This window comes from Canis lupus, chromosome 35 (assembly GCF_003254725.2).
Source record: "Canis lupus dingo isolate Sandy chromosome 35, ASM325472v2, whole genome shotgun sequence".
Lineage (NCBI taxonomy): Eukaryota > Metazoa > Chordata > Mammalia > Carnivora > Canidae > Canis > Canis lupus.
In genome coordinates this window covers 24682273-24824679 of record NC_064277.1, presented here as the reverse complement: position 1 = coordinate 24824679, position 142407 = coordinate 24682273, and the positions used below count along the sequence as shown (strand labels likewise).

The window sequence follows — 142407 nt, the reverse complement described above, 5'->3', positions numbered from 1 at the left end:
ACACATTAGGGCTACCTGGGTGCCTCAGCGGTTGAGCATCTGCCTTCAGCTCAGGGTGTGATCCTGATCTGGGATCCAGTCCTGCATTGGGCTCCCTGTGAGGAGCCTGCTTCTCCCTCTGCCTATGTCTCTACCTTTCTCTGTGTGTGTCTCATGAATAAAAAAAAAAAAAAAAAAAAAAACCAACACATATTAGCATATAGTTACTGTGAGTGAAGAGTTTCAACATGGCTCAGCTGGGTCTTCTGCTTAGGATCTCAACAAGTGGCAATGAAGGTGTTAGTTAAGGCTGTGATCTCATCTAAGGTTGGCTGAAAAAGGAAGCACTTTCAAGAATACTCAGGTCATTGATAGAATTCTGTTCTTTGCTGCTACAGGATGGAGGATTGTCAGTTTCTTGCTGTGTGTCAGGGAAGGCTAAGCCATCGTTGCTGGCCATGTGGGCCTCCCAACATGAATAGGTCACCACTGGCCCCTTGCTTCCTCAAAGCCAGGAAGAAAGGAGGTAGAGAGAGAGATAGAGATGGGGTGAGGGGTAGGATTAGGGCAGGCCCCAGCAAATAGATGGGTGATACTATGTCATGTAACTTATTCACATCATCATGTGTACTTAATCACGTACCTCCTGTCACCTTTGCCATATTCTGTTAGAAGAGAAAACACAGGTCTTGCCAGACACTCAAGGGAAGAGATCACACAGAAGCATGGATATCAGGAGGGATTGTGGGGATCGTGTTGAGAGTTTGTCAGGCTGGTTGGCTGGCCAGTTCATCCATTTCCACCCATGACTCTTGTGTGTCACATCCTACAGTATCAATGTCATGGAAAATGAAAAAAAAAAACAAACCCAAAAACCAACAACTCTGTTAGGCTGGGGGTGGGTGGGCATGACCATCCCATAGAAGGCTCAAAGGATTTACTGAAGAAATAGTTTTATTTTGCATAGTATTTATTGTATATACATATTTTAATATATCACTTTTTACTTAATATTAAATTTATGTGTATTTTCCTACTACAGCAAATATAGGAGGGTAGCCTTTGGGAGACCATACATCTTTAGAGGCTCAAAGTTTTTTTAACTATGCAAGCCTATGGTATATGAAATATACTTATTCTTTTTTTTTTTTTAAGTAGGCTCCACACCCAGCAGACTCTCATGATTCTGAAATCAAGACCTGAGCTGAGATTAAGAGTCAGGTGGTTAGACCAACTGAATCACCCAGACACCTGAGTGCTTTCTTATTCTTGAGAAATCTAAATTTCCATTTTGATTGTAATTTCTAATTTATTATTATTTTTTATTATTTTTTTGCAATCTAAATGAGATTTCTGCTCAAGCAAACTACCCTAGTAGAGTTGAGACCTGTATCTGTTGAACGGAAAAACAAGATTTTTTTTTGTATCTTTGGGGTCTCATTTTAAAGCAGACTAGACCGTACCATAAAAAATACAAATAAGCTTCATATTGAGAAAGAAGGGAATTCTAACCAAGGTGATATCGTCTTTACCCGTGTAGCCAGCGATGAAGCAGACAGCTCAGCTTTGCTACCTTATAAAATTATAGCATTTTCCTGTGGCAGGTGTATGGTTTCTATTTCCATCACACTGGATACGTTTGAGAGGAAGGCACAAAGAGGCAGTGTGGCTATGTGGAGTGGCCACATCAGGACTGGCAAGTTCCCACTTCAGTATTTCCTCCTCACCCCAAAGGCCTCCACTATAAAACCACACATATTTTTGTTCATTTGTTTGGTTTAGCTCTATTCTTTGTGACTTCCTCACAGAGAGACCATGAAGCTGGGTTTTAGAGAATCCCTAGCCTTCAGAGGTAGCATCACAGAGTTTCTGACGGTGTATCTGTAGATACTGTTCTCTCTCAAAAGCATGCAAGACCACCTCTCCAGTTAAACAACCACTGCTTGAACTTCTAGATTTCCCAGTGTCCATGGAACTGTGACCTCGTGGACAACATGGAGAAAACTAAGACTGTTGTTTGTATATGTAAGTTGTGAAAAATACTTAACTCGGTGAGAAGGCATAATTTCTACCTAAGAATCCACTTTCCAGAAAACAAATATCTGTATTTTAGTTTTGATCTCTCTTATTATACTCCTCGAACTGATATGAAGGAAATGAATTCCTGGAAGTAATACTGTGAAGATAAATTTTCTTTCACTTGTTGCAGAGAATGCTCTCAGCACCTTTAAGTTGTCATTCTTTCCTTTTTATTAAATATCTTATTTATTTATTCATGAGAGACACACAGAGAGAGGCAGAGACATAGGCAGAGGGAGAAGCAGGCTCCCTATGGGGAGTCTGAGGTAGGACTCAATCCCAGGGATCTCTACCTGAGCCAAAGGCAGACACTCAACCACTGAGCAACCCAGGCATCCCTGAGTTTGTCATTCTTTCATGCATTCAAGATGGTGATTAATCCTGCTAACGTTTGCCCAAGTAGCCTTTTACAGAGAGAGGGTATTGTCTGCTGGAGGCACAGCTTAGGCACTTTTCCCAAAGACTGTTGTGAATTATCTCCTGTTCCTAAGGACCACTTCATGTTTCTATGACTTATTTTGGGAAGTTGTCTTCTGGTGGCCACTTTTGCCTTAGCTCCCTGATATATATATAGAGGGTATTTATTTTCCTTTCTCCTCTCTCTCTCCCCCCCTCCTTCTCTTTTGATTATTATATCTCTGTGGTCCCTTTTATCTCAGTACATTATTGAAGTATACTTTACATACAGTAAAATGCATAGATCTTAAGTGTAGATAAAGCAATTAACTTGAGATATGTATATCCCTTGTGACCACCATTTGCATCAAGATCAAGAATATTCCCATTACTCCAGAAGGCTGTCTTATGCTGCCTTACCAGTCAATACTGCATCCTGCGAGCTAATCGTTATTCTGATTTCTATCGCCAGTTTTGCTTGCTCTTAAACTTCATATAAGTGGAATCATATAGTAGTACATCCTGTTGTGTACAGGATGTATTTTTTTTTTTGCCCAGCATGATGTTTTTGAGATTTAATTGCACTGTTACATATACAATAAAATTCACAGAAATGTATTGTTTTTATTGCTAAGTAGGATTCTATTTTATTAGTGAACTGTAGTTTACCTATGTGGTATAAGCAAACTAGATACCTGATCATATTCATAGTTAGAAGAATGGCATGCTTCACAGCATAGCCAGCAGAGTGGTGCAGTGGGGAAGCATGCCGGCCCATAACCCAGAGGCTAATGGATTGAAACCATCCTCTGCTAGGGCATCTGATTTTTCTCTCTCCCAGATCTCAGGCAGATTTTGGTCAGGTTGCAGAATCTGCTTTTCCTTTGGCAACTCCTGTGATTTTTTTTACCACACCTTAGTTAGTCTCTGCAAATGGTTAGTATTTCCCCCAAAGTTTTTTATTTTTTTCAAAAGCCACTCTTTTCTCTCATTTCAAAAGAGAAGTAAATCTCTCCCTTCTTACTCTGCCAGAGGTGATAAATTTATCTGGAATTTCCAATGGATCAGCATTATACCTTTCAGAATACACACTTGTTGCCAATTATGGTTTTATATTTTATTTACACTTGAAGGAAAAACATTTTCATCGATATCTGCCTGAAGAGTATATTGCATTTTACTTGGGCGCTAGTCATCATCTGTTCCTTGACACTTCTTTATTCAGTCCTATGTCTGATTTATCACATTTAGATCAAGTTAGTGGGAATGTTTTGTGAATCCTTCTCTAAAGCAATACATGTTGGAATAATCATGAAGACACCATCTGTATGGATTTTATGGCAAAACAGAAGCAAAGAAGTTAAATGTGAGATGTTAAGAGAAAAATGGAAGGGAGGCATTATAGTAAAAAAGTTTGTGCATCAGGATCCCATGGACAAACTCAGAGAGCACACAACACAAAACAAAACATGTAAGTCTTACCACAATACTTGCAAAAATGTGTCTTTGAGGAAATTTTATTTTTGAACAATAAAGAATTTAGTGAAAGGACATGGAACGGTCACAGATTTGTGGGAACAGTGGCGAACCAGCTTCTGCTTCGGGCAGGAATAGGCTCTCTGGTTACAGAGCCCAAAAATCATGCTGTAGACCCAGACACCGAGATGGCCACGGTGGACTCCAGAGACAGCAGCTTGTTACACAAACTGTCACTGCGCAAAGCCGGAGTGCTGGACCCTGCTGCCACGGCTGCTGGGATGGATGTGCCACCACCCCTCCTTCTCAGCTCACTTGGCCCTAATTCAAAGTCCAGATCCATCTGATGGGCTGAGTTCAGACCACTGACCTGTGCCCATTGGGAGGGAGCTGGGAAAGCAAACCTTTTCCCCTTCTGTTGTGGGAGGTGGGCTGTACCTCCCTCTGAGATGCAAAGGGTAGCAGATCTTCAAACAGGAAGATCTTGACCCTGGGATCCCAGACTAGAGTCCATGCCAGGTAGTAAGAAATTGAAGGTCTAACATTCTTGTAAGAAGTTTGGAGGGGAAGGGAAAGACAGGCATTAAACTGAGGGAACAGCAAAACCAAAGGATATTTTTTTCTCTTTCCTTTTTTTCTTTTCTTTTTGGTAAGATTAAGGGCCTTAATAGCAGTTCCCTAGAGGAGAAGAAACAAGAAATTCTCTTGACATAACAGAACTAGCTGGCACTCCAATCCACGTGTGTAGCAGCACAACAGCAGTATCTGAGGATGAGAGCACTTTGGGCAAAAGGACACTGCCTCTGAAACAAAGGAACCGGATGCATCACCAGTGGCTCTTCAAAGGTTTCAGTTGTCTGTTGCCTTTAGTTAATCTATAAAAAGAGAATATATCCTTTTATGATTATAATAAGGAAATGCCTATGGACAAAATAGATAACTTTTTTGACAAATGCCTAGTAAAGGTTGGTGTCAGCCAAGTTCATCCAAGGCATTAAGTAGCAGCATCTATGCAGCCAGGCCATAGTCAGTGTTTGGGGTTAGAGGTAAATATACGCAATCTGTGCATCCTTTTGATTTCTTCTTTTAGTGCCTGATTGATCATCTGATGCTGCTGGATGGTTCTCTTCTCCTTAAATTCTTCTGAGTCGATATGGATTTCATACATCGCTCCACAGCCTCCTGAAATGTCAGTGACTTGGATAGCTGTAGCTCCAGGAAAGTTTTCCTTGAGAATCCGGGTCACTTTGAGCTCCCCCTCAGTCTGTGAGACAAACAGCCGCTGGGCACAGTGAACAAGAGGAGGCCCGCCATGCTGGGCCTACGAGGCCCGCTGCCCAAGGTCACCACCTTTGAGGAAAATTTTGTAAGTACTTTACTTACATACTCTTCAGTGAATTTCTACATTGTAACAAGAAAATACAAATTCCTATAACAACAAGCACCTTAAATAATGAAAAATTTTAAAAATCACATGGAAAAATATAAATAAAGTGATGGGTTGGAGGACCAGGGGCAGGGAGAAGGGGCAAAGATACTGCTTTGGTCCTTTACATTTATGGGTATGCACTATGACTTGCAATAGAATGTGCAGAAAATGTTGGAAATGAAATACCATCATCCTGCAACCAGCCTAGTAAAGACTGGTTATTGATACACACTAACTCTGAGGGGTAACTAATGGGCCACAGGGAGGCTGCTCCATCATGGCCACTTTGGCATTCACAAAACGTGCATAACCTGAACCTAATTATGGGGAAAAAAAAAATCTCACAAAGCACAAATTAAAAGTGTTATTTAAAACAACAACAGCAACAACAAAATAAACAACAAAGTGAGCCATTGCCATACACTCAAAAAATGTCAATGTCATAAAAAAGAAAAAGGCTATGGAGATGTCTTAGATGAAAGGAAACTAAAAGGATATGGATAACTGATGTTAACTAACTGGAATTTAAATAAAAACATTTTAAAAAAGAGTATGGGCAACTGATACAATAGCTAATCCGTGGCGGGAGGTGCTATAAAGGACATTATTGGTCAAAAGATATATTGAAATACGGGTGATGAGATTTTTAAAACAATATCATTAGATACACTGAACTGATACATCTACTGTCATTATATAGAGAGAATATCCTTTTTAGGAACTATCTATTTATTTTAAGATGTTTATTTGAGAGACAGAGAGAGAGGACAGGAGCAGGGGGAGAGGGAGAAGCAGACTCTCCACTGAGCGAGCCCTACGTGGGGCTGGATTCAGTCTTGGGGATTAGGACCTGAGAGGAAGGCAGATGCTCAACCCTTTAAGCCATCCAGGTGTCCCAGGTAATAACTATTTAAATATATAATAGCAAAAGGCTATGAAATATACAATTTACTCTTAAACGGTTCTGAAAACAGAAATATAGAGATGAAGATGGAGACTACATCTAAGTTGGAGTGAGGTGAGGGTAGAGAGAGGGAGAGAGGGAGGGAGAAGAGGAAAGGAGAGGGAGTGGTTACTAATGTTAATAGGTGAATCCCAAAAAAAGGTATATAGGTAGATTTTTTTTTTTTAGGTAGATTTTTTTACTGTTCTTATTCTTACCAGTTTTCTTTAAGTGTGAATATTTCCAAGGAAAGTGTTTAAGATCCTCATAATGGCAATTTGAAAAAGTAAAGAAAGAATAGTATGATAAACACTCAAGTTCCCACCAACCAGCATAAAGGGCTAGCAGCATTTTGTCATGTCTTTCTTCTATTATTTGCCAGCCGCCCATCAGCATTTTGAAGCAAATCCAAGAGGGTATGTCCCAAGCGCTGCACTGTGACAAGAAACGAGGAAAGGTAAGAATGACTGGGGCCTGAGGATAGGAAGGAGGTGGACAGCGTTGTGCACTGTTCATAGAGGGGTCCTGACCAAAACCTTGGCTTCTTTGGCTCTGAGCTGCGTTGTGATAGGGTGGGGGAGTGTCCCACCAGGATGCCCTACCTGAGTCCCCCTAGGGCACCGTCCACCTGCCGGATGTGTAAGGAGCAGGAAGAAGCAATAAATAGTGTTCTAAAAGCAGAGAGCTGTGGCTCTCACCCAGACAGGTGGGAGCCCACACGTCCCAGCGAAACTACCTGTTGGAAGGGAGAGGGAAGGTGCAGAAAGGGAAGCAGGAAAGTTGCACGCAGGGGGAGCGGTGGTCCTTGGGGCAAGTCCCTCAAAGAAGCACAAAACAGGGGCCTGTGCTCCTGAGAGGAGGAGAAAGCCGACGAGGATGGGATTCGAACCCATGCGTGCAGAGCACAATGGATTAGCAGTCCATCGCCTTAACCACTCGGCCACCTCGTCATCTGAGCTGTGTGTCTTGAATACTCTCTTAACTCGTACATTTAGCAAACATGGGTCCTGGGACGCAGCCTTGTTTTCAAACTACAGTCGTCCAGTCCCCTAGAATTCTCTCGTTAGACCAGTTCTCTCACCTTCCCCTGGGAAGCCTCTCTCACCTTAGCCTGCCAGCGTCTCCTGCCTCCAGGGTCATCCTTCCTTGGTGATCATACTGGCCTTCCAGGCCCAGGAAATTCTGTTCTCCCTAAACTCCAAAATTTGATTTTCTACCCGCTGCATTCTAGTGTCCCCTCTGCCCTCGATTGGCCAGCTTTCCTTCTCTGCTCATTCTTCAGATGTCAACTAAGCCCTGACAGCCCCCTAGCCCTTTTTTCCCTTGCATTCGTACTTCGAAGCTTTACAGGTGAGCTGGGGATCCCTGGGTGGCTCAGTGGTTTAGTGCCTGCCTTTGGCTCAGGATGTGACCCTGGAGTCCTGGGATCGAGTCCCAAGTCAGGAGCCTGCTTCTCCCTCTGCCTCTTTATGTCTATCATGAATAAATAAGCAAGATCTCTTAAAAAAAAAAAAAAACTACTTGCAAGTGTATTTTCATTCCACATCTGCTACAGAATTGTATTGTAATATTATGTATTTTTGTGCTCAAACATCCTATTGTGCCACTATGCAACTGAGAGCATAAATTGAAATCTAAGTTTTAGTTATTTCCAAGGATGATACATCTGTTCAAGACTATTCTTCTGACTTGAATTGCTTTCGCATTTAGTAGTAACACACAATAAAAGATACACATCGATAATTTTGATAAGTACTACATATATGAAGTAGAATTGCACTAGAAATGCATTCTTTAGTGAAAGTGCTGGGAATATTTTCCCCTATTAAGTTATGTGTCCTCAGAGGAAAACCTCTTTTGACTGGAATGAGAAGAATTTGGTGGGAATTAACAGCAAAAAGACCACTGTTTTGTGCTTCTGAGTAAGTGTGGGGCTTTTACAAAAGATGTTTTTATGATTATTTAAGGTGCATGATCTTCAATACATTTTTTCTATCCAAATTTAATAAAGTATAGTCGTGAATCACAGTGATAGTGAAGAGGGGACTTGCAACCCCGTAAACATAGTTTTACAAAACATGATGATCTATTTCCTTTGACAAAAGTCAAGAAGGAACATTGTCTTATGAGTCTGAATAAGTGTAAAAAAAAAAAAAAAAGTGAAGCCCTAACTTCCCATGACATGTGTGCATTCCTTTCCTTTAAAATGTATGGGTACTCAGAAGTGGAGGGGAAATTTATCATCTCCTCCAGGAAGAAACCGTGGAAAGTATACAACGGAAACACTGATCTGTGTCTTGTTTACAGACAATAATTACTGATTAGGGGAGATGCCAATATTATCAATTGTTCTTTCTTGTCAACAGGAAATATCCCCCTCCACCTCGAGGTCACATGCTGCAGTAAGTTGTTAGTAGAAAGTAATAAAAAGGCTTGATTTGCAAGGGGATGTGGAAGTAGCCATGGCTCACATCCACAGGGAGCAGAGTGAACATACCTCATTTTGCCTGTCTTTGGAATCTCATTCTGTTTGGGTTCCCTGAACCTTTGAAATTAAATTTGTTTTTTTTCCTTTTAATTTGTCTCATGTGAATTTAAGTTCTTAGTTCAGCTAAAGAATATTGAAAGGCAATGGACATTTTTCTGGTCCCCAGTGCTGATGACTGCAGACCCTGACTCAGTCAATACTTGTGACAGGAATATCAAGAATAAGTTTGAGCACAGCGATCTGCATGGAAAAAAAAAAAAAAAGTATGAGTAACAGAAAGAAGATGAGGGTGTAAAAGTTAAAGGAAGGCCACCAAAGGTTCCACCGAGATTTAAACTCAGATCACGGGATTCAGAGTCCAGAGTGCTAACCATTACACCATGAGACCCACCTCTGGGTTCTTCCCTAAAGGCTTGGTTGACCTACTTCCTTAAATCCAGTTGCTTGAAAAGTGGGAACATTTTGCTTTTCCTCCTCTAGGATTAAGTCATGGGCGGTTACCTGTCGCACACCCTCTGCCCCAGAGTCTTACTGCAGCGCCCTGACCCCCAAACGTCAGGAATCCTCCCTCCACCCACCCCCGAATCCCAAGCGGTTCCCGAACTGGGTGCCGGTAAAACAGGTGAGGCCGCGACGGAGAGGAGCCCTGAGCGAGGTGCAGGCCTTGGGGCAGGTGCTTCTGTGGTTCCCTGACCTCAGGCCCAGGGCCGCCCTGCGAGATGGGGGCCCCCGTCGCTACTTTGCAGGGGGACACCGGAGGCTGAGTCCCAAGGTCCTTCGCTCCGCTTCGTTATCAGGTCTCATCTCTTCCCGAAGGTCTCCTTCCGTGGGCGATCCCTGCGCTCCCGGCAGGTTTCAGCGGGCCCGCAGGGGCGGCGCTGGCGCTCCCCGATTAGAAGTGCAGGTGCCTGCGCCTCCAGGCTGGGGGAGGGTCCCTGCGTGGCCCGAGCATCTGCGGGTCGGGAAGCGGACGCGAGGAGGGACAGATCAAGTGCCTCCCCCCGCCCGCGTCCTCCCGCTCCTGAGCGCTCATCAACCCGCAGCGTGGACAGGACAGACCAGACCTCCCAACAGCCCAGAGCACGACCCCGCCCGGCCCCGGCGGCGAGCGCCCCTTCCTCGGGCCTGCTCCGGAGCCCTCGCCGGGAACACCCGCAGAACCAGACCTGTCCGCGTGGTGCGTCTCTGCGGGCGCAGCGTGTCAGCCTCCGAGCCGCCGTTTCGGTGGTGGTACAGTAACAGGACAGGGCTGTCCTCCCAGAGGTTTACCGGGTTCCTTTGTCGCTCGCGGAGAGCAGACCCAGGGGGATTCCAAGTCAGCCTGTAAACCCTGGAGGCCGGGAGGCAGGGAGGCAGGGAGGCGACCCGATTGGGCCGCAGCCCCCCGCCCTCCCCCCGCCCCGCCTCTCCTCCCCGCCCTTTCCTGGGCACACTAGGTAAAGCGCAAACCCCGCCCGCTATGTCCTAAGAGTTTTAGGTGTATCCTCTGCATCACTGTCAGCATCGTCGTGAACGTTTTCACCTTTTACAGATGGAGACACATTGCCTCAACCTAGGGAAGGACAGAGCTTGGAGATCCAAGCCAAGTAGTCTGGCACCAGGTCGAAGGGACAAAAGGAAGGGCTGCCCGTCACTTTGTGACATGGTCTCTCTCATTCAGCTTTAAGAGGTATTGTTGGGAATAAGTAGTTCTATGTCTAGGCTGGGAGACTTACTGATGTCTTAATTCTTGTTAAAAGTGTCATCAATATTATTTTTTTTAACAGAGAGGGAAAAAGCTTGAAGATTTAAGAACACTCTTTTTTTACATTTAACCACCAATGAGCACACTGCAAAACCACTGACTCTACTAACAATGTATCCAGAAGAACAGGCTTCTGACTTCGGTGTCAGTTCCCTGAGACAATTGCCTTCGAACTTGTTTTCCCTCAGCTCTGGGCAACCAATCCTCCTCCCCCAGAGACAGAGCCTAGGACACTCAGGTCAGGGTGGCCTAGCTCGGAAGCCAGGCCACTTCCTCAAAATCAGTCTGAGCCCAATCCTAGGGTCTGAACACACGGACCAGGATTTTGGAGGCCAGCTTTTGTAGAAGGGTGGAGAGGGAGAGTGTCTGCCTCAGACACTCCTGTCTATCTCATGGAATAAAAGTGTTCATAACTGCCAGAATTCCTTGAGTGATTTGTTTGCTTAAGTAATAAAATAATTATACACCAGATACCTATGCTATACATATCATAGGTGCATTTAAGAAATAATAAAATTGTGACCATCCTTTGTATCATTGAATGGCCTTGGCACTTTTGTTGAAAACCAGTTGGCAGTATGTGGACGGGGTTACTTCTGGACCCTCAGGTGTGTTCTGTTGATTTGTGTGTCTGTCCTGTACCAGTACCTCAGTCTTGGTTACTGTATCATTGTAGAAAGTTTTCAAATCAACAAGTGTAAATCCTCCAACTTTGGTCTTCTTCTTTCAAAATTATATTTCCTTTCCTGGTTCTTTTACATTTCCATATGGATTTTAAGATGAACGTTTCTGTTTCTGGGGGGAAAAGGTTTCGCTGAGATTTTGATCAGATGGCAGGATCTAGGAAAGACGAAATTTCCCAGGGAGCGAGGTTCATTTGTGGTTGAAAATGGATTTTTTTTTCTTTTAGTTTTTCTATTCTTGCTAAGTTGGATGGAAAGAGAAAAATAGGAAAAAGTCTACCTTCTCAAGAAGACCTACTACAGAAACAGGGATTTAAAATTGGAAGCAAAAATAGAGAGAAATCAGATTGGCTGGTTAGCTCAGCTGATTAGAGTGTGGTGCTAATAATGCTAAGGCTACAGGTTTGAGCCCCCTATGAGCATGTTGTCACTTTCTCTCTTAACACTTTGATTTCAATACTACCTACAGACATTTCCTTATACTTTTCTAAATAAGGCTGGCACTTGAAGTGGCTTCTTAATGACTACTGTCCTAAGAGTGGCCTACTGGCCCAGTCGGTAGCGCAGGTGATTCTGATCATGGGTTTGGGAGTTCAAGCCCCACCCACCTTGACCAGAGAGCTTCTTTTGTCCAGGATATATCCATTCTATTATTTTACAATCAATTGTTTCACCAAAAATCTTTCCTTTAACTTATCTGTCTTCAGCATTTACTCACAGTTTCAGCCTGAAAGGAGCCTTTCCAGCTTCTAAAATTCCTAAGATAGTCATTTTATTCATATTTACCTGCTAGAAAGCATTTTACTTCCCCCATTTTCCTTATAAATTATTTCTGGAATTTCTGAGACCACTAAGGTAATTGCTGAAATGTGTGGACATTTCTGGTCGTCATCACACTGGCTGGTTCTTCTGGCATTTAGTAACTGAGGCTAGGCATGCTGAGCATCCTAAAATATGCTGGATAGTCCACAGATTGTCCTGAGCTCCACTAGACTTCCAACCGTCCTTCTGGAGTGAAAAGTGAAAATGTGAAAAGTGAAAATGCTTTCCTTACCTGAGCCTAAATCTGAATTCTCTTTGCATATAGATGCAAGCATTTTACATGGCTTTGGTGTCTACCAAATTGATAAACTGAGGATTGGTTGACTTGTTTTACCTGCTAAGCGGTGCTTATTATAGAAAATTGTGTCATTGAGACCAGTTCATTGGGTTTTGAGTTAGAAATGAAACATGCTTTGTCATGATTCTGAGTCTAGATATCCAAGTACACCGAGGGCATGCATCAGTGCCAGATACACACAGTAAGTGTTCCATCCACAGACAGATGTTGATTGAATGAATCCTCCCTGACAGAGGGCATGCTGCCCATGCTTTTATTTTGCCATTCTGGTAGGCAGGTGAAAAGGTATACTCCATAGAGTTTAATTATTTACATTCCTCTGATAATGAGTAAGTCTAAATATCTTGTCATATATATGAGACATTTTTATTTCTTTTCTGTGAACTGTGTGTGATATCCATCCTAAAGTGTTGTTAGTCTTTTTCCTTCTGATTTGTGGGATCTCTTTACATATAAGAGCTGTTGGTCATTTGTCTATGATGTGAAACAAATATTCTAATTTGTCATTTGCCTTTTGATTTCCCTTAGAATTGATTTTATCTTGCCCCAAAATAGTCATTTTTGTAGTTATACATATCAAATTTTCAGGTTTTTAGTTTCTGTTTTTCCATTTTACTGTCATAGAAACTTTTACCTAAGTGTTCTTTTGGAATATTCATATTTCTGTATGCTACATTTGATTCTATGAGCCATTGGAAATGTGTCCTTTTTAACACGTGCTGTATGATTCCTGCACAGTGATTCCCCTTGCTCCCCCACCCAGAGGGCTACACAGCTACCCATGCCATTCTTTCTCCATAGATCTGAAATACTACCTTTATCAGGTGTATATCCTTGCTCATTTCCCCATTTTAAGTGGTACTGTTTTCTTTGAGAGCAAAAGAGGGATCCCTGGGTGGCACAGCGGTTTGGCGCCTGCCTTTGGCCCAGGGCGTGATCCTGGAGGCCTGGGATCAAATCCTACGTCGGGCTCCTGGTGCATGGAGCCTGCTTCTCCCTCTGCCTGTGTCTCTGCGCCCCCCCCCCCCCCGTATGACTATCATAAATAAATAAAAATTTAAGAAAGAGAGAGTAAAAGAGTATGGAACCTGGATCTCATCTCCATAAATTTGAGTTTAAATCCCATATTTCCCCCTTTTTTCACAATTTTCTCCTTTTTGAAATGGAAATACTCCCTTATACAAATCCCTGCAAAAAACAAACAAACAAACAAACCATAAAAATTAAAATGGCAGGGTGCCTAGGTGGCTCAGTTGGTTAAACATCTGCTTCTGCTCAGGTCATGATCCCAGGGTCCTGGGACTAAGTCCCATGTTGGGTTCTCTGCTCAGTGGGGAATCTGCTTCTCTCTCACACATACTCTCTCTCTCTCTCTCTCTGTCTCAAATAAATAAAATCTTCAAAAAATAAAAAAAATAAAAATGACAATTGATTAAGGAGTCTAAATCCATTTTCCCTGTAAGAGAAATTACTCCTTTCTTTTACAAACTCCCTTTACTGGACAACTTTCTTGTCCTCATTCAGTTACATCTTTGTGGTTCTTTAATATTTTAATCATTCATTTATGCTATGCCTAAATGTGAGTCATAACATCTCATTAGCACATAGAGGAGCCAAATGTTTGACTTAAGTATTCTCAATAAAAGCAGTAGATGTTCACCTCATGCTATATCAGTACTCTCTGCTTATGACTTCAGTCAAGGATTCTCTACTCTATGACTTTGATCAAGCAACTAGTGCATCCTGGGCATACAGGATGTCTCTTTTTCATTCTAAGGATTCTGAATCTGAAGTTTTCCTCAGGTTCAGAAACTGGGAAGAGCATTGTGATTTTTATTGGTGTAACTACTCTCAGTATCCTGATCATTCATCATTGTTTTCTTTAATGACACAGACTGAGCATTAAGTATCTCCACAATTCTCTGTGACTCAGGTTTTCTTGGCGTCTGCTCCAGCTTTGTTGCTTATTCTATTTCTTATAAACAAGAGGCTTCTGGCAGTGAAATTTAGCTTGTATGGTTTTGATGTCCTCTTAGTCTGATGGTTAGTAGAGTCTAATTTTGTAATAGCCTTCCCACTCAACAGCTGTGATCTGCAGAGAAGAGCCAATAAAAAGAAATGATCGTAGCTTTTAATGTCATGCTCTAAATACTTTTGTCTATGATAATATCGTGAAGATATTCTCTATTTCTTTATCTAAAAGTTATATAATTTTACCTTTGATATTTACATCTACATCTGTGAAAAGAACTATAAGGATAATAAAAAATAAATGCAGATGAGACTGAAGAATGGATGAAGGTAAAGATAAAAATGGTACAATACTGAGGATAGTTGAAACTGGGTCATGGATACATGATGATTTATTATAGTGCTCTGTTTCTTTTGTAAGAAAGATAAGATTATAAGATTTGAAAGTTCTTGTAATAAAATATAAGTTTCTACAGGTGATGAGTCCCAGTTCTGCAACTTAGACAATTAACTACTCACTATGAGCCTCAGTTCTTCATCTCAAAATTGGGATAGCATTTACCTTGTAGGATCATGGTAAGGGTTCACATTTTTGTTCACTTAACATTTATTGAGCATATTAGCAATGCAATAGACAGAGTTTCATTGATGAGCAAGACCAGGCCCTCCACCTACCCTCTTGGAAATGATTTTCTAGCCAGGGAGACACAGCAAGTCATTACACAGATTAACACAGACTGCAATAAAAGGTACATAGTGCTGAGAGTACTATGAAGATTTATTTAGAAAGTTGTGGGTAAGATTTTTCTGAAAGAGTAATGATTGAACTCAAGTGTGAAGGTTGAGGAAATGTTAAGGAGGTATAGAAAAGCACCCTGGTAAGAACTAATAATAAATACATAGGGGAGCTCTGGTCGCTCAGCAGGTTAGCGTCGCCTTCAGCCCAGGGCCTGATCCTGGAGACCAGTTATCAAGTCCCACATCAGGCTCCCTGCATGGAGCCTGCTTCTCCCTCTGCCTGTGTCTTTGCCTCTCTCTCTCTCTCTCTCTCTCTCTTTCTCTGTGTCTCTCATGAATAAATAAATAAAATCTTTAAAAAAATAATAAATACATAAATCCAGTCAATAAGACAGACTGTTGTGGCTGAGAGGAAGGGGCAGTGAAGTGTGAAGCGAGGCTGAAGACACAGGACAGACCATGGAGGGGATTTCAGGCCATAATCTTAAGGATTATATGATTAAGAGGAAGAAAAAGCTGTAACATGTATAGGCGATTGTCAATACTTCTAGAAATATCAGTTTCTGCCTTCATCCTTTTGTCCTCTCAAAGTACACAGCATTTGAGATCTGGTCTTTGGGAAAGTAAGTGGAAACCAGCTAAATTACTCCAGAATAATTTGAAAAAAGCCAAGAATTTGGATCACGAATCCCATTAGTCCTCTAGGGACCAACCCTGTGGCCTGGGTTGAAGGCATCCAGTTCTCAGCCACCCGCTACGGCTGTGGCTGCAGATTCAGGGCTCTAGTAGCTAAGACGTCGCGTAAATCACCGTGAGGAAAAGCCACACAACATCCACTCCACGTGCCACGAAGCGATTTCCTTCTGTCCTCCCTCATTCCGGAGAAACCCTGCCCACAGCGCAGCACGTCCAGCCTCAGAGCAGCGCTCGAGTCCCTGGCGACCGCCCTAGGAGCAGGTGCCATCCCGGATACCCCGCTCGCGCGGGTCCCGCAGACTTTCCTCTCGCTTCCATACCCCCCGGAGACCCGCCCAAGCCCCTGGCCTGTCCCCGCCGGGACTGCGGTGCCAGGTGGAGCGATCCGCGAGGCCGCTTCCAGCGTGGGGCCACGAGGGGCCGGAGCGCGCGCTGCTGCTGCTTCGGCAGGTGCGGCGGCGGGGACCCCGCGGTGGGAGCGAGCCCAGGCGGCGCGGTCCCCGAGGTCTGCAGGTGCGCCACGAGCGTCCGGCGGGCCCGAGGGAGAAAGGAAAGAAGGCTGAGGATAAGCAACCTTCCCTGCCCGCAGAGAGCCCTGCGCCTTCCCTGCACCCCGAGTCAGCTCCAGGCACCTGCTCCACGCATAAGGTTTGGGGAAATATTTTTGGCGAGGAGAAAAAATGTGGGAAATGGATGACACGTGCTAAGCATCACCCTCTGCTTGCCATTTGTTTTGCCTTGTGCTTTGATTTGCTGCAGGATTCCTCCGCGCCTGCTGGCACGCCCCTTGCAGCGCAGCTGGCGGCCCAGAGCTGGGAGAGCAAACGGGAAAGCCTGCGAGGAACGTTCAGAAAAATACTTTGTGCCTTTGAGGAAGGCAAATAGTTCATGTGCAGGACATAACAAGTCCTCAGCGTGACAGGAAGGTGGATGCTCCGGACTTAAGAAACTCGGAACACACTTTTCCGCAGAAGGCTCAGTGCAGAGAGAGGAGACACCGGCCACAGATTGAAGGAGACATTCTCACATGTATATCGTAAAAGGGATCCAGGCAACATAAAGACCTCTTCTAGCACAAACCGTAAGGAGAAAGGATCTACCTGTGCAGTAAACCGGTGGATTTTGAAGAGGGTCCTCATTTTGGAAGGTAGGGCCTCCCCTGCGAGGGGCGTACCAGGCAGGTGAGGATGTAGGTGTCAGCGCTGCTGGAATCCAGAAAATCTGTTTTGGGGGAGACCTCTAAGGGGTGCATGCACAAAGGCTTTGGCACTCAGTGAATGGCATTTCCTCCGTAAAGTGACAGAGTCCTAACGGATGGGTGTTTCCGCTCAGTTTCAAACCTTAGACCTCTTGCCTGTTAGGCAAATGTGATGGCCACTACACCACAGAAACCCACTGATAGTATAAGCCTCCAGGGTAGGATGGAATGATACACCTATTTCCTGGGTGCCCCCATACCTAGTAATTTTGACTGATTTTTTAGTATATTTCACTTGATGAATTTATTTCCCCTCACGCTCTTTGTTTGTTAAAATAACAATATAGAGACTCCACAACTCAACACCAAATGTAACTCAAAACCAGAGTCCAAATTCCTTCCCAGACGCCAGCAGGGTTCCCTCAGGCTCCCAGGGGATTTGGTGTCCCCTCTCTCCTGACCTTGAGAAGCAGGACTCAATAGAGCTCGCTGGAGACCTCCCAAACTTCCTCCAAGGCCAAGCTGGTCTGGGTGCCTCTGCTGAGCTGGGGTGGGGACTATGCCCAGTTACTGTGTGGGGGTGGTGACAAAGAGATGACCTGACAACTCTGTGTCCCTCCGAGTGCTCTACAATGCTAGGGCTCAGTGAGCGGTGTCAATCTTTAACATCTGGTATGCTTGCCTATTTTTAATTTTTTTCCTCTTCATTTAAACTGACGATCATCACTCTTTTTACCCTTCCCAGCATTTTCTTGAAGGATCTAGAAGGTGCTCACTAAGAAATTATCTTTCCTCAAATCTGTGGTGAGAAATCCACGTATCTGCACCTCTGACAAATGGCAAAGTGGAAAACCTTCCCTCTTCCTCATTAAAAACTGGTTTGGTCCCAATGTTGCTGAAACAGAAGAGGAACAGTATTTCTAAGAGGGCATGTTCTTTGGTCTTATTTTTTCTTCTGATATCAAGTCGACTGCAAAAGTGACACTTCATTTTTTTCGATGAGTTGATTAGGCATTTATTTTAAAAGAATTAATGAGTAGCCCACAATGTGCCCAAAGCTGATCTAGGCTGTGGAGGTACCAGAAGTCCTGAAAATTTGGACAGGCCTGGGATATAGCAAAGGGCACATGCCCTGATGATTATAATATGATTGCACACAATAGGTTAAGTATCTTAAAATTGCCAAAAGAAACCACAGAGATAAATGCTCATGTGTTTTCACAGAAGCATAGAAACGGGAATTTTCCAAGTCCTATTGACTAGGAAAGGCTTTCAAAAGAAGTGATAACTGACCTATGATCTGACAGATGAAAAGAAATACATTGGTGGAAGAGAGGTTGGGCGGGTATGTGTGGTGGTAGATCTGGCATTAGGCTCAGCATGGTAGGTCATGGGTCAGGGGAGATTCCATGGGACCTAGTAATAATGAGGTTACATTAACTTTAGTCAGTAGAGAAATAGGATTTCAGATAAAACACTTTAATAAAGACATATCGGTGAATTTCCAGGTCTTATTTGGCATCAAACTGGAACAAACATTCTCTAGTTACTTACACTTATGTTTAAGTAAACACTCCTCTCCCAGCAGTGTTTCCTATCACTGTTAGTCACCTTTATTTCTTACAGTAGCCAGGATTCCAGTCCAAGAGTTCTTTAAAATAAGTCTTCTACACATAGCATTCCTCCAAAACGGCTCACAAAAGGAGAAATCAGCCTGTTAGACCACTATGGGGAGAAGCAAGAAACTAATTGAAATGAAACCCATTCGTTTGAGAAATGTTGTATACCAAGAGTAGGGAGGAGAGCATTTAGGGAGTATGATAAATACTTTAAAAGTATTTCTTAGAATATAGAAGACATAGAGCAGATAAACAAGGAAATCTCAAGTCTTGGGGTTAAAGTACTTTTCCAGGGATGCCTGGGTGACTCATGATTGAGCCTCTGCCTTCCACTCAGGGCATGATCCTGGGGTCTTGGGATGGAGTCCCGCATTGGGTCCCACATTGGGTTCCCCATGGGGAGCCAACTTCTCCCTCTGCCTATGTCGCTCCTTCTCTCTTTGTGTCTCTCATGTATAAATAAATAAAATCCTTAAAAAAGTACTTTCCCAGATTCTTCTTTTTAAGAGTTATCTAACTAGTAAATGCACCAAGAGTTTTCAGATTTATACTTTTATTTCCAGTTGCCTCTGGCATTATTAAGGGAATTTTGTGTGCTTTGCCATTTATTCTTTTTTTATCCTCTCCTCTTTCAGATACAATCATATTATTCATCCTTCCAAAATTTCTGCTATATTGTAGAATCCCTTATCACATAAAAGGTAAAACAGTTATAGCACTCTTGATTTACACTAATTTATATTATAATTTTTACCTTGTTCTTTCATTTCTTTTGAATTGGATTTGACAAAAGGCAAATGAGTAAACACAACTCCTGTTTCAGTACTGGGTATGGAAAATAGCCATAAACATATAAAATAATAGACTCAAAGCCACAACTATTGAGGTGCTGGGAATACTGGACAGTCACATGCAAAAGAATGAAATTAGGCCATATTTATACCCTATAGAAATCCTAATTAAACATGGATTAAAGACTTTAATGTAAGACCTCAAACCATAGAATTCCTCGAAGAAAATAAAGGCAGTAAGTTCCTTGACATCAGTTTTAGTGATGCATTCCTGGATTTTAACCTACATGCAAGGGAAACAAAAGCAAAAATAAACAAATGGGACTACATCAAACCAAAAAGCTTTTGCATGGCAAAGGAAACCATCCATCAAAATGACAACCTACTGAAAGGAAGAAGATATTTGCAAAATCATTATTCAGTAAGAGGTTAATATCCAAAATATAAAAAGAACTCATACCACTCAACAATAAGAAAACAAACAATGTAATTAAAAACTGGACAGGTGATCTGAATAGACATTTTTCTAAAGAAGACATACAGATGGCCCACAGGTACATGGAATGATGTTCAAAATGACTAATTATCAGGTAAAGGCAAAAGCCCAATGAGATGTCACCTCATAACCGTTAGAATAACTTGTATCAAAAAGACAAGGAATAACAAGTGTGGAGAGGATGTGGAGGAAAGGGAGCCCTCATATACTGTTGGTGGGAAAATAAGTTGGTGCAGTCTCTATAGAAATCAGTATGAAGATTCCTCAAAAAAATAAGAATAGATCTACCATATGATCCAGCTACCCTACTTTTGGGTATTTATCCAAAGAATATGAAAATATTTTAAAAGATGTATATACTCTTATGTCCAGTTGCAGTATTATTTATAATAGCCAAGATATGGAAACAACCTAAGTGTCCACCGATAGGTGAATATATAAGGAAAATGTGGCATATATATACAGTGAATACTTATCAGTTATAAGGAGGAATGAAATCTTGCCATTTGTGACAACATGGATGGACCTTGAGGATATTATGCCAGGTTAAATAAGTCAGTTAGAGAAAGACAAATATTGTATGATCTCACTCATATGTGGAATCTAAGAAACAACACAAATGAACAAAAAAACAATATAAAAACAAATTCATAGATACAGAGGCCACATTAGTGGTTATCAGAGGGGAAGGGGATCAGGGAGCAGGCAAAATGGATGAAGGGGATCATTATATGGTAACGAATGGTAACTAGACTTTTGGTGGTGATCCCTTTTAGTGCATATAGATATCTAATTATAATATGCATTTGAAAGTTAAATTATATTATATACCAATTTTACCTTAAAAAAAAAGCCACAACTATTGAAACTAGATCACTAAGCCACTAGCCTTTCTATACAGAATATGGGCCATGTAACAGCAGCATAGACATTAGCTATGGGGGAGTTTGTATAAATGCTGAATTTCAGGCCCCATCAGAGATTTAGTGAATTAAATCTTTCATTTTAACAGATCACCAGGTAATTAATGTGCTGACTAAATTTTGAGAGCCATGGCTCTGCTCAAATGCATTATTCAGTGGCCCAAAAAATTTCACTTGGTGCAAAATTGGGGATGGAGGAGGGGGAATGGCCATTCAAGGAATTGTGCAAGAAAAACACATGCTGACAATGTCTGAACTGGTAAAGAATCTAGGAGGCAAAAATAATTAAGACAGTCACAGAGTTCACATAAATCCTAAGTGGTGAGTGCCTGACATTTGATCTAAAATGGTAAAAGAAGACCAAGAAGCAAACCTCACTTATCCTAGGCAATTCCAATGCTCTGAGTTTTTCGGTTCTCAGCATATTTTGGTTTTTCTATCACTGTAGCCTGGGACAGGTGTTTCTGGCTTTTTTTTTTTTTTAAATAAGATTCTTAATCTAACACTGTCCTTTCCACTCCTGGGGTTTTATAGAAGTAAACTCCAATGATCTCCAATTCTCCACTCTAAATTAGAAAAGCTCACAGTTGAAGGCCCCACTGGGAGTCAAACCCAGGATCTCCCATATATTAGGCAGGTGCTTTGACCAGCTAAACCACAGAGCCGGTGCTGGGAGGAGGCTCATTTGTAAATAACCGTGATTTCACCATTTGGTCTGATTGATGTGGTTCTCAAGAATTTTTGATCAACAGAGGTGCATGCAGACTAATTCTCAGGATGTTGCTGCTGCTGCTGCTGCTGATTTTTAATTCTTAGGATTTTTATCAAGTTTTCTCACTTTCTTTTGAAAGGTGCCCAGCAGTTTATATACTGTGCAGGGAAATACTTCTCACCCCTGGGCCCCTTGCACTTGGCAGCCAGACCATTTCACTTCCAGGAACGCTTACAACCACACATGGAAACTGGATTCAGCTTGAAGTCGACAATAGGGAGCCTTCTCCCTACTTCTTGGCTACGCTGGCCCGAGCAATGCAGGTTGCCCTGAGGCTTTATTGGAATGACATGAAATCACTTGGCAAAATACAGGCTCTCACATGCTGGCAGTTTTCTTCTTTGTTGCTAAACAGTTGTTCTTTATCCCATGTGTAACTGACCATTTTCTGTATTTGCAGAGTGTGGCAATTTGCTGTAGCGATGAGATACATTAAAAATGCACAGTGCTTTTTATATTCCACACCTGAAATTAATATTACATTTTATGTTAACTACCTGGAATTCAAATAAAAACTTGGAAAAAAGTTTTTTAAAGAAGAAATACATACCAAAACACATGAAAACATCAGTGGTATGTTAACTTTTTACATTTTCTCACTAATGTTGGATGGACCTCTTCTTACTCTCACCTTTTTCCTGATATTCATATTAAAATTGATATTTATCTCTTTCTTTCTGAAAAACAAATACTAAAAATTATTTGGAAAAGGCACATGTTCTCATTCCAAGAAATTGGAGCTGGACAAATCCTTTAGATCATCTTGTCTAACCTTGAGACAAATGTTGCAAGAGTATGTGTAATGATGGGGGAACAGAGGACTAGCTGAGGATAAAGCACATTGGCAAGTCCTTGAAACAGGCAGAGAGACCTTCCTCTACAGACTCAACTGCCTCCATGTTCATACTTTGCTAAGGGCAGAAGGCAATCCTAGCCCGACCTCAGGAGCCTGCAAGCCTACTTTAACATACAAAAATTCCTTTAGAAATTTCCTTCATCTCTAAACTCCCAAGCTACAGGTTGGCGATCATCCCCCAAGCACATGGCCAACCAGTATCCATCTGAAGGGTCTCATGACTCAGGTTTTATTAGCCGGTAATAAGTGACCTTTCCCCAACAACAGCTGCCCCCTCAAGGTCCTGGGAACCTTGCTTCCAAAATTCCTTAGAGAACAAGCTCTCCCTCAACCCCTCCCAACTCCCAGGTATATAACCAGCCTCCCCTCACAGACCGGGGCAGCAGCTCTTCCTGCCCTCGGGTCCTGTCCCTGTGCATTAATGAAACCACCATTTTGCACCAAAGACGTCTTAAGAATTCTTTCTTTGTCGTGGGCTCCGGACCTCACCTATACTCCAAAATTTCATCATGTAACACACACTAATTAAACACACATATCTATAATAATTCCACAAACTTCTAAAAAACAAATAGCTTTTGGTTGGGAGCATCTTCGCCGGGTGGTCGCTGCTCGGCGCCCCCTCGGAGTCCGCCCCTTTTCCCCGGGCCCTTCCCCGCCCTTGCCCCGCCCCTGCCGGCGCCGTCCCCCACCTCCCACCCCCCCAGCTCCCTGCCCCGGGCGGCCCAGGCCCAGGGAAGGTGTAACGGTGTAGCTGAGGAGGGTGGGCGATTGGGAAGAGCCCCAAAGATCAGGGCAATATCCAGGCCTGGTCCTGCAAAGATGAAGCTAGGCTGAAGAATTTGCAGCACTTTCTGAAGGAAAAAAAGTGCAAATAAAACGGAAAAGAGCGATGCTAGGGAAAGCGGAGCAAAGTGACTAATGGAGGAACCAAGGGTTGAGACTTACAACTAGGAGCATCTAGAGTCAAATGAAGCAGGAGAGGGAGAGGACAAACCTAATGATCTCTGACCGGCAGCGAGTCTCAGCACGGTTCCCTGTTAGCTCCCATAGGAAGAGTGTAATCAACCACTTGTAAATGTAAATAACAGCCTACAAATACATATATAATAATCAGGGAATTCCACCACCTCTTTCCCTGGCCTCATGTTTAAATAAATTTAAGTGCTTTTGAAATCAAGTACTATTTGTTTTCCTGTACAACCAGAAACTAGTTGATTTTGGGGTTATGAGAGGTTTGTCTCCTGTGTGAAGCTTGCATTCCACTGTTCACTGGGGTCAGCATCAGGAGAGATGAGGGAACAGTTCAGACAGTTCTTCCCAAGTTATTCTCTGATGCTTAAAATGATTTAGGAAGAAAGATATTTTTTAAAAGTACAAGAACAAGCCAGCCAATTGCTGAATCGGGAAAGTTTTTTTTTTTCTTTTTAGATTTTATTTATTAGAGAGAGAGTGTGTGCATGAGTAGGGGTGGGAGGGGTAGAGGGCCAGGGAGAAGCAGACTTCCTTCTGAACAGGGAGCCCCATTCCAGGCTCCATTCAAGGGAGCCCCTGGAGATCAGGACCTGAGCCAAAGTAAGACACTTAACCCTTTAACTGACTGAGCCACCCAGACGCCCCTGGGTTGATTTTTAGATGACATACCCACTGCCTCACTGAACCTCATCCAGAAAACACCTTCAAAATGCCTTTTTCATTAGATACCATCTGTTGAGTCCAGGAAGAAGTAGTTGGTTTTTGGACACAGACAGAAGGTGCTTGAATGTGTGATTCCTGAACTCAGACCAATTCACTTTATGCTCAGTTTCCAAAATACACATTCATTCATTTATTTATTTTTGTAATAAAAAACAAGCGTTGCTATCCTTTTGAACATTTTTACATGCAATGGGGTGGATGTAGTTCCATGAAGGTCTTTTTGCTTTTGTATATACTTTCATGTTTGTCTACTTCTGAGCTTGTGAAATACTATTTTGCAGTTGGTTGATCTCTGTAGCCATTCCTGAGAATGCGAATGAATCCTTAATTAAGAGTTACAGTGTTTAATTCCTAATGGTAACTCTCAAGTAGACTTATTTATTTTATCGGTATTCTATTAATTTAAACAGATGAAATGCTGCAAAAAGATAGCACATGTTATTCCAACTATCATTCAAGAAATTAACCAAGAAATCGATCTAGCATGCAAAAAATTGTAGCAGAGGAGAGAAATAGCATACTTTCAGTAGATTATGAAATGGGATTATGTATGGGAGAAAACGTGTTTTTAATACGTTTTAATACTTTTCAGTAGATTATGAAATAGTAGATTATGTATGGGAGAAAACGTGTTTTTAATATGGCAAATCAAATAATAATTCAATATCATGTTCTATCCTATGTGTTTGATAATCTCTAAAACTACTGCAAACAGAGGCCAAGCCAATTGTGTTGGTATTCTTCCCTCACTGCATTCTTGCATGTAATAGGTACCAAAGGCACAAAAAATATTTATAACTAACGAGTAACATCTAAAATTTTTAGATGCACAGAAAAAATGAGAAAACTCAATAGAAACGTTCAACATTCCAGCCTACATTGAAAGTAATTATATTTAGCATTTTTTCAGAAGTTTCTTGAACTATAGGTCTCACATGAACAGAACTGCTTTAAAGAATTTATGTTAAGTACTTCAGTTTCATAAAAATGACAATAGCAAGTCTAATAAAAATACACAAAAGAAGCCTTACTATATAAAGGGAAAATGCAATTGTTTAAGAGATCTGGTTGTTATAATATACGGACAGCAAATCCTTTGAAAACGGTTGTTAAGCATTTTATACATTATGTTAATTCTTGAATATTATTGCAGTAGACTGAATGAAAAAGATGGGTGGGAGGTCGGGTATAAGTATACTTTAACTATTTAAAATTCAGTGATATTTTACAAATGTTCCATTCTTCACAATTTGTTCTTCATTTCTAAATAAATTGGAGTATTGAAATAAGGCACTGTATTTTTTTCTGTTGTACATTTTACAAGTTATGTTATCCTTTCGGTTATGTGGGAACTCTCTTTATGAGATTATGGGTATTCTTGGTCTGGGCCTCTGTTGAAGCTCCATGGACAACCCTATTCTGCCAAAATTCATCTTTTTCACTAGAGCATCTAAAATTCAAGTTGTTTCCACTTTGGAAGTTGTACTTCCACCAAACTGATTAAAGCCTCTGCAGTCTTTCCTAGACTTTCACTCTAAAAGACCTACTGCTTTACCTTCCAGTGGAAAATGCCCTGCTCACACCTCCACAATTTAATTTTAGTTTTGTAATATGGACGTCTTGAAACAAAGCACATATTGGAATATGATATGTACTATAATACCTGTATGGACTTTATCACATCTTTGGCTACTGTTATTGTTAAAAAAAGCATTATCTTACAAAAAGAAAAATGCTTGCCAATATTTATTTTAAAACAATGTGACAGATAAAGGCAGGAAAAAGGAAAAAACAAGGTAATAATTCAGCAAGCTCTGATATTTCATTCATTTTTATGGCCGAGTAATATTCTAGCATGTGTGTGGGTGTGTATGTGTATAATATCTTCTTTATCCATTCATCTATCAATGGGCACTTGAGCTGCTTCCATATCTTAGCTATTATAAATAATGCTGTAATAAACATAAGGGTGTATATATCTTTTCAAATTAGTGTGTTCATTTTATTTGGGTAAATATGTAGTAGTGAAATTGCTGGATCATATGGTAATTCTATTCTTAATTTTTTCAGGAATCTCCATACTGTCATCCACAGTGGCTGCACCAATTTAAATTCCTACCAACAGTGCACAAGGGTTCTCTTTTCTTCACATTCTCACCAATACTTGCTAATTTCTTATCTTTTCTGATACTGGACATTCTGACTAGTGTAAGGTGATATATCACTGTGGTTTTGATTTGCAATTCCTGTAATTGCAAATCAAATTTCAATGCTCAATTCTGTTGGGCATCTTTTCATGTGTCTGTTGGCCATTTATATGTCTTCTTTGGAAAAATGCCTATTCAGGTTGTATGGGATTTTCTACATAGAAAATCATGTTGTTTGTGAAAAAGAGAGCTTTATTTTTTCCATTTCAATCTGCACATTTTGTTTTATTCTAGTAGCTAGGACCTCTAAGTCTTTCCTTGACCAGAAAGTGGGAAAGAGGACATTTTTGCCTTGATTTAAATCTTGGAAGGAACCATTCAGTCTTTCACCATTAAGTATAATGTTGGTTGTACCTTTTTTTTGGGGGGGGGTAGATATCCTTTATTTGATTAAGGAAGTAAAGCTTTCTTCTAATCCAATTTGCTGTTAATTTTTATCATGAATGGATGTTGAATTTTACTGAATGATTTTTCTGCCTCTATTGATATGATCATATTGGGTTTTTTGAATTTAGTTAGCCTATTAATATGGTGAATTACAAGAATATGGTGAATTTCAGTGATTGATTTTTGAATGTTAAAACAGACTGGGATAAATTTCATGTAGTAATAATGTATTAATTACCCCTGTTTATATCAAATGTATTTGATTTGCCAATATTTGTTTAAGGATTTTTGTGCCTATGTTTAAGAAAGATGTGGGTCTTTAATTTTGTTTTAATGGCTCTGTCTCATTTTGGTATGTATATTTTAATATATATCCTAATGTAAATAAAAATCAATTTCTATCTGGGACCATTGGAATGTTGATCAAATATACTGGTCCAACACTAAGTGGAAATTTCCCACAGAGAGTGTGTCAATCAATAGCTCATGGCTAAACAGGTGTGGACAGGTGATGTGTAATGGATATGCCTTCATCTCAGAGTGGATATTCTCAAATTCTGTCCTCTTCTGTGTCAATCTGCTGTTACTGCATAAGAAATCACCCCAAATACCACCCACATAAAACATAACTGTCTATTCCCAAAAAACTACTGGTTGGCTCCTGGTCACTTGATGTAGGCTGGACTCAACTGGATAAATCTACTGATTTCAGCTGGCCTTGATCAAACATCTGCACATCAGTTTATAAAGACTCAGACTGGTGTAGAGGGAGAGTGGACTCTGTTCCATGTGAGTCTCATCCTCCTCATGGAACTAGCGGACTGGCTTAGGCATATTCTTCTGCCAATGGGAGCACAAAGAAGTAAGTACAACCTCACAGATACTTTGGTTATATAAAGGTAAGGCATTTAAACAACCTCAAGAGTCTTCAAGAGGTCTGCAAGTTCTTTTTTTTTTAGGTCTGCAAGTTCTAAACTGATTTCATAGTAATACTAGATATTTATGATGGGCTTGTTAGTGATCTTAATGAATGCATTTTTAAAATCTTATTAATTGAAATATGCAGTAGTTTCAGGACAAGAGGCAAAGGAGGAGTTGTCCTGCTAAATTCAAAGAGAGTTCCCATGAAATATAAATGCACCTTTATGTGGCTAGTACCATAATGTCATCTCAAGAAGGGATTTTTTTTCCTCTTTGTATTTATTTATTTATTTTTATTTTTATTTATTTATAATAGTCACACACACAGAGAGGCAGAGACATAGGCAGAGGGAGAAGCAGGCTCCATGCACCGGTAGCCCGACGTGGGATTCAATCCCGGGTCTCCAGGATCGCGCCCTGGGCCAAAGGCAGGCGCCAAACCACTGCACCACCCAGGGATCCCCTCCTCTTTGTATTTACTACTGTATCCCAGAGCTTTGAAAAGTATCTGGAACTAGTAAACTCTCAATAAATATAGGTAGAAAAATAATAAATGTTGTCCAGACTGAGTGTTCCAGGAGAATGGAAGTCACAGTACTCATTAAATTTTGATTCTTGTGTATGTGAGAAGCAGATAGTTCATTTGTTCTACATATCCCCACTGGGTGAAGTTCACAGGAGTTAATTCTTAGTCATAATAACAATGTATAATTTTGATCTTCTGTTCTCACCTTGACTCTAGTAAGAATACATAGGAAGCAAAGGCATCTCCAGGTTCCATGGTGTAGTGGTTAGCACATCTGCCTTACACGCAGAAAATCCTGGGTTCGATTCCCAGTGGAACCAGAAAGGTATCTGGGTTTCTGTTCAAAGGGAAGTTAGGGAGCCCTTACTTTTAGATTCCCCTTTTGGACACTCATGAGCTGGCTGGGGCCTCGCTGTTTTGTACTATCAGAGGATTCCTCGGCTTGGGCTTTTCATGCCCGGGGAGAAAACCATTACTTATCAACAACAAACGTGGAATACTTTAAAAATATACATACACAGCAGGGCCTTATTGAAAAGATTAGTTTAATTCCACAGTAATTACAATGTTAAGGATTTATAATTTTCAAACAACATCCACTTTAGCAAGCTTAAGCAGTAGGGGTGAAAAATGTAGTTAAAGGAAATTGATCTCAGAAACTGAAAAACTCTAGTTTTCATAAGAGATGTGCAGTTTCCCACAGAATCAGATTTTAAGGGGAGGTGTAGATCAGACATCCTTTTATAGTTTTGTAAAGAAACATGAACTTTCATACACCAGTAGACAGAATGTTACTACAGTAGCTATGTGGGAAAATTTGACACTATTAAATAAAATGGAAAGCACCTCCCTCCTTTTTAAAGCACTATGAAATTTTTTAATGTCTCATAATTTGGGTAGTGATTTAAACCCTGAGGATAGTAATAATCACTCAGATCTGAACTTCCCAACATATTAAAACACATACGACAATAGAACCATACCCTCTCCCCAACTAGAGGAGAGAACACTGCAAACTTCAAGTAACTTGTAAGTACAACTGTGAATACCCAATCCAAGCAAACCTATCTTTCAAGAGCTCCCAAAGGCAAGTCTTTGCAGTGGATGGGAGGAGATCCGGAAATTCATCTAGAAGTAAGAAAATGGGAACAGAAATCCCAAGAATCAGCTAAAATTCCCCTCCTCTTAGCAATCCCACTTGGAGTGAGAAAACACTGAGAAAGGGCTCCTGGTAGATCAAAGCATTGTCTCTAGGTAAGGAACCTGGGCATCTGCCAGAAATGAGGCAGCAGCCACACAAAGGCAGGACCTCTGGATGAAAAGAAAATAGGGTGAAGAAGCTCCCTTTGAAGACTAGATGGTAAAGGAAAAAAGAAGAGGATTCAAAATCCTGCAAGGCCAAAGGAGACATAAAAATCTGAAGACACAGAAATTTTTCCTCCAACCCCTCCCCTAAAGACACCATTAAAGTTACTGTATTTTTATGTAGGGATAGAAGAGGTTTGCCTTGAACTAGGAATCTTGTAAATTATCCCAAATCTCTTTACACAATATCTGAATAACTTTCATACAAAGCAACTATAATAAAACACAAAGTCAGTATATTTTAGCTTTTGAAAATTCTTACAAAAATGAAAAAGCAGAAGAAAAATTTTACGCAGCTCTCAAAATTTGAATGAGACATTTTCTTTTTTTCACATTTCAAAAGCAGTTTTAATGAGAACATATGAAAACAAATTTGCCAAGTTATATAATGACATTATTGAACATAACTACAAATTTATGCTGAAGAAAATAATCTGCTAAAATTAATGCATACAAAATTTATTTTCTGAAAATCAAAAACGTTTGCATAAATAAATGAAAATATAAAAAACTATTTTCTGAAAGTATAACTTAGTTTAAAAGTATGGTATTTACCTAGTTAATCTAGTTTCAAAGTGTAGTGTTTCTCAGGAACAAATATATTTTGATTATACTATTTTTCGTGTACATATTTCTTCCCAATAATGTGAAGTGGCAATAAGTACTAATTATGTAATAGGTATTGAATAAAGAGCCATTTTAACTTAAGCCATTATTTTTATATGAGAAATATTCATGACATACAATAGTTTTCTTTTTTTAACAGTACATAGTATATTGCCTTAAAGAAAATTTGACATGATCACTTTAAGATTGCGTACAATCTCATTTACTGAAGGAAATGATAAGGCACATCAATAAACTAAAGTTAAGATTAACAACATTATATACTTGTAAAATATATGTTACATTTAGTAATTAAGAAAATATCACTTTTTTTAAAAAAAAAAGGAAAATATCACTTTTTGATCCTTTTATTTTTTCCTCTTTAATTTTTATTTTTTAAATTTAAATTCAATTAACATATAGTGTATTATTAGTTTCAGGGGTAGAATTCAGTGGCTCATCAGTTGGATATAATACCCAGTGCTCATTACATTATGTGTCCTCCTTCATGCCCATCACCCACTTACGCCATCTCCACCCCCCTCTCCCGTACCCCCCCTCCTCTCCAGCAACCCTCAGTTTGTTTTCTCTGATTAAGAGTCTCTTACAGTTTGTCTCCCTCTCTGATTTCATCTTGTTTTATTTTTCCCTCCCTTCCTCTATGATCCTCTGGTTTATTTCTTAAATTCCACATATAAGTGAAATCATATGATAATTGGCTTTCTCTGATTGACTTATTTCGCTCAGCATAATACCCTCTAGTTCTATCCACATTGTTGCAAGAGACATTTTCAAACAAGCATTTTTGGATTTTAAAAAATCACATTAAGTCAGAAATTTCAAAAAAATTAAAACAAATGGACAAAAATGGGAAGAAATGATAAGAAAGTTGGTTGAATGTAGAAGAAATAGAGGAAAAAAGAAAAATCACACCAGGATCACATCAGAGTGAAGACTACATTACAAGGCACCCAAGAGAGAATAAATTTACAACATAAATGTTTGGTAATGGGAATTAAAGAAAGAGAAATCACCAAGAAAATGAAAAGAAAATAAAGGAAGAAGTAAAATGAGCCAAAGAAATTCCAATATATGAGTAATTAGAGTTCCTGAGAGAAAAGAAACAGTCAATAAAATATAAATAATTAAGTCTATAATCCAAGAAGTTCCTATAAATAGAAACCTAGCATCAGACCTCTGAAGAGCAATATAAAAAATTAGATTAGCATTAAAAAAACTGACATAAAAGAGTGAAGCATTAGAATTCACAAAGAGTGAATTCTATATCTAGCCAAGCTGAGATCTTCAAGAATCAAGAATATAGACGCTTCTATAGAGAGTTTTAAGTATACGCATACTGAACTCTTCTTGCAGAGTATACAATAGGGTGGGTACATTCAATCAAGAAATAAAGGAACTCCACTGGGTGAACATTTAATATATTTAATTGTAGATCTATAACTAAGATAAATGCAAGGGCAAAGGTGGGAGAATAATAGTAAATGTTTCTATTCTGGCACAAGAGAAACAGTGCATGCAAAAATAGGAAAAGAAGGGAGAGGAAAGAGGAAACAAAATAAATGTACAGACCACCACATAGACAATAAGCAAGAGTGAATGGCCAAGAACAATGACAAAACTGGGGAAAAAAACAAGTTATAGAGTGTAAATAAATGGGGGAAACATGAGCATTAAGGTAACTTGCTAGAACAAAAATTCAAACTATTCTAGATGTCACAAGAAACTTGTTAAATGAGAAAAGAAATATCAAAAAAGAAATACAAGAAATATACATTATAATGATGGTAATAATAAACTATGACAGAACAAATGCATCAATCATATCATTATATATTAATGGGCTTATGTCATGTGATAAAATGTTTTCAAATTGGCTCACAGAGCAGAGGGTAACAACATATTGTTAAGATGTACATCTAAAACGAAATTATTCAGCAAGAAGAAAATAAAGAAATGGGCTAGGGTATGCCAGGAGGAAACCATAAAAAAGCAGGGCCTGTGATCTTGACATCAGATAATTTTAAATTCAAACCCCCCCAAAAATAAACATGACAAAGATCAGTTTTGAGCGTTAAAGTCTATGAACCTGATAGTTAGAACACTTTTAGTTATTTACTAAAGAATGTGCCAATTACATTTATAAAATAAAAATTATGGAAGATACATAATTAAAAACAATAATAGAGACTTTAACAGGCATCTTCAGCACAAGATAGGGGCAGTGAATCCAAATAAGAAAGGATGTAGAAAACCAGAGCAGCATAATTAGGAAGGTAGATCTTATGGATGTCAATCAAAATGTATAACCTGGTATAGAGAATATATGTTCTTCTCAAGGGCATAGGGAACAATGACAAAAACTAGTAATGGAACAGGTCACAAAGGGAGCTCCTGGGGAGAGTAAGCTCCGTTTAGCAGAACAGTTTACAACCAGGGCTCTGGGCCTGACAGGAGCTTGCTGCTTCACAAGACTCAGCCTGGACCTTAAGGAGTGTTCTGCATGCAATCTCTGCTTTGAAACTGTGAGATAATAGAAATATATATGGGTCTCTGCCCCCAGTTCCTGGAACAGCTTCCGAAGTCCTTGTAACTTCCTGGGTGACAGGAGTGTCTTTTGTTCTAAGGAGGTGACTCTGGATGGGCTCCTAGGTAGGGGCTGGTCATGGGAAAGGCAAAGCCATGAGCAGAAGAAGCCTGGAATTTTGTGTCCGACCCTCCATTCTCTTCAGAAAGGTAAGGGCTACAAATGGAATTACCGATTGTGCCCACCTGATCATGAAGCATTTATAAAATCCCAAAAGTATGAGGTTCAGAGGGCTTCCAGGCTGGTGGACATGAGGAGGTGTGGGGAGAGGGGTGCTCTAGGACAGGGTGTGGAAGATCCATGCTTTTCCCACAGACCTCATCCAGCCCATCCTTTACATGTGGGTGGTCATTTGTATCCTATATCACATCCTTTAAGAAATTGGTAAGTGTAAGTGTTTCCTGGAGTTCTGTGAGCTGCTCTAGCAAATTAAGGCAACCACAGGAGGTGGCCATGGGAACCTCCAGTTCTGGCCAAATCAGACAGAAGTTGTGGATGACCCACCCAGAGACCTTTGATTGGCGTCTGAAGTGAGGTCAGAGTGTTGTGGAACTGAGCTCTTAGCCCGTGGGATCTGAACTATCTCCAGGGAGATAACGTCAGAATTGAGTTAAATTGCAAGACACCCACTTGGTGTCCCAAAGAATTCCTTGTTGTGAGAAAAATCTCTACACATTTGGTGACCAGAAATGTCAGAAGTGGAGTGTTTTGTGTGAGGACTAGAAGAGACGCACAGATGAAAGACTCACAGTAGGGAAGAACAGGACTTTCTTCACACAGAAGGTGGAAATGTGGATTTTTCCCTTTTAGAAATGAATAGGGAAGTTGGGAATTGCTGCTGGAAAATAAAAATAAATACCTTAGCTTCCCAGCATTGCCAGAATTCCTGATTCTCTTCAATGAGTTTCTATTTTTTCAATCTGTAAGACAGATTAAAGATAGTAGGAGCTAGGTTTATCTTTGCTGGGGAAGGAAGCTACAAATATAGAATCAAATAAACCCTGGCTTGTTGGATTGTGGTTGGAGACATCAGTGTGAAATCACGGTTATATCTATCTACAGATAGCTAGATGTCAATATTGAAATACATAGATGTGCATATGTATGTATGTGCAGGTTTCCTATCTCCGTCCATGAGAGAGAGGGCCTGGGAACAATGAGCATATCAAGTACTTAGAACTTGATTTCTAAAAACCATTCCCTGATAAGAGCATCCAGAGCTCCTTTGAAAAATAGCTGATCTCAAGATCAGCCCCCAAAATGACAATATAAACGTGGGGCTTTTTCTTATCCCCCAAATTAAGAACTTCCTAAAATATGATGGTATGTGTCAAAAAGACACAGGAGTTAGTTTGAAGGGTCCCCACTGGCCAGATTTGTGACAATCTGGGCAGCTCGGGTGGCTCAGCGGTTTAGCGTCGCCTTCAGCCCAGGGCGTGATCTTGGAGACCCAGGATCCAGTCAGGCTCCCTGCATGGAGCCTGCTTCTCCCTCTACCTGTGTCTCTGCCTCTCTCTCTCTCTGTCTCTCATGAATAAATAAATAAAATCTTTAAAAAAAAGATTTGTGACAATCTGAGCATAAATATGCATTATTAATGATTATAATTCTTTAAGCAGGAATCTGTGTGAGTTCATTTGAGAGAGATAAGATGAAAGATGATAGATAGATAGATAGATAGATAGATAGATAGATAGATAGGAAAGAAGGGGAAGCTCTTCCTTACAATAGAATTTAAACAATCCATATAAAAAGAAAAATAGGCTTTTTACATCATGATTTGAAATGATCATAGGAAAATTGATTGATACTAGAATTATGAATGGATGCCCAAACTAGTAGGTACAACTTTGAGGAGAATGAAGCTATTTACATATTTATCAAAGACTCTCCACAAATTCCTTTTTAAAATGCTGACATTTTTTATTATGGTAAAATGTACATAAGATAAAATTTATCATTTTAACAATTTTTAAGCATTGTTGTGCAACCATCACCAGCATCCATCTCCAGAACTTTTTTATCCTCTCCGGACTTTTACTTGCCCCAGGTACTAACTCCCCAAGCTCCTCCTCTCTGCCCCACAGCACCCATCTCTTTTACTTTCCCTCTCTATGATTTTGACTGCTCTAGGTATCTCATAAAAGTGTAATCATCCAATATTTGTCTTCTTGTGACTGGCTTATTTTATGCAGGTGTCAGAATGTCCTTCGTTTCTGAGGTTGGATAATATTCCACTATAACACATATCTATAACACATTTTGTTTATCTACTCATCCGTCAATGGATATTTTGTGGTTTTGGCTATTGTGAATAAGTCTGCTAGAAAATGACTGTACAATATCTGTGTGAGTTGCCCTTTTCATTTCTTTTGGGTGTACACCCAGAAGTGGAATTGGTAGAGCATATGGCAATATTATGTTAAATTTTTTGAGGAATTGGGATATTCTTTTCCCCATGGGCTGCACCATTATACCCCTCCACTACTAATATCTGAGGGTTCCAGTTTGTCTACATCCTCACCAACACTTGTTCTTTTCTGTCTTTTTTTTTAAATAAGAGCCATCCTAAAGGGTCTAGATATTACTCTAAAAATATACATTGGATAGCCATATAGATTAATGGGACACAATGGAGACTTCAAAAATAGAGGGATAAATATAAAATGAAATGACTTTTGATAGGGTTGGCAATATAGCAAATAGGAAAAGAACAGATTTTTAAAAAAATAGTGCTGGAAGATAAGAATAGCCATGTGGAAAAAAAATAACTTTGACCTTTATCTCAGTATATGTAAAGGTTATAAATAGATTATAGACCTAAACAAAAGTGCTAGTTTATGTAATTATGAGAAAAAAACATAGGAGAAGATCATCATGACCATGGAGAATGCCAAGACACTTTAGGATATCTTTGCATGAATAATAAAACACAAACATCTGATCAAATGTTCTCCATCAAAAGGAAATGAAAAGGCAAGTCAAGGCAGACTGTGAGAATATTAGATACATAACTAAGAAAGGACATGTATTCAGAATAAAGGACTCTTACAACTCAGTGCTAAATGACAAAACCGAAGAAAAACATGCACGAAAGACTTGAACACACTCTTCAAAAAAGAAGATATCTATCTATAGATATAGATGATATAGATGTAGATATATATAGATATACTTATTGGCTGTATATATGTGTGTGTGTGTGTATATATATATATATATATATATATATATATATATATATGAAGAAATGCTCATTATTAGTTATGGTAAATGTAAGTTAACACCACAATGAGATACTTCAAATCTAGTAGACTGTCTAAAATTTAAAAGTCTGACAATATCAAATGGTGGAGAAATCTGGAGCAAATGGAACTCTCATGGAGTATTGTTTGGGATATAAAATGGCATTACCTTTTTGGAGAATATTTGGTAGTTTCTTATAAAGTCAAACATACATTGACCAAAAGAGCCAGCAATTCCATTCCTAGGTATTTTACCCCAGAAGAAATGAAAATATATGTGATGGTTAACTTTTTGTGTCAATGGGGCTAGGCCACAGTACCCAGATATTTGGTCAGACATTAGTGTAGATTTTTCTATGGAAGGTATTTTTTGGATGAGATTAACATTTAAACCAGTGGGCTTAGAGTAAAGCAGATTACCCTTCATAATGTGAGTGGGCCTCATCGATTCAGTGAAGTCCTTAAAAGAAAAAAGACGTTCCTCTCCTGAAGAAGAGGAATTCTGCCTGCAGACTGTCTCTTGACTGGAACTGTAACGTCAGTTCTTTTCTGCGTTTCCACTCTGCCAACCTACCCTGCAGATGTGGCTTTGCCAGTCTTCACAATGACCTGTGCCAATTCCTTAAAATCTCTTCCTTTCTTTTTCTGGAGAACCCTGCCTAATGCAACATATATCCACACAAAGATTTGTCCCATTAATCTTCACAGCAGCCCTCTTCTTAATAGCTAGAAATGAAAACAGTGAAAATGTTCATTTGCGTGCGAATGGAAAGCAAATGGTGATATAACTGTATAATGGAGTACAATTGAGCAATCAAATGGAGTCAGCACTGATACATGAAACAATATAAATTAATCTCAGAAATACTGTGCTAACCAAAAGAAATCAGGAACACAAGAGTATGTAGTATATGATTTATAAGAAATTCCAGAAAAGGCAAAACCATCACGGCAGAAAGAAGCTCTGGAGTTGCCTCGGGCTGGGATGAAAGTATAACTCAGTGGAAGGGGTATGTATTGGTTCTATTGCAGTTCTAAATCACCACTAATTCAGCGGTTTAAGACAACATAAACTTACTATCCTACAGTTCTGGAGGTCTGTCTAAAATGGGTCAGCAGTACTACAGTCCTTCCCTAATCTCTAGAAGGAAATGTGTATCCTTGCTTTCTCCAATTTGTAGACACTGCTGCCTTCTCTGGCTAATAGCCTGCAACTGTCCAACCTCTGCTTGTGTCACATCTCCTTCTGTGACCCTGACTCTTCTCACAGACCCTTGAGATTGCATTAGACCCAATCCCAATAATTCAGGATATTGCTTCATTTTCATATCTTTAACTTAACTGCACGTGCAAAGTCCCTTTTGCTGTGAAAAATAACATCCTTGTAGACTTCAGGGATTAGGATGTGGACATCTTTGGGAAGGGGGCATTGTTCTTACTATCACAGAGCACAAAGGAACTTTTGGGGATCATGGAAGTGTGCTCTACTTTGTGGCCATTCTTATTTGCGTGTATAAATATGTCAAAACTCATCAAAATCTATGCTTAAAATGAGTGCATTTTACTGTATGTAAATCATCTCATAATAAAGCTGATTTTAAAGCAGAAGAATCAGAATCTTACACAAACCATTTTGGGTTCTGCTTTTTTTCACATAATAATATATCTTCAGGGATGCCTAGGGGCTCAGCGGTTGAGCGTCTGCCTTCTGCTCAGGGCATGATCCCTGGGTCCAGAGATCAGATCCTTGGGTCCAGAGATTGAATCCCCGGGTGCAGAAATCAAATCCCGCCGGCTCCCTGAGAGGAGACTGCTTCTCCCTCTGCCTATGTCTCTGCCTCTCTCTCTGTATCTCTCATGAATAAATAAATAAATAATCTTTAAAAAAACAACAACAATATATCTTCAGCATCTAACAGATGCAGAATAACAGCTAATTATTGCATTCTGAAGAGTGGAGAGATTTAAACAAATGTTAAATAATGCATACTTTTCTTTTGGGGCTCTTTTAATGCTCCCAGTTTAGGCAGAACGTGCTTAGTTTGAACATTATGGAGGTCATCTGCCCCTCTGCTCTCAAGTTTTCCAAAGTCTCCTCGTTGCATACATTCCCTCCATCAATGATGCAAAAGGTTAGAACATTTCAGATTCAACTTCTGAATATGTCAACTTTTTGGAAAATGAGCTCTAATTTTTCCCAGTGTACAATATTGAAAGCACTATATGAAAGCTCTCAAAAATACTGCTAAAATAGAGATTCCACCTTATATTGCTAAGTGATGAAGGCAAGTTGCAACACATAGGCTGAATTTTTTATGGGAAGAAAATAAGAGTTTGCTTGTACAAAGAGAATTGGAAAGAATCCATGAGCAAGTGTGCATAGAGGTTACCTATAGAGTTGGAAATCATTCTTGGATGGATGAGGCATAAGGACAGAGGAAAATTTTCACTGTACTTTTTAATATTTTCTAACTTTGGAAACACTCGAATGTATTTTTACCCCCAAATTAGACGTTTAGGGGTGAACAATGAGCCTTTTCTCAGAATGTTTATAGTGAAGCTGCCTTACTTTTCTACCGCGCTGATGTTAATTAGAACATGTTTCACACATGGCACTTGAAATACCTTGTTTCATGTTTCAGTGAACTAGTGGAAGTCCCAGATATGGAAGTGTAGAAAGTGCAGGCGGCTTTACAATTTCTTCCCACTTGGCAATAATCCAAATAGGTCAATTTTCTTTGCGAGAATCAGTTTCCCAATTGGGAAAAAAAAAAAAAAAAAACTTCCACAAAAGAATCTTTTCTTTTTCCTTTGCTCAGTCACTGCTATCCTTTGTAGATGGAAATCAAAGAAGGATCTAAGGCAGGGCAAGTCAGAGAAGACTGTTCAAGCTGTCTAAATTCTCAAGGAGACATGTTTCCTGTATTGATGGAGGGAGGCCTCAGGTGAGTCTGACACCCTGAGGTCTGTTTGCATGTAAAGGTAACGAAAACCCTACAGTCATGCCCCACACGGGCATCGAAGCCATGACCTTGGCATTATTAACACCATATTCTAACCAGTTGAGCTAACTGGCCACCAGGGGACACCTTTTTACTCCCTGTAGAGAGTGTAATAGAAGCCAAAACCATTTCAGGTTTTTTTCCAACACAGAACAGGAAATTCTCCAACTCTTCTATCCCCTTCTTGCCTAAATGTACCTGCCCTATTTTGCTCAACTTCCTTTAAAAATATTCTCCATTTTAACTTTCATCTGTGACTTCTTAAAAACAAAACAAAACAAAACAAAACAAAACAAAACAAAACAAAACAAAATAATGTGACATTAGGTCTACTGGCACTCCCAGGTATTTCTGTTCTGCAGCTGCATCCTCTGGGGTTGGTACAGGGGAACTGCGCAGAAATGGTAAAATACAATACCACATGGCCCGTACGGGTCTCGAACCCGCGACCTTGGCGTTATTAGCACCACGCTCTAACCAACTGAGCTAACCGGCCACCTGGTGGCAGTTCTCCCCTCTGTTTAGAGGATGTAAACAAAGACTGAAGGCATCACAGTTTCTTCAAAGTAGGGTCAGGGGGGAAGGGGGTGTGATCAAAACAAAAAACACAAAAGATAAACAATTAAAGAATTAACAAAAAAATCCCCACATTCTTTCTATTTTGCTCTCCCACACCGTGGATGACGGAAAAAAGGAGAGAAGTGTAACACTTGGTATGAACGAAGAACCCTCCTCTCTTGTGGATCTTTCTCAAATTGCAATTCTGACCCCAAAAAAAATCTGATCAAAATCGCCAAGAGGGGTTTCCTTATTCTCTTACCCATTTGTTATTGGCTTGTCTTTTTAAAATTGATTTCTAGGAATTTTTTGTCAAGTGTTTGTCATGTGCATGTTTTCCTTCAGGCTTTTCCTTGTCTTTCCATTTCTTAATGTTTCTTAATGATATTTTTTTTAATGTGAAGTTTTCATTTTGATAATGTTAGCTTATCCTTTTTTATGTATCTTACACTATTCTTTTCTCCCTGAGAAATACTTGCCTGCTACAGGGTCATAAATAATTTTTCTATTCTTTTCTAGATATGCTATCGTTTTAGCTTTACATTTAGAACTACTATCCACTTGTATTAATTTTTGAGTATGGTATGAGATAGCAGTGAGGTTAAAATTTCCCCGCAAGCTCTGAAGCTCAGAGAATGCTTGGGAAGAGAAAGCAGTCTAGCACTCAAGCCAGACTCATTCAGATGTCAAGTTGTAAAGAAGTTTGCAAAAGAAATTGAGAGAAGGTCTATAATTTATCTGGTTGCTCCAGATCATTTGTTTAAAAGACTTTTCTTCCTCCCTGATTAGCATTGTCATCTTTGTAGAAAATTGATTAATCGTGTGTGTGTCTACTTCTGGACTCTGTCAGGTCTCATTGATCTATTTGTCTACATGTAATGCCAAAACCACATTGTCTTAATTATTGGAGCTTCATAGGAAATATTTCTTTTTTTATGATTTTATTTTTATTTGAGAGAAAGAGAGCATGAGAGGAGGGAGGAACAGAGGCAGAAGGAGAAGCAGGGTCCTCACTGAGCAGGGAGCCCAACGCAGAACTCAGATCCCAAGACTCCAGGATCATAACCTGAGCTAACAGTAGACACTTCCCACTTGAGCCACCTAGATGCCCTGGAAATCTTTTGATCAGGTACTACTGGTCCTCCACTTTTGCTCTTCTTTAGAATCAATGTTAGAGATCTATGTAATGTTGAGAGTATGGTCAGTGAAGGTGCATAGAAAAGGCATTTTCACAATGCCCCTGGAGTTCTCACTTTGGGATAAGGTTATGCCTGCATCCGCACTAGCGCAGAAACCTCCAAAGCAGAGCACCCAGGAAAGAAGCCCTACTTGGTCACGTTTAAGGGTGGAATTTGTGTGAGACAAACCAGGGGTCTCCAGAACACACTGCTTCACCATTTCTTAACACTGTTTATCCTCATTATAATTAAAAAAAAAATTCAAATGCTTCCTAAGATATAGAGCACCGCTGGTAAACTGAAAGTAAGGTAGGTGAACCACACGTTTGCCAATCCTCGTAGTCCTGAGAAGTATTTTTTCGAGCTTTGATCCAATTTTGCAATCTTTGAGCTTCTTGAAAAGAGTTCATGTGAAAATTGAGGAAGTTGTGAAACATGGAACTCAGATGGATGTGTTTGCTGGGATGGCATGGTTCCCTCTCTCAGGGACTCAGCACTCTGGTACAGAGGGCTTGGACAAAAATTAAAATAAGGTCATTTCACATAGAGCTCATGGCTGGAAATCACATAAAACAGATGATGTGATAGGTAGTGACTGGGACATGGAAGCAATCAAGAAAGGCCTCTCAGAGGAGGTGACATTAGAGTTGAGTCTGAATGTTAAGAAGGAAGTAGTCATTTAAAGGTCATTAAAGGAATGACCTTTGAGCAGAGGGAACAGCTACTGGAAGTAGGAATTGGCTTTGGGGGAATGCCTGGGCATCTGCTTTTGGCTCAAGTCATGGTCCCAGAGGAGTCCCTGGATCCAGTCCTGTCTGACTCCCTGCTCAGTAGGGAGTCTGCTTCTCCCTCTGCCCCTCCCTTGCCCCTTCTCTCTCTCTTTCTCTCTCTCTCTCTCAAATAAATAAATACAATCTTAAAAAAAAAAAAAAAAGGAATTGGCTTCGGATTTTAAGTAACCAAAGGGGCTATGCAGTTGGCATGTAATAGAGAGAGTAGTAGGAAATGAGTTCAGAGAAGAGTTCAAAAGCCAAAGTATGCAGGGCCTGGTAGCCCTGGAAAGGAATTCAGACTTTACTCTGATTGTAGTAGGAAGCTATCTGAGGGTTTGAAGCAGAGGAGTGTCATCACCTGACTTACCTTTTGAAAGAATCCCTGTGGTTGCCAGGTAGGGAGTGGAGATTAGGAGCCAAGGATGGACAAGGAGGACAGGAAGAGGGAGCACCTCAGAATTTTCCATCCTTTTATAACATAGACTGATGCAGACAGAGAGTAACGCTATTTATAGAGCAATCCTGGGTGAAAAAATGGGGCTGCCTGTTTACAGGTAGCCGGCCTGGAGGCTCAGGCCACCCCAGAGGTACGATATATTCCATGATGTACACCTGATAGCTCAGCCTGCCACCTCTGACACATGGCGAGGGCAGCTCTGAGCTCTGGGAACGCTGGAGAATAGAGCCTAGCACCAAACCCAGTGTCAAGTTGCAAAGAAGTTGCAAAGGAGCTGGAGAGACGTTGTATCCTGCAAAGTGGAAGGGAAACCAAAAGTGTGTGAAGAGTCAAGGTTAGACTTCATTCTTTCATTTCCCAACAGGCACTGAGCACCCACAATGGGTCGGACCATGGTGCACATGTGTAACATACGAGAGGGAGGCATGGAGGCTAAACAGAGCCCCGCTTGAGGGACTATGTTTCAAGATCAGGAAACAGAATAGGCCACACCTGCTGAGCAGGGCTGGGCTAGAGCAAAGACTTAGTCCTCAGAGTTTGGAGTCAAGATAGGTGAGGGACTTCCTCACAGGACAGTGGACTTGTGGCTTCTCTTACCATGCCCCCCCCCCCCACACACACACCTAATCCTGACTTGTTTTTACTTCTGTACTTCCTGGCTCCCCAGAGGCCCAGCTCCCCAAAGGTGCCGCCTCCCTGACTGGCTACCTCCTGTTCTGCGGGCCACAGCTCCACTGAGGCACCACTGAAGCAAGCTGAGCAGGCACCCAGGGATTAGGCCCACCCTCCCAGAACTGAGATGGGATGGCGGGCCGGGGGGGTGGGGGGCTGGGGTGGGGGGGTGGGGGGGTGGGGGTGGCTATCAGGAAACTTAACCAGAGCCCTACACCCCCAGGGTTGGAAGCTGGAAGTGCCAGGAGGTGTCTGGTAGTGGGAAGCGATGGTGAGGGAAGGGTTAGGAAGGAAAATTGAAAGAGAGAGAGAGAGAGAGAGAACAAAGATTAAATGGCAGAATGAGAAATGGAAAGAGTAAAGAGTATCAGACACACACAGAGACGGCCTCAGGGAGACAGAGCCTGAGAAGCAGCACAGGAGAGACAGGGCAAATCTGAAGAGAGGGAAACAGAGGCAGAGATAGAGGGTGAGAGAGAAAGTGACTAAGGTGACACAGAGAGCAAGGTCGGGGGACACAGGCAGCGGTGACCGCCAGCGGCAGGACATGCTAGAGAAGAGGCAGAGAGAGACCCATTGGAGAGACTGTGACACAGAAACAGCTGACTAAGAACCAGTCAGTGAGTTCTCATAACACACCTGATTTTCCCGTGCCTTGATTTCACATTCCCCAGTTTCTAGAACCGTGAGAAATAACTAGCTGTTGTTTCTCAGCCGCCCCGCCCATAGCGTTCTGTGACAGCAGCCCGAACTCAGACGGAGGGTGACCCCCTGTCCCTTTGGGATACTAAGAAGAGACAGAGATTGCTGTTTTTGAAATTAGGGTAAAAAAGAAATCAATGTGAAATGGTTCCAGAATTATATGACACAAAGCGACTTTACAGCAAGATACTTTAAACAATAAAAAAGGACAGCCAGGAAACAATTAGTAAAATGCTCTCTAAAATATCAAATAAAATACCACTATTCACAATGAGAATAATTCTCCTCGTATAGTTACATAACTCTCTGTCACAAAGCATTTTCAGGCAGGAGTGACGAGGATGTTTGCGGACCCAAGTCAGTTACATGCAGAACAGGTGCTAAAGCCCAATTTTTGGGAATTTCCTCTTTCAGAACAAGCTGCTTTCTCCTGTCCAGTGAACATGTCCAGGGTGAGGTGGCCACGCAGGGAGTGGCGAGGGTAGGGGCCCCTCAGGCCCTACTCCGAACCTGGCTCTCCTCTGCCAGCCTGAGCCAGGTCTGCAGCTGCTGGAAGATGCTCTGTGCAGAGGTGGGGATGGCGAGTCAGATACCAGCCTAGCAGGGGACAGGGACATGTACATTAATATGCAAATGCAGAGCTGCCGCCTCTTACCTGGCGCCCTAGGCGGAGGCTGGGGGAGTCTGAGGGCCTGTCCGGTGCCATGTCCATGCAGTGGGAAGCACTTGGGATGAGAAGGGCTGACTCCAAAGGACCTGAGGCTTGTGTTATGCTTAGCACATGCCAGGGGTCTGTGTCCCCTGGTAAGAAAGGGAAGAATGTGGTGTGTTGCACCTGGAACAGGTGGAGACCTAGGAGTCAGGTTGTGATGGCAGGCTTACCGTTAATGAAGAGCACTTGGGTGGCCCCTGGGGTCTGGCCACCGTAGTAGGAGTTTGTCTGGGCCACAGCCTGCACTACAGATGAGGCTGAGAGCCCAAACACCTGCTCACATAGCTCTAGCTGGGATGGCAGTGCTGGGACCTGGGAAAAAGGGCACCTGGGGCCCTCACAGGTGATATCTGTGGAGGGAAATACCTATGAATGTGGGACATACAACCCTCCCCTTCCATAATCATCCATAGCAATGCCCAAAACAGCTCCATAAGTTCCCAGTCTCATTAGAGAGACACCAGGCATCCTCAGACAGTGACAGCCCAGAACATCGTGGCTGCGATGGAAAAAGGCCTGGGGTGGGACAAATCCCAGAGGGAGCACAAGAGGCTCCAGAAAAGCAATCTGCCAGGGATAAAACCCTCAGGAGTCAGGAGTGAGCCAAGCAAAGAGAATAGAGCCCCACAAATAGGGAAGACAGAATGTGCACAGGGCTAGAGAGATAAAGAAACACTGCAGTGGAATGCACAAATTGGACCGTGTCTCCCTTGCTTGGAATCCACAGCACTCTTAGGCTTATGTGCACTCATTGCTTTCTTTGCCATTTATTGAGCGCTTCTTGTGTGCTCAGATGCATTGTGAACAGTAATGGGAACACGGTAGCATCCAAGACAGTCCCAGGCTCTGCGGTGATAGGACTCCCAATGTAGAGGGGAAGATAGGCAATGAGGTCTGTATGATGAGGCTGGGGAAGTGCTCAGGAGAAGCACACAGAGCTGTGGAGGAAGTGGGAGGGGAGGCTACAGCAATCAGGAAAGACATCCTAAGGAGGAGGCATGTTGTATTGAGACTTGAAGATAAGTGAACCATGTGACAAGAGGAAGATAAGTCATCCAGGACAAGTAAACAGTATGTGCAAAGTTCCTGGGATGTCAGGGAAACTGGTATATTGAGGTGAACTGGAGAGCTGTCCGGGATGAAGAGTGGGCAGGGCTCAGTGACTACAGGCTAGGAGGACAAAGGAGAGGAGGCATGAGAAACGCTGCTGGGGCTTCTAGACGGGTAACCAGGGCGACAGAAGGGCCATTCCTGGGACAGGGACACGGATGAAGAGCAGATTGGAGGGATAATCATTCATGCAGAGGACTGTGTGTGTGAGGAAGCGTGTGAGGGCCAAGTGCACACACACATACAGTTGTCTACCCTCCAGCCCCACCCCTGCAGGCTAAACAAGACCCAGCAGTCCCCTCCCACCAAAAAGAAAACAAATCCAGACCACCTGTGAGACAGCTTGTCTGGACACCCCACAGAGATGGATGTCTTGGGGGTTGAGGGTTGGGCCACTCACAGAAGCCAAACTCTGTACATGTCTGGTACAACCACTGCCGGTCACCCACACCCGACACTTGGGAATCTGTGACCTTCAGTTGTGCCACTGTTTCTGCTCGGGAGAAGCTTAAACACCTCTGGCCGAGACTGTGCATGACAACCTAGAGGATGATACACATACATACATAAATCCCTCCTGTCCCCCCAGCAAGTCAAGGCCCAGGGCCTGAAAGCATACATAAGTTCCTGCATGTCAAAGGTCAGAAGTCAGAAGAGCTGCAGAGAGAGGTCCTGGGAGTCAAGGGTCAGAGCAAGTGGGTGCCTGGGTCTCTGTGGGTTAGACGTGAAGGTACTAGATGACAGTGACACCTTGGGCAAGTGATCAGCTCTTGGACCTCAATTTCCTCATCTGTAAGTGGGGGAAAGATAGTGCCTGTCTCCTAGAAGTATTGCGAGGATTCTATTATATATATAAAATTTATTTATGAGTATATAAATAAATATATGATCATATACTAATATATTAATTATAATATATTAATTAATATAATATTAATATATATTTATATATATATAAAGCACTTAGGACAGCATTTGGTCCAGACAGCGCTAGGAAGTAAGAGTCGTTTGTAACTATGGGTTCCGAGGCTGGGTTCCTTGGAGAACTCTGTCCCGAGGGCTACATTTCCTCCCTCTTTCGAAAGGCTAATTGAGCATCTGCTATGCGCTAGACTGTTGCAGGCCTGGGGAAGGAGACAGGACGAGATGCGCAAAAGAGGTAACAGAGTCGCTAACAATTGCAAACCGCGTGCTTCCCTTGACCGACGTCAGTGCACCTCCCGAGGGCCCGTGGATGAGGAAACGACGGGCCCAGAAGGACGCGCAGCAGAGCAGGATCCCCTGCGAGCCGAGGCCCCCACCCCGTCTCAGACCGCACGCAGGGCCGCTCACCTGCACTGCCCGCCGGAGCCCGTGGTAGGGCGCGGAGCGGCTGCGGTTGCTCCGGCCCTCGAGCAGGAGTCCGCAGAGCCCTCGCACGCTCAGCGGCACCCCGGCCTGCGCGTCGTACTGCACGGCGCCCCCCACCAGGGCCTGCAGCGCCCCCAGCAGCTCCGCCTGGTCCTCGGCTCTGTCCAGAGGTGAGCAGGCGCCCAGCTCCGCCCGCAGCGCCGAGCGAGTCGCCCCGCCCGCGTGCAGCCGTCGCTCCACCTCTGCGAAGGCTGCGGACGCCGCCGCCCGGCACTGCGGGAGCGAGACACCGCGCGGGCGAAGACCTGGGCTTGGGCCTCGCCTTTCCTTGCCCAGGACCCGCGTCTTTCACGCGCGCTCCGGGTTCTCCTGGCGGTGCTCCTCGCGACCGTCCCCCCCCACCCCATGCGGAGCCTCGTCCTGCTGATAGGGTGACCCCCGGAACCCCCCCGCCCCACGAAGCCTCATCCTGTTGATAGGGTTGCCCCCCCACAGGCTCTCCCGCCCCGCAGAGCTTCATCCTGCTGGAAGGGTCGCGCCCCCCCGCCGCCCCGCTGAGCCTCACCCTCCCGACGGGATCGCACTCCTCCCCTGCCCCCGCCTCCCTTCTAGGTGCCTCGCCCCGTCTCTCGGTTCCCGCCTTCCAACCCGCCCACCTTCCGGGTCTCCGACCTCGCTCAGACCCGCCACCTTGCAAGTTTCGCGCTATTAGTCTGGCCCCCACCCTCCGAGGCCTCCGGCTCCCTACGTCCCATCTGGCCCCACCTCCTACCTCCGGGGATCCGCCGAGGGCAGTTCTCGTCAGGCTTCGGGACACCACCTGTGGACCGTGGGAGGGAAGGAATCAGGGGACCCCCCCCCAGCACCCCCTGCACCTGCCGCCCGCTGCCTCTCACCTCGTTATACTCGGAGAAATCCAGCGTGGCCCGCACTGGAGCGGAGGAGGCGACCGATGCGAAAATGAGGTGGGGGAACTGAGGGAGGGCCGCCGTCAGCCTGCGGGGCACGGGGACCAGGACCCCACGTTCCCTGCCCCTGTGTCTCTCCCTCGGACGGTGGCCTTAGGCCAGGCCCTGCCCTCCACCTGTGCCCTCTGGCAGAGACAGTTCGTGGGGAGCTCCTCTGGGGTGAAGGAGGGTGCGGGGCGGGGGGAGTGAATGAAGACGTGGGGACCCCTGCCCCCGAGATGGGGACCCTCCCCCGCCCGCTTAGACGGGCCCCGGGGACCTTTAGCCTGGCCCAGGCGGCCAGGGAGCCGGCGTAGGAGCCTCCAAAGCAGATCCAGGGGCTGGAGGAGGAGACGTTGAAGAGGCGGGCGAGTGCCAGGCGGGCAGAGGCCACGTCCGCCAGCCTGGGGGGGCAGAGGGAAGGCTCGTGCATGTCCCTAAGAGTCCCTCCCTGCGCGGGCGGGGATCCAGAGACGTCGGTGGGGGCGTCTGGCTAGATACCCGGGCCCTGCTCCCCAAGTGTGTCCCGCAGTCGTTTCTGCAGGCACTCACCCGGCCAGGGGAGACCCTCCTGGAAAGCCTCCACCCTCCTCCCTGCCGGCGACTTGGGGGAGAAAAAATCTCTAAGGCATCATAGCTGGAAACCTGACAAATAACAGGGGAGGGTTGGGGGCAGATAGGGAGAGCTACTCAGGAAGAATAAAGGTCCCAGGCTGCACCGGGTAGAGGCCACTGGAGGAAGAGGAGACAGAGAGAGAGAGATGTGGAATGGACCTAATATCCTCTTTTCTATCCCAACTGTTTTTTTCCTTCTGGAGCTTTCTGGCGCGGTATGTGGTTGGTGCCATCCTGCTGAGGTTAGAAACTGAGACAGCCTGTGAAAAACTTGAGAGATAGAAAGAAATAGAGAGGCAAAGAGATATAGGTGGAGATGGGGAGGGATGGAGGCCAGAGGGAGGCAGAGAGGCAGCAGGTGGGGGAGGACAGATTTGTCCCCAAAGAACAGTGGAGAACAGTGGAGCTGGCGATGGACACTGAGGAGGAGGAGGGGCTGTTAACCAGAGTAGGGACCCCGGGGGAGGGGAAGGAGGGAGTGGAGGGACCATACAAATATGTAGGGGCAGCCCACTCTCTGCAGAGGGAGGCTTTGAGAGGCTCCAGGCAGTAACGTGCCAGGAAGTCTGGAAAAGAGCAAGGACCTCAGTGTAGCTGGAGCCCAGCAGATGTGAGGTCCGAGAGTTACCTGGGGACCCAGACCCAAGAGGACCTCGTGGCCACTGTAAAGATTTTGACTTTAAGTGAGAGGAGAGATATGTGAGACATCTGAGCAGGGGAGTGGGGGTGAGTAGGAGGGGGGGTGTGTGCTCTACAGGTCACTCTGGCTTCATCTGTAGGATACCAAGTACCTGGAAGAGCCCAGGGGCAGAAACTGAAGCCCAGTGAGGAGGCTGTGGAACCCCAGTACCAGAGCTGGGGAGTCTGGACCAGCAAGCTGTAATGATTAAGCAAGAGGTAAAAATATGCCTGAGAGGGAGAAAGAGATGAGGGGATGGGCAGAGACCCGGAGATAGAAAGAGAAAGCATAAGACACTGAAAAGGAGAAGAAAACATGCACCAGGGACCTGGGGGCCAACCTTAGGCCATGGAGGAGTGCAACACCGGTGCAGAGTTGCCAAAATACAGACGCGCTCAGTCCTGAGTCCCCAGATGCCCTCCCGACCCTCACTCACGCGTGGCGGCTGGACAAGAAGCGGAGCTGGGCCACATCCAGGCCTCCAGCGGGGACACTCAAGCCATAGAACCTGTGTTCCAGGCCTATCACCAGGGCTCCCCAGGCTGGGGCCAGGGCTGTAGGGTGCCCTGTGAGGAATATGTGGTTGGGGGGATGCAAGCTGCCTACCTCACTGCACCACAGGGGCAGCTCCCACCCTTGCCTCTTACCTCTCAGCACTGAGCCAGACCTGAGGCTGCTCTCACCTCCCAGATGCAGGAACACGGGTCCACGCTGGCTGGTCCAGTGTTGGTCATTCACCCAATACCGCTAACAGGTTGCATGGGGAAGGAGAAGTAAGATCTAGAGCCCTGACTTATTCTTTATTCTCAGTTCATGGCAGTCTCTCTCCCTTATGGGTCTGTCTTTCTATGGTTAGGAGTAGGTGAAATTGGCTTTGTGTGTGTGTGTGTGTGTGTGTGTGTGTGTGTGTTCCATTCTCTCCTGTGCATCTCCTCAGCTAAAATGTAAGATCCATAAGAGCAGGTGGTTGGTCAGCTGTGCACTCTTGTGTCCCTGGGGTCTGGGGTAGTGGCTGCATACTGTGATGATATGTGCAGAATAAGTGATGAATGTGGATGGATTTGGACATAGGGCCTCGATGAGCTGACCTTTGCAGCCTGTGCACAGAGGACATCATTCATTAGATCTCTTCAAGTGTCTATTGTGAGGCAGGTCTGGTTCCAAACGGGCCCAGATTTCTGCTGCATTTTGAGATCTACATGTCGGTGGTGGATTTAATGATCAGTCTGAGGGACAGGGAGAAGTAGGGGGAAAGATAATGCCCAAGGGACAAAGGAAATGGAAGCTGAGAAACCCAAGCGGATGGAGGTAGGGGGTGGTCACTTACAGCGCAGAGGACTGAGCCTATGAGGCCCAAAACCCCAGGCACTGAAGGTAGAGTGAGGGGAAGAAGGCACTGGGCTCCCCGTCCTGGCCTCACCTGCAGGAAGGACCGAGTGTCGGATGCGTTGAAGGGGTCCAGTGGCTGCTCCAGCCACCCTTGTTTGGGGATGGCCACAGCGCCTGGCCCTAAACTCAGGCTGGGGCTGGAGCTGTCCTGAATCTGTCCAAGGTGCTCGCCCAAGCGCCGAAGGAGGGAGACTGTGAGCCACGGAGGGGATAGAGTCAGGCCAGGCCTCCCTTAGGAGCCCCTGCCTGCCCTCCACCTCTCCTTACCTGGAGTGGAGGATGCACAAAGGGAAAGCAGGAGCAGAGGGCCCAGCCTCAGGGCAGACCTGTGGGCCATCCTGTCCCAGGTCTGCATCGGCTCTGGGTGCTCTGGTTGCCCCACTCTCTGAGGACCTTTGTCAGGCTCCTAGGACTGGGCATCACATTTTATAGGCTTTCATCAGGCGCTCAGGTTTCTTTTCAGATGCCTCTCCCGGGCCAGGCCAAGCGTCTGTGGGAAGCAGTGCCGCAGGGAAGGGACGCCGGAGTCTGTACACACAGGCCTGCTGATGGGGCATCTGAGTATCCGGTTTCTCCCTCTGTCCCTGGATTTCTTATCCCTCTGTCCCCAAGCGCCCCCAATCTGGGCCTCAGTCTGCATTCTCCCTTTCAGACTCCACCTCTCCACCCAGAACTGGCCCTGCCAGCTCTGCCCCGCCCCCACCACCCCCATCCTCAGCCCCAGGGCACCAGGGTGCCCCACTTCCCTTTCTCCTCCTCCCCCAACCCCTCACTTCTCTTTTGTCTTCTCTACTTGAGCCTCTGTCTCTGAGTCTCACCCTGCCTGCTTCCTCAGTTCCTCCTCTTTCTGCCTCACTCCCAACCCTGTGACCCCCAGGTCTCACCACTCTTAAAAAGAAGCCTCCTTTGGAGAAGAAGGATTTCCTTTAGCTTTAAAGAAACAGAAGAATTCCAACAAACTTTTTACTCTTTTATGTAAAAAGGGGATCTGGCCATGTGGCTGGTTAGTGCAGGTGGGTAGAAGGTGACTCTACCAACACTGATGGTTGTGAGTTTGATTGCCAAAAAAGGTATTATTAGTTTTAAAATGTGTTTTAAAAAAGTAATTTTGCGGGATCCCTGGGTGGCGCAGCGGTTTGGCGCCTGCCTTTGGCCCAGGGTGCGATCCTGGAGACCCGGGATCGAATCCCACGTCGGGCTCCCAGTGCATGGAGCCTGCTTCTCCCTCTGCCTGTGTCTCTGCCCCTCTCTCTCTCTCTGTATGACTATCATAGATAAATTGAAAAAAAAAAAAAGTAATTTTGCTGCAGTCACCTCAGACATTGGAAATAGCGTCTCCAACATAAAATTGAGATTAAATGTTGACTATTTCTCAGTTGTCTACAGTGACAAACACTTTCTCTATCTAGTCGGGGCAGGGCAGGGGAAGAAAAAGAAGCAGTAACTGAAGAAAAGGTAGCGTAAAGCCTTCAGGTAGAAGTCATAGCAAAGAAAAAAGAAAACAAGGGTACAAAGTAGGGATGGTACTGGAGGTGACTTGAGTCTGTGGGCTGCTGGCCATCTGAAGGCCACGTGTCCTTGTCTGTTTCCTAGGGCCCAGCCCGCCGAGTTTCCATGTCGCCCTTGGGTGCTTCATGTACCCAATTGTCTCCTCATCTCCCCACTGCCTTTCAATACCGTTGAAGTTGGTATTTCTTATTTTATGTTTTTAAAAAAATCTAATCGGTCACAATATGTACTTTTCCTTTAAAAAGCTATCAGTTTGCTCCCACCAGAATTTCTTTCTATAAGACAATTTTTTTTCCTTCTGGATCTCTGAGACCAACAACAGTTTTGAACATAAGATAGGCATTCAGTCAGTATTTGTGGAGTCAGCATATGAAGACTTTCCATCAGAGGGTGTTTCCAAATGTTGGCATTTTATTTGCTAATTCTGATCAGTACACCTGTATAAGCCTGCCCAAGTCACTGTGACAAGACAATATGGTTGTAAAGGTCACATTATTGTAGAGGATTCACATGAATATCAGAAATGAGAAATAAATTAAGAAATATAATCAATGGGCAGCCTGGGAGGCTCAGCGGTTTAGTGCAGCCTTTAGCCTAGTGCGTGATCCTGAAGACCTGAGATCGAGTCCCACATGGGGCTCCCTGCATGGAGCCTGCTTCTCCCTCTGCCTGTGTCTCTGCCTCTCTCTCTCTGTGCTCTCATGAATAAATAAATAAAATCTTTAAAAAATTTATATATAACCACAGCAAAAAAGTAAATAAAATGTAGATGTTTTAGATTTGATAAACAGGCACTTTTAAAGGATAAGGAAACCATCACTCAATACTTGAAATATGGAGCCAGAGTTCACTGGCCCTTTGAGAGAGCTGAGGGATGATGTTTTGGCGGCAGGGGGTAGAGTGGGTTGACATGATCTATGGAAGTATGATTGTTTGGGAGAGACTGTTTTTGTTTGGCACGCAAGGGCTGTTTACTGAAATGAATCCATCTCTGGCTGACCTTCAGAAGGCAGGGGTTGACAGTGATTCACTGACTTGAAAACAATTATTATTGAGATTGAATTGGCTTAAAATCGGTTCTGGTGGCTATTAGTATGGCTACACAATAATTGGTCGTTTTCTAAGTTTGTGATTAGTTTATGTTCTCACCATTTTACTTCCACCTAAAGGCAAAGATCTTTCCTTCCTTCCTTCCTTCCTTCCTTCCTTCCTTCCTTCCTTCCTTCCTTCCTTCCTTCCTTCCTTCCTTCCCTTTCTTCCTTTCTCCCTTCCTCCCTCCCTTTCTCTGCCCTTTCCTATTTATTTATTTTAATATTCAAGTAATATATAATAAAAATGGTTTATCTCTGAGCCTCTCAATCCATCTTAGATACTTTTAACTTCTAGTTCAGTGATGAGATGAGTAGCAGAGATGGAGTTAGGGACATGATGGGGGATGTACCGGCAGGGATGGGTCATGATCATAGCATGGGTGATGGTGGAATTAGGATAAGAAACTGGGATATAGGGAGCACATAACCAGATAATAAGAAAGTAATTTTTATTTAGATCTTTTCACATCAAATTAACTAGAAAGAATTAACTACTGTGGTGGACGTGTTGCACTAATAACCTCAATTCATCTTCTTTCCCTTTATTCATGTTGTATTTTCATGTGACCGTGTTCTGCATTCTTCCTCTCTCTTGGCTGAACACTGTGACTTATATAGGCCAACAGGATGTTAGCAAACTTAACCAGGAGATTCTTGAATATGCCCTTTGCTCTTTCCACTTGCTTGCTTTGATTACTGTTTTTTGTTTGTTTGTTTTTTAGTCTTTATTTTTAAGAGCAGTTTTAAGTTCATATCAAAATTGAGTGGAAAGTTCTTATATACCCCCAACCCCACCACACACACAACCTCCGCCACTATCAATATCCTGCATCAGAATGGTCCATTTGTTACAACTGATGAACCTACACTGACACATCATTATCACCCAAAGTTCATAGTTTGCATAGTGTAAATTCTGTATGTTTTGCCAAACACATATTGTATGTCTACCATTATCGTACCATACAGAATAGTTTCATTGCCCTAAAAATCCTCTATGTGCTGCCTGTTCATCCCTCTATCCCTCCTAATCCCTAACAACCTCTGATCTTTTAACTGTCTCTATAGTTTTGCCTTTTCCTAGTACCATATAGTTGAATCATACAGTATGCAGCCTTTTCAGATTGGCTTCTGCCACTTAGTAATATTCACTTAAGATTCCTCCATATGGCTTGGTAGCTCATTTCTTTTTCGTGCTGTATGATATTCTATTGTGTGATATTCCATTGTATACCATAGTCTTGAAGTCAGTCCTCCAACTTGATTCTTTTCTCTCAATATTATGTTGACAATTCTGGGTCTTTTTCTTCTGCATATAAACTTTAGGATAAGTTTGTTAATATTCACAAAACAATTTGCTGGGGTTTCAACTGGGATTGTGTTGAATCTATAGATTGAGTTGGGAAGAACTGATATCTTGTCAATGTTGAGTCTATCTATGAACATGGAATATCTATTTAGTTCTTCTCTGATTTCTTTCATCAAAGTTTCATAGTTTTCCTCACATATAGGTTTTATATAAATTTTGTTAGATTTATACCTAAGTATTTCATCTTGGGGGTGCTAGTATAAATCACATTGTGTTTTTAATTTCAAATTCCAAGTTTTCATTGTTGGTGATTGGAAAGGAAAGATTGACTTTTGTATATTAGCTATATATCCTACAACCTTGCTATAATTGCTTATTAGTTCCAGAAAGGGTTTATTTAGTATTTTTTTCCTGGTTGTTTTTCCCCTGAGCCATTGTTTTGAGAACTTGCCTGGGTTTAGCATGCTGGAGAATATGAGATGTACGGATATTGGCGGATTTTTGTTGTTCACCAGACATGTGAATCAACCCAGCTGGGAGATAAACAGTCTGGTCAATTCTAACCTATGTTAGTTAATGACAGACTAGTGAGCTAAATAGATTCTCATTGTTCTAAGCTACCTAATTAGGATGATTTGTTAAGCAGTAAATTGGAGGCAATAAATAACCAAAGTGTACATTAAAATACACTCCAGTAGAATTAGCCTCCCTGCTATTCCTTTAATGCACAAGGTAAATTCCACATCAGGGTCCCTGTGAGCACAGTAGCTTATGTCTGGAATGACTTTATCTAGACAGCCCCATAGCTCATTTATTTTCTTCCTTCAGATTTTTGCTCAAGTGTCACCAATAATCCATTTAGAATTTGAAAATAAAAATTCACCCCTAATTTCCTTCTCTCAATTTTTCTCCTTAGCATTTACTATAACAATGTCAGCATTTTATATGTAACTTTGCTTTAAAAAATTTTCTGTAATCTTGCCAGTAGAAATGAAGCATTTCTGTTTTGTTCATAGGTGTTATTCCAACAAATATTTATTGAATGAATGAGTGATTAAGTTCTTTGTTCAAAGAAAAGAGGACACATGTTTGAAAAGAGGGTGGGAAATAGAGCAAACATCCCTTAGGTCTGGCCCTCCAGAGATGTTGGGTCAGTAGAGCTGGAAGGACACATTTACCTTTTCCAAAAGTTCGTAAGAGGACCCGCTTGGTGTAAGCTCCTTCCATTTCCTTTCCCTCCTTTCAACACCTAGAAGCTAGGTGGAATGGAATTACCCAATAGGATTTTAGGGATAAGATCATCTATATTGCAGTCAGAGGGGTCTCTTAATTTAACAAGATCTATAGAGTGTCTAGATTAGTCATCTTGATGTCATTCACAGGCAGTAGTTCATTGCCCTATATGCTGGCAACTAGAGATTAACGTGAATCAGTAAATCTTTCAAAGTCATTTTCCCTTTGAATCTCTTCTGTCTACCGTCTCATTATTTTTGCTTTTTCCAGTTCCAGTTTACCCCCTAAAAAAATCCAGTTGAACCACCTGTCTAAATACTTGAATCACCTTGGGGCAGAGATTTTTAGTGAGGATCAGGCTATAAGTCTCCTCACAGGTCCGTTGCCAGCCCATGGATTGACTGCTCTTGAGAGCTCTGGCCCAATCATATATGGCGGGAAGTTGGATGTCAGCATTGCTCAGTAGAAAATATGGCCGTTCTTAAAGAGTACATAGCACACCTGTGACTGCAGGCTGAAGGGGGAGCAATGTCTATTAAATGAGAATGAAGACACGGCAAGCAAGGGGATTACCAAGTCTGGCACTCCATAGTGGACATCTCATGATTCCTTCAACTGTTTTAAATTTTAGCATAGTTCCAGAACCAGTTTTCATGTATTTGTCCTGAAAAGGGAAAATAACAGAGTAGAGAAACATGGAGTCAAATCTATTTGTGACATGTTGTTATCATAGAACTTTGGAAAATTCTTCCATCTCCTCAGGGAAAGGAATTCACTTGTACTCCTGTCAGTGAATTACTAATGAATTACGGTTTTATCTGCATTGACTAGAGCAATCTCTTGACTACTGGATTATTCTCATGAATTTTCAAACATACTATTTGACTCCTGTCTTTAAAAGGCTTCTTTTGCCTCAAGATTTTCTTCTAGCGACTGTCCTAGTTGTCAGATGGCATTTTTATAAAATCCCTAAAGAACTATGTAGACATACAGTCTGCAGTTCTCTCCTCCCATTCTTCTTCAAACTACATCCAGGATTTTTTTTACACCACCACTGCATGGAAACTTCTTGTCAAGATCATCAATGACCTCTAAATGTCTAAGATTAATAATCACTTCTAAGTCCTTGACTTCTCAGGGTTCATAGGCACATCATCCTTCTTAAAATATTTTCTTTATTTGACTTTCAAGATGCTGCTGTCCTGGTTGTCTTTCTACCTCCCTGGCTTCTTATTCTCAATATCCTTTGTTTCCCCCTCTTCTCACCCACCCTTTGCTATAATGGAATGTCTCAGAGTTTGGTCCTTGGACCTCTGCTTTATTTATAAACACTCATTTCTTGGTGATTTCATTTGTTCTCATGGCTTAAATAATGTCTATATGACTACAACTGACAAATTTGTATCCAATAGTCTAGACCACTCCATTGAATTCCAGGCTTGTATATTCAATGGATTCCTTAGCATTACCCTTGAATGTTGTATACCAGGCATCTACCTGTTACCATGTCTAAAACAGAACTCCCATGTTTTCCCCCTAATGATGCTATTCCATCCAGTCTTACCCATTTCACTTGATGGCAACTCCATCCTTCCAGTTCTGCAGAAAATCCTCAAAGTCATCACTGGTTCCACTTTTTTTCACTCTTCACATCCATTTTCTGAGGAATTTCTTTTGCTCTGTCTTTAAAATAGATCTAGACTGTAATTAATTTTCACCCACTTACCTGCCAGCATTCTGACAGTTATCTCTGATATGCAGCATGAAAGGCAATTCATAGATTTCCTTGCTTCTATTCCATTCCTTTCTCCATACAACATATTCTCCACAGATCTGGCAGAGGGGTCCTTCTAAAAAAACTTAAGTCATACGGATTCCCTTCACTGCTTAAAATCCAGCGTCTTCCTGTTTTATCAGTGAAGGCCAAAGTCCTCCAAGTCACTAACAAGGCCGCACTTGACCTGCTCTGTGGCTCCCTGCTGCCACCCCTCTGCCTCCTCCAGGAACTACTCTCCACTCGGCTCTCTCCCTCCGCTGTAGTTTGGCTTCTTGACTCTCCTTGTAGACCCCGGCCCCACTCCGGTCTGAGGGCTATTCCTTCTCCTGTGTCTCCCACAAGGATGCGGACCAGCCTCTGCCTGAAAAGCCCCGCGGCCTAGTGTAGAATCCTCTCTGACCCAGGGGAGAAGACACAACATGATCAATGGTTGATGAGGGAGAGGAAGAGTCGCAGCTCTGGTCTTGTTATATACTATAGTTCTTGTAATTTAAAGTTTTGGGTTACAGAGGGAGCACGAACATTTGAGACGTGGTAGAAATGTAGGCAGGTTTAGGTAGAACATTTTTGGAACGAAACAGAATTTATGGAGAAAAAAATAAGTAGCACTTGTTTCCACCCGGTTTCGAACCGGGGACCTCTCGCGTGTTAGGCGAACGTGATAACCACTACACTATGGAAACCCGCTGAGTAGGAGCCCCTCACATTCTCAGATTAAAGTGAACCTTAAGTTTATCCTTTCCTTGAGGCTATATTCGTGGAGGCACTACTTTCCTCTCCACACTCTCCGATTCTTAGAATCCACAATATCTGAACTAGACAATTCATAGCCAGGCCAGTGTCACCCAGAGAGTCCCAATTACTTTGCAGACATGGGGGGATTGCAGTCAAACTCCTGGGACATGTCTTAATCTGTCATAGGCTCCTATCACTGATCTTGTAAGATGTTCTGACCTTCATCTCTCAAGGAAATTGTTTTGTAGGAGCCAGAGCCAATTGGTGAACCCAGGACACTTGTCTGGACCACATGATGGTGGGCCAAAGGTGAAGTGAGTATGGCCAGCATTCCTACACTTAGCCTTTGTGAAGGACTGGGCATCCCTGACAAGCCACCTTTCCAGGACAGGGTGGGCTCACTTTCTTTTGGCTGCCTAGGAGAGGCAGGGTACCAAATGTTCTTCTCTGTTGCCAAGGGCATCAACAGCCTCACAGTCTCCTTTCTTTTTGATGTGGAATGGCCTGGAGAATTGAAATCTCATCAGACAGGACACCCACGAGTGTTTTTTCCTAATGCTGGCAGCCTGTCAGGATCTTGGTATTGAAATTCATTCAGACATCTGCTTTTAACACTCCTAAATAAGATGCTTTTTTGAAGTTTGAAAACAAAAGACAGGGATGGTGTTCATGCAAAGAAGTGCAACAAGAAATAAATTGCCTGGATGAGTTTGGGAAAGTTTCAAAATAAGGCAGAAAAAATTTATTCATGGGCTAGTCACCAACGAGCTAGTGTGTGTGTGTGTGTGTGTGTGTGTGTGTGTATGTGTATATATGTCACACTGTATTTTTATTATAGTTTCATGCATATATTAGCAGCTTCCTCATGCATAATTATCTCAGCTTTGTGAACAATATCCAGGGGACCACACTTTACCAATCCTGAAGAAGGGAATTTGATAAAAACTTCTAAGAATGGTTATGGTTTTCATCAAAGAAAAGTATATTTATTCAGCTTGGCATTAAAACACAAGTTGCCTGAGGAAAAAAGGATATTTTGTACCTTCTATTCGACTTTATTTGAAGTTATTCAGCAGTGCCTGGCATATAATAGGAGTTAATAGTCCTTGAATGAATGAATGGATGATGGATGAATTAATGAATGAATAAGCAGGACCAAATAAAAAATCAAGAACTGAGTTTTAGATATCTAACCTGAACTTTTTCCTAGTGTATTCTAACCACAGGGCATTTTGGGTGCATGCCAAATGAGATGCTTTTGAGTTTCCTGAGCACTTAAAATTCCCTCCTCAACTAGTTGTGATTAGACTGTCCCTGGACCTATTACCTGGAGCCAATCTTTTGTCAGCCTCCTATTTCTCACATTTGTGCCTGTCTCCCACCGCAGGCACCAACACTGTGTCTTAGTGTAGTGGTTACTTCTTGTGTGTTACATGCAGAAGCCCTAGTCTTATTCCCCAAATCTGAAATAAACCAAGCACTGATTCCGTGGCCTGTTTTTTTTTTTTTTTTAATTTCATAATAGAGAAACCAAGATATTGTTTTACAACCTTTGGCATCTGGATGATGTCTGCTCCAGTAGCCTAAAGGGTTCTGGAGTCTGGCTGACATTTACACTCCCTCCTTTCTTGCTGGCTACCCTGAGGAGCCATCTAAAAGCATTTTCAACAAAACTAGGGTATCCATAATTGCCAAATATTCTCAGAACACAAAATTAACAGTTGATTTGGGGGGCTGTGGTGGAAGCTATGGAAATATGGAATGCAGGCAGCTTCAGCTAACAAAGAGGAGGCCATGGCACCTGAGCACTGTGGGATGACCACCATGGGGAGAAATTGATGCTCAGTAATAAAAGATAGTCTCATTTGTGGCTTCCTACGAGTGGATTTCATGTGGGTCCTGACACTTAGCTCTATATTCTGAGAAATTGGAACAGTAGAAGGGGAAGGATAGTGGTAGCTGAGTCAGAATTTTTCAGAATTTAGGAAGAGTCATCAGACACAGCAAGCAGCTTGCAAATGAATTTCTGATATGTCTTGAATGACATTTATTTCTTTAGCTTAATCTCATTGGATTGAAATGGGCAGTAGTGAAATGAGAAAGCAGGGAAATCTGACATAAAAAAATTCTTCTTAAGCCTTTTCAGTATTTTGACCCCAATATAAATGGTAGTTGCCTATTACCACCCACTATTTTAGGAATCCTTTGGGTTTTATAGTGATAAAAAATCATATTCAAAGATTGACCTGATTATAATTATGGAAAATTAAGCACACATTTGCTTTCTCTAGAAACTAGAGAAACTAGAAAGGGCATTACAGATGTTTGAAGGCATAAATGCACAAAGACAAAGAGATGAGAAGTGGTGAGCAACAGTAAGATTTTGAAGACCAGGGAGCAGGATGATTACTGTAATGAAGGAAACAGAGTTTATTAAATATGTTTTTAAAAACCCTTCTTTTTAAGGTTCACGAGTGTTATTACATGAAAATCTACTCTGTTACATCTTGTAGTTTCATAATATCCATTATTATACATTTACCATACTTACCTATCTACTACCTACCATCTATTACCTATTACCAATGATGGTGTCAAGGTAGAGTCTGATTCTGAAGGAACAAAAATACTGCTGCTATTAACATCCACATGTGACTCAATCTGTGCCTTTCTTAGATTTTTTTGGGGGTGATGAGGAGTGAGGATTTTATACACCTGGGAGAAGAATGCCTAGGATCATTGGATCTGATAAATCTTGAGTTAAAATTAATAGACTGCTCTCCAGGATGGCTGCATCAGGATAAAATTCCATCAGCAGGACCCGAGGATTATTATATCCCCATTCCTGCAATAATGGTCACATCCAGGTTTCTAACTCTTCAAACTTGAGGTAGAATAACATCTCATTTTATTTTGCATTTTCATTCAGTATTAATAATATTAAATATTTTAAATCTTTGTTAATCTTTTCAGATTCTTCTTTATCCTGGCTTTGACGAGCATCCTGTTCCTATTTTTTTACCTATCTTATGTCTTATGTGTCTGATTTTCATGGCTTTTTACTACATAATATAGACTAAGCTGTCATTTTAAAATGTTCCACACATCTTCTATTTTAGTCACATCTGTCCATTTACTTTTCCATTGTTGCCTTCATTGAACATTTTTTATTTGGATGAAGTAAACTATACCAACTGTTTGTGCTTTTAGAATTTTTTTAACCTCCTCTCTGACATCTAGGTCACAAAGATATTTCTCTACGTACATTTCTATTAATTTTTAGCTCTCACATTTAAGTATTTATTAAAGTATTAAAACATACTTAACTACTCCCTAGTTAAGTATGTTTTATAAACTATAGATAATTCTACCCTGTGTGAAGAATCACAGTAATAGAGGCAACAAAAGCAAAAATAAACAAGTAGGACTATATCAAATAAAATCTTCTGCACAGCAAAGGAAACCATCAACAAAATAAAAAGGCAATCTTTGGAATGAGAGAAAATATTTGCAGACCATATATCTGATAGAGGGTTGATATCCAAAAAAATTATAAAGAACTCCCTCAACTAATTTCAAAACAAGCAAACAAACAAAAACAATAACAACAATAAAAAACCAAAATGGGCAGAGGACCTGAAGAGACATTTTTCCAAAGAAGACATCCAGATGGCCCACAGACACATGAAACAATGCTCAGCATCAGTCATCATCAGGGAAATGCAAATCAAAACCACAGTGAGCTATCACCTCACACCTGTCAGAATGGTTATTATAAAAAAGATAAGAAATAACAACTGTTTGTAGGAATATGGAAAAAAGGGAACCCTGTTGGGGTCCCACTGTTGGTGGGAACATAAAATGGTGCAGCCACTGTGGAAAACAGTGTGAGATTTCCTCAAAAAATTAAAAATAGAAATACTGTATGATTCATCAATTCTACTCTGGATATTTAGCAGAAGAAAATGAAAACACTAACTTGAAAAAATACATGCATCCCATGTTCATTGCAGCAAATGATCCCAAATAGCCAAGATACAGAAACAGTGTAAGTGCTCATCGATGTGTGAATGGAGAAAGAAAATGTGGTATATATGCATAATGGAATATTATTCAGCTGTAAGAAAGAATGAAATCTTGCCATTTGTGACAACACAAATGGACTTTGAGGGAATTATGCTAAGTGAAATAAATTAGAGAAAGACAAATACCATATGATCTCACTTATATGTGAAATCTTCAAAGAAACAAACAAGCAAACAAAACAAAAAACCTGAGACCATAGATATGGAGAATAGATTGGCAGTGGCTAGAGGTGGAAGGTGATGGGAGTGTGTGTGTGGGGGGGTAAGATTTGGCAAAATGGGTGAAGGGGGGCAAAAAGTGCAAATTTCCAGTTATAAAAGAAATAAGTCATGGGTTTGTAAGGGACAGCATGGTGACGATGGCTATTAGTACTGTACTGCATTTTTGAAAGTTGTTAAGAAAGTCAGTCTTAAAAGTCCTCATCACAACAAAAAAATTTAACTACGTATGGTGATGGATGGTAACTAGACTTATTGTGGTGATCATTTTGCAATGTATACAGATATTGAATCATTACATTTTACACCTGAAGCTAAATAAGGCTATATGTCAACTATACGTCAATTTAAAAAAATGACAATAAAAAGAATCAGTGATAGAATCATATAAGCACTCCTGTATGTCAATGTATGGGAATTCTTTTCTATGATACATGCTTTTTTGTACCTGCTGCTCCCTCCCTTCAAATCAGCTCTGACCCAGGCCCTGACTCAAGCCTGGATTTCCCTCAATACGTAAAGGCAAGAATCTCTCAGGCCATCCCTTTGCTCACTAGCACAGAATATCTGCAAAGCCAGAGACAGAGTTCTGAGCTGGATGGACTAATGAAATGAATGACACTTTCCTTTCTCATATCTTTATCAGGCAAGAGAAGACATGTTTTTGAACGTAGCTCTGTGAATTGCCAGGAATGGCTGGGCTCCTTCTGCCTCAATGGTTTTGAGTCTGAGGAGACTGGTCCTTGGACCTTTTGTGCTTGTGTGGTACAGCTGACACAATCTTCTCATATTGCAGTTCTTTCTCCAGGTCATCAAAATGGCAGAGAGGTATTTATTTACTTACTTTGGAGGCTCTCAATAGGTGTTTTATGATGTTTATATATCGATTCTTTTCTAAGTCTACATCAGGATTAATTTCATCTCTGAGTCCAGAAGCCCTCACAGACTTTCAATACAACCCCCCAAATGCCCATCTGGTACCTGCTTTCATGAATTCTTAAACAGTCCAGTGACTGAAGTGTCTGGCGGTGTCTTACTGACTTAGTAGATGGTGTGCACCTACCTCAATGCCTAGCACATAGTAGGTACTTAAGAAAGAGATTTCATTAGTGGATAGTTAGAACCCTTGGTTACAATACTTCCTTATTAAAACCAACATCACATATTAAATTCCAAACTCTATATGTGTGCAGTAGGGCTTTCTAAACTTACTTTAAGGGTAATTTGTCTCAATATTAACTGTTCTCTGGTTCCAGACTCAAAGCCCTCACTTGGACAATCAGATTCAATGGGTTTGGAATGGGCTAAGATTCAGCAGGCAAAACTGTTCCCTGATGAGTGATGAAAATTGTAGACACCACCTTTGTAGAGCTATGAGACATAGTTCATGGGCTGCATTCTCTCCACCTCTTAACGCTACTCCCTTTCCTTTTTGGTTTTCTTTACAAGTCCACTAAAACAAAGGTCTTTTCTTGAGCATAAAAGTGGTGACAAAGTGAGTTGAATCTGACAATGTGAGTATTCCCGTAGCTGTGCCTTTTCTGTCATAATATTTTTCATTTTAATGCAAGTCCACGAGATCAGGGATGCTTCAGTCTTTCCCCAACACCACCATAATGTAATGTACAAAGTGATGATTAGAATATTTGTTGAAAATAAATGTTTTGTTAGTTGTTTTTTTGTTGTTGTTGTTTGTTTTTTCCCTCAAAAAGCATTCTAAGGACTTGTTTCCTCTCTATACATTAAAGCCTGGTCACAGATTTCCCTGGTGTATTCATAACCTTCCAGGGACTAGCAATGCTAATTAATTTTGATTCAGTAATTTTGACATGAACATTTGAGTGTACCACCGGGATGGCCAAATGGTTAAGACCTTGGACTTAAGGTCCAATGGACATGTGCCCATGTAGGTTAGAACCCTACTCCCAGTATGTGTGCATTATGTGAGATTAAAGATCCCTTGGGACTTGGTCCAGCTCTGCAGCTGGGTCTGGGCTTTTATTGTCCAACTTGACAAACTCTATTATTGGTACATTCAGGTAATCTACATGTCATGTCATCACGGACATATTGGTAAGGTCTACCATCTTGGGGCTCCTGGATGGTTGGTTAAGCATCTGCTTTTGGCTCAGGTCATGATCCCAAGTTCCTGGGATGGAGATATTTGCTGGGCTGGGCTCCCTGCTCAGGGAAGAAGTCTGCTGCTTCTCCTGCTCCTGGTCTCTCTCTCACTCATTTCTTTCTCTTAAATAAATAAAATATTTAAAAAGAATAAAAAATTAATAAAAGTCCACTGTCTTTTTTAGCTTGTTTTTAGGTGTTCCTTTCCTTTATCTTTCTTCCTGTCTTTGAAATTTATGAGCATTTTACATGGTTTCATTTTATCTTCACTATTGCCTCGTTTTTCATGTCTTTTAAAACCATCTGGATTGGTTTCCCGATACACACCTCCAATTAGTCCAGGTCTACTTTCAAATCACATTATGCTGCTTCTTGTGTGGTGTGAGCAACTTGCAATAGCAGGCTACTCTCTCCTCTGTTTTGGGTTATTGTCATCAGACATTTGCTTTCATTTATACTGGACAGCATGTCATTACTTTTACTATGCAGTCAATCTTACTGAAAGTAATTAAAATTGGGGAAAATATTCCTTCTATATATCTGCACTGTAACCATTTCTGTGGATATTCAGTCCTTGTAACTCTCTGGCCTCGTGTTCCTTCTTCCTGAATTCCTTCTTCTGACATTTCCTGTGGCACAGACCTGCTAGTAATACAGTCTTCTGATTTTGTTTGTCTGGAGATATCTATATCTTCTTCATTTTGGAAAAATATTTTTGGTTTGATAAAGAATTCAGGGTTAACAATTTTGGGGCTTTAAAAAATTATTATTATGTTTGGTCTCTCACCACTTGGAAGTTTCACTCTCTTTTGGTGAACGTAATTTCTGGCAAGACATCTGCCATAACTTTTACTTTTTTCAACTATATATAATACATATTTTGTTCTTTCACTACCTTCATTATTCTGTCTTTTCTACTTGTTTTCAGCAGTTTGAATATGAGGTAAATAGGGTCCCCCCCCCCACAACCCTCCTGTATAAAATACTTAAGGTTCTCTGATCTTGGAGCTGTGGTTTGATGTATTTCATTATTTGGGGAATGTACTCAGTCATTATATCTTCAAATATTGTTTTTCCTGTTCTTTTATCTCTTTCTTTGCCTTCTGGGATTTCAGTTATAAATATATTAGACCACTTGACATTAATCAATAACTCTTCAATGATTTTTTTTCTTGGTATTTCAGTTTGGGTAGATTCTATTGACCCTCCTTCAATTTCCCCTCAGATCTATGGAGTCTACTGGTAAGTCATTAAAGGCATTCTACATCTCTGTTACCATGTGTACTTTTATTTTTAATTTAGCATATCCATTTGACTTTGAGTTTCTAACAATCTACTGAAATTTCTCATCTGCTGATGTATGTGCTCCATCTTTTTCCACTAGTGCCTTTAACATAATCATCATGGATATTTGAAATTCACTTTCTTTTTTTTTTTATTTTTATTTTTTTTATTTTTTTTTGAAATTCACTTTCTGACAGTTCCACTATATGGGACAAATCTGAGTCTCACTTTGTTGATTGCTTTTTCTCTTGACATTGCATGGTTTCTTCTTGCTTTTATGAGTGTCTTATAATTTTTCATTAGCTGCCGGACATAGTGTCAGGACGGTAGCCAGTGAGGCAAATAGTATTTAGGCTGCAGATGGCTATGTCCCTTTTACTAGGCTATTAATGTGTGAGGCTATATCAATTTAAGCAGAAGTTGAGATCTGCTTGTGTCTCCCATCACTGCTCTGATTTCCTTCAGGGCACAACCGGCTTCAAATTCTTTTGGTGGGACTTTGGGTGTAGGGTATGGTTGAATTTTTTTGGAGTGCTTTCTCGGTGTTTTTACTCTACCTTCAGCTTCAGCCATCTCTGTTTGAGTTTCAGAGAGGGTTTCTCCCTTTGGATTTCTTGCCTTCCCTCAGCACTACACTTCTGTTTCTGGATGCCTAGTCCTTGCTAGTCTGGCAGGTTGTGCAAGACTTCCTCTTCCAGTTCAGCCCAGACTTGTTAGATCCTGTGGCCCTGGGTCTCTGAGGTAGGGCTTTCTCAGGCAGCCTGCTCTGCCCCATGGGGATTGGCATTCTCTACTATTCTGGGCCCAATATGGCTTTCTGACACTCCCCCCAGGGTAGAGATTTTTATTCTTTTATTCTTCAGTTTCTGACAGTATTTGCTGTTTCTCCCTCAGCGTTGAAGACTTTGTTATTTGGGGGCTGACGCTTCCTCTGGCAGGTCTGGACTCCTGAAGGAGGCTTCCTCTGCTCTCTTCTCTTGCCCCAGCCTTTCTTGTGAATGCTCAGTGAAGTGTGTGCAGACCCCACTTGAATACGCCCCTGCTGGCCCACACCTGGACTTCAGCAATTCATTACAAAATGATGAATTTTAGGGGGACTTTCCTCACCCTCTTGCATGGAGGGCACATTTTCACCCATTGCTTTTGGGTGAGCCAGGGTTTATGTCCCATTTCTATTTGGAAGCACTGGTTTTCCTTAGATGTCAAACTACGTGGTTGCTCTGATACCCCAGGTTTCATTGGTTCACAAAAGATGATTTTTAAAAAATACCTAGATTTTTGGTTGTTAGATTAGGAGCAACACCCTTTCCAGCTTTCTTCATGTTAGCTGGAAGCTAGAGTCCTATAGGACTGTAATCTGAACATAAATGATGTCATACTACTCATTGCCTAGGATATTATCTTACTGATCTTCTGAGTGTCCAGTATGATGAGAAATCACAGTAGTCAGAAATAGATCTAGTCATAATGATGGCATATTAAAGATGGGCATTTGATGCCTTTCTATCCAAAAATCCAAGAAGGAAAGAAAGGGGTGTTTTGAAGGCATAAATGCTCAAAGATGATAATAGGAAAGTAAAGAGCAGCACCAAAATTTTGAAAACCAAATGGCATGACACACAAGGAGGTTTGTTGTAAGCCAGAATGGGGGAAAGCTAAATAAAAATGTAACTTATCTTGTGGAAACCAACCCCTAAATTAAAAAAAATTAAAATTGGTGGCTGTAGGTATTTATACATGGACAGTGAAAGTAAAGCTAAGAGTAGAATACACTTGAATCTCACTTTTCAGGAGTTTACAGCTGTAGACCCTCTCCCTCAATTTCAAGATCCCCAGGGGAGATCACCCCTCCAAACTGTGGCAGAATATTTGGAGGATGATTTCATTAAGTGAGTAAGACAGAAGCTCACCTGCCCGGAATACACTAACAAATTTGAGAGGTATATACATTCTACAAACTATCCTATCTTATCTTGGCTCCATTCATAGTCAGGACTATAATATCCCACAGGGAGCTGGAAGATTTGTTTCTGAAAATCTGCCCAGTCTGCTTGTTGATGCTGACAGGGAAGATTTTCCCAACCAAATGGCCAGCCAAATCAACCCAAAGTTAATTTCCCCTTTAAGAGCTCCACCCTCAATGCCTGAGCTTCTGGTCAGGCAGGAATTGGGGCATCTGAAGTGAATGAAGTCTCCTGAAACTGAACCCTTAACCAGTGGGATCTGGTGTGATAGATAGTCCCAAAATTGAGTTAAATCCAAGACATCCAGCTGGTGTTGAAAAATTGCTTGGTAGAAAGAAAATCCTCACTCATTTGGTGACCAGAAGTGTAAAGTGTCCTGTGTAAGTAGTAAAGGAGACATACAGGAGGAAAAAAAAAAAAAAAAAGCTTTTTTTCCTAATACACCTCTCAGCCACAAATTCATCCTTTTAGACAGCTTTTTGAAAAGGGAGTATTTTAATTTATTTTTTGTTTTAAAAAATAAAGAAAGAAGTCCACAAGTTTTCTCCTTTAGGTCCAAGAGTGTGATTATTATATCAAAGATCTTTGTTTGTTTGAAAGGGAGGTGGAAATAGATTTCTTTCTATGACAAGCCACCACCCCAAAAGAAAAAAAAAGTATTCCATGAAATTTACATGTTTAGAACAAAAATCTTGAGAGTAGAAACGATCGGTTATCTTAAATTACCTGGGAAAAAATTAATTACCTTGGTTAAAGCCTGGTGGAATAATGCTGAGGTAGTAATTTTTATCTCCATATAGATGCTCTGTTTTTTTTTTTTTTTTTTCATTCTATCTTGAGAGCTCTCAGTTGGCGTTAGCTGCAACAGCGGGTAATAAAACACAACGCACTAACTAGTCCAGTACCCCTTAAAGTGTGGTCTGCGGAATACTCGCGCCAGCATCTCTTGGCTAAAAATTCACGGGTTGAGTCCTACGAACTAATGTGGAATCTCTAGGAGTGAGGCCCAGAAAATTGTGTTTCTTCCTCCCTCCCAGTGATCTTCCTGCGCGCTAAAACTTGGGAAGCATTTATTTTGGGAAGCTCCAAATCCTTTGGACGATTCTTCTGTCCTTCTCCATCTTTTAATTTGCTTTCAGCCCAACAGGCCGTGCATCAAACTGGGTCTGGACGCGTGGCAGGCTCATTTTTTTTTTATCCGCGGCCCCCCCCCTTGCAACGCACGCTGTCCGGCGCCAACACACGTTGTAAGATCCATACGTGTGTATCCACAGATGAAGGTCTCTTTTGCTTGTCTGTGTCACCCACACCCCTTTCAGGTGGATTTGCTTCTCAACACCCGCCCCACCCCCGCTGCCCCAGGGGCGCGCGCAAGAGCACCTGCAAACCTGCAAAGGGCACCCTCCTGTTGGAAAGACCCGGCTCCAGGCTGCCGACCCCTTGTCTCCCTAACACCCTCGCCCTCTTGCTGGTCCCTTTTCTGTCTGGGATCCTTGACAAACCCTAAACAGTCCCCAGCGTTGGTCTGGGGATGGCGGTGAGGCGGAGGCGCTGTGGGTGACAACGAGGGGCGGGACAGGGAAGAGGAGGGTGAGTGGCTTTCGGGGAGGGGGGGGTGTTAAAGTGCATCTATCTCTGCGGAGATCACCAAATGGGGGGTCCAAGTGAGGCTCTATTTCGTTTGTCCACAGCCACCTCTTTCTTGGCTCAACATTTCTCCAGTGGGGGTCCCTTCTCTTTCCTGAGGGACTGATGCTCAGGGACGGAAAGTGTGCAAAGTGAGTCCGAAGAAGGAGAGCCCTGCAGAATGGGGGAAAACTTAGTGAAGAAAATACTGTTTGTAGTGGGTTGTTGTTGTTGTTGTTGTTGTTGTTTTGGTGCTTCTTTGATTTTTAAATATCAAGGTATAATTCACATACCATAAAATTCACATAAAATGTACAATTCAGTGGATTTTAGTGGATTCAGAGGTATGTAATTACCTTTACCTAACTGCAAAACATTTCCATCATCCAAGCAAATTGTTCCACCTTTCCAAGGTATTGTTCCACCTTTCCCAGCTCCTGGCAGCTACTATCTCAGTGGATGTGCCTATTCTGGAAGTTTCATATAAAGAGAATCATATAATAAGGCATTTTGCGTCTGGCTTCTTTCACTCAGCACATCCCTTCAAGGTTCATCCATGTTGTAGCATGATTCAGAACCTCATTCCTTTTTATGGCCAAATAATACTCCTCATTTGATTCTTTAAGTTGTCCTTTCAAAGATCTTCCGGTTAACTCTCTCAGTTTGGTAAAGAGAACGAGATGAAAACGACATTGCTGAAGAGAGACAATTTGAGCCACTCATTCAGACTTAAGGGGGAGCCAAGGTAGCATGTGTGGCAGTACCATACAAAGTCAGATGAATTATTTTCCAAAGGACTTTTGAGAATTTGTTTCCCTTACCAACTTGAAGAAACACAGAAAGACATTTTAAGAGGAAAAAAGGAAGCCCAAACCAGCCAGGAGTCAAACCTAGAATCTTCTGACCCATAGGCGGATATGTTATCCATTGTGCCACTGACCCCCTTGCTTTGGCCCCCTTGCTTTGAAAGTGTTGATTATCCATTATTCATTAGAATTGTTGAGAATACAGTTGCTTTGTGATGCAGGCAGAAGTGAGTTGAATAAGACCTGTGGATTCCCCTAAAGCAGATTGATTGTCTTTGTGGTTAGCTCCCATAAGTTACATTTATGAAAGGATTTTCTGACTTGAAACATCACGTATGTGACAGAATGTCCTTTGCATTTTTTTTCATTATGTGCATGCTTGTTTCTATTGTTTCTACTTGTCTACTTCAGTAGTTTATACAATGGGTTCATTGGTCCATCAGCAATCTTATTTTTCTTATGTACTTCATACTGAGGCTATGTGTGGATCAATTATTAGTGATCCATATCATTTAAAAATTTGATACAATGACAAAGAAAGTGGAATAAAATACATTACTGAGTTATGAGGCATATGTTTTCCACCTCACTCTCCAAAGAGCCATAACTCTTGCAAGAGGAGATAATTTCAGACTCTATGCAGCAAAACAGACATTCAGAAACCCTCACCTTCCCAAATTAGGCCAAGTGGTGGCAAGCATTCAAAAACAGTAAGCATTTTAAGACTCAAATTCACATAGGAACTTAGAAGTTTGGATTTATACTTACAAAATTAAGGAATACCAGTCATCATTACATAAATCGGCTACATATATTGAAGTGCTCAAATACAGGTAGAATAGACACTTGGAAATACAAAAGCATCTGTAAGTGAGGGCGGTCCTCTCTTTTGAGAAGGAGAAGCACAGGCGCTTTGGTTCTGGGCAGCAAGGTGCATGCAGTCTTTATCCTGACTCCTGCCCCAGTAGAATTACTGCCTTGGCCAAATTGTTATTTTCTCTTTGCTTTGACTTTCTCATTTCTGTATGATGTTTTAAAGAGCACCTGGCACATGCACACACTCATGGCTCCTCAGGATCCTAGACCTTTATGTTTCCTACCAGTCTGTTTTAGGTTTGTTTGCTTGCCTTTCCTTTTTCTTTTCTTAGATATCAGAGAACTCTTTAAGGAAGCTTACCTACATTGCTATTTTCAGCATGGGGAATTTTATTAAAGAGTTTTTAAAACAAAATTTCCTGGTTCTCTTTCCCCTGTGGTCTGCCTCTGGACTTCATAATCTCAATATGAAACCAGCAGCTATTCTGAAGGAGGAATTGGCGGGCTCTGGGGACTAAGGAAGTGCTACCTGTGCACAGGGGCAGGGATTTGTAGATGCCTGGCTTGGAGAAGGATACCTGTGCCAAAATACCCAGAGTGGTGCTTGAGAAAAGGCATGGGGGATCAACACAGACCTCTGGATAGGGAGCTGCCTTCCTACTTTGCAGTTGATGGAATAAGATGAAAAGCTGAGAGTACAGCTGTTGGTGAGAATTTCATTTCATAGTTTGGATAGAAAAAGCAGCCTCATACGCTGTGAGCAGGACTTGAACCTGCGTGGGAGATCCCATTGGATTTCGAGTCCAACGCCTTAACCACTTGGCCATCACAGCCTGGCACAATGTTGCTGTTTATACATTAAAATACACATTCTTACCAGGTCCTGATTTTACAGTTCAGCTTTACCAATGCTGGCTGCTTCTGCTCATTTGGCAAAGCTATCTTCAGCAGATGCAAAAAGAAATCACTCATCGGGCCTCTCCACTGCTTTCCAGCTTCCTCCAACTCGACCCAACTCTGCCAGGCCCCAGGCTGCAACATCTCACCTCTTTGAGAGAAGGCAATATTCCAGTATCACAAGAATCATTGATTTTCAAACATTTTTTACAGTCTTCACGGATGCCCTGGTTTTACTTCATAGCTGGCAGGGAATGCAGTGGGGAGTTGTAGTAAGTGTGCTCAGGATCCTATTCAGTTGTGCTCTCTAACAGAATATACTGTGCTTTGCTGCTGTGGAAGACAATTTGTCAGGACCCACCAATATTTCAAATACAGGAGAGATTATCCTGTGCTTAAGTCTATTCTCTGCAGCATTAATGGTAAAAACACGATCGGGGAAAAACTTAGTTATTCAAAATTATTTAATTAGATAAATTATGGCATAATTACACAATGGAGTGCTATACATATTCAAAATAAAATGAGAAAGATCATTGTGTACACACATATATTTTAAAATAAAAGCAATGGCGAGAGCAATCTGCATACAATGCTACCATTGGAAGGATATTTGTGTTAGATTATATGCATTTTACAAAGCATCTTGCAAGGATCATCAGTTGACAGGCTAGAGACTGAAGAAATGGAATCATTCAGGAGCAGGAGGGAGAAAGCTACAGCATGCCATTTTAGACTCTGAATGGACTTACTAAAAAAAAAATAAATAAAAGCTCAAGAAACACTATACATGAGGAGGTGGGGGACAGGAATTGTTTTTACCAGAGGCCTTCTCTGGAATGGTGAGTGGAGAGCTTCCTTTCTGGAACTCAGCAAGACTCTGAGGAGTGAATTGCAATTTGGAGTCAGTCTGGAGTCAGTCAAGAAGCCTGAGGCAACAAGGCAAGAATGTTCTGGAGTGGCAATCTAACCCTGCCCTGTTCAGAGTCAGGGAGCCCCTGGAATGCACACCCTGATTTCAAAGCTTGTTGGGGGAGCAGTCTGGATTTGCTCTAGGGTGTTCTGGGAGAAGCGGAAGAAGTTCTCTCTCCACAGTGTAGTCTTGGACTATTTTGTCCAAGAATTTAAATAGCCTAAGCTTCCTCCTTTGGATCTAGGAGTACAACTTCAAAAATCAGGGTTTTTGTGGGTTTTGTTGTTGCAGAGAAAGTAGTAACTTCTGTCTCGGCCAAAATGTAGTTCTTACAACATCCAGTTTCCAGGAATTGTGTTCACAGGAAATCCTCTCTTGGCTTTAGGGGCAAAGAGCTCTGAGTGGAGGAACTCTGTAACATCCTCCAGTCACGACCCTAGTTTTGCCATTTAACCAGTCCACAGCTGTGCAACAGACCTGGGACCAACCCAAGGCTAGCTGTGGGGCAGTGTCATTGGTTTGATTCTCAGGCCTTTGACAGAACCCTTTGGAGACTCAAGTAATCTTGAGATGAAGACTATTGAGCCTATCCAAAAATTAAAGGCTCCTTTGAAACATCTATGGTTCTTAGATGGATCTTGCTTTTCTCCTAGTCCTTCTATCCCACCAAAGAATTCAGGAGTCCCTACAGAAAAAAAAAAAAGAAAAAAAAAAAAAAGAAAAACAGAAAAAGAAGGCATTTGTTTAAAGGGACACCATCCAGGGGACAAACAGAGTTTGAAGTAAGAAAAGGAAGTGGATATTTTGGGGATTGCTAGAGACTACTTGTGTTCCTCTGAAATTGGTATCTTGAAGCCTAACCCCCAATATGATAATGGTATTTGGAGGGAGGGCCTTTGGGAGGTGATGAAGTTATGAGGGTGGAGTCCTCAAGAATGGGAGTACGCGCTTATGAAGGAGACTGTGGAGAGTTCTTTCCCCTATCCTTACATATGGAGACACAGTGAGAAGTCTGTCCTGTATGAGCCACAAAGCCAGGAAGCAGGTTTTCAGCAGACTCAGAATCTGCATGTGTCCTGAGCTTGGACTTTCTACCTCCCAGAACCATGAGAGGTTAATGTTTGTCATTTAAGCCATTCAGTCTATGGTTTCTTGGTTATAGGTGCCTGAATGAGTTAGGACAGGGATGGAGACACAAATGAAGCCTACAAGACTGAGCCAGTTCTGGAAAGGCAGATCCATTCACCTTGTGAGCAGTGTGCATAATATAAATTTGCCTGAAATGTCTGTGTTTAAAACAATGGTCCGCTTTCAACTTTAGAACATGGTAACATGGTAAAGGTCTCTGTGACTCATTTATAACATGAGATTTCTAGAGTATTGATATACCCCTGAGGAAGGGTAGATAAGCCAGCTAGAAGCTCACTGCTTTTGACAGGTTTTATGATCAAGTACAGAGAAAATAGCACCGGCCATATTAATAGCTGTGTACTAGGTACAGTGCACTTGTTAATTTTCTCCACTGATGAAACATCTGGAACAGCAGATGCAATTGGAATGATCCCTTGACTAAGTTTGCAATTGCTCACTGTCATTCTCTGTAGTCCATCTGTCTTCTATAGTTGAGTAAGCAAGTGGAACGGAGCTGTGTGGATGGAATCCCCACCCCTGTATCTTTCCAGTCCCTGATGTTGGCACTACTCTCTGTGGTCCCTCCAAGAATACCAGTGTCACTTTGGGTTTTCTACAGTCACAGTTAGAGGAATTTCTAGTGGCTTCCACTTGGCCTTTTCTGCCTAATAGCATTCATTCCATCAGTCATAGAAACGATATTAGGGCTGCCTGGGTGGCTTAGCTGGTTAAGTGTCTGACTCTTGATTTTGACTCAGGTAATGATCCCAGGGTTTTGGGATCTGGCTTAATGCTCAGTGAGGAGTCTGCTCGGGATTCTCTCTCTCCCTCTGCCCCTCCTCCTCTAAAATAAATAAATAAAATATTTTTTATAAACAGAGATAGAGATACCCATTCTCTCTCTTCACTGAGAGACTTCCTACTTCCCAGAACCATGAAAGGTCAATGTTTGTCATTTAAGCCCATTCTCTCTCTCTCTTTATAAAATGATTATAAAATTTATAAGATGCCCATTCTCTCTCTCTCTTTATAAAAAAAGATATTATCTCTCTCTCTTTATAAAAAAGATTTTATTTATTTATTTTAGAGAAGGGGCAGAGGGAGAGGGAAAGAAAATCTCAAGCAGACTCCCCACCGAGTACAGAGTGGGATGTGGGACTCGATCTTACAACCCTGAGACCATGGCCCCAGCTGAAATCAAGAGTCTATTGCTTAATGTACTGAACCGCCCAGGTGCCCCTAAATAAATAAAATCTCAAAAAAAAAAAAGAAACAATATTAAAGATATTGTCTGGAGTTAGTCTCAGGGTGGACGTAGGGACCTACTCACTGTACCCACAGTGAAATGGACCAGAAGCAAACAGCATTGAGAACTTACCTTCTTGGTGGACAGCAGTGATGCTTTGTACCTCTAGGAATTAATGCCAGCATTGAGTCATCTCCTAGTAATCCCAGAAAATTCTATTTCTTTTTTCCTAATGAGCAGTCATGTTGGTAAAAGGATATAGATCCTTTTAGAAAAGGCTAGGGGGAGGAAGAACAGTATACATTTTTGGCAATGTGTCTGTGGTCTTTCTCAAGGGAAACTGGAGTTTTCTACATTCAAAACTGGCTCCAGTCTGGGAGCTCATACAAATCAAGCCCAAGATCAAAGTGCCAGCAAGGTTGGTTTCTGATGAGACCTCTCTTTCTGGCTTGTAGATGGCTCTCTTCTCATTGTCCCCACATGGCCTTTCCTCTGTACATACTTGGAGAGAGATTTCTGGTATGTCTTTGTCTTCATATAAAGACACCACTCCAGTTGCATGAGGGCCCCACCTTTATGACCTCGTTTAACCGTATTTATCTCCTGAAAGTTCTAGTTCCAAATAGAGTCACATCAGGGGAAAGGGCTTAAACATACGGGTTCTGAGTTTATAACAACACCATCTGATCTTTGGTAATTCACCTTGTGATCCTATCATCCTGTGATCCAGTCATCTCCATTATGTTTAGGGATTGCAGTTCAGGAGTAGCAGGTCCTACTGTAATTCCTGGCCTATGAGGAAAAGTCATGTTGAGCAGCTTAAGGATCCTGAGGCTCTCCTCATAGATTTATTTCTCTCAACTTTGGTGAAAGTTAGTTCCTCTGGAGAAGCTCATGATAAATTTATTCTAGAATTGCAATTTCCTTAATGCCTTTAGTTTGCTCTGCATACACTCAGAAAATAATGATGTTTCAATTTCATTTTGTTGGTTCACCTTAACTTTGGTCCATATGTTAATCATTTATTAATTATATTTATATATATTATATATTTAAGATTTTTATTCATCTATTCATGAGAGACACACAGAGAGAGGCAAGAAACAGGCAGAGGGAGAAGCAGGGAGAAGAAGGTTCCCTGAGGGGATCCAGATATGGGACTCAATCTGGGGACTCCGGGATCATGCCCTGAGTCAAAGGCAGATGCTCAATCGCTGAGCCACCCAGGCATCCCTATAAATTATGTTTTTTAATTAATATAAATTTAGAGCTGTTTCTAGGTCCTTGAGTTAAACCATTGAGTTGGGTACCTTCTGACAAGTAAAACTATATCATTGAGCTTGGTCTCATGCAACTTTATATTCCTGCCACCTTGATCCTATCCACTTCAGATCCATTCCCATTCAAACCTGTCAGTTTTCTGTGAGTATAAATTGGGAAAATCATGCAGTTACTTTGATGTGTATCACATCTCCTCCTCAGTCATACTTTGTACTTGACTCTCTGGAGTCTCAAAAAAGGAGAGAGGTGGTAGTGATTGATAGATCCTAGAGAATATCAGCTGAGGTTAGCAAGACAAGTACCTAAATGAGGCCATTACAAATATCCCAGACAAGAGGGCACTAACCTCTTAAGGTTGGGCTAGAAGGGCTGTTTCTACTAGTTAGCACTGGGGGGTTGTAATCTGGTAGTGTAGAACGATTTCCCTAAATATGGTTGAGAGACATGATAGTTTTCCCCTTCTAAGCTCATTTCATTCGAGAAAATAAAGTCTGCAATATTTCTAACTTTAAGCAAAATCTCTGACTAAAATACAGATCTACCTATCACTAAATTCTATCCTTACCTGTTCCCCAAGATAGGAATTTGTTTTTTACAGGAGTCATTTTATTTTTATTTGAGTCAGTTCACTTTTTAACAATAAATTTAGAAAGACTTGTTCTCAGTCTGAGTCTCATCAAGAGCTACTGTGGCATTACATTTTGTTGCCAAATATTGACAGTTTAGTTGGATTATACCGTATATTAATTTTTTGCTTTAATATCATGTGTCTAGCTCAATTATGATAGAGCATGAGATCCAAGACTGAGGTGACATAATTTTGTCTTGACTCTTATTTGTACCAGCAATAAGTTCAGGCAATAGAGCAGAAGAACAAAAATATCATGATTCTATAAGAAAGACTTATTACTAGACTGTGAGTTCCTTGACGACAAAGACTTTTTGCATTCACGTTCTGTGCCAGTGATGTTCTCAAAACATTTCAACTGCTCCCTTATGGAGCAGAAGCCAGGTAGTGAGATGGAGCCAGATAGTAAGATGGTCTCAGAAGCCAGGTAGTGAGATGGAGCCACATGACCACTTCTAATCAAGTATCTGCAAAGGGATAGGCTGTGGTAGAAAGCATTGGTGGCTTCTGACCATCTCCTGAGCTCTAGCCTCCCAATTCTGGTTCCCAAAGAATCATTTTCTGTCACCATGAGATAAGTAATAGGCCCCATTGCACAAGCACAGAAATGGTGTAGACAGCATGAGGGAGATCCTGAAATCAAATTCTCCAGTTGTGGTCATCATTTGGCCACTTGTGTGAGTCCAGTCATTATGCTGTACTCCTTAAATTTATACACTGCTGTCTGTCAACTATATCTCAATACAACTAGGAACTTTTTTTTTTTTACAACGTAAAAACTTATATTATTACTTAAAAGCTCCCAATTCTCCAGGATGCTGCCTAGGTTTATTGTGCCTGAAGTTTGTGCAGGCATTGGGGCCTTGGGCAAAATTTTTGCTTGGTTGCTAGGATTTTCTTTCTTCATAAACAAGAAAAAGGGAGGGAAACGCTCAACAATGAGTGTTTCCAAGGCGGACTTTGTAGTCAATAAACCCATGTCCAAAGGGCAAAACCAAACTCCTTAATTTTATCTGATCACAAGCACCAGTGTATGAGCTTTCCTCCAGGCGTTTCCGTAGTGTAGGGGTTATCACGTTCGCCTCACACGCGAAAGGTCCCCGGTTCGAAGCCGGGCGGGAACAACAGCTTTCCTTTTCCCTCCCTCGAATGCACTTGATTTCAGAGATTTCGATTTCCTTATATGCACAGACAACGAAAACGTCGCCTCGTCGCCCTTACTTTGTTAGAAAGCAGTTTTCCTGAGAGACACGTACTGCAACACCTCTCTGTACCCCTCTGCTCCCCTCTGTGGGTCCCGGGGCCAGTGAGCCTGGTGAGGGGGGTAGGGATGGGCATGGGGGCGTGGAGGGGTTGGGACAGTGGGGGTCGGTGAGGGTGGGGATGGGGCGCGGGGAAGGTGACGGGGTTCTACGGGGTGGTAAGGGGGTGGGGGTTGGGGAAGTAGTGGGTGGGGTGGGCAGGGAGCAGGGGACCGGCCCTCCGCTCCGGCCCCCCTCGAGGCCGGGGCCTGCAGCTAGCTACCCGCAGTCCAGAGGGACACCAGCCGCCGACCCCCCTCCGTTTCGTGGCAGGCAAATATTTGCGCACCAATCCGCCGACCCCAGCGCCGCTGGGAGAGCAGGTGCTGCGGTGTATCCAGTAAGTTGTTACCTTTCATAGGACCTGGAGGATAAGAAACTATGTACACACACACACACACACACACACACACACACACACACACAGAGTTACTGAGAAGGGGGGGGGGACACGCTGCATTTCATTCAAGGAGAAACACTTCGGCAAAGACACACATCTCTGTCTTGGCCTTGCTTAGAAAGCGTTTGGTAGTCTAGAGATATTTCCCATTGCCATGGTTAATTTTATGTTTCAACCTGAATGGGTCCGGTGCCTGGGTATGTGGTCAAACATTATTCTGGTTGTTTCTGCGAGGATGTTTGTAGATGGGATTTACATTTAAGTGGGTGGACTTAGAGTAAAAGCAGATTTGCCCTCCATAGTGTGAGCGAGGATCAGAGAATCGAAGGAAGTCTTGAATAGAAAAAAGGTCTGATCTCTCCAGGGGACAAGAGGGAATTTTGACACCATCTCCCTTCAGATATTTATAAAATTGCTTATTTATTCACTAGGGAAAGCAGTAGGGAAGACGTAAGCAGACTCCACAAAGAGAGCCAGATGTGGGGGATCGATCCAAAGACTCTGGAATCAGGCCCCAGACTAAAGGCAGGTGCTCAACCGCTGAGCCACTCAGGCATACTCTGCCTTCTGCTTTTATCTGCAAGGTCAGTTCTTCAGTTCTTCCCTAGTGCCAGCAGACTGCCTTTGGACTTCAATTATAACCCCTTCCCTGGTCTCCAGTCTGCCATCATTCCCTATCAGATTTTGGACTCACTCAGCTGCCACACTCATGTGAGCCGGCTCCTTAAAAAGAATCTCTTTCTAGAATATAAACATCCTATTGGTTCTGCATCTCTGGAGAGACCTGACCAACATACCAGTTATTATTTCGAAGTATTTAATGCTTCAAGAGTTAGTAGGTGGCACCTCCTGCAGTTTCTACAGTAGTATTCTGAGCCAATAGATTATTTAAAAGGTAGCATTGGTCTGTCTGTCCCTGCAAATAAGGGGTGTTGTTGGCAGCACAAGATGGCTATCAGTCAAGGGTGCTTGTCACTGAGCAGCAGCGACTGTGGGGTTGGGTGGGGGCAGCTATCTTTATGGCCTGGTCTGGCACTTGGAAGTGGTTGTCCTTCCCAGCTTGGGAAGGGGGTCCATGGAATATTCCTATTCTCAAAGGGACATAAGCCCTAGGAAGTCTAAGACACACTGGTGGAGAGGAGGAAAAGACTGAGGGGTTTTTGCAGTTAAGTAATAATAATGCAATCTCTGCTCTAGAAACCTCATGTTTGCTTTCATAGGGTCTATACAAACAAATATAAGCAAGTTCAGGATAATAAAAACATAATATATGTATAATGAAAATAAATAGTAGTGTAGTAATGTGTTCTGTTATAAATAGCATATACATTCCATACATGTCTTATTGTAGTCTATTAACAGAAATAATAATACAAAAACATACCAGAGTTTCTGGGAAGAAGATGTACTTATCTCTATCCTTTCATTGCTAGGTGCAACTAAAACCCTTGGACATTATACATAAAATAAACAGAAGAAGAATCTAGAAGATGGAGAAAGGAAGGAGCCTGGCTAGGGACCCTGGGACCAGAGGAATGGCATGGTGGCAGGCTCCCTATTTTTGCCCCATGTGTCCTGAATGGCCAGTGAGTGCATACAGAAAACCCTAAGAAAAGCTGCTCTCTCCAGCCAAAAGACCATCACATGGACAGCCTAACATTGCAAAACACTTCTAGACAATAACTAACCCTAACCCTAGCCATACACCATATAAAACTGTAGCCTCTCTGCTACCCAGGGCAGCAAAGTTCAAGCAGGAAGAAGGAACTTGGACTCCCACCCAGCAGTATCTCTTCCTCTCCCTCCCCACTGGGTTGCTGGTAGAGGAGATAGTGGAGAACAGGATTTTCATCATTGCTGGGTGGTAACTGGGTCCTGCCTCCATCTGTCTCTGGGCCGATGGAGAGAGACCACACAGGAGCCAGATTTCTCACCAGCTGCCAGCAGGAATAAAATGCTCCCTATTGCTGGTGTCAGTGGGAGCTGAGTGAGGGATCCTGGACTTCTGTGCTGTCTACCTTGCAGTATTGAGCACATGCTCTCTCACTTCCCCTGCGGTTAGAGAAAGCCAATTAAAACCAAGGGTTTCAATAAGAGCCAGAGTCTCCTAACACAAAGCACACAATGTCCAGATTTTAGTTGAAAATCACTTGCCAAACCAAAACCTGGAAACATCTCAAATTGAATAAAAGAGGACATTCAATAGAGTCCAATAACCAGGTTAAAGGAATGTTACGGTTATCTAGTGGAGATTTTAAAGCAGGCATCTTAAAAATGCTTCAGTGAACAATTATGAACATGCATGAAACAAATGAAAAATAGCCTTGGTTAAAAAAAATCAGAAAAGAGGAAAAATGTAAAGAAATACAAAATGAAAATTTTAGAATTGAAAAATTCAATAACCAAATAAAAATCTCAGAGCATGGGCTCAGCAGTAGAAGAATGCAAGGGACATAGGAAAGAATTTGTGAACTTAATACAGAACAACAGCAGCCCTAGCAAACTAATGCATTCATAAATTACTGGTGGGAATGTAATACAGCTACTCTGGAAATACTCTATATTTTCTTTAAAAACTAAATATGACATCACCACAGGACCAACAGTTGCTCTCCTTGGCAATTATCCCAGAGAAATAAAGACTTACGTTCACACAAATAACTATGTAGAGGAGGAAAAATATTTTTCCCTCCATCCTTCTAGATTCTTGGCAGAGACTTCTCTGCAATAAAAGACAAATTAGCAAGAGAAGAAGAAACAAGTTTAACGATATGTATATCTTCTGTATACATGGTAGTTACACAGTATTCCTGGGTCTGTTACTAAACTTCATTTTCTTTTACTGTTATTAAGCTTCTTAAACTTCTGTTACTAAACTTGTTATTCAACTTCTGTTTCTTTTACTTTTGTTAATCTTTTATAATGGGTGGTGGGAGGGTCTCAGCCAAGAACTGAAAAGGGTAAAGGGAAAAATTATTTTTCATCTCCTTCAACTGTGTGTGAATGTTTGTACCAATTTTATTCATACTAGCCAAGATTAGAAAAAAAATCCAGATGTCTTTCAAGGAGTGAATGGCTGAACATCCTGCTATGGAATACTGCTCAGCAACAAAGGAGAATCAACTATTGATATCTGTAAGAATCTGGATAAATCTGCAGAGAATTTTGGAGTGAAAAAAAAATTCCCAAAGGTTACACACTGTATAATGCCATGTACATAACATTCTTGAAATGGTAAAACTATAGAAATGGTGGATAGATTAGTGGTCACTAGGGGTTAAGGTTAACTAGGGGTTAATGCAGGTAGCAGGGAAGTGTTTGTGGTCATAGAAGGTGAACTTGAGGAATTCTCAAGCTGTTGTACATATTCTGGATTGTGATTGTTTGAATGTCAGTATGCTGGTTGTAATCTTGTTTTACAAGATCATACCTTTGTGGAAGATGGTAAAGAGTACCAGGGATCTTTCTGTATTATTTCTTACAACTGTATATGAATCCATAATGATCTCAAACTAAAAAAATTAATCAAAAACACTTAAGCAGGGATCCCTGGGTGGCTCAGCAGTTTAGCGCCTGCCTTCAGCCCAGGGCGTGCTCCTGGAGTCCCGGAATTGAGTTCTGCTTCTCCCTCTGCCTGTGTCTCTGCCTCTCCCTCCCTCTCTCTCTCTCTCTCTCTCTCTCTCTCTGTCTTTCATGAATAAATAAATAAAATCTTTCTAAAAATACTTAAGTATTCTCTAATACCTTCAGATCTCAAAACATTTTTTATATTGTTGTTTCATTTGCTCTCTGTTGTTTTTCCTTCTGCTTGTCTGTTTGGTGTTGCCAAATGATCTCTGTTCCTTCAAGATATCATCTGGTTACTTCCTGGGTGAAGCTTTCACAATAGCCAGAACCTAATATGCCATAATTTTCACAACCAGGTCACATCTGGTCCCACCTTTATTTTTGATATCCTCTCATGAATCCTTTCTCTTATTCTTCTGCCCTAGAATGGGCTGAAGTGGCACCTGTGCTGCCCTCTCTTCATTCATAACCAACCTGTGAGTTCTCTTCCCTTCCTTTGCTCAAAGCCACTACACTTTACAGTGTTTAGGGAATTGCACATTGTTACTGATGACATTTTTCATATCTAGGTACCACTTCTAGCAACACACAAGTGGAACATGATGACTCATTTGCTGTCCTGAAATGATAATTTCAGATACAGATTTGACTCTTTGCTCAAAATACTTTTACCTAATTTTTATATGAGCTTTGGACAAGTGATGAGAAGTAGCATGACACTTTCAACTTCTGTTAAGAATGACTTAAATTTTTCCTGTTCCTGTGGCTTTAGAGAGTTTAGTCCATGGGAAAGAATCCTCATGGGAACAATTTATATAAATTATACCAGATTTGTTTGCTTTTCTTATTTTTTTATTATGTTCCTTTGAATGCATGTCCTATTTCCTTGCGACTGAAAGAAGAGATTGGCTATTCATTGTTTTCATTTTCAAAATTTGGTTAAACAGCAACTTCCTGTAGCTACAGTGGATGCTCTGATGGTGATAAGAGGAAACCAGAAGAAGTAGAATAATAATGCATGGAGACTAGTGAAATTTGATCACTTGTTCTATATGGCAAATACATACTGAGCCCAAGTACCAAATCCTACATCCCATTCAGACTTCACTGCTCTCTACAATTTGTTGGTGGTTACAGAATGAAAATTCTGCACTCCACAGTTTCCAAGACAGAATTTAAATATTCTCTTGAGGCCCCACTGGGAGTGATTTTCCAGAGGAACTTTTACATAGACCAATTCTTCACATTAGCATTTCTCTACAGAAGGCCACACGGTCAACTCCTGAACTCAGAACCCTAACTTCCTAGCTGACATCAAGGTTCATGATTTTCTCTGTCATTTAACTTCTAAACAACACACAGCATGCTCTGTTAAGCTGTCTTCAACATTGCTGGTGACAATACTCTCCAAAATTACAGAAAGAAAGGGAGAAGGTTTCTAACACAGGATATTCTGTTTAAGTGGATGTGCCATGAAGCCCAAATAGAGATGTTTTCCATGGCAAATAGTTTAATTGCTTTCCTGGACAGTGTAGCTAATCTGTCCTGATCATTTGTCAGAAAATACATCAGTATAAGATGTGAAGAACAAGAGAAGATCCTTCTTAAGGTAAAATGAAGATATTGCCTATGTGGAGAAGATCATGCCTGCTTAGAAGACAACCACTTAGAAGCTATGGGTGCTACCGGATTTTAAGCTCTGGGAGGTGGTAAGGGGGGGACCATGTGTGGCTCTGGGCCATTATGGGCTGCCATGGTGAAGACTAGACTGGGCCAGAGCAGAATGCCCATAAACATTTGTCAAATCAGTGAACAGCATTATGGTAACTTTCTGAAATGTATCCTAAACTCTAATGACATTCTTTTGCTCCTGCGGTGGCCAGCAAGCTCCCCCAGAAGTCTAAATAAAGCCTGGCAATGCAACTGTAAGTGGCCAGCCATTTCACTTCTGAAAGTTTCCATGGCAACATGTATATAATATTTCTCATTTTTCCCAACTTCAATAGGACAATCATGGCTATCTCTTAATATCAATTGAATAAAAGATGTGTGATGGAAAGTTTACATGAGACAACATGCAAATCACCTCGCACAAAGTAGGCCCACAAATGGTTAATTTCTTTATTGAAAGCAGGCTGTTACCATATATATTTTAAAGGAACAAGTTTCAAGGATGAGGAAAGCAGTTTTGACACAGAAATCTGGAAACATTTGGTTGGGTTGTACAAGTTGCAACAGCTTGTCTCTCTCAACCTACTAATGAAAGAAAGGCCAAAAACTTGGAAATATCAGGTTTCTGAACCCATCAGGGAGTCGAGGATACAAAAGAATGTAAGGATTGTCCTTCTCCGTGGGAGAATATAAAAAAAAGTGAAAGGGATTATAGGGGAAAGAGAAAATGAGTGAGAAAAATTAGAGAGGGTGACAAAACATTACAGACTCCTAACTCTGGGATACGAACAAGGGGTAATGGAAGAGAAAGTGGGCAGGGGGATGGGGTGACTGGATGACAGGCACTAAGGGGGGCAATTGACAGGATGAGCACTGGGTGTCATACTATATGTTGGCAAACCGAACTCCAATTAAAAAAACAAAAACAACAACAACAACAACAACAAAACCCAAACCAAACCAAAACAAGAATGTAAGGAAACTGAATTCCACAAAGAGGCCTTCATAGAAGAAAAGAGGCCTCTGATTGCCTTTATCCCTGGCAGATGGACAGAGGGGCAAAGGAAGACAAACCCAAAGACCCAAAGACCCGATTAGGAAACACTAGAAGAAACTCTAAGGGATCTTTAAGGTTTGTCAGTAGGCCTGCTTGACCCAAGCTGAGAATTCCATGCAGCCCAAACCACTATGGCTGGGGAGAGTAAGCAAAAAGGGGCTGAGAGAAAAGGCCAGAAAGTGGAAATACCCTTGGAGGCACCCCCAAGGGCAAAGGGCAAAGCCTTCTAAAGTCAGAGAACCTGCAGGACAGCTCAGGGCAAACCAATCCAAGGCTCTCTATAGTATACTTCCAGGAACCAGGCCTGAGAGCCGAGAGAAATCTCTCTAAGGCTCTCTGGAAGGAGAGAGATCTCCCAGACAAGAAAAGTAGCCGAGGGAAGCCTGGAGAGCAAAGAGGATGCCCAGGAGCCCAAACAGCTGACTCTCCGGCCCTTCAAAAGGGTTTGGAAAACCAAGGAGAGGCAGTAAAGCACAAAGAGAAAAGGGACGCCAGAGAAAGAGAGAGAGAAAAAAAATCTGGTTTTCAATTCACCTTCCGCTGAATCTTTCCTAGAGGACCAAGCAAATGCAGATAAGCGCTCGTTCCTACAGAGGACGCTGGCTCAGAGAAATGTGCTCAAGATAAGAAATATGATCCTTTAGCTCTTATTTTTAAATTCAAAACCGAATTTATAAATTGCATACTGCAAAACAAATACATAAATAGTCGATCAGCCTCGTCGATAGAGCTCTTTTTTCTCCAACAGAAAAAAAGAAGAGAAGACGTGTCTTTCGAGTGTGACTCAGATACACGTTTGCATAAAGTGCAGCTGGGGGGTGGTCAGTCCGAAGAGAGCCGACAGGGCTGCAGGGTCCCACCGAGACAAGATACGGCCCCCACGCCGGACGCGCCCTGGTCCCGCCTCTCCGGTGGCCGCTGCGGGGTGTCTCAGTGCCCTGGGGCGGGAGGGCTCCGACGCTCCCACGGTCCCCGCCCCCGCCGACGCCGGCCCCGCGCTCGGGCTCCACCTCGCGTCCCGCCAGCATCACTTCGGCTCCAGACCCGGACGCCAAGGATTGCGGGTGCGGGAGCGCGGGAGGCTCTTTTCCCTTTCCCTAACCTTCCGCGCAGTAAGACGCCGGTGGAACTTGGCTGGGTGTGACTTTAAAAGATTTAAGTCAAGCAGAGGCACCCGAGTGGCCGGTTAGCTCAGTTGGTTAGAGCGTGGTGCTAATAACGCCAAGGTCGCGGGTTCGATCCCCGTACGGGCCACGCACTTGTTTTTCCTTTCCGGTCCGGTACGCCCTACAGTCTGCCTTACACCCAGGGACCGGGCCTCTGCTGAGCAGAGTGTTTGGGAGCTTCGGGTATTTGAACAAAGGAGTGGGGTCCCGGAGCGCAGAGGGGGCGGTACTGCCTCTCGGGAGGGGCCGGAGGGGCGCTCGGAGCGTGCTTTGCTCGCCTGGGGCGACGTGCTGACGCCGTGCAGGATACCGGGAGCGGGCGGCCCGCGCCGGGGGAACCGTCCCCACTAGCCCCGGGTACCGGTGCCACCCGTGCCGCGCACTGCTCGAGCTCTGCAGTCTCGTGGACGCAGCGCGGCGGTGGGGGGCGGGGGAGAGTGGGCGGAGCCTCGGGCCGCCCCGGGTCCTAGCGCACGTCCCGTCCTCCTCGGGACCCTCCCCGCCCTCTGCCACCTGCTGCCCCAAGGCCCTCGCACTGCCCCGCGGGCTGCCAACCTGCTCTGCTCTCCCTCTTGTTCCAGAGCCGCGAGAGTGACATTGGCCACACGGGTGGAATAATAATGTAATAAGAAGTGTATCGAGCGTGCTGGGGACGTAGGCGATGCTCAGGGAATCCAAGACAGTGGGGCTGCGTCTGGGGGAGTCAGTGATGCATCGTTCACGTCAAGAACAGTGAGTGACAAGATCGAAATTAAAGTCTGAAAAACCTGTTTAAAATATTAATAAAGGATACCTACTTCTCAATGGTAAATACCATGACTTCAGGTTCGAAGTACAAGGACTGGCCAAGGCCTTTGCTGACTTGGAGGATGAAGGGGCAGCGGCCACGGGACGCGGACCCGCCTGGACACTGAGCTCTCCATGCGCTGGCAGCCTGCCAGGACACGGCCCTCTCCGCCCCGCACCTGCCGCGGGAACCGGGGCCCTGCGACACCTGCACACCAGCCCCATGAGCCCACCCTCACCCCCGGTCTTGTTTTTTCTTGGATAAGGTAAAACCTTCACGTGGTCAGTAATCTAAATGGGTGCTCCCCCCACCTGTCCGCTTTTCAGCACTACTCCCTTATGTCACTTCTCACCAGGGTCTCCCCTATGTTACTCCTATTCCTAATTCACCTGTATGCTCCTGGATTTTCTTTAGGCATGGACACGTACATATGAAAATAAATGTTCTCTTCCTAGTTAAGTGAAATGTCACATTTACACACTATTCTGCAGCCTGCTTTTTTCAATTCATGTACCTTGGAGGTGTCTCTCCATCAGCATATACCGAGCTGTCGAACAGCATACTTACTATTATATACTGTACAGAAACAGCCTATTTTCAATTGGGTTGGTCCAATTAGCCAGAAGTTGCATCTGAACTTTTAATTTCCTCTTACTCCTGACTCAGGAAGTCTACAAGTAGGGCTGGAGAGAGGGTAGAAAGAGGACACCTGTAATTATATGTTGTGATTAAAACACTTTCTGTGTGAAACCATTTGATCTTTCAGGTGATACTAAAGTAGGAGCTCCAAAGCATACTGTCAATCAAAGGAAATTCTATATAGATATGTTCAAAGATGATTTTCAGAAAAAGGTAAAGCTGTGATTCAGATATACAAATGAGCATGTTGTGAGGCAATAAGATATTTCCAATCATTTTAGTTCACAAAAGCAAAGTCCGGTAAATGGTTATGGCTCGGGGCACAGATTAAGAGGAGAGAGAGAGAGCTTTTTTGTAGATCTAGACGAGAGAGCTGAACAGCATCAGCAGTATTCCAGACATACACCACAGTCATCCCTCATCCAGGCCTCTGTAATTACTTGCTCCACCAGATCTTGAGCTAACAGTTGTAAGGGTATGGAAATTATTTTGTTTATATAGGGAAAAGTGCCCTTCTCCTATCTCCCTGTTCTTTGCAGGTTTCCTTGGATATCTAGAGACTTTGAGTCCTTCCTGGAATTTTCAGAATGGAGATGCATATCTCTGTGGATTAAGTTCAGTTTTAAGTTTTTAAGGTGGGCCAGATAACCTCTAGCTATGTAAACACGTACCTCCAGAATTAGGCCAGGAGTCTTCCAGGAGATTTATGGGATACTCAAAGGGTGCAGCCTCTTGCTTCTCAAGCAGATTTAGAGAAGTCAATATTCTTTCTTCAGCTTTGCTATATAAACAATGAGTGAGAGTTCCTCATAGTTTTGTCGTCACTTTTGTGTTACCTTATATACATGTAAATATGCTAATCCTTCATAAAGCGTGTTCTCTCTCTTCTATTGATAAGGTAGCATCTTTCTGCTGGCAGAGGTGTTTTATTTCCCCAACACAGTTTCATGAACCCATGTGCTTCTTGAGCAGAATTCTGGAAATACAGACTCAGTAGAATGGTTATGGTCTTAAAGTTGTTGAAGTTATGCCATTTGGAGTCTGCGACCAAGTGTATCCAGTGCTGTAGTCTCTTCCTGTAAAGCTTTGAGACAGTCTTTCTTTGTGGAAGATGAAGCTGATTGCAGGTGCTTTCCCAACAAAATGAAAAAAATATATATATATACACATATGTATGTATGTATATATATATGACAAGATTTTAAATGGTTGTAATTGATTTATTACTTATAATTTCCAAAGGTGAAAGGGCTGCTGAGAATTTATAACAAGAATTCCACCACTAACAAGGAATTTTGGTTGTTTCTGTGGCATGCAAAAGAAGCTAACAAAGCCAATCCAAAATAAGTTTTGGACAAAATAGCCACAGACATAATGACCTATCATATTTTTAAAGAAGATAGAAAACACTGCATCTAATTTAGAGAAGTGGATGAATGTAATTTCAACAGAGAAAAAAATCTCAAAATGAACATATGATAATCCTGAGACATCAAATACCATAAATATACAAGACACCTAGTAAGAATATGCCAAGAGTATGTCAACAATATGAAGCAAAGAGACTTGGCAAGTCTGGAGTAGGTCCTACATATTTATATATTAATAAGGCTTATCAATAATTAATAAATGATGCAAATCCTCAATTAAAATTCAGTAGCCCAGAAGATGCTAGATTCAAATTAAAAAAGTAAAGTTGCGACCAAGTTAACATTAAAAAAAATAGCTGGAATTATGACTGATTATACTCTACCCTGTTGTCTACTATCAGGCAAAACAACACTGGACTTTATACATTGAGAGAAACATGTCATGGACAGTAAAAGCATTGACAAATCTCCAGGAATGTCCCATCCAGTGTACAATTTCTGAAATACTTATGTTAACATTTTAGCCATGCATAATTTGACTCAGAGAAGACTAAATCTTTCTCCTCCTCTTCTTCTTCTTCCTCTACTTCCTTCTGGCATCCCTTCTGATTTTCAAGTCTTTCTGTACAACTTGTCAACAGTAACATATCAAATAGCCCTGGTTTTTGCAGGGCGAGAGAACAAATCTTTAAGATTTTCCAGGTGCCTTCTGCCAAGTCTCGAAGACAATCATAGGTGAAAAAGGTACCTTGAAAGTTTTATTGTACATTTAGGATTTGCTTTGGGGAAGGCAAAAATTAAAAGCTGTTAGGACACTTGAACACAAGAGAGGAATCAGATCATGGCTGCTGGAGAAAATACTTGACTACTTGTTCCAAAGTTACAATAAAGCATTTAAAAATAAGCATAGAAGGTAATGTGATTATAAAGAACTGTAGCTCATTCCTCAGTGAAAAGCCTTTGTTTTCTTCAATAATTAAAGACAGCACAGTCAGCATAAACTATAAAAGGTCATTCTGCTAAAATACAGAATATTTGATGTCCAAGAAGATTACACAAGGGGAAACCAAAAGGAACCCTATCCTATTACAGGTGAAAGCAATAAGCAGTAAACCAAACAAGCAAACACATCAAAATTAAGCAAACTTCCTACATTTTAATACACTTCATGGCTTTTCAAACTCAGGTATTATAAATGAAGATAAATAAACTTAATTTTCAAATTTGGCCTTCATTATGCTCTTCCCCATTGCAGAAAAATTTGACACTGACTGGCTCCAGGAGTCAGCAATAAGTCATCACTATAGTCTCCAGTAGGAAGTAATTTCCTACTAGTGCCAGGCTGTTATCAACATAGATTGTGTTTAACTTTGTTATCTTCAAATGAATGAATAAGAATTGTAAAAATCTGTGTTGGAATTGTTTGTAATGGAACAAGCATTCGAGTTTGTAACTGAGGTACCTAAACCTCTGAGACACAGTTTAGCGAGTTGTTTACCGGGTTTCTCAACAGCAGCTTTCCATTGTAGAGGCTCAGAGATACCAGACGTCTGACTGTTCTCCCAGGTGAATCAACTGGCCCATTGAAGCACCAAAGCAAGGAACAGGAGGCTCTTGAGGTGTACTCATCAGTTTGAGAAATATTCCACCAGTTCCAGAATATAAATAAATGGATAAGCAAACAAACCATTGAAAAATATATTTCAGGATTTGACATCTAAATCTGTTTAAAACCCAAGGCAACTTCTTATAAACTACCAGATATCCTTATTTTCAAAAAATTTTTTCCTTTTATTTGCAGCCTTTTCATTTATTTTGATCTGCCTGTCTTGCTTTCTTGGGTTTGTTTTAATCATTATCTTTCTAAGAAGATTTCATGTCAACCTACTATTAAAAAAAAATCTTCACTAAATCTACTATCTCGCAAACCTTAAAATGTTGGCATCATATGTTCTGTCTCATGTTCTGTGGTTTCTCCCAACTCTCTCCCTCCTTCTCTTCCTAATTTGGCAGAAGAAATAGGAGAGAGGGTTCAGCCTCCCTATCCATCAACCAGGCTGTGAGGGTGGCCTGGGGAAGGGAATAACAGGGAAGCCTCCCTCTGATCTTTGTGAGTTTGGAGCCACCAACAGTGTTATGCTGGCGGGTCTGGCTCCTGATCTGTGTGCTCCACTTCAGACAAGGGATTGGCAGGTACCTGAGAGCGTATCTCTTCCTCCCTGACGTTTTGGTAAGTAGAAGGCAGGAGTAACACTTTAATATATGATCTATGGGTCTAAAGGCATTATCAACTTCCCTGGATTTAGTTTTTGCAAAGAGAGAACACTGCAGTATTTAAGTTATGTGAGGCTTGTACCTGAGGGAAGAGGAAAGATGATTTCCCGTCTGCTTTTCTGAGATCTTAACTGAGACTCCCTTAATGAAAGATTAAGAAGAGAAAAACAAACCGAGATTTGGCAACATGCTTACCTTGAGTATAGGTGGGAGCCCCCTGGGGAAAGATGAATAATTGTCCAGGTGGCTCAAAATTCCAGCTCATATACCACCTTTCACAAAGGACAATAAATCTGTAGTGAAATGATGGAACCAAGAAAGGCAGAGTCAGGCCGAGGGAGGAGATAAAAACTAAAGTTTGTTATTTCCATTCCAGGCTGATAGGGCCTAAAGTTGTCTCTGGAGATTAACCTTTGTCTTTCTCAGGAGAGAGGGAAGAAGGGACCTCTTTGTAAACTTCTGTCCTGCTTCCAGGCAGGTTGGGGGAGGACAGAGAGCTTTTGGGGAAATCTGCTTTTCTCACTTGGTTTCAGCTCACAATAATCCTTAAGCCAAAGCGGCACATTTTGGGGTGGTATCACCTGTTACCCTTCACCACCATCTTTGTTCACATTCCTTTGGAAGTTGGGAGTCACAGAACTGCTATGAATCCAAGGAAAATGAAATCAGGTTTACTGTGGAGTGTTAATGGGATTTCAGGCACGGTGCAGGACAGTTTAAAGACAGGGACTCTCAAGGAACTCCAATCGTGACCTCTGGAATCTCTTTCCATAAAACCAAAAGGCCCATTGTGTAGGCCAGTGCTACACGTACGTTTTAGCTTCTGAACTACAGTATCACTTCAGATTCAGGAAGGTGGTTGTCCGTTTGTGATTTATTTTTTCCAAATGTTACTGAGCTTCAATCTTGCCCCTTGCACTCAGTGGCTTGTCTGATGCACAGAGGTGACAGTTCTTAGGGTTGACCTAAACCAGAGTGGTGAGAGTGTCTTTCCCCCACCCCATGCTCTTACTTGTTCTCATAAAATATGAGTCTGACTCAAACCAGATGCCATGGCTTGTGAATTTGTCTTACACTGACAACCAAACTCCCTCATTTAGCTGAAAATGTTGGCTGTCACACTTTCAGAGATCACACACTGAACTTCCAAGACAAAATGTGAGATGCTGCTTCCTATCACCTACTGCAAGATAACTGTCGCTGGGTTCCTAACCTCCTCTTACCTATCATCAGCAAACCCATTGCTGTGATCAACTATGGAAATGTTACTCACTTTCCCTTCATCCCAGTCTCTCATCATGTGATGCAATCATCTAGCAAGAGACTTCTCAGTTGGAATAACAACTGAACACAGCATTTACTTGCCATATAAACTCTTCAAGGCATCTCCAACATATTCCATGGTAACCACACTGTTGAAAATGAAAAGGAAACAAAGAAGGCCCCGCTGGGATTCGAACCCAGGATCTCCTGTTTACTAGACAGGCGCTTTGACCAGCTAAGCCACAGAGCCCTTTTTTGTGTTTATGTTCAGTTATATCATATTTATACCATTTTCTGTGAAATGTAGCAATTTGTCAGCAATTTACTCAATTTTTTGACAAAGAAAAGATATCTCTGTTTCTGAGCTTTTACTAAAACGGTTACTTCAACATTTAAAACGTGCGTTCTTCAATATAAAGTTTTAAAAATTTCAAATTAAAAAAATTAAATACCTATTTCATGGAGAATGTCACCATCTAGAGGAAATATTGGATATTGCAACACCATTTATTTATTTATTTATTTATTTATTTATTTATTTATTTATTTATTTATTTTCTCCTTTAATTCATTTATTTTGTCCACAAATGTTGAGTCACTAATTTATGTTGGGTACTTTTCGAAGATAGAACAGTGCTTTGTGAGTGGTGAGGGCATATGCATTCGTTGGGCATCCACAAAGGGCAGGGTTCTGGCGGGGTGAGACTTCCTTGGGACAGATCCTCTGTGTACCTCCTTTCCTCTGGACATCTTGGGACTCTTGCCGGCCAGTCTAGCCTGTGTATAACCTCTTTGTCCTTTCGTACAACACCTTACTGTTTATGCATTCCCTTTGTCCTCAGGTCCTGCTGCCATTCTTCTCCTTATATAAGCTAATTTGTTTATCATACATCATTTCGATATGCATCTTTTTGTAAAGTTGACATTCTGTGCACAAATATAAATTTACATAAATGGCATATTATATATTTTTACGTCTTTTGAAAACATTATGACTTTAAGATCCATCAAAATTGTCCTGTGTATACCTAAATCACTGCTTCTCTCTGCTCTATAAAATCCCATGGTGGGCACTCATGATACATTTCCTTTCTTCTGTCCCAGTGATGGGTTCACAAGTTCCAAATAACACCACCTTTTCATCTACCCCTGCTATGTACTTGTTTGAGAATTTCATTGGGGTATAGGAACAGAATGGCTAACTGATCCCACTTTATTCTCCAGTCCACACTCCACCAGCTGTATGTGCCCCTTTACCTTTGTCCATGCTCAACATTATTGATTCAGCTTTCTAATTTGTAATCTAACCTTTTACTGTAGAGTAATGAATCTCCTATTTTTATTTGCATTTATGCTTTCTAAAGATTTTGAGCATCTGTTTATATGTCTGTTAGCCATTGGCACTGCATCTTATGACATTCACTCTTTTCTTATAATTTGCCTATGTTGTTATTGAGGTTGATATGTCTTCCATGTTGATGCACAGGGGGCTATGTTGTGTATTGTGGTTATTGGGCTACTGTGAATTTTAGATCTTGCAATATCATCTCCCATTGTGTTACCTGTCTGTTGACTTGTCAGTGGAGGAACTTAATGACAGATCTTTGATTTTGTTAAGGATTTATCTTCCCTCCCACCTCATGGATTGTACTTTTGAGGTTGTTTAAAGGGTCTTTCTCTGTTACTAAGTTAAAAAATGTCCTCTGTAAAAAAAAAATGTGTAGATTTTCTTTTTCACATTTGAGATGTTGATCATCTAGTACACTAGGTAAGTGTATTGGTTTTTTATATGACAGTCTGTTGGAAATATGTTTTTTGGTTCTCAAAGCGTTGGTTTGGTAAGGGTCTCCAAGATGTGTGGTTGGTCATGTAATGTCCTACACTTCCTTTATCTTAACTTCTTCACATTTTCAGGCAATTATGTATTTAATAAAATCATGCATTTTTTTCCTGTTAGAATATCTATCTGCAAGGTCAGGGAGAATCCAGTTATTTCCTAATACCCAGTACAAGTCATAGCATGGAAAGAATGTATTTTAATTTAAAAATTACTTGAATTATATTTTATGAATTTCCCATTGTATAACCTTCCAAGGATTTGTTTTTTGTTTTTGTAAGCCTGAGCCGATGTTTCATGGACCGATAAAGTCAATCCTAGGCTTCCCAAACTGTGAACAAGTATTTTGGTTCTTATAAGAAAATGATATGAGAATACAAATTCTAAGTTGCTGTGATAGATGAGTGGGCAAGGTTCTGAACTTAAAGTTTGCATGAGTCCAATCTTTGCTTGTGGCAAATAATCTTATCTTCTAATATGTCCTTTTCAATATAAACTGGAAACCTCTCTTGTTGGTTCCAGAAAATCTATGAATTTCTATTTTGTCTTCAGGCAATTTGATTATCTTTCTGTCTCCTGTAATCCTGCACTTTACCACCAGAACTTGGGGGAAAAAAATCCTATTAGGTAGTGTTTACTAGGTGCACAATTATATGTTTCTACCCTGGTCTTAGCCCACCATGGATTTGGCATAAGCGCCCAAGTCCATCAGTTTCTAAGGCTACTGTAATGTTATCCTAAGCAAAGATGTAAACCGAGAAGGTCTCAGGTAACACAAAGGAACACGTGGCCCATGAACAACCTCCTGAGCTTTGTGGCTCTCAGCAGTGACTTGACTTTCAAAAGTCTCCCAACTCTTCTCCAAAGCTCTAGAGACCAGAGCACAGAGTTCGAAGGAGACCCAGACCCATGTTGTGTCACAGTCAGGAAGAAACAGAGAGAAATTGTGTAAGGGAGGTAAAATTTCTCTCCTACATGTTTAGGGTTTCTGGCCAGACCTAAGAATTAAACTGACATAAAATAGATCAATATGAGAAAAACACACACATTTCATTAAGTGATTTTTACATGGACATGGAGACCCTCAGGAGAAAAACAAAGGCTCAGACCAGCAGTTAGAGTCCATTGCTTACATAGTAGGCTGTGCCAACATCCTGAAAAGGTGACAAGACAAAGGGGTTGGGTTAGGACAGTGAATTGTGGACAAGGGTCCAGGAAGATAAGGGTTAGTTTCAGCAGGGTTTCTGTACAGATTTCTCCTGGCCTGGAAGCCCTGGCTCTGGTGATAAGAAGGCTTCCTTCCTCCTGGGACCGGGAGGGGGCACCTTTGCCACGGGTATTGTACCTCTTGCTTCGGGGAAGTAAAAGGAAGATTAAGAGTGCTCTTCTTTCTACCTATTGTTTTTCAAGTGCCTTTAACTCAATATAAGCAGTATGCCAGAGCTGCACATTTTGGGATGGCATGCTCTGAACCCCGATCGTTGAAAACATGTATTCGTGTCCCTCCTTAATGCATACACATCCTAAGCTTAACTAGTGAGCAATCCCAACGGGCCAGCTCTGACCCCGTTGCAAATGAGGGGAGGTTACGACGGTGCAGCTAAGTTGGTTTGCAGCTCCCTCGACCTGCAGATGCATCTCCCCAGCACCCGGGACTCGCTGGGAAACGCAGGGAAGGTGCGCGCGCGCGGACGTTCTAACCGCTGCCCTGCTCTGCCCGCCTCGGGGCTCGGGTCTTTGAAAGTGGGGATGAACAGGAAGCGGTCTGGAAGGGTTCGAAGGGGCGCAAACCAAGGATGCGGTTTTACGGAAGTTTTTCGTAGTTTACGTGTTCGCAGATGACTTTACGGGAGGTTGTTTCAAGCTCGTGTGCAAGGGAGGCGCGCCGGGAACTCGGTTTCAAATGCCCTGCTTTTGAACACAGTCACAATGGGAAAAGTATAAACATTTTTCAACGTATTTTTCCAGAAACTTTTGTATTCGGAGACAGGGAGGCTCCTGCCGGCTTGCGGTTCCATAGTGTAGTGGTTATCACGTCTGCTTTACACGCAGAAGGTCCTGGGTTCGATCCCCAGTGGAACCAGATGCGGCTTTGCTTCTTTTTCCACCCAGGCTCGGAGGCAAACAGAGCGGGTTTGGTTTTGGGCTTATTTTCAGGGCTTTTCCTCTTCATTTCTTTTTGTAAAATTTAATGCTTTTTTTTTTTTTCTATTTCCTTTGTCTTTTCTTTTTTCTTTCTTTTTTTTTTTTTTTTTTTTTTTTTTTTTAAGGCTTCCGAGATTGCTGATAGAAAAACAGACTTGCGGATTGTTTGGGAGATGCATCTGCCTGCACCGCTCAGATGCAGGCGGGGTGTAGCATCAGGTGGTCACGGAAAATTAGTCTTGCTCCTGCCAACGTCCAGCCACTCTAAACAGTCAGAAAGAACCGCGCATCCAGGAAGTCTGAGTGCTCGAGACGCGGAGGCCACAGCACAGGTCCCTGGCCTGGGGGCACGGCACACGGCCGGTGGCTGCGGCTGTGCACTAACCAGACCCCTGCAGAGACCTCGCCCCCATACCGTGAGCCTTGTTGGAACCTCTTCAATTCCACTTCCACCCCCAGGGAGCCGGTGCCCTCCAAGGGTCCAAGCTGCCAGTCACCCTTCCAGTATCCCGCTCCGAGCCAGGAATAGGAAAGTCAGGATTCTTACCTGTTTGAAGATCATCTTACAGAAAGGTATTAAAAAACAGAAACAAAAAGTGACTTGAGGGCTAAGGGCTACATGGATGGGACCATGCTGAGAATAACCTGATGTACTCAGGGAGGTGGAGGCAGCACCAAATAATAGAACCGACAGATGTATCTAGCTGCATGAGGAAAGAGGCTCCTGTAAAGTAAAAATATACTATCAGAAATGGAAAATTCACTAAGTAGATCAGAAAGTGTGGCGATATTCTGGAATATCGAGCAAAAACAGTGCTGAAGGGGAGGGGAAAATTACAGTAGAGGAAAAGACTAGGATGTGTAATATCTAAATAATATTACTTCTAAAAATAAATAATAGGGAAAATGCAAGAAAGATAAACCTCAAAAAATCAGGTTCATATCACAACCCTAAAAAAAAAATTCTAGGCAGTCAGGATGACTGACTATTTGGTCAAAAGGATAAAAATATCTGATCCTTGACTACTGAGGAAATTGAAAAGAATCTAAAACCTTCTAGAGAGGGGGTAAAACACAAGTCACATAAAGGATCAGTTAATAATAGAATAGTTGACTTTTCAAGGTTGACACTGGAAGCTGGAAGACAATGAAGCAGTGGTTTCCAATCTTAAAGCAGATGAAATCCACCCTAGATTCTATAAGAAAGTCGAATTTCCGTCAAGTATGAGCATAAAAGAGAGACACTTTCAAATGTACATTGCCTTGTCAAATTTACCTTTAGCACTCCCTTCCCCAGGATCTGTGTAAAAGTGAAATGAGACTTGAGACACAGAACATATGAAATATAAATACAGCATAAGCTGAGTGGAGGCACAGGCCAAGGTAACAGGAGCATCATGTGTTTGCTGAGGGTGCCAGACTGCAAGAGTTCAGAAATGTTTGGGGAAGAATTCTTTAAGGAGATAAAAAGTTGAGAGCAATTCAGATGTGCATAGAAATCCTCAAAAGAGACTTCAATAACTGGGGGATGAATCTGGGGTTCAAAAGATAAGATCTATTGACACCTGTGCAAATAAAAATAACATTATTCCATGTGGAGGTGCAATCATAGTCTGTTAGAACGATTTAAAATTGGAAAAGACTAGAATGAAAAGGAAGAAATAAAGAATCATTACTTGCAGATGATATGATATCTATAGAGAAAACAAAATCAATAAGTGTTTCAAATCAGTAAATGAGTGTAGCACATTTGCTAGATACTGTTGATAATTTTAATTCAGAAGCATACAGAAAAAAAAGACTTGAAAAATTATACCTAAGAATTAATCTGATAAATTATGTATAATATTTACATAGGAAGAGTTATACAATATTATGGAAAGATACCAAAAACTGCTCAAGTAAATATAGAGCTGCATGGCATTAATAAGAACAGGAGCTTTATAAAATAAAAATGAAAAGTTTCTTTAAAATTATAGATGAAGTGAGTTCAATCAGAATTCCAACAAATTCTAATACTTGGAAGGACTAGCGAGTTTTGGCTAACTGAATCATTTTTAAAAAGAAGAAAGAGATGGTAGAACCGCTTTCTCTCTTTTTAAAAAAAGATTTTATTATTAATTAATTTATTTATTTGGGTGGGAGAGAACAAATATGAGCAGGGGGAGAGGGAAAAGCAGACTCCCACCTGAGCATGGAGCATGCCAAGATGAGGCCCAGGACCCTGGAATCATGACCTGAGCCGAAGGCAGACGCTTAAGAGACTGAGCCACCCAGGCACCCCTGAACTGGTTCCTCTTGTAAATACTACATGTACGGCCAAGGATAACAATGAATATATATGGTATTTCTGCAGAGGTATGTAAATAAACCCATGGAACAGAATGGATGGCACAATATAGAACTGAAGCAAATAATGAAGCCATCATATCTGACAGGTGGCAGGAGGTAATATCAACTAGTCATTAAGTCTGTAGACTCAATTATACATATTAGGAGGGGAAATCCATACTTTCAAATGTACATAAAAATGAATTACAGGCAGATCACAGGCTGAAACGTGAAAAGCAAAGATTGTAGATATTTTAGCTAAGGCGGTGGAGGACAAGTTCTAAAGTTTTTCTCAGTCACAGGTCTACCAAGAGCCGCGAGGTAGAAACCATAGAGTCATCATTTCTCTCTCTCCTCGTTGAGACTGCTTTTATCTGTTCTGCTCAGATTGGAGTTTGCTCTGGTCCCTCTGCCTGGAGGAGTCTGTCGTGCCCGCAGCCTCACCCTTGGAGTAAAGACTGAGAAGGCTGGAGGACACGCAGTAAGAAGGCCTTTCAAGGCCTGTGCAGGTTAAGATCAAAGTTTTATTCCTTAACCAAGTGTAAGGCTGCTTCTGATTAATGTCACCCTGAGCCGGGAGCTTTTCCTAGCTCTCCAGCTCATCCCTAGACCACCTATACATTTTCCAGCTTTCTTGACAGAGGTTCTCTGTGGGATTTAGTTATTCCCTGACTTCTGCTCCTCACTGACCAGGGAGTGCTTTCTCTTGTTTCTCCTGTTGTAAGCGTTCTAAAATTCGAGCAGCCGTGGTAGTCTAACAGATGCTAGGGTGGCCTGGGTACAGACGGATTGCTGCACACTCGGGAGAAATTAATATTCAAAGCCCCTGCTTAGTGTGCTCCCTCTGGATTTCTACTCATGTTAAAAGAAAGTTTGTTGGACCTAAATCTTTCCTTGTCCTGATTCCTCAACTTGTAGCGGTTCTTCCAATGATCTACCTTTCTCCAGACCTCTCCCTGTGCCTTCCCCAAATTTATGGCCTATTATGGCAAACATCCAGGCCATGATCAGCTTTATAAACAGACTAGCTGAAATCTTGAAATAAACCTTAATCCTGAGGATAGACAAAACTCTTCCTGCCATGATCAGAATTAGCTTATCACTATCAAAATAGCACAAGATTGCAGTCATTTAAAAAAGATGTTGAGTTTTGCACCAGTGTTTGCAACATCACTACTATACAAAGGCCTTCTTCTATATAAGTAGCAATGTGATTTTTTATTTAACAATAACAGCAATGGCTTATTTGACCATGTTTTTGGTTTGTACCTCACTAAGGTAGTGCCATCATACATATTAGGTCCTTAACTCTTTAGAACAATTGTAAAAAGTGGTAATTCTCATTAACATCCACTGGGAGACAAAGAGGATAGTAAGATGCAGAGAAATGTAAAACCAGGTCATGAGTGCCATAGAGGAGGGCAGTCTTCTCTCTGCAAATGTGGTCGGTACATCTCATGTAAACGTACCATTTGGCACATGCTAAGCAAGCTCTATACTTTTTGAGTAGATCTATAGTGTAGGTCTTCTTTACCCCTTCATGCACCTGTCACTACAGATTAATTCAGTGCCAGATTCAGGATGCTAACCCTCTTACCAAGAAGTAGCTTCTAGGCCATAGTCCATGACTGCCTGCTACTCAGGCCAGTAAGAGGTGAAGAAAATATGTTCTAGAGAACTACAAGATTCAGGTGTTTGTCTCTGTTCTAAATCACACTTTCCTCATTCCCTGGTGGCAAAAGAGTGAACAGGCACTGGTCCTTCTGGGTCCATACATACTTGATTCCTATCCTCACCCATGTAAAACCAAGTAGAAAGAACACACATAAAAGAGTAGATGTGGCCCCTCCCATCCTCTTTCCACCATCTCTCCGAGCTGAGCTGCCACAATGGTGCGCATGAACGTCCTGGTGGATACTCTCAAGAGAATTAGCAATGCTGAAGAGAGAGGCAAACGCCAGATTCTTATTAGGCCATGCTCCAAAGTCCTAGTCTGATTTCTCACTGTGATGATGAAGCATGGTTATATTGGCAAATTTGAAATCATTGATGATCACAGAGCTGGGAAAATTGTTGTGAACCTCACAGGCAGGTTAAACAAGTGTGGAGTAATCAGCCCCAGATTTGATGTACAACTGAAAGATTTAGAAAAATGGCAGAATAACCTGCTCCCATCCCATCAGTTTGGTTTAATTGTACTGACAACCTCAGCTGGCATCATGGACCATGAAGAAGCAAGGCAAAAACACACAGGAGGGAAAATCCTGGGATTCTTTTGCTAAGGATGTAATTCATATATGCAAATAAAATGCCTCAATGGAAAAAAAAAAAGTAGATGTGATACAGGTGACCATGGTCAATAACTAGGAGTGGAGTTAAACCACTGGGGCTGCCAGAGGGAGGACATCCAAAGTATGACACTTCAGCTCAGTTACAATATCTCTGAAGGTTTGTGAGTGCGAGTTTCAGAATCCATGTCAGACCATTGGGGAAGGAATGGGGCAAGTTAAGCCTCAAGAAATGAAGATCTTCATGCTGATATTTCCAATAAACTGCTGAAAATATGAGAGAGAAAACAGAAGACAGTGTTTGTTGAGCATTTAAAATCTGCAAGACCCAGGGGATTTGAGATGCCACTTGTGTGTTGTCAGGGCGCTGTGCCATGGGAGAAGTAGGCTTCTGGAATTCTTTGGGGGTCTGCTTGTCTCCTTCCCACCACCTTCCATCTCAGGTCGGCTCTCCTCTACACGCACCTTACCTGGTCCCCTTGCCCCTTTCTAAATTGCTCTGGATGCTCAAAAGGATAGATATTTTTCTGAGCCATAATAATCTTCCCCCAAAATCTTTTCCAGTTTTCCCCAGAAGTTCACAATTCTTCAGCACTGGCCCAGCCACCACGATTTGTGGCATGTGTGATTCATAATCAGGCCTCTGTGTGCTAGAAAAGATTCCCACTATCAACCTGGCTGGGCATTGGGACGGTCATTCCCTCGCTCTTAAAAGGAAAAGACTTCTAGGTTTATTTTTATGACTTCGGTTTCCTCTTGGGACTTCGAGCCAGTGCCAACAGGACCGTGGGACTTGGGAATGGCTGGAGAGAGAAGCACTAAAAAGAGAGAGATACAAACCCAGAGCTTGGACTGGTGGCAGTGAAGGCATCCGGGTCCTCGGGTTCAGGTGACATTGGCATGGCAGGAAAAAAAAGACATGGGGAAGCTTAAGACTCCTGCCGTGACTCGGATTCGAACCGAGGTTGCTGCGGCCACAACGCAGAGTACTAACCACTATACGATCACGGCGCGCCACCGGGAGCCACCCGCCCTGGGCCCTGCCTGGCTCCTCTCTGAGCAATATGAGCTTTTGTCGCCGAGAGAAACCTGCGCTTTGTCCTCCGTCTTCTCTTAGGACCGCCTACCTTGCTGACTGCCTCCCGCTTCCCGTTCGTCCCCCTCCCTCATCTCTTCCCTCCTCCTCGCCCCTCCCCCTCCCCTCCTCCTCCTCCTCTGCTTCCCCCGGCCCCTCCTCGTCTCCCTCTCCCCCGCCTCCTCCTCTCCCCGATATTTCGCTTCTGGCGCACAAACCCAAGGGGAGAAGTTTCGCTGCACGGATTTGACTGCCCCTGGCGGTGCCTCCCTGGGGGTGCACTCAATTTTACAAACTCTCGGTCCTCTGACCTCTGGCCACAGGCTGGAGAGGTGCTGCAAACTTAAACTCAGCATTCTCTGCTGAAATGTTTTTGTGATTGGATTGATCTGCCTGTGCTTCTCTTCGAGGAGAGATGAAAACTCATCCTTGGGCCCAGCCTCAGAGAACAGCCTCTTTTCTTGTGCCTTTTTTTTTTTTTTTTTTTTTTTTTTTTTTTTTTACAGTTAAAGGCCTGTCTGAGGATCTTGTTTGACACGTTGGCCCTACTGGCTCTGAGACTGGACAGGATGGCCTAGTCCAACCTCCTAGCTCTGCATTGACCAGCACCAGGGACCTCCCTACTTCTGACATTCTTGCATTTTCTATAAGAAATCAATTTTAGGGGATCCCTGGGTCGCTCAGCAGTTTAGTGCCTGCCTTTGGCCCAGGGTGCGATCCTGGAGACCTGGGATTGAGTCCCGCATTGGGCTCCCGGCATGGAGCCTGCTTCTCCCTCCTCCTGTGTCTCTGCCTCTCTCTCTCTCTATGTCTATCATAAATAAATAAATAAATAAATAAATAAATAAATAAATAAATAAATCTTTAAAAAAAAAGAAATCAATTTTAAAACCTCTCTCCTATGCAAGGCGGTAGTTCTAGCAACTCTTACCTCTCTCCTGTATTATTAAAAAAAAAAATCTCTATAGGATCTTTCCTATCAGCATTCAAAGATGCTTTTCTTTCTTTCATCTGGATGACATGCTTCCTTACTCCCGCTTACCCTTTGAGTGACTGACCACTATCCTGGTTACAGCCAGAGTTTTTGAAAGTATCAGCACACTGTCTTCTTTCTTTCACATCATTGCTTTTACCAAATGGATTTCAGGCCGCCTTTCCACAAACACTCCACTTCCACGCTCAGATGTCACTAATTGAAAGGCTACATCTAGTAGTTGACTGGTAGTCCTCACCACACTTGACCTCCAGAAATGTTTCTTCCTGTGGACTCTGCTCTCTGGACCTCCATCCTGTTTCCTTGCCCCCCAGGCCTCAGTTTTATGTATTGGTTCATGCTTCCTTCCTCAAGTCCTCAAGGCTCAGTCTTGTTCTCTAACTCCTCTCATTTCCTTGGTGATTATATCTGTGATTTTAGCCAAGACCTTTACCCCAAACTCCAAACATGATGTTTAGCCTCCTGGTTGGTACTTCCCCTGGATGTCTAACAGGTGTTTCATATCACTTAATATGTCTGAAGCTGAATTCTTGATCTTTTCTGCAAACTTAAACTTTCTACTTCTCTCCATTTGGTGCAAACATTGGATGGGTAACAGACCCAGTAAGAGGAGATTACTGCAAACTTAATCGGACACTGAAATCAAGTGCCACTGTACTGCCATACATGATTCACTGGGGGAAGAGAGGCAGCTCACCATGATTTCTAGTTGCTGCTGGGTTAGTTCCTGAGGGTGGAATGGGGAGAAATAATCACTGTGGCACAGTACTCCTTGCCCCCAGGAGAGGGATGGAAGAATTCTAATATTATCTTTTTATGCAAACTGATTTACTCAAAGGACATTTTGGAGACCAACTCACATGTTCAGGAAGGCTTCTGATTTATTCAGCAGTTGTACCAGACCAAAACTGACAGGCCAATCCCTGACAATGCTTTCTAATTCTGATCTGAAAGTTTTATTCATTCATAAGCTTTTTAAAGCAAAGTATGAGATGCAATGATTTCTCCACAAAAATATCAATGAGTTTAGCAATTCTACCATGAACCTAATGACCTAGTTTTTGACAGGTCAAAAAATTTTGATTTGCACAAGCAATTTTACACTCAGGGTTCTTGTAATACTTTCCTTTATATTATTCCAAGGAAGATGTGGGATCTTAAATTCGTATACTGACATCCAGTTGTGAGTCTACATATCATATCAGTCATTCTTGTAAACAATCAAAACTCTTCTCAGGTGTTTAAAAATAGCACACATAGGATTTAGATTACTGGTAAGCAAAGCCAAGTCAATGAAGTCAGCCTGGTATAAAGTTACAGTCTCTTGTCCTTACTCAAGCATCCTCATTATCCATAACCATGTGTATTTCTGAGATCTTGCCATTACTAATTATCTGAATCATGCAGTTACTTTGAAGTATAAATGTTTTATTTGATATTAAATATTAGATTTGACCTTACAATTGTTCCCTATTCTGAATGCATTACAACAACTCCATCAAGTAATAGATGGGGAAGATGAAGGGGAAAAGAGTGGAACATCGGGAAAGTATGTATTAACTGTGACTCCCCTGGGGATCCCTGGGTGGCTCAGTGGTTTTGTGCCTGCCTTTGGCCCAGGGTGTGATCTTGGAGTCCTGGGATCAAGTCCCCACATCAGGCTCCCTGCATGGACCCTGCTTTTCCCTCTGCCTGTGTCTCTCTGCCTTTTCTCTCTGTCTCTCATGAATAAATAAAATCTTTAAAAACAAAAAAATTGTGATCCCCATTTTCAGGAATCTGCTACTGTAAATATTATCTGAATAATTAAATCTAGTTTTGGTCTTTCTCATTTGGTATTTGTTAGTACAAATCTGATCATGATACTACTCTGCTAAAATCTTTCAACATCTTCTTTTGAACATGCTCACCCGAGTTTTGCACAATCTAGACCAAAGTATACAGACCAGGTAGTTAAGAGAAGGCAGTGATGAAGAAGGGCTGTGTGTTGGGGTAGATAATATCCCGATTTACGGGTTATCTCTTACAAATTGAGAACCTGACTGAAGAAATAAGTGTACTTTCTTGTCTTATTCAGTTGGAGATGGTATGATAAACACCATAGGCTGGGTGGCTTAAATAACAGATGTTAGTGAGGCTCTAACAGAATGCCTGGAGGCCAGCAAGGAGGAGGCCATGGCCAGCCATGGGGAAGGTCCAGGCCTGTCCTGGCAGTACTCCATGAGGAGCCAGATCACACCAGACAGACCCCAGACAGTAGTGCCATGACAGGAAACCCTGGTCAAATAAGGAAGAAAAAGCCCAAAATCCTGCTTCCCTTTTCTTTCTTTTAAGACTTTATTTATTTGTTCATGAGAGACAGAGACAGGCAGAGGGAGAAGCAGGCTTCATGCAGGGAGCCCGATGTGGGACTCGACCCCAGGTCTCCAGGATCAGGCCCTGAACTGAAGGCGGCATTAAACTGCTAAGCCACCCGAGGTGCCTCCTGCTTCTTTTTCAATTGCCCCAGAGGTAACAATTGTCAAAAAAAGATAGAAACCCATCCCCTGGGGCACACAACTCTCTCTCCCTTGAGCTGCCTGCTCTTATATCTTGAGATTGTACTTTTTGCTTTGATAAATTTTCCAGCTTGGGTCACTTGTCAGCTGTGCGGCAAGTCTGGGTGTGGCTGGGACGAGGCCCCAGGGCCCAGGATTTCTTCTCCCCTCCCCACTGCTTACCCAGCAACACAGTTATTTCTCACAGCTCTGGAGCCTAAGAAGTAGAAGACCAATGTGCCAGCAGACAGTCTGCTCAGGACCTGTTTCGTAGCTTGCAGGTATCGTCAACTCATTGTGTGTCATATGATTTTTTTGGTGGGCTGGGGGCAGGGAGGTGTTCCGGTCTCTTCCTCTTATAAGAGCACCAATCTTAAATCTCCTCCTGGGGATTCCACCCTTATAAACTCTTTTTAAAACTGGATTCTTTCCCAGTAGTGGCAAGTGAACTGAGTTGCTGGCTCTGGAGGAAGGAAAGTAGGCCAGTGGAAGATCCTCCCTTATAATTGTTTTATATCACCTTCCATTTGCAATGATGGCAGCATCTAAGACTCTTACAGGAGTATATAAAGTTAGTAAAGATTTTCAGAAAGTCTGTCGGTTGTCTCATTTCCTTAAAAAGAAAACACATCCCTTTTGAATTCCCCAGTGAAAGTAAAGAAGTTAGTACTAGTGATATATGCTAAAAAGTAAGTTTTACAAATACTGTCAGACATAATTTTGATATTTCTATTCATGTTAATGTATGTCAGAGATCAAAATGCGTTGCCCAGAGCCCCCCACCTGCCCCCTGCAGCCCTCCAGGAAAGACCTGCATCCCAGCTGCAGAGTGGGTGTGGTCAGAATCTGGGCACTGCTGAGCTCCCTGGGGACTTGCCTGAGTGGCAGAGCTTTATCTAACTCAAGGTCATGCCCTTCTCCTGGACAGAGCCACAGCCCGGACAGAGCAAAGTGGGGACACAAAGACTGGTCCAGGGGAAATTTTGCTCAGTGTGGGGCATTGCCGACAGGCACCCCCGGCATCAGAGCTCCCACATTTGTCTGCCTCCGAGCCCCCGTTAGACATTCTCTCCTGTCCCATCCTCGTTCCTGTTCCTCCTTTCGCAGCTGTTGGTCCCTAATCACATCTTGGCACCCCAAACTCCATCTTGGCATCTGCTCCCAGAGAACCCAACCTGCGTGGCTGTCACTGTAAGCTGTATGTCCTGGGTCTCTTGCATTTTATTCTTGTATTCAATAGAGCTTCTTCAAGCAAAGACTGGGAGTAGTGTAGGGGCCCACAGTGTAGCACGAGGGCATAGAGATTATTTTGAATGGAAGCTACTCAGGAAACAGTAAGTGCAAGGACATCACACCCTCGCTTCCTCTGTCCCCCTGAAAGCAGGAAACCAATCTCCCCTATGAAAGGTGCCCTCCCTGTACTAAGAAGTAAAAGATATCCTTATCACCAGACATAGGAAATTTACAGCCGAGAAGGCTCTAGAAACAAACCTTGTGACCTCTTTACTAATCTAACCTCAGCCCAACTTTTAATTAAAATTCCTTACTAAATCACGCTGCCAGACATTGGTTTTCTTTATCCTCTCAAATCCCCACAAAGTTTTTTGTCTCTGTCTAAAATGTATAAAAACTGCCCACCTTGATCATTCATTCAGGTCTCAATTTCATTAGGAGACCTCCCTATGCACATAATAAAACTGTTTTTCTCCTGTTAATCTGTCTCATGTCAATTTAATTTTTAGTACTGCTAGAAGACACTTGGACAGGAATTTCTTCCCTCCATTCAGTAGCAAATAAATCTGTATGTATTTGAATTAAAAACTGTGTGCTCCTAAATCTTTGTGAACTGCGTGCTCAAGTTAATACTACTTTTATAGTGGTTTTCTTTCTATATACTTAAAAAGTTGGAGTCCATAGATTTTCACATCTAGCTGATTTGTAGTAACAAAATTCTTATCTCAGAGATTAGGACTGCTATGACTTTTGATTACTCATACACATTAATTTACACACCCTACAAAGTCCTATATTGTGCTCCCCACCTCCTGCTTTTACATCAGAGCCTTATGGTGCTGCTGGCTGTTCCCAGCAAAGGCCACGCACGTTTCCTGTCTTAAGGCTTTTACATTTTCAGTTCCCTCTATTTGGGATTCTCCTCCTTTAATATCTACCTGGCTCAGTTTTTTGGTTTATGTGGGTCTCTGATCAGGTAAAATCTCTAAAATTATCTACACTCAATCTTTATCTAAAATAAGAGTCCCCATTATGCTCCATAGCTTCTCTACTTTCCTTATAGGTTTATCACCTAACCTATTGTACCTTTGTGTTTGTCTCTCTCACCTAGTTTTCCACGCAAGCAGATTTTCTAGGTTGCAACCATTGCTTTAAGAATGAATTAAGCAAATACATGTGCTCCAAAGAAACGGGATCAAGAATTTACTGGTAATGGGATTCAGTAAGTTCTGCTTATCTTTAATCAATATATCAGAGAGTAACTCCCTTCAGAATGAAATCCTAAATAAAATAGCAATGGCCACTAGGAATTCCAACATCCAGTGAAAATTATTCAAACCATAACTTTTCTAGTATACTCAAATCGTTGGTCTCGGGAGTAGTCACTGCATTCTGTACTTTTGGCCGCTTAAAACTAGCGGATAGCATTGTAATTAAAGTGGGTTCAGGGATTTGCCGGTCTGCTTCCATCTGGAACTTCTGAATAAGCCCTCCAGAACCTACTAGCTTAGCCCCTGCCAGTCTTCAAACTGTCCCTTTCTTTAGGTCAGACTACGTTTTTCTCCCAAGACATAAGCACTTCACAATAGTATCACCAAAAAGCGAAAATGCGGACCAGCGCACCAGCTTTCTCTTTGTGAAGTTATAGGTGGCTCTGAAAAGAGCCTTTGATTTGGAACGTCTCCAACTAGTCGCTCATTTGGCCTTGTGGTGGCTCTCGGTCTTCTTGGGCAGCAGCACGGCCTGGATGTTGGGCAGGACGCCGCCCTGCGCGATGGTCACGCGGCCCAGCAGCTTGTTGAGCTCCTCGTCGTTGCGGATGGCCAGCTGCAGGTGGCGCGGGATGATGCGCGTCTTCTTGTTGTCGCGGGCCGCGTTGCCCGCCAGCTCCAGGATCTCGGCCGTCAGGTACTCCAGCACGGCCGCCAGGTACACCGGCGCGCCCGCCCCGACCCGCTCCGCGTAGTTGCCCTTGCGGAGCAGGCGGTGGACGCGGCCCACCGGGAACTGGAGCCCGGCCCGCGACGAGCGCGTCTTGGCCTTGGCGCGAGCCTTGCCGCCCTGCTTCCCGCGTCCCGACATCAGGCACCTAAGTACACTGCAAGTGGTTGCAAAAGCGAAAGCCGAGTCCAGCACCTTTTATAGCCCCTGTTGGGCGCGAAAAAGAAGGTTTTGCATTGGTTACGGTTGCGGCTTTATCTTAACCAATGGAAACGCAACTTTCGGATTCTCGCGTTTTGATTGGGCAGAACTAGTTTCTGACGTTAGTTTGAATAGTCACCAATCAGACACAGGACTTTAGCTGACACCTTATTTGCATGAGAGGTTCTATATGAAAGGGACCAGCGGCACTTTGCTCCCACGACACTTGTTTTTGTCTTTTTTGAGGAAGGTCTGTGTTGTCTCCATCATGCCCGAGCCCGCCAAGTCCGCGCCGGCCCCGAAGAAGGGCTCCAAGAAGGCGGTGACCAAGGCGCAGAAGAAGGACGGCAAGAAGCGCAAGCGCAGCCGCAAGGAGAGCTACTCGGTGTACGTGTACAAGGTGCTGAAGCAGGTGCACCCCGACACGGGCATCTCGTCCAAGGCCATGGGCATCATGAACTCGTTCGTCAACGACATCTTCGAGCGCATCGCGGGCGAGGCGTCGCGCCTGGCGCATTACAACAAGCGCTCGACCATCACGTCCAGGGAGATCCAGACGGCCGTGCGCCTGCTGCTGCCCGGGGAGCTGGCCAAGCACGCCGTGTCCGAGGGCACCAAGGCCGTCACCAAGTACACCAGCGCCAAGTAAACTTGCCCAGTAAGCGTCTTGTTGCCCAAGCCCCAAAGGCTCTTTTCAGAGCCACTACGTTGTCACTAATCGAGCTGGAATTTCACGATCGGGATCTAGGCTTCAGTTCATGCAGTTGCTTTGCGGCGGTTGTGAGGATTCCACTGCCCCGAGGAATGCGCACTGTGCTGGTAAGTGCCTCTTGCGCGCTGTATGCTGTGTGCATGTAGTACCACGGCCGTAAGGACGTGAATATAACTCCGCACAAAAACTTCTGGCTCTGGCGCTAAAGTGGATCCCTTGGTTGTGAGCGAGAGCAGCCTGTGGCTTCCTGCTTAAATCCTAGCAGCCCACTACTTGTCGCCTCCGTTGCAATTCTAATATGTGCTCACATGACTAAAATTACAGCCCAGTGACCACCCACCACCTAAAGTCAGCCTTTTAACTCAGCAGTTAGGTCCTACACGATTCGATGTGATTAAAAAGACCTTGCATGTTGGAAGGGGCATTAAGTTGGCAGAGTAATGCTTTTATCCAGCTTTAAAAAGTTGGCCTCTGTAGCCCACATGGGATCGGGAGCATGCCAGACCATCCGGAAGAAGGGCTCATAAGCTATGTGGCTAGCTTAACTAGTTTGTCATGCATAGCGCTAGAGATGTGATAGGTGGTACACAAGTGCCTGCAACAATTTGAGCATGTACAAGAACATTGATCGAATTTTGTGATTTCAAGCTGCTAAATTTGTGCTGTCCAGAGAGCTAGTAGTATGAGATCTGTTTATTAATAGAGTGCGAGAATACAAGTTACCTTCAGGCCCTCAGACCTATTGTAGAAAGAATTGGAATAATAGGATCTGGTTGGGATAGTCAGAAGCACATCTGGTGCCTGTCCTGACATTTCCCTCAGGTCTCCCGTATAGGACTAGGGTGGCAACCCATTCTTTGTGATGACTTCTTTATCCAGAGAGAGTAGTTAAATAATATCTCTCGTTAGTGCATGAGAATCTAAAACTAAATACAAATCCAACATTAAGACAGGACTCAAAAATAGCCATAAAGCTTGTAAGAAAATTAGCAACTTTGTATTATAATCAGAAATGCAATCCGGTGGGACGCCTAGGAGGCTCAGTGGTTGCGTCTGCCTTTAGCTCAGGGCGTTACCCCCAAGCCTCGGGATCCAGTCCCACATCGGGCTCCTTGCATGTAGCCTACTTCTGTCTGGGTCTTTGCCGCTTTTGAGTGGCGCCTGGTCCTTCTAGTTTGACCAGAAAGGAGCCAGAGCTAAAGCCAGCAGGATTGCAGACAATTCCACTCCGCGGCGAAAAGCGGCTGGTCCGCAGAAGCTGTGGTCCGCACTAACCCTGGAAGATGCGTCAGGAACTCAGCGCCTCCACCGAAGCCCGTTTGCAGACGAACAGTAAAGCTCCTTCAGTGAAAACTTGGGGGCCCTAAAAAGGACCTTTTTGGTACAGGATGGGAGTCCACTTTGGTTTTCAACCCCCGAAGCCGTAGAGGGTGCGGCCCTGGCGCTTGAGCGCGTAGACCACGTCCATGGCCGTGACCGTCTTGCGCTTGGCGTGCTCCGTGTAGGTGACGGCGTCCCGGATCACGTTCTCCAGGAACACCTTGAGCACCCCGCGGGTCTCCTCGTAGATGAGGCCCGAGATGCGCTTGACGCCGCCGCGCCGGGCCAGCCGCCGGATGGCGGGCTTGGTGATGCCCTGGATGTTGTCGCGCAGCACCTTGCGGTGGCGCTTGGCGCCGCCCTTGCCCAGCCCCTTCCCGCCCTTGCCACGACCTGACATCTCTCCGAAAACCCGAGCGAAAGTGCAGCCAGGGCGGCGCAGCTCCCTCTTATAGGGTTCCCTCTGCGGACCGGAGTGAAAACCGAGAGCGCCGTAGCTCGAAGTCTCCCTTGGTGGGAGGAGGGGCCTAGAAGAAACAGGCCTGTTCCTCGCGTACCTTTTGTTCTCCGAGTGCTGTGGATCCTCAAGACCTAAGGCTATTTTTTCTCCTTTTCTCGTTTATGTGTTTCCCGTCTCATCCTCATGAAACAAAACTTTAGCATTGTAGAGGATACATTTTAAAAAGCACAGGAAAAAAAAAAAAGCACTGAATATTCTATTATCTCTAGATACATGCATGCATTTTCTTTTTCAACTAATATTGACATAAGACTACCCCATTTTGTAAAGGTTTTCTCCTTGTTATACCCGGGGGGGTGGAGGGTACGCTCCAAATCTTTACTATCTAGAAGCAGAACAAGACGAGCTAATAAAATAGAGAATTTTAAGACCTGGGTATATGGCTACATATTATCTTCCACCAAAGGGTTCCCAATTTTCATTTTTTTTAAAGGTTTTATTTATTTATTCGTGAGAGAGAGAGAGAGAGAGAGAGGCAGAGGCACAAGCTCACAGAGAAACAGGCTCCACGCAGGGAGCCTGATATGGGATTCGATCCCGGGACTCGATCCTGGACTCGATCCCCAACAATTTTCATTTTCAACAGCAGTTCCTATGATATCTTACTAATAATGAGTAAAACCATTTTTTAAAAATGTGACTAGTAATCCAGACCTGGTTTCTTGTATGGAGAATTAACTTTTAAGAAGTTAACCAGCTGGCTAATCAGTATTACGAATATTTTCTCCACTGATTTGAGGAAATTAATTGTTCATGTATCGAATAGTTCACTTAAAATTATTTCTTGAATTTTGACTGTTCTGTTCAGTGTATTTGTAGTGCTGAAGTATTATGATTATTTGTAACATTGAAAGATATCTTAGTATTTGGCTATACATCTATTATGGTAAATTTGTTATCTTTGAATTATGGTGTCCTCCTAACTTGAAAACTACCCAATCTCTCCAAGCTAGGTCTTTAAGTGTATCTCTGTAGAGGGTTTTGTTTTTTTTTTTCCTAGATAATACATAATTTAAAATTTTTTTAAACTTTCATTAATTACAAGAGCAATTAATTTGTCCTTAATGAACAAATGCATTCAAATGCACGGTAAAGAAAGTAAACTTTGGTCTTTCTAAGACAGTCTTTAATAAAAGAATATACTTATATACTTAGTTTTAAAAGTTTACATATCTACAATTTTACTATTGCTTAAATTCTGAAAAATTTTAATTGCTTTTTCAGCATTACCATATAATCCCCTTGTTATCCACTTATTTTCTTGCTACCTTGTATTTCAATGAGTTACTTTAAGCAATGTTGCATTACATTCCATTACCTTCCAAAGTATTCCATTTAAATTTCATAAATAAGTAAAAGTAATTTTAAGTGTCATTAGAATATTGTATTTTTTCCCTGCATTTATGTCGCAATAAAAGAAAACTTGCCAAACACTTGAAGAAACAAAACTGATTCAACTAGTGAGAGGCAAATCCAGGATATTTTATAGAGGACTGGATAGCATAGGTTGATTTAAGAGCAAAGAAACATAGAAAATAAGAGACTTACTTCTTCTTGCGGGTTCCTCTATTTTCCTTTTCTCTTTCAGAATTTCTTTCTCTGTCCTTTCCAAATGTATGTCCATCCTTTTTATGGCTAAGTAACTCTTTGGCTACCTCTTAACTCAGGATCTGAGTCAAGGAAAACAGGACTCTATTTGCCACTTTCTTGAAAGGAAAATGGACCTAACTTCAGATGGTATCTGAGTCCACATTACAAAACCTACCTAATGTGGGTAGAGTTGTATCCACTTAGCTCTAAAAAAGTGAGATATCTTTCTGTCTTTGCCATTTCTTTAGAAGACTGGCCTGTGATGAGCATAATACTCTGGCTTCATGCTTATTGTTTTCCTTCTTCATTATATTTCACCAACATTAATTCATTGGAATACATTTTATAGATCCTACTCTCTTTACTTTAAAAATCAGTAAAATTCCCACCAACCAGTAGCCTCCCTCTTCATCTGATGTTATAGATTTTTGCATAGCAACTAGTCATGATAAAAGTAGCAATAGATTGATATCTGAAAACTTGGTCAGGCCCTTTATAGTTTTTGAAATTGATATCCAAAGACGTTTCTTTTTCTATAAACCTACAGTATATTATTTTGTAAAATTACAATGCTATTTGGTCTGTTTGCTAATCCTGACTTTAATAGATCAAGACAAACTTCATTCAAATCAAGATATTTTCCTTGTATCTTTCAACAGTTGAAGGGTAGTTGAATATGCCACCCCAAACTATGCTTCTTTGTCATAGGGATTATTTTGAACTGATTATTTTTGAGAAACGGCATATACAGGAAGATGTCTGAAAATAGAAGTTTTTTTTAATTTTTGCTTTTTAAAAGAGTTTTGCTTGCTCATGAGAGACACAGAGAGGCAGAGGGAGAAGTGGGCTCCCGGGAGCGTGATGTAGGACTTAATCCCTGGATGAGGGATCAAGCCCTCAGCCAAAGGCAGATGCTCAACCACGGGGCCACCCAGTTGTTCCTGAAAATAGAAGTTACTTTTTAGTAAAAGATATTTACATTTATAAAGGAAATCACCATTTCTAAGTACCAGGAAGGAAGACTACATATAAGAGAATTTTAATGGAGAAGACACCTACTTGAATGTGTATATCGAACCTTATCTTTGTTTGTCTTGCTTTTCCTGATTTTTTCTCATAACAGTCCTCCTCCTACCCCCTTGTCCCAACACATACCCCTTTCTTTTGTCTTTAGCTGAAGATGGTATATAAATAAGGCTGTCGCTTGGCCATTTTGGAATGTTTATTCATTTTTCTATCTTTCATGTATACATGAGGTATATACATGTTGATAAAATTTTGGTTGTTTTTCTCTTAATAATCTGTCTTTTATTATGGGAATCTTAGCCAAGAACTCAAAAGGATAGAAGGAAATTCTTTTTTCCTCCTCAACACAGTACACCTCAAATCAGCAGCAAACTTTCTTAGTTACACTTGTAAAATATATCCTGTGCCTACCAAGGTATTTAGGCCTACCACTAGGCCAAGCCACCACTATCTCTTGAACAGATTACAATACTTTCCAAATTTGTAGCTTTACTTCTGAACTTTGTATTTACCACATACTTGCCTTAGTGAACTTCCAAAGAAACATGAGTTGGGTATGCCATTCCTGTGTTCAAAACTTAGAATGGTCATTTAAAATGATTTACAGGGATGCCTGGGTGGCTCAGCGGTTAAGCATCAGCCTTTGGCTCAGGGTGTGATCCTGGAGTCCTGGAATTGAGTCCCACGTTGGGCTCCATGCATGGAGCCTCCTTTGCCCTCTGCCTGTGTCTCAGCCTCTCTCTGTGTGTGTGTCTCTCATAAATAAAAAAATAAAATGATTTACAAAACTCAACTTGGCATGATCTGACCTCTGCCTGTGTCTGTGAATTTACTTTCTTCCCTTGTTCCTTCTGCTCTTGATCTTTGCTACACATTCTTGATCTTAGACTTGATCTTGAACTTCCTTATGCTTTCTGATCCTGATGAAATATTTCATGTATATGATGGCCTCACGTATTTGCATTATCTTCTTAGAAGACTTCCTCCTGCACACCTGTCAGGAAATAACAGATGTTGGTGAGGATGTGGAGAAGGGAATCCTCTTACACTGTTGATGACTGGAAAAGAAGTTGAAGTTGGTATATATATATATATATATATATATATCTCCAAGAAACACACACACACACTATATATATATATATATATATATATATATATATATATATATATATATTACTCAGCCATCAAAAGGAATGAAATCTTACCAAAAGGATTGTGGCTGGGACTAGAGGGTATAATGATGAGTGAAATAAGTCAGTCAGAAAAAGGCAAATACCATATGGTCTCACTCATCTGTGGAATTTAGGAAACAAAAGAGAGAAGCATGGGGGAAAAGAGATGCAAACCATAAAACAGACTCTTAACTAGAAGGAACAAACAGGGTTGTTGAGGGTGATGGTGGGGGGACAGGGTAATTGGGTGATGGGCATTGAGGGCACTTGTGGTAATGAGCACTGGGTGTTAAGTGGTGAATCACTAAATTACACTCCTGATACTAATCTAATATTATACTCTACCTAAACTTGAATTTAAATAAAAACTTGACACACAAACAAACAAAAAAAATACATCCCCCAAAAGAATGACATAATTTACCATCTGATATTATTCAACTCTCTGCTTAAATACCATCTGGTCAGCATTTTTCCAGGGTCGTTGCAGTGGGTTGAATCGTTTCCTTCCCCCACTCCCGGTTTATTATCTACCTCGGTTTCCTCTGAATGTCACTTTATTTAGAAATAGAGTTTTTGCAGATGTATTTATTAAGATCTTGAGATGAAATCATCCTGGATTTAGTGTGGACCTTATATCTAATGATTGGTGTCCTTATAAGTGGAAGGAGGGCACACACAGGGAAGAAGGCTAGGTGAAGCTTAAGGTAGGTATTGGAGATAAGCTGTTGCAAGCAGCTGCAAACAAGCCAAGGAACACACAGTGTTACTATCCACCCCCAGGAGCTAGGCCCAAGGCATGGAATGGTTTCTCCCTGGCAGCCTCCAGAAGGAACAGCTCTAGTAGCTCCTTGATCTTGAGCTTCTGACCTGCAGAACTGTATAAGAATACATTTCTATTATTGAAAGACTTGGTGGTGAATTGTTACAAGCAGCCCAAGAAATGATTATTGTCACCCAAAAGGGAACATGCACAGCTGCTCCTGCGCCTCCATAGCCTAGGAACCTGATTAAATTTTCCTTACAGCTATGATCACAACCTAAAATGTAATATTTTTAAAGATTTTATTTTGTTTCTTGCTGGAATATATAGGCTACAAAGGCAAGGAAGTTGTCTTATTCTCTTGGTATGTGCAATGTCTAGCTTGGTGTGACCTAGTAGTTTTTGAGGCAATGAATGACTTATCTTCAATAGGTGATATTTTTCCATTTTATGGAGAATTTTGTAATTAATTACCTTCTTCATTGAAACTCATGTTTCCAAGGATACCTGGGTGGCTGTGGGTGGCTCAGTGTTAGATCATCTGTCTTCCACTCAGGTCGTGATCCCGGGGTCCTAGAATCAAGTCCCATATTGGGTTTCCCGCAGGGAGCCTGCTTCTCCCTCCACCTGTGTCTCTGCCTCTTTCTCTGTGTCTCTCATGAATAAACAAAATCTAAAAAAAAAAAAAAAAAAACAAAAAAAAAAACTCATGTTTCCAAATTAATGCCACCATATTTTTGAGTCTAAAATGTGTGTGATATAAAATGAACAGCATATTATACGTATAGTTGGTATTTCTTTTGCTAAAAAGAAAACCACAGGCCCAAAATGGCGTCACTTAGGTTAAAAACCCAGGTCAGCAACCAGGGCTTAATCATGAATCGAATTGTAGTTTCAACTTTCCCCAGAAATGTAAATTTTTACCAGTCCATTAGAAATTTTCTGAGAAGCACCAAAGAGGTAATCTGTCTCAGGGACCCCTCTCCACCCCCAAAAAGAAGACAAGGTAATCTGCATAATCAGACCCCCTGGCCTTTCCCCTAAGAGGTGGATCTGGCCTGAAACAATCCTTTCTTTGCTTTTGTTTATAATTTTCTTGCCTCACCCTTTTTTGCAACAACATTCCATTTTGTACAGCTCCTCAGATGCTGCCCAATTGGGAAACATTTAATGAAGTCAATTAGATCTTCAAACTTACCTGGTTGAATTTTATTTTTTAACAGATTATTGGCACATAATCATCTATTTTGCTTGCCTACTTAGGTGTTTTAGATTTGATGAAATCTGGTATTAAAAAATGGTGCAATCACCTTGAACATATGTCTTCATGCAGTTGACCAAATATCTCTTCAGAATAAATCCACAGAGGTTCATCTTAACCAAAAAAATTTTTTTGAAGATTGTATTTACTTGAGAGAGTGAAAGCATGCACTGGGAAAGGCAAAGGGAGAGGGAGAGGGAGAAGCAGGCTTTCCACTGAGCAGGGGGCCTGACGTGGGGCTCAATCTCAGGACTCTGAGATCATGACCTGAGCCCAAGGCAGACTCTTAACCTCCTGAGTCACCCTTAACCAAATTTTTGGCAGAGAATTTGGTCTTTTCATTCTTTACCAGATGGAAATTTAGGAGGAAAGTGATGCATTCCTGGAGGAAAGTGACAATGTCACCAGCTAGCCCCGAAGACCTGACCTTGACTGCCCACCTGCTTGTACCCACTGACCTTTGCCCCACATTTTTCCTTCAGCTCTTCTTTCCAGTTTATCTTTCAATTCAGGCAAAAGACCCAAGGGGCATAATATCCCGGGCGGGGAAATTGAAACTACACCTCAAGCATTAGCAACTGCCCAGACCACCCAAACCAGTTTGAATTTATCCTGATTCCAACCTGCACAGGTGGACCGTGGAGTGACCCCTGGAGTCACCAACAGTTACCTGTACCTCATTGCAATACTAAAATCTCTGCCTTTGGAGGAGCACAAGGCTCTTTTACAGAGAGTGTCTAGGTGTGTTTCCTTAAATTGCATATGCTACTATCTAGCTGCCATTGCATACAATGACAAGGCTCCCCTTTCTAAATATCCATCCTAGCCCCAAATAAAAGGAACCCATTCACACTTGTTTGAGGAGACATGGCTTTGGAAGATTTTCCCCATATCTCCTTATTTGCTGCACATAAAGCTTCCTTTGTGGGACAGCTCTCCTGGTGCAGCTTCATTCTTTTTCTTTTTTCCTTTCCCTTTCCCTTTCCCTTTCCCTTCCCTTTCTCCTTTCCTTTCCTTTCCTTTCCTTTCCTTTCCTTTCCTTTCCTTTCCTTTCTTTTTCTTTCTTTTTTAAGTGTTTACTTATTTTAGAGGTGAGGAGAGCAGAGGGAGAGGGACAAGCGGAATTTGTGCTGTGCACAGAGCCCAATACAGGGCTGGATCCCATGACCCTGACATCAGGACCTGAGACAAAATCAAGAGTCAGATGCTCAGCCAACCCCCTGGTGCAGCTTCTATCTGTGGTCTCCCCCCCCCCCCCCCAGGAGAGAACTCACCTTAGTTCCGGTACAATGATACAAATTTTCAGTGTTTATGTTGCATATTATTTCCAAGAAGGGTCATTGAGGTCAACGTCTTCCAGTTTGCTTTTAGATGTCATTCCCCATGAAAGAAATCCAGATCTCCTATTCCCCTTTGATTTGGGTTGCAGCCCACAAATACATTGATTAGGGAACATAATCACATTCTCGATGGAGTGTACTTTCACCAGTAGGTAGATAAGCTGGCCCCTGGAAGAAAAAGGGAAAGGACCAGAATCTAGCCAAGGCAGGGCCAGTTATCAGGCTAAAGGATGAATGGATAACTGTCTTTCCCTCCTCTTGCAATCTTTCCCCCCAATCTCCCCACCACATCCAAGTGGTTTTCTTAATGTCTCTCTGTATTGTCATAAAAGGTTCTCACAAGCCCATATAACTTGGATAGATCATCCAAATCATCTGTAATGGATATATAAATATCTACAAACATGAGAAAAAGTGCTCAATTACATTAACCCAGACTTAATATTCCATTTAAAATGGGAAAAAAAAGCCTTAAATGTATTGTAAAGAAAGAGCTTTAATTTGCTATCACCTTTTGTTTAAAAACATTCTGTATATTAATTAGAAATATAAAGCAGATTTCAGATTTTTTAAAATACAGATCTAATACTGTACTAACAAATATTAAGAAAATATTAGCATTAAGTATTGAAAGGAAGCAGAATAGGCTACCCAGGAAACAATCATTCCACTCTGGCATAAGTTTTATTTTGAGCTGAAAGTGTCTGAGGTGAAGCAGATGTAAGAAAAGCTCTATTGCCTCCCTGCTTACTTCCCTAAAAGCAGGAAGTAGATTTACAAAGCTGCCCCTCCTTTCCTCTCTACTAGGAAAGACAAAGGTTAATCCCAGTGTTGGAGCAGGCAGTTAGTTAGTGAGGCTCTAACTGGATGCTGGAGGCCAGCAAGGAGAAGGTGGTGGCTAGCCCTGGGGAGGGTCCAGGCCTGTCCTAGCAGCACTCCAGGAGGAGCCGGATGGGCCCCAGGTGGCGGAGCCACCACAGGATACCCCTGGTCAAAAAATGAAGAAAAGCAGGAAACCCTGCTTCCAGCCCCAAGTAATAAATATCCTGCCCCTTTTTAACAACCATCAATAAAAGATAGAAACTCGAACGCTAGTTCACACAGCTTGCTTTCTTGAGCTCACCATGCTCTCACTTCTTGATAGTATACTTCTGTTTTAATAAACTTTCCTGCTTGCACCCCTCATACACTGTGGGGTGTCTGCCCTCGGATTCTTTCTTGAGAGGAGACCTGGAGTCTTCTACAACATCTTTGATAGGGGTTGGATCCAGACTTCAGGGCCCAGGGCCTCCCAGTTCACCCACCAACACCAGTCGAAAGCTTTAGACCCATATCAATGGAGAAGGCACCACCTTAAATCTTCCTAACATACTTGATTCTTGTTTTCCTGGTAACTTTCCCATAACTGACTTCCGCTCACCTTTTGTCTTTGCCTTAAAGGGGCCAAGGTCAGGATGCCCCAGGAGCTGCCGCTTTGATGAGATCATTTGTAGGAGAAGGCAATTAGACCCTGAGGGCTCAGAGAAACTTTGTCTCTCCCTTAACTACGTAGAAGAATCTTAAAAACAAACAAACAAACAAAAAGAATCTTAAAAACAAACAAACAAACAAACAAAAACAAAACAAAACTAAACTAAATTAGTCTTTGACAGAAGACGGTTATTAACAGAGATCAATTTTATCTGAGTGACTCACCTGTACGGCAGGGCAAACATCTAATTACCAAACATCTGCTCTTCTTATCTTCTTATCAGACTGTGAAGGGCATTCCTTCCCTTGGAAATCCTAGACCCCTTCTCCTTAGTTCAGAATGAGATAATATGCCTTGTTTTGCCTTCACTGTCTTTGGAATTTCCATGTCTGTGTGGATTCCCTGTACAAATGCTATTAAGTTAGATTTTTCTCTTGTTAAAAAATCTTCCTTTTCTGCTACCTTTCCACCTTTAAAAGACTTCCTTTTCTGGAACTCAGCAGAACTCCTTTTTATTGCTGAATGGGACGCTGCCTGATCCCTGAATCATCGAATAAAGCCAACTTGACCTTTACATTTATTCAGTTCAATTTTTGTTGTTTAACAATGCGAATAAACTTCTGTGTGCTTTTCTCTTGCGAAAACTTTTATTTATAAGGGATCTCAGCCAAACACTCAGAAGAGTAGAGGAAAAATTATTTTTCTTTCCCTTTAATTGGAAGACATATTTAAAGACAGAACAATTGAATAATGAGTAAAATTATTTGGGTTACACAGCTTCTAAAAAGCCCATCAAAAAGTCAAATATTTTACTATGAGGGTGCGTTTGAGTGCCTATCATTGTTAGATATTGTTGTCACCATTTATTTTATTCCAAGAAGTCATAGTTATACTAGGATTAGAAGTTATATTTTACCTAAAAAAAGTTATATTTTAAGTACAAGAATATGAATATTAATACGACTTATTACTAGACTTTAAGTGTTAAAGAAATCCCAGGTAGAAAGAGACATTTTCAGGGAAAAAATTATAATTAGGTTGCAAATCAATGGGCACAAACTATAGAGCAAGGGTTTTTAACCTGGAGCTCATATACACAATACCTCTGAGGATGAAAATCAGCAGTGCATGGTTGGGGTGGTGGTGGTGGTGAGGAGGAGGAGGAACACCATGAGCTGAGATAGGGAAAAATATAATTTATCTCTGACTGAATTTCAGTATTTCCCTTTGCAATGAATTTAAGCCACAAACCTCAGTACCTGTGACTGTCACCCAATGGAATTCACAGATATCTCATTTCTCATAACTGCCAAATTATCTTGAACCATTATTTACTCATCTAATAATTGATGGCTATTAGGCTCATCAAGATTACATTACATAATGTGTTAATAATTAAGCACATACGTCACTCCTATCAAATTTATTTTTAAAAACAGATGAGTAACGGGATACATTTTTTGCAATTTTTGCATTTTATACACTTCAAATATTATTCTGAGGATTTCCATAAATGTCAACAGTAAGGCAAAGGTGTCCATGACATTCAAGAAAAAACTAAGATCACTTTTTTTTTTTTTTCTTTTTTGAGATGACAGTTAAAGGAGTTCATTGAATAGTCAGAGGCAAGAGTCTGTGCTCTGGGCAACAAAAACTTTTGGCAGGGTTTTTCCTTGTTTAATTACAACATCGACAAAAGATGTAATGCACATCAACGGACTTTCCTCCATTAGCTAATCCTGCCACCTTGGCCCAGGGCCCAAGGTTTGTCAGTAGCCCACAGCACACCACCCTTCATTCGTAAGCAGCCCTTGGTCAAACCATACGAGAATCCTCCATTTTTTAGTATTTTCTTTACTCCGCACGCACGTACCTTTAAGTCTGTCAGGCAGACCAGCCTGTGTGACTAGCAACACCTTACATTTCAATGGCAATAGTTAAGGTAAACATTCCTTAAATGTTTTGACTTCCTTAAGGAGGGATAGAAAATACATTGAGGCCACAACCCTGACGTTTTTAGGCTCATCCTAAATGTGAGGGCAGGGTCTCCAAGCATCTGTACTGTTGGGAAAAATGGGTGTGACTCTTGACAGCCTTCGGGTGGGGGAAGACAATCCTGTAACGAAGCTCTCCAGTGACCTGTAGGGGACCTGGATGTCCTTGGGCATGATGGTGACGCGCTTGGCGTGGATGGCGCAGAGGTTGGTGTCCTCGAAGAGCCCCACCAGGTAGGCCTCGCACGCCTCCTGCAGCGCCATGACGGCCGAGCTCTGGAAGCGCAGGTCGGTCTTGAAGTCCTGCGCGATCTCGCGCACCAGGCGCTGGAACGGCAGCTTGCGGATCAGCAGCTCCGTGGACTTCTGGTAGCGCCGGATCTCGCGCAGGGCCACCGTGCCGGGCCGGTAGCGGTGCGGCTTCTTGACGCCGCCGGTGGCCGGCGCGCTCTTGCGGGGGCCGCCTTGGTGGCCAGCTTCTGGCGGAGCCGGCCGGTAAACGCGGCCGGTGCAACTTTTCTGCACCAAAAAATTTCACTAACGGACAAAATCTAATAGCTTCCTGTGGACGCACAGGGACAAGGTGAACAATTGAGCAATATACGTTTGAAGTCCGTTTCCAATTACCGCGGATTTCTTGCTTTAAATCTATGGCGCTCTTCCAACCTAGAATAGTGAAAGTATCAACCATGTCAAGCTCTTTCCCAGAAAACGTAGGTGGCCCTGAAAAGAGCCTTTTGTTTGGATTCGACTTGCTCCAACTACCGTGAAAGGTTTTATGTAGGCCAGCCACTACTTGCTCTTGGCCTTGTGGTGGCTCTCGGTCTTCTTGGGCAGCAGCACGGCCTGGATGTTGGGCAGGACGCCGCCCTGCGCGATGGTCACGCGGCCCAGCAGCTTGTTGAGCTCCTCGTCGTTGCGGATGGCCAGCTGCAGGTGGCGCGGGATGATGCGCGTCTTCTTGTTGTCGCGGGCCGCGTTGCCCGCCAGCTCCAGGATCTCGGCCGTCAGGTACTCCAGCACGGCCGCCAGGTACACCGGCGCGCCCGCCCCGACCCGCTCCGAGTAATTGCCCTTGCGGAGCAGGCGGTGGACGCGGCCCACTGGGAACTGGAGCCCGGCCCGCGACGAGCGCGTCTTGGCCTTGGCGCGAGCTTTGCCGCCCTGCTTCCCGCGCCCAGACATCGTAGTATCAAGGTTCTCCTGCAATACAACGTGAAGCTTCAGAAATAGGAATGAAGGGGAGCAGGGGGTGGGTGGGGGTGGGGTAGCACTTTTTATAACCCTTATTGGGCTTGAAAAAGGACATCTTTCATTGGCTAAGATTGCAGCCTCATTTTAACCAATAGCAACGCAACGTTGGGGACATTGCAGTATGGTTGGTCAGAACTAACGTCTGACGGTACCCTGAATGGCGACCAATCAGATCCAGGACTGTCATTGACACCTTATTTGCATAAGAGGTTCTATATAAAATGGACCCATGACCTTTTTTTTCACTTACTTACTAGTTTTTTTCTTAGAAGGCGTTTGAGCTTTTGCGAATTATGCCCGAGCCAGCCAAGTCCGCCCCGGCCCCGAAGAAGGGCTCCAAAAAGGCGGTGACTAAGGCGCAGAAGAAGGACGGCAAGAAGCGCAAGCGCAGCCGCAAGGAGAGCTATTCCATCTACGTGTACAAGGTGCTGAAGCAGGTGCATCCCGACACGGGCATCTCGTCCAAGGCCATGGGCATCATGAACTCGTTCGTCAACGACATCTTCGAGCGCATCGCGGGCGAGGCGTCGCGCCTGGCGCATTACAACAAGCGCTCGACCATCACGTCCAGGGAGATCCAGACGGCCGTGCGCCTGCTGCTGCCCGGGGAGCTGGCCAAGCACGCCGTATCCGAGGGCACCAAGGCCGTCACCAAGTACACCAGCGCCAAGTAAACCGTAAGTTGGCTGCAAATTCAAAAACAACGGCTCTTTTAAGAGCCACCCATATTCTCAAAGAGAGCTGTTCCTTTTTATTCCGTGCTGCGCTCTTGTAACTCGTTGCAGTAGTCTGCCAAGTATGACAATTATTAAACAAGGTCAGACTTCTGTCGCCTTAACTAAATGACCAAAGTAACACTACCAAGCCCTGGCAAAGCTTTGGAACTCTTTTGTGCAAACTAGCAACGCCCTGAGCTTGTCACTGTCCGTTGGGAACTCTTGAAAAATGCTCTACCACTAGTTCTGATAACTTAGGCTTCAGTCTCCATGGAAGAGAACGCTAAACTCGAAAGAAATTCCGAGAACTCCGCAGTTCAGTTATCTGGGGAAGAAAGCTGGACGTGGCGCCCGCCTGCAGGGATTGCGCGGGCGGTTTGAATTTGCCGCCATCCCTCCCCGCGCTCTGATCACTGGCAGCCGCCTCCCGCCCCGGAGCCCAGCGCACACGAGCACCCGGGAGTGAATAGTCTCGCGTGCTCTATCATGCTTTTCGTTTTCCTGATTATAGCTTTCTGCCCTTGTCTGGAGTGACGTTTATGATTTCCCCTTGGAACTTTGTTGGAGAGAAAGGAATCTGGAGGATGTGATTTTCATCCTGAGGAGCAGCAATGCTTTACTAATTAGGGCGGTACTTTCCCTTTGCCATACATCCGTACAATAGGAAATGCTACAGGACGAGACAGGACTATCTGGGGGCGTCCAATGAAGGCAAAGAAGCTTGATTGCATCTATCCTAGACTTTCTCAAAACAAAAATCGGTATATTTTAAATTTCTTTCGTTGGTATTTTAAATCCTGTTTGCCTGAAACCAGTGAGGGAGAGCAAACTCCGTGTGAGTTTGGTTGTCATAAATAAAAGCCAGTCTCCCAACAATAATGTCTCTCTATTAAAACTATTCAATATTCTGTATCTCTGAGCTAAAAAGTCATGATCCAAAGCATTTGGAAGTTTCCACTATGGCTGGTTTTGGGTTTAGATAATTATTTTAAGTGGATTTAATTTAAATACATTACCTAATTTATCTAAAACGAATCTAAATTTAGTATAGTGGTGACACCTAAGACCGTATTTTGTTAAATCCGGTATCAAATATATACTTATTTGTTGACTCAAATCCTACTCATGTTTCAATTCCCACTTCAATCTTGCATATAGTTAGTTCCATATATATCGGTATGAACTGCTACTGTTTTGTTGTAGGTTTCCACATAGAAAATGTACAGTCAGAAAAAAAAAGTTGTTTCCTTCATCTCCATCCCAAACTAATGATAACTGAGTATCTGTAAATAAGAATGTAAATAATTTTTGTCACTTCCTCTGTCATGTGTCACATGAGCCCCCATCCTCCATTAATCCAAATAATCAGATGATAATTTGCAAGCTAGATACTTTTTTGTTGTTATTTGTCTTTTAGGCTATAGAAATCAGAATAAAAATTGAGAATTTGTGGGAAAAGGACAGAGATTGAGACAGAGGATGAGTCATATGCAATAGTCCATTATTAGAAAATCTTTAAAGACTAAGTTTTTGAAAGCTACAAAGTTGAAAAGTTCCCAGCCAATTCTCCTTTACTCAGAAAGTTAAACTACCTAAACCATAAACAAAACAGGTAAATAAATCAAATTTTCATCTTTGGGGTTATTTGCACCTTGATAGAGCTGTTATCACTTTAACCCATTGCTAATCAGCTTCAGAAGAACTGGTTCAAAGCTAAACTAACATAGTATGTCGTTTACAAAAGTGTACATTGTGAAATAGCATATCACAAAATAAATAGAATTTGTTGATGAAAGTACTCATGACTATTTGACAGGGCTTCCTTGGAAATCACAAGCCAGAATGACGCTTTGAACACTGTGTTGGTAGAACTAGTTGTTTGTAAGGAATCCTTTTTCCAGCCATGTCAAATGATTATATTTTATTTTTCTACTGCGTACATTATTTTGTTATATTTGTTAAAATTATCATTTTTAAAAATATTTTATTATAAATTCATCAGAGAGACAGAGACATAGAGGGAAAAGCAGGCTTCCTGCGAGGAGCCTGATATGGGACTTGATCCAAGGATCCCAGGATCAGGACCTGAGCCAAAGGCAGAGGTTCAACCACTGAGCCACCCAGGTGCCCCATTATTTTTTTTAAACTAATCTCCAATAGTTGTTGAAATCAAGGCACCCATTCCCCAGTGAATTAATAGAGACCCACTGACAAAGCCTATGGAAAGATCAATGGCCCTATATCTAGAGACCACGCAGATATACATCATTATACCTTTGGTATGTTAAACTTAATTGCATTGTGATATGATTTTGGCTAATATTATTTTCAAGTTTTGATAATAAATGGTAAATATCCAATTAGTAGTAACTATATTTACAAACTATCCATGGACCTGAATGATTTATTCTTAGCTTTAATTTCGAATTGTCACTTTCCTTGAAACTTCCCCCAAATGTTGTATATGCCATTCCATTTTGAGTCTGCATAGCATGAAGGCATATTTTCATTTTGCACTTAACTGTAGACTGAAGTTTTTCAATTTTAATTTAAAAAAAGGATTCCTGAAGAACTTGTTTTGCATGTTATTAATATTTTTTCTAGTCTTTGTAAATGGATCTGTTCTCATTTACTATGGAAACTATACTATATACTTGATTTTGGGAAACCAAATGCACGTGTTGTTTGTGTTCCTACTGCTTGCACACCATCAGATCTGCAAACTATGAAGCATACAACAGCATTTGATTGTCATGTGGAAGTCATATATACAAGGCCCACCACATAGGCCCTGTCCTGAAGAAAAAAATTGTTAGAGCAGGCAGTTCACACTCCATTTATTTCTACTTGTGAAATATAGTTATACTTATTATTATTAAAAACGAGGAGTTTCCTATAAATTGTTGATTGAGAAAGACCAGTTTTGAAACTAGGCCATGCCACTTAAAATTTGCATTTACACATTAGTTTCTCTAGCTTTTTTCCTCGTTTAAAAGGGGAATATAGTAGTGGTTCTCATGAATTAATATTCTTAACATGCCTGGAACAATGCCTTGCATATAGTAAGTATTCAAAATATGTGAGCTAATACCACTGCTGACACCAATCCTAACAGCAGTATTAGAAACAGTAATAACAATGTACTACTCAGGAGTATCCATGAAAGACAAGAGGGAAGAGAGAATTGCTGCCACTGCGAAGAATCGGGAGCATTGCATCTCATTGTTTACTTTTGCTGGGAAGAGAAATGATCTAAGATATTGATCTAAACTGATTCATGTGTGTGGGTAATGACTTGTCTGGCTAGGCAGAGATTGAAGGGGACAAAATGGAGGTTTGTTGACTAGTTTGGGGGAAGAGTGATAGGGACGCACTCAGAATGGTTCCAAGGTATAAGAATAATGTTGATCCGTGTTAATACCAACTAAAAGGTTCGCACTTCCAAGGAGGCTATCAGTCATCAGGCATGCAACACCAGCCATGTGTATGTGATTAAATGCCTTTTCTCAGCGCCCTTCTTACTGACCAAGCAATTTATAAGTAGGGTGGCCAAGGTGGTGCTGGTAGAGTTTTCACACAAGCTATTCAATATAGACTTAGCTCACCAGAGCTGACCTGGATACTGATGCTGCTAAGTATTCTTGGATCCATTTTGTCATGGATGAGGCAGATATGGGACTTCACGGAGATAGATACTTATTCTAGATTTGGTATACTTCATTCTCATGCCACTGCTAGCAAGCTTATTTATGAACTCAGTGAATTCTTTATACGTACGACGTGGTTTTTACCCATTTTAGTACCTTACATAGAAAAGATAAGGTAATGCAAAGATGACCATGGGACTCACTAGTCTTCATACGTACCACAGCCTTCATGAGTGGCAACCTTATCAGTTAGTTACTGGGAGACTCAGTTAAAGCGGCATGTAGCAGTCTGGCAAGTTATTGGAGTCCCGTTCAGCTGGATAATGTGTATATACTGAATAGTGACAAAGACCTGTAACCCCTGCCATTGCCAAAAAACATTGATTAAAGAACAGAGAGGCAGAAATTGAATGGTCCCTCTGCTATGAGGGCTTAATCACCAGCTCCAAAAAAGCTCACTTTCCATCCTTGCAACTCAGGGCTCATTCTGTTGAGTTCATTGGATTTTGGGGTTTTTGTTTTTAAAAGTTTTGTTTTAAAAGTATTCAAGGGAAGAATGCCTCTGCTGGTGGACACTGAGATGACTCTATTAAATTTTATTGATTTTCCAAAAATGGTTTATTTTTTTTTTTATGTAAAGTTAAAACAATTTTAATTAGATTCACTAGCTGGCTTAAGAGATATGTGGAAAGTCTTGACCTGAGGGATTTAGGCCTTTGCATTCCTCTGTTTCTCAATGTTCTCTAAGTTTTTGTTTTCCTTCTTCCCTCCTGCACATTCTCTTTTTAGGAGGATGGGCAGGCAACAGGAACAGAGACAGTTTGAATGTTCTTTAAAAGGCTGTCATAAAAAATACACAATGAAAGTCCGTTGACTTAATCTCAGAAATTTGCAAATACAAGTTAAACTGTGCTAATGTAAGTTACTATAAAATTGATACACAAAGTTTCAACAGTTCTTAAGAATTGATCACTTGGTGAAATGATTTTTAGATAACTGAGTTGAGAAAAATTGTCTTGTTTACCTTTGTCTCCTCCTGTGATATTTCACGCGTTTCCTATTTAATCTAATCACTACTTTTTCTTTCTCCCAGTATTTTATTTAGGGTGTCTTGGTGCCACATAACTTTACAAGTCACACAGTATATAGATGACCTCACAATAGAACCAGAAAAGCAGTGGATTCTGGGTTATGAGCTATTTTCCATAACTAAAAAGATTTTGCATGCCCTTAAAATATAACAGAGACATGGAAAACGGGCAAATCATCATCGTCATGGAGAAGCTATATGTGGAAAAGAGTGTATTTTGATTTTAGGCCATTGTTTATTTCTCAATTTACAAAAATTAATTGAATTTTTGTATAACAACAAATTTTTTCAAAAATTATTAAACCTATATATAGAACGACATAATAGCTGCATTATACGATTAAGAAGAGGTCCAATGCTATCAGACTCTTATTTAAAGACATTAAATGAAAAGATAGAATATGTTCATGGACAAGAAATATGAAATAGCATGAAGGTGTCAGTTCTCCTAAAATTGGCATAATTGTTCAAGGTATTTCCAGTCAAAATCCTAATGTTAGTTTTGGAATTTGGAAGTTAATTCTAACATTTATTTGAAGAGCTAAGTGATTAAAAAAAATCCAAGGAAATCCCAATAAAAGGTAGAATATGATTTAGTGATAAAAGACTTATAAAATACTATGTGGTACTGCACAGAGATGGACACATTTACCAACTGAATTAGATAGAAAGCCAAGGATCGCATCTAACTTTTTGTTGAAACTTCAGAAAAGAAAGAGGTGAGATTTCAGATTAGTGAGAAAGAGATAGACTGCACAAAAAAATTGATCAGGGCAACCGGTTATGGGGCGGTTGTGGGAGGAGGACCCCTGAATGTAAATAGAAAACCACTAAGGCCTTCGAAAGATAAAATAGGAAAATATAACTCTAGAGAAAGACTTTTAAAACAAGAAACCGAAGTACTAGCCATGAAGAAGTGTGCTAAGTTATACCTCATTAGAGGAGGCATTTTTTCTTAAGCTGTTTCACAACATCAAGACTTCTAGAGATTCTTTGTTCTTTAATTTGGGAAGGAGAAGATATTAGTGAATGTGTCAACTGAAAATGAAGAAGAGATGGAAAAGTGTTTCCACTGAAATCTGACCTTGATCTGAACTGAGGTCAGATTTTTCGGTTCAAACCTTCTTTTCTTCTCTCTTTCCTTTTGATTTCTAGTTCAAAACAATGAAAGTGTTAAGATATCTTTCCTATCTTGTCTATAGATATCAAAAACAAGTTTGTTTGCTTCTTGTGTAAAAAACTAAGCTTTTCAAAAGAAAAGTGTTTCAATTATAAAGTTAAAGATGCTAACTTTCATGTTGAATGGGATATGAGCAGAAAATATCAGTATGATATTACCTCTGTTTTTTAGAAAACAGCTTCTCCTCAGCACTTTTCACAGAAAGGGTCTACAAGGAAAGACAATCCGTGAACAATGAGAATTGCCATCACCCAGATTATAGTTTCTCCATCCTTTTCCAAATAGCAAACTTGACTATTTGGAGATCTGGTTAAGCGCTATGAATTAAAACAGATTTGGAAGACATAGCAATACCAATGGAATCCTAATTCAGATAAAATCATTGTATTTTATCAAATAAGTATTTGAGGCAGTTGAGGATTTGGGGGGTTTTTTTGGATGATGTTACAAATGATCCCTTCCAAGTGGTTTTAGGTGTGAGGATCCTGTATTCTGTTGACCTCTGTATCTGTTGGGACGTTTGTGACAATATTCATGAATGAAATGACGTGCTGCTGATTTCCTCACACTGTCCCCCTCCTGCCGGATGAAGCCTGGAGAGTGAAACAGCGTGGACAGGATGTTGGTCATTCCCAGAGATTTGAGGTAGGCTTCAATATGGTCACACTCCTTTGCTTGCCTGCCTCCCCTGCACCCTCGCCCTCAACAAAGTTCTTTAAAAAGTCGGCCCACTTAAAGAATCTATTTCTCTTTTGGTCAACAAAGGGTGCCACGGAGGAATCGAGACACAGAAATTCGCGCCACTGAGCTGAGGAACAGGAAGAGGGGTGGGCCTGAGGCGGGGGCCCCTGGCCTGTCTCCTCCTTCCACCCCCTTCCCCACCGGCGGGAGCGAGCTACACGCTGTCGTCACCTGCTGGCCGTTCGGGATAATGCAGCTAAAACGGCTTGCGTGGTTTCCATTAGGCAGCCTGTTGCGAGGGACTCACAATTGCATGCACAAAGAACACAAAAAACAGTTCTGCTGCCAACATAGTCCTCAACGCCCAGCTCTCCCGTTCAGTAACAGGGAACCACGTTCATTAGTTTTGTGTGTAACCGTCTGGAACTTCTGTATACAAACAAGTACATAAACGTGAACTCCCCCGCCACAACACACACACTTTCACTCAAATGACCCATGGTGATGTTCTCAGAGTTTTACTCATTGTTTTTCTCATTACCTAGCTTGGAACACTTTCCTTAGTTAACTAGAGCAGCTGAAACTTGTGGGCAGTTGCGCCCTAGCTAGTAACCTGAGGAAGGTAACCCGAGGCCGAACCTGTTCCTACACTGGGAACCCTTGAAAGTGAGCCTGAGGTTCATCTTTGAGAGGGCAAGCGCAGAGGATGGAAGCAAGTCAGGACAGCTGTGGGGTGGGTGAGTGCCTGCTTCTTTCCTGGGTTAGGATCTCTGAGCTTTGTAAGGAGGGACAGGGGGATCCTAAGACTGAGCACTCACCTTGTCAGTGGGGCTGTCATTGATAGTCATCTTTATCATTGAGCAACCTCACCGCAATCTCCCATTCCTACTTACTACTCTATTTGTCTTCACAATATGGACCAGGACCTGACATGCTGTATATTTCTACCTCTTCTTTTGCTTATCGTCACCCTAACACCCACTGGAATGTAAGTCCCTTGACAGATGTATTTTTCTGTTTTGCTTTATTTTGATCATCACTGTATTTTCCAGCTTTACAGTGCCAGGTTATGATCCTGGTGTCCTAGGATGGAGCGGCAACATCAGGCTCCCTGCTCAACGGAGAGTCTGCTTTTCCCTCCCCCTGTTCTTGTGCTCTCTCTCATTCCCTCTCAAATAAATGAATAAAAATCTTTTTAAAAAATTCTAAAAGTGTACTGGCATGCCCCTAAATGTTATCCATAGGTGCACATCTAATAAACTATTTTTTAGGACAATAGGTTGTTGCTTTGCAATCCATCCTACTTATCTGGTAAGCAAAAGATATTCGATTCAAATCCTCACAAGATTTTGCTTTTGCATGTCTAATACTTCTTGATACTCATTTCTTTCCACAAAACTTGCCCTTGGGTTAAGTCTCATTTGCTTTATCTGGTCAGTTCCACACTTGACCTACAAGCACTTGGACAATCGAAAGTAGCTATAATAGTGTCTAATGATGTGAGGTGTGTGGGTGGCTCAGTCAGTTGAGCATCTGCCTTTGGTTCTGGTCATAGTTCCGGGGTCCTGGGATGGATCCCCACGTCAAGCTCCACACTCAGTGAAGAGTCTGCTTCTCCCTCTGCCCCTCGCCCTGCTTGTGCTCTCTCTCTCTCTGAAATAAATAAAATGTTTGAAAAAAAAAAGCAGTGTTTATTGGTGCAATAAATAATAACTGTTGAATAAGTACTTATTTGTCAAGAACTGTTTCAGGCATCTGGAAAGGAAAAAGGAGTAAGACATTATCCTTGCTCTCATAGTCTAATGGAAGAGACTAACGGTACTTTTACTTAATCCCAATAATCCTGCTGCTGGGAACAAAGTGTGTTGGGGAACTTCCTCAACCCCATATCCCCCGGCTTGGTGTTGCTAGTGCTGAACGCCCATTTGATCCCATTCCTAGTCCTTTAGGCTCCCACGAATTCAACCCAGGAAGATGCAGAATGGCCTCCTCCACGTGGGAGTAGGACCAGACCCTCCAAACTACTTTATTATTTCTGTCTGCTAGATTGGATGCTGCCTGATTTATGAATCACTGAATGAAACCAGTAAGCTCTTTAAAGTTTTACTCAGTTGGATAACTTACACAAAGTAAGACCAGAAACTTAGTATCTGGAATAATACACATCTATTACTTCAGGATAGTAAATGATGGGAAGTCTGGGGAAGACTTAGCTAGGTCATCTGCTTAGGTTCTCAGAGGGCTTCAATCAAGATGCCTACTAGGCTGTATTCTCATCTGGAAGCTTATGTAGCAGACAAAAAATATTTTTTCCTCCACCCTTCTTAGGTTCTGTGGCTGAGACCCCTGTTGTAATAAAAAAAAAAAACAGATTAATAAGAGAAAAACAAGAGTTTAATAACACATCTCCTTCATGTATACATGGGACATACTCAGGAAAACTGAGTAAAACTCCCTGAAATGACTCAAGCCACCAATCTTAAATATCAGACGCTGGAGGTTAGGAAGGCCAGGTATGGGAAGTTATCAAGAAGAGCTGTAAACAAGAGAAGGCTGTTATGCAGACTGCAGTGGGTACCCTCTTCATTCGTTAACTTCTCTTCCTGGTGCAGAGAGGGACACATCCTTACAATGGGAGACTTCCCTTATTAAAGTGCAAAGTGCCCTAATGAAAGAGGAACTTGTACTGCTTCTAGAGATTTTCCTGTGTATGTTTTTTTTTTCTCAAAATTAATTAGCTTGAAAAAAAATTGGCTCAAAATAAACATTTATGCCAAAGAAGAATGCTTTGAGGTGGCAATTTCTGCTACCCTTCAGTTGGCCGGGGAAGAATCCGTTTCCAAGCTCACTCGGGTTGTTAGCAGAATTCATTTCCTTGTAGCTTTAGGACTGAGGGCACAGGCTTTCTGTTGGCTGTTGGCTGGAAGTATCTTTCAGTTTCCAGAGATGTCTGAAGCTCCTTGCCAAGTGAGCTTTCCCTACTTGACTATTTACCACATGAATCCAGCATCGATATTCTCTAGATTAAGTCTGCTACCAAGATTGAATCAACATAATCACAGGAATGATCCCATCACTTTTTCCTATTCTATTGGTTAGAAGAAAGTCATCGTGGAGCACTTGGGTGGCTCAGTAGGGTCTGCCCTTGGCTCAGATCATGATCCAGGGGTCCTGGGATTGAGCCTCTCATCAGGCTCATTCCTGCTCAGTGGAGAGTCTGCTTCTCTTCCTCTGCCCCTCCCCCTTGCCTGTGTGCACTCACATTCTTTTTCTCTCTCAAATACATAAATAAAATCTTTTTTTCTTTGTCTTTTTTTTTCAAAGAAGCAAGTCAATAGGTCCAACTCACAATCAAGGGGAGGGCATAGGTAAAAAGTCTGAATGCCAGGGTTTATGGGGGTCTGGCTACCAAACACACAACACAGATAATAACCACACAATAATTATACTGAGTTAAAGGAGCCAATCAAAATAGAGTACATACTGAATCCTATTTATATAAAAACTTAGAAGATGCAAACCAATCTATTGTGACAAAATGCAGATCAGTGGTCCCTTGGAGATGGGTCCACGGAGCAGGAGAAAAGTATAAAAAGGGACAGGGAGACTTTAGGGGTGATGGCTAAGTTCACTATCTTGATTGAGATGTTTTCATGTGTATACATATATCAAAGCTCATTAAATGTACACTTTAAATATATGCAGTTTATCACATGCCAATAATACTTTAATAAAGACGTTTTCTTTTTTTTTTTTAAGATTTATTTATTTATTTATGAGAGAGAGATAGAGAGAGAGACAAGCAGGCTCCCTGCCGGGAGCCCGACACGGGACTCAATCCCAGGTCTCCAGGATCGCGCCCTGGGCCAAAGGTAGGCGCCAAACCTCTGAGCCACCCAGGGATCCCCAATAAAGATGTTTTTTAAAAAAATAAGTAAAAATATAATTCTTCAGTCATATTAAAAATATAATAGGATAGAACCAATTTTAATATACCTTTTTATTTTTTATTTATCTTTAAAGACTTTATTTACTCATGAGAGACACAGAGACATAGGCAGAGGGAGAAATCCTAATGCAGGTCTCAATCCTAGGACCCCAGGATCACAACCTGAGCCAAGGCAGATGCTCAACCGCTGAGTCACCCAGGTGCCCCTATAATATACCTTTTTAAATTAAATATGAGAAGCCCACAAATAAGGGACAAGGACTCTAATTCACATATGGAAATGATGACCACAAAGTCCTCCCAGGAAAATTCGCCTGGTGTCTGCTCTGTGGCTTATGAGATCCCAACTTTTTTGCATAGTAAAAGATGTCACTTCCTAGTAGGCCGAGAACATTAACAAATGTGAGTCCTCAGAGCACGAGGATACCCTTTCAGTGAGGCATACTTTAGCAGCAATGTGGTAGAGTGAAGAGCATGTAGGTAGTGCCCATTGCCATGAAGAACACAATTTTAATCTCAGCACAGGGTAAAGTATTTCTTTATTGCTTCCTTATGATTCAACTTTCAATTCATATAAAGTCAGGCCCTGATGGAGTCCTACACATCCTCCTCCCAGATTTTCCCTCCATCTCTCCTACCAAATAGGAGATGCTCTGAAGGTCCCCAGAGAATATGATACTGTAATTGGCTGTAGCCAAATCCAGACTCATTCACAGTAAAAAGATACCAGTATGAGATATACACTCAAGCAAAGTATGAAATAGTTTGATAATGACACTAAAAGTAAGAGTAAAGAATCATTAAAAAATTTATCATTGGTTCTAGTCCCCTGTATGAAGAATTTTAAAGATAATAACACATCTAATTTTGAAAAGGTCTTTTCTACTTATCTCCATTTACAGAGGATGAACCTGTAGGATAAAGATTGTGGCAAAGAGTGCAAGGTCCTACAGCAGTGACTTGCAAAGATTGTTAAGAAGCCAGCTAAAATAGCTCCAAAGTCTTTCTTTTAACCCTATTTCATGTTAAATCCTGTTCAGTTTTATGGTCACCAAAAACCAAAGGTTTTAAGACCCGACTTCAATTAAATATTTATTATATGTTGAAGAGTCTTTACAAGGAGCCATATCAGACATTCAGGCAAAGCATTTCTGGTTGAATTAATACTATTTGTAGAAACATTTTCCAATCCTGCCAAATTGACCAGATTCTAAAACAGCAGACACTAAAACTAGGAACCAAATCTGCCAACATTAAGAGCTAAAACGCTGGGATACCTGGGTGACTCAGTGGTTGAGTGTCGGCCTTCAGCTCAGGTGGCGGTCCCAGGGTGCTGGGATCGAGTCCTGTATCGGGTTCCTTGAAGGGAGTCTGCTTCTCCCTCTCCCTGTGTCTCTGCCTCTCTCTCTTAGTCTCTCATGAATAAATAAAGATAAAATCTTTTTTAAAAGAAGACAGGAAATTCACCTGCCCATGTAAGACTCCAGGATTTGTGGGTGGTGATTTGAAGATGCAGTCCACCATTCAAAATTTTACTTGCTACCTATTTTGTGCAATAAGTATTCAGGGAGAATCCTTTTTTTTTTTTTTTTTTTTTTTTTTAAGATTTATTTATTCAGAGAGAGAGAGAGAAAGGCAGAGACACAGGCAGAAGAAGAAGCAGGCTCCATGCAGGAAGCCCGACGTGGGACTCGGTCCCAGGTCTCCAGGATCACACCCTGGGCTGCAGGCGGCGCTAAACCACTGTGCCACCGGGGCTGCCCTGCAAGGAGAAACTTAATGGTGAATGGGAAAGACTTGATATCTGCAATAGTATAATGTCTTCCAGATGAAAATTTAGAAAATTATTTCTTTTCATTTGTGTTTATGAATTTCATCCTAAATCTAATAAAAGACACAAAAATAAATACTATTATGTACACATTTAAAACATTTTGACAGATACCAACAAACAACAAATAAGGACAGAAAACAAATGACAAACTAGAAAATATTTGCATTATGTAAAACTGAAAAAGTCAATATTATTAATTTATAACAAGTCTTTTAAAAAATATGTCAATACTATGTATTATAAGAACCTCTGGGCCTCTCCCAGTCTATATATCACTGAGTGGAAAAAATTAAATCACAATTTTGCAACCCCTCATAAAATGAAGGTGTCAGAATAGGAAAGGTTCAGAAACCCTCCTTCCAAGAAATCCTTGTCCCAAGTAATGAATATTCATTCTATCCCCTACTCAACAACTGTCAGTAAGGGACACCTGGGTGGCTCAGTGGTTGAGTGTCTGTCTTTGGCTCAGGGCATGATCCCAGATTCCCCCGACTGAGTCCTGCATTGGGCTCCTTGCATGGAACCTGCTTCTCCTCCCTCTCCCTGTGTCTCTGCCTCTCTTTCTGTGTCTCTCATGAATAAATAAATAAAATCTTAAAAAAAAAAAAAAAACAACCCCCAGGGTGCACAGCTCTCTCTCTCTCTCTCTTTCTCTCTCATTCTCCTATCTCAAGATAGGAGAATGGTTTTCATTTTAATAAACTTTCCTGCTTGTGTTACTTGTCTTTTGTGTTGGGTGTCTGTCCTTGAATTCCTTCTCGTGACCAAGAACCTTCTGTGACTCTTTTGGGTATGGCTGGGTAGAGGTCTCCAGGCCTGGAGACCCACCACCCTCTCCCAGTTCACCAGCCAACAAAGGTTTCTCTAGAGTAGGGAGTTAATCATTATCAGTCAGATAGCAATCAAATTATGTTAAATACTCACATCCCCTGTGTGGCTCTCTCCTTCAGTTCATGGCTTTTAGGCAGCCTATTCTGGGACTTTTTTCCTGACCCTTAGTTTAGAATCCTTTGTTTCTGCACTTGTCTCATCTGGTTCTTCAAGGCACACATGAACATTGTATTAAGTAATTCAGTTACTTATTTGTTTTCCAGGAGAATATGTCACTGCCCTGACGGCATGGATCTTATTCCTGGCTCTGCATCAGGCCCCGGTTTCAAGGAAAGCCGACCCTTGGGCTTATTATTCATTCCATACACAACCCCATAACACTTAGGAACCAAACACAGGTGGCTGAAGAGCCTGTTTCCCACCCATTTCTCCTCTATCATCACCTAGTCTGCTGCCTACAGAGATATGCTTATTTCATGGGTGTGGGTATTCCCGGGCCTGTACCTTGGCAGCTAAGTTTCAAGACCTATTAGTCCTGATAATACCTCAAAACAAAACTCTGTTCAGTGCTTGATGCCTTCTTGAGTGTCCATTTGTCAGTGTGAGACTCACATATTAAAGAATATAAATTATTGGCATTTCTTTTGTCTTTGAGAGCCTACAAATGATTTCACATTCATTATTTTACTTATTGCCTCAAAAATCTGAGAGGCATATGATATTTGGAATATAAGAAAAATGAAGAACCAGAAGCCTTGGAAAGAAAAGAGAAAGACACACAAGTAGTGAGTCCATAAAGAACATCCACATCTTCAGACTTTTTCCAGAAACACATTGTCACTCTATGCCATCCTATAGTGAGAAAGGAGTTAGGAGGTTTGTGAAAGAATAGCTAGGGAATCAACAAGTCTTAGAAGATTCTAAGGAAAAACCTTTTATATAACAGAGACACACAATGGCACCAACGTGCAACAACATGTGAAGTGATCGGATATAAACTAGTAATCACTTGGGAAGAGACCAACAGTAAAAAAAAAAAAAAAAAAAAAAAAAAAAAAAAAAAAAAAAAAATTACTGATCTTGTAATTGTTCATCTAAAAATATCTTTGGATATTCTCCCTGCAAATCTGCAAATAGATCAATTCCCCTACCCAACTCAGAAACTCAGAGAGTTACATAGATTTCCTGAGCCACAACCATAGAAATAAAACTCCTTTTATTTCTACATTGAATGTACATTTAGTAACAATTATATGCCAAGACTCCATAGGCTACAGGGCTGCCTGAAGGAAGTAGGGTTGCCAGGTAAAATATAGGACACTTAATTAAATTTGTATTTCAAATGAACTGATAATTTTTAAATATGAGCATGTCCCTAATATTGCGTGAGATGTACCACAAAATTATCTGAAGTTCCAATTTACTTGGGCATTTTGTATTTTCATTTGCTTTATCTGGAAGTCATAGATGGACCAGATCCTCCCCAAGTCCTGTGGGGGAAGCCACTATATACACTAGGAAAAGATACAGAGTAATTTCAAATATTCATGGGTTCCTGGAGATGACAACGCAAGGCTATGTTGGATTTTTAAAATATGGGGTCTTGGAAGGCCTCTTAGACCTGATACTTGAAGGAGGAGGAAGAACCACCCTCAAAAGATCCTCAGGGAAAAGGACAGTTGAGAATAATGGATAAGGCAGATACTAGATTTTGGACCAGACAGGTAAAAATCCTAAATCCCCAACCCAATTTATGAGCTAGTGACCTTGGGAAGGCTTCAGTTCTTTGTGTCTTGGATTTATCAAAGTTTAAATGGAGATCATAATGGTATCTGTGATCCACATTTTATTAGGAAGTGCTTAGCACAGTGTCTGGCACATTTTAGCCCTTAATGCCTTATTTAATGTGTGTGGGTGTGATTATGTCTGTTTGATCATGATCTGTTTCTCACATGGTGTGTCTGTGGACATTAATCTGTCTCTCTACCACTCAAGGTCTGTGTGGGCACTTCTGTCTTTCAGTAGTATTGTGTATGGTTCAAGTTGTGTCTCAATAGCATGGCCTGTGGGGTCGTGGTCTGTATCACCTACCACAATGGAGTTCCTTAAGAATCAGGACGGGTTTTTCTGAGCCACTGCACCAGAATCGCCCAGCACAGAATCATGTATAGAGAGGGTTTGGTGATTGTGCAGTAGATTAATACATGAATGGATGAGATTTGCTGTTTTGTGCTTGTCTGTTGCTGTGTGTCAGTGTCGTTGCATGTCCCTATCATTTTATCAGTAACAATCATTGTAGAGGACCTTGATTAGATGAATGTCTGATGTGTATCTGGGTGTCACTGTGGAGCAGTATCAATGTTTTGTCCTTTTATGAATGTGTGGCTTTTCAGAATCAGTGTGTTTTGGAAGTCATTAACCCTGGCTCTAGATTTGCCATCATGTGAGCCTCACAAACCTCACAAGAGGTGCTAACTCCCGAATTTCTGGGTTTTGCTCTTCAAGGCCTATATACAAGGGCTGCTTCTGCTCTCTGAACTTGACAAGACCCCAAGCCTAGACCCATGGACATATGTACCTAGACTCAGTATATAAAAACTATTCTGGAAGTAACTTTTTCATTTAATATTTCTTTAGAAGTCCATTATGTGTTAGTCTTGATACCACGGACACACTACAGAATAGCCCAGGCCCTTATGGAGAAAGGGAAACAGATATGATGGGAGACAGATATTAAACAAATAGTTGGGAATACTTAACTGTAATTCTTATATGTGCATAAAGAATTACAAAGGGCTCTGAGAACTTAACATGAGACATCTTAATCTTGGAGACGGGGAAAGGCCTCCCAAGGTGGTGGTTGGCATTAGAGCTGTGTAGCAGAGAATGTGCAGAAGAACAAGATTTCAGACAGTGCAAAGTGTAAGCATATAACTAATTTTAACTGACATAGTTGCTATTTGAAGGAAGAAATCTCTTGAGGAGTCCTCATGTTATCAGAAGATATTACATTGAGAACAGATCACTATTATTCTTCACTGGTCTAATATGCTAGAAAGAGTTCTACACATTTCTGTATATATTTGATAGAAGTAGATTAACTCTACCCAAGTGAATGGAGAATGGTGTTGGTTAAGAAATATCACCCAAAAAGCAAGTATGTTTGGGCAGATGTCTAATTAGCTGGGTATATGATGAAGCACCACGTGCTACAGACCGCAGAGCCACACTCAAAGTTGAAAAGCAAATAATCAGTCCCTTTCTCTATAGTCGTTCTACAAAAGGTAAATATGGAAATTCTCTTTGAAAAAATATAAATTAGTCAAAGAAAACGAAGCAGTACAGATTGCACAAGCATCCTAAGAAATGGGTTAAGAAGGAATTCATATGACATAGGTGAGAGAGATCAAAGCTTCACTCTGAGGAGTCTTAAGAGCATGGATGGTCTTGAATGTTTACTTAAAGAGTTGCATATTGATCTAAGAGACAGAGTCAAGTTGTGGCCATTTGATGTATTTTTCTCTATTTTACATATATATGTACACAGGCTCCATGCAGTGAACCTGATGTGGGATTTGGTCTCCAGGATCAAGCCCTGGACTGAAGGTGGCACTAAACCACTGAGCCACCTGGGCTCCCCAATTTAGATAATATTTAGATAAAAATATCTAAAATATATCTAGTAAAATAATGGGCTATATATTTCTATGTAGAAAAATCATGTAAGACACTATTGAGATAAATTAGAGAAGATATAAATAATTGAAAAGTATAATATGCATTGCAAGATTCAATACCTTACAGATGTCAATTATATTCATATTGACTTACAGATTCAAACAATATTATCCAAAATTACATCAGCCTTCTCTTTTTGGGAGGCAGAAATTTACAAAATGATTCTAAAATGTTTATGAAAATACAAAAAGGCAATTTAGAACAGGCAAATCTTGAATAGGAACAAGGTGTGAAGACTTACTACAAAGCGATATATATCTATATATATAGATATATATCTTTAAAGATTTTGTTTATTCATGAGAGACAGAAAGAGGCAGAAAACACCGGCAGAGGGAGAAGTAGGCTCCATACAGGGAGCCCCATGCAGGACTCGATTCCAGGACCCCAGGATCATGCCCAGAGCCGAAGGCAGACACTTAACCGCTGAGCCACCCAGACGTCCCTACAAGGCTATGTTACATAAGACAGAGGGTTATTGTAAAATAGGCAGGTGAAGAAAATAGATATCTGAAAAACACTACACACACATGGACACTTGATGTGTATGGTAAAGGTGATTTTGTAGTGCAAAGGAGAAAAAGATGGTCTTCTCGACAAATGGTGTTTATTTAAATACCAGAATGAATGTATTTATCTATAGATGGATGACAGATCAATCGATATTTCGATGGATTTTTCCTCCCACTATAAATAAATATTAGTTCTAGGTGAGTTGTAGATCTAAATCTAAGAGGTAGAATAATATAGTCTGTGCGTGCTAATAAAGGGCAAAACCTTTGTGGTTTCCAGATGGCAGATTTTTTTCAAGCATCTTTCACTTCCTCTCTTCCTGTCGCGCTCCAGGCAGGCACCAGGCAGGAGAGGTGCACCAAGGAGGTACTTCACTGCTCTCATAAAGTTCCCACCAAACGAACGATAAAGTGGAAAACCCGCAACGTCAACTTTTTGGACAAATTGGCTTAATTTTTTCCCCCTCTCCTAACTAAAATGCCCCAACCGACGAGGGTAGGATTCGAACCCACGCGTGCAGAGCACAATGGATTAGCAATCCATCGCCTTAACCACTCGGCCACCTCGTCGCGACGCGCCGGGGTTCCTAAGTACTTTATTTCAGAGTTTACACCCGGGAACTCCTGCTGTCCTGGAGGGAAGGGCGGTCAGGAGACGTCCAGGAGACGTGGGGCCGGCGGGCTCCGCACAGAGCGGCCGCGGAGCGCGGGGGACCCTCGCGCTGGGGCAGGGGCGGGGGCAGCTCTCGCCCGAGGCCCGACCGCGCCCGCAGCGCCACAGGCCCCGCCGGGGTCCGGGCTGCAGGGCCGCGTGCGCGCAGGAAGCCCTCTGAGCCCGCCGCGGGCAGGGGCCCCCAGAGTCGGGCCGCCAGAGCCCACCCCAGGGCCCCTGGCGAGTCCGGACCCCGCATTCCTGGCGGCTGAGACAGCCTGGGCGACCGAAGCACGGGGCCG

The 142407-nt window shown here is 42.1% G+C and overlaps 7 protein-coding genes, 2 long non-coding RNA genes, 11 other non-coding genes and 1 pseudogene across 20 annotated transcripts; 8 read left to right on the top strand and 13 right to left on the bottom strand.

The window, feature by feature from the left end:
* Positions 1–7170: 7170 nt before the first annotated feature.
* TRNAS-GCU (transfer RNA serine (anticodon GCU)) lies at positions 7171–7252 on the bottom strand. Its single transcript has one exon. It is a non-coding gene; the product is annotated as a tRNA-Ser (tRNA).
* A 21131-nt stretch (positions 7253–28383) lies between these two features.
* TRNAV-UAC (transfer RNA valine (anticodon UAC)) lies at positions 28384–28456 on the top strand. The gene has a single exon. It is a non-coding gene; the product is annotated as a tRNA-Val (tRNA).
* A 10925-nt stretch (positions 28457–39381) lies between these two features.
* On the bottom strand, positions 39382–39455 carry TRNAI-AAU (transfer RNA isoleucine (anticodon AAU)). The gene has a single exon. It is a non-coding gene; the product is annotated as a tRNA-Ile (tRNA).
* A 4062-nt stretch (positions 39456–43517) lies between these two features.
* Positions 43518–50438, bottom strand: PRSS16 (serine protease 16). The gene is made up of 12 exons (XM_025470885.3): positions 50369–50438; positions 50133–50293; positions 49360–49459; positions 49149–49278; positions 47699–47822; positions 47368–47445; positions 47244–47291; positions 46454–46744; positions 45522–45663; positions 44182–44361; positions 43955–44100; positions 43518–43860 (listed from the first exon to the last, which is right to left on the bottom strand). The coding sequence occupies exons 1-12, from the start codon at positions 50436–50438 to the stop codon at positions 43792–43794; spliced, it is 1539 nt and encodes a 512-aa protein (XP_025326670.2). The 3' UTR covers positions 43518–43791.
* A 2767-nt stretch (positions 50439–53205) lies between these two features.
* LOC125754368 (uncharacterized) lies at positions 53206–75403 on the bottom strand. The gene is made up of 3 exons (XR_007408352.1): positions 74996–75403; positions 56808–56926; positions 53206–55907 (listed from the first exon to the last, which is right to left on the bottom strand). It is a non-coding gene; the product is annotated as an uncharacterized LOC125754368 (long non-coding RNA).
* Positions 57631–57703, bottom strand: TRNAV-AAC (transfer RNA valine (anticodon AAC)). Its single transcript has one exon. It is a non-coding gene; the product is annotated as a tRNA-Val (tRNA).
* TRNAS-CGA (transfer RNA serine (anticodon CGA)) lies at positions 71429–71509 on the bottom strand. The gene has a single exon. It is a non-coding gene; the product is annotated as a tRNA-Ser (tRNA).
* A 2420-nt stretch (positions 75404–77823) lies between the features above and the next one.
* Positions 77824–77896, top strand: TRNAV-CAC (transfer RNA valine (anticodon CAC)). Its single transcript has one exon. It is a non-coding gene; the product is annotated as a tRNA-Val (tRNA).
* A 7838-nt stretch (positions 77897–85734) lies between these two features.
* On the top strand, positions 85735–87197 carry LOC112674413 (uncharacterized). The gene is made up of 3 exons (XR_003145414.3): positions 85735–85832; positions 86516–86666; positions 86760–87197. It is a non-coding gene; the product is annotated as an uncharacterized LOC112674413 (long non-coding RNA).
* TRNAI-AAU (transfer RNA isoleucine (anticodon AAU)) lies at positions 85949–86022 on the top strand. The gene has a single exon. It is a non-coding gene; the product is annotated as a tRNA-Ile (tRNA).
* A 5246-nt stretch (positions 87198–92443) lies between the features above and the next one.
* Positions 92444–92517, bottom strand: TRNAT-AGU (transfer RNA threonine (anticodon AGU)). Its single transcript has one exon. It is a non-coding gene; the product is annotated as a tRNA-Thr (tRNA).
* Positions 92518–96114: 3597 nt separating this feature from the next.
* Positions 96115–96187, top strand: TRNAV-UAC (transfer RNA valine (anticodon UAC)). The gene has a single exon. It is a non-coding gene; the product is annotated as a tRNA-Val (tRNA).
* Positions 96188–100466: 4279 nt separating this feature from the next.
* LOC112674387 (40S ribosomal protein S15a-like) lies at positions 100467–101305 on the top strand (annotated as a pseudogene).
* A 502-nt stretch (positions 101306–101807) lies between these two features.
* On the bottom strand, positions 101808–101879 carry TRNAH-GUG (transfer RNA histidin (anticodon GUG)). The gene has a single exon. It is a non-coding gene; the product is annotated as a tRNA-His (tRNA).
* A 6491-nt stretch (positions 101880–108370) lies between these two features.
* On the bottom strand, positions 108371–108856 carry LOC112674388 (histone H2A type 1-E-like). The gene has a single exon (XM_025470861.3). It carries the CDS (start codon positions 108787–108789, stop codon positions 108403–108405), a length of 387 nt encoding a protein of 128 aa, XP_025326646.1. The 5' UTR covers positions 108790–108856; the 3' UTR covers positions 108371–108402.
* Positions 108857–109040: 184 nt separating this feature from the next.
* LOC112674378 (histone H2B type 1-K) lies at positions 109041–109559 on the top strand. The gene has a single exon (XM_025470851.3). It carries the CDS (start codon positions 109118–109120, stop codon positions 109496–109498), a length of 381 nt encoding a protein of 126 aa, XP_025326636.1. The 5' UTR covers positions 109041–109117; the 3' UTR covers positions 109499–109559.
* On the bottom strand, positions 109118–111598 carry LOC112674398 (histone H4). The gene has a single exon (XM_049105921.1). The coding sequence runs from the start codon at positions 111279–111281 to the stop codon at positions 110970–110972; it is 312 nt and encodes a 103-aa protein (XP_048961878.1). The 5' UTR covers positions 111282–111598; the 3' UTR covers positions 109118–110969.
* Positions 111599–121435: 9837 nt separating this feature from the next.
* LOC118349963 (histone H3-4-like) lies at positions 121436–122712 on the bottom strand. Its single transcript, XM_035710547.2, is given in 3 exon segments — positions 121436–122477; positions 122480–122572; positions 122626–122712. Coding segments are annotated over 3 exon segments (603 nt in total). The 3' UTR covers positions 121436–122054.
* Positions 121436–123275, bottom strand: LOC112674399 (histone H2A type 1-H). Its single transcript, XM_025470884.3, has one exon. It carries the CDS (start codon positions 123204–123206, stop codon positions 122814–122816), a length of 393 nt encoding a protein of 130 aa, XP_025326669.2. The 5' UTR covers positions 123207–123275; the 3' UTR covers positions 121436–122813.
* A 220-nt stretch (positions 123276–123495) lies between these two features.
* Positions 123496–126664, top strand: LOC112674394 (histone H2B type 1-J). The gene has a single exon (XM_025470877.3). It carries the CDS (start codon positions 123569–123571, stop codon positions 123947–123949), a length of 381 nt encoding a protein of 126 aa, XP_025326662.1. The 5' UTR covers positions 123496–123568; the 3' UTR covers positions 123950–126664.
* Positions 126665–141941: 15277 nt separating this feature from the next.
* Positions 141942–142023, bottom strand: TRNAS-GCU (transfer RNA serine (anticodon GCU)). Its single transcript has one exon. It is a non-coding gene; the product is annotated as a tRNA-Ser (tRNA).
* Positions 142024–142407: the final 384 nt, after the last annotated feature.

Coding starts and splice junctions, on each gene's coding strand:
- PRSS16 (XM_025470885.3), bottom strand. CDS start 50,438: ATGGCCCACAGGTCTGCCCTGAGGCTGGGCCCTCTGCTCCTGCTTTCC. Junction 47,823..49,148: donor TTCTTGTCCAGCCGCCACGC/GTGAGTGAGGGT, acceptor CTGCCCCCCCAG/GCTGGCGGACGTGGCCTCTG. Junction 47,292..47,367: donor ATTTCTCCGAGTATAACGAG/GTGAGAGGCAGC, acceptor CACGGTCCACAG/GTGGTGTCCCGAAGCCTGAC.
- LOC112674388 (XM_025470861.3), bottom strand. CDS start 108,789: ATGTCGGGACGCGGGAAGCAGGGCGGCAAGGCTCGCGCCAAGGCCAAG.
- LOC112674378 (XM_025470851.3), top strand. CDS start 109,118: ATGCCCGAGCCCGCCAAGTCCGCGCCGGCCCCGAAGAAGGGCTCCAAG.
- LOC112674398 (XM_049105921.1), bottom strand. CDS start 111,281: ATGTCAGGTCGTGGCAAGGGCGGGAAGGGGCTGGGCAAGGGCGGCGCC.
- LOC112674399 (XM_025470884.3), bottom strand. CDS start 123,206: ATGTCTGGGCGCGGGAAGCAGGGCGGCAAAGCTCGCGCCAAGGCCAAG.
- LOC112674394 (XM_025470877.3), top strand. CDS start 123,569: ATGCCCGAGCCAGCCAAGTCCGCCCCGGCCCCGAAGAAGGGCTCCAAA.